The sequence below is a fragment of the Lethenteron reissneri genome, chromosome 53 (assembly GCF_015708825.2).
Source record: "Lethenteron reissneri isolate LAM-NWPU_2019-01 chromosome 53, ASM1570882v1, whole genome shotgun sequence".
NCBI lineage: Eukaryota > Metazoa > Chordata > Hyperoartia > Petromyzontiformes > Petromyzontidae > Lethenteron > Lethenteron reissneri.
The window spans coordinates 6,682,464-6,810,160 of NC_083831.1; the positions used below are offsets into that span (position 1 = coordinate 6,682,464).

General features: G+C 51.9%; 3 protein-coding genes and 1 pseudogene across 6 annotated transcripts; 3 read left to right on the forward strand and 1 right to left on the reverse strand.

Annotated features, from left to right (window-relative positions):
• Nucleotides 1–76, forward strand: part of LOC133356210 (adenylate cyclase, terminal-differentiation specific-like) — a 6,861-nt pseudogene extending 6,785 nt beyond the window's left edge.
• A 5,243-nt stretch (nucleotides 77–5,319) lies between these two features.
• MTHFD1 (methylenetetrahydrofolate dehydrogenase, cyclohydrolase and formyltetrahydrofolate synthetase 1) lies at nucleotides 5,320–44,458 on the reverse strand. Of its 2 annotated transcripts, none has more exons than XM_061573660.1 (27): nucleotides 44,228–44,458; nucleotides 34,307–34,391; nucleotides 34,137–34,196; nucleotides 33,108–33,161; nucleotides 32,111–32,247; nucleotides 31,894–31,994; nucleotides 29,189–29,325; nucleotides 26,743–26,854; nucleotides 25,781–25,908; nucleotides 24,720–24,817; nucleotides 22,985–23,158; nucleotides 22,041–22,177; nucleotides 21,607–21,653; nucleotides 20,276–20,383; nucleotides 17,720–17,794; nucleotides 17,030–17,132; nucleotides 16,063–16,139; nucleotides 15,378–15,518; nucleotides 14,853–14,921; nucleotides 14,193–14,304; nucleotides 12,557–12,738; nucleotides 11,793–11,893; nucleotides 10,302–10,482; nucleotides 9,935–10,042; nucleotides 8,973–9,125; nucleotides 7,638–7,728; nucleotides 5,320–6,763 (listed from the first exon to the last, which is right to left on the reverse strand). In XM_061573660.1, exons 1-26 carry the CDS (start codon nucleotides 44,263–44,265, stop codon nucleotides 7,639–7,641), a joined length of 2,808 nt encoding a protein of 935 aa, XP_061429644.1. In that variant the 5' UTR covers nucleotides 44,266–44,458; the 3' UTR covers nucleotides 5,320–6,763; nucleotide 7,638. The 2 variants fall into 2 exon arrangements, with proteins under 2 accessions (XP_061429644.1, XP_061429643.1); XM_061573659.1 differs by lacking the exon at nucleotides 44,228–44,458 and adding an exon at nucleotides 34,607–34,949.
• Nucleotides 44,459–46,370: 1,912 nt separating this feature from the next.
• Nucleotides 46,371–83,207, forward strand: LOC133356256 (ninein-like protein). Of its 3 annotated transcripts, none has more exons than XM_061573653.1 (23): nucleotides 46,371–46,420; nucleotides 54,954–55,373; nucleotides 56,578–56,686; nucleotides 59,322–59,515; nucleotides 60,401–60,476; nucleotides 61,094–61,164; nucleotides 62,445–62,567; nucleotides 63,711–63,847; nucleotides 64,350–64,478; nucleotides 65,905–66,070; nucleotides 68,292–68,402; nucleotides 68,962–69,054; nucleotides 70,578–70,662; nucleotides 71,662–71,730; nucleotides 73,280–73,392; nucleotides 74,216–74,445; nucleotides 77,087–77,165; nucleotides 78,599–79,081; nucleotides 79,404–79,517; nucleotides 80,093–80,374; nucleotides 81,721–81,945; nucleotides 82,471–82,584; nucleotides 83,012–83,207. In XM_061573653.1, exons 2-23 carry the CDS (start codon nucleotides 54,963–54,965, stop codon nucleotides 83,204–83,206), a joined length of 3,609 nt encoding a protein of 1,202 aa, XP_061429637.1. In that variant the 5' UTR covers nucleotides 46,371–46,420; nucleotides 54,954–54,962; the 3' UTR covers nucleotide 83,207. The 3 variants fall into 3 exon arrangements, with proteins under 3 accessions (XP_061429637.1, XP_061429638.1, XP_061429639.1); XM_061573654.1 differs by having other exon boundaries at nucleotides 65,908–66,070; XM_061573655.1 differs by having other exon boundaries at nucleotides 61,094–61,161.
• Nucleotides 83,208–90,765: 7,558 nt separating this feature from the next.
• On the forward strand, nucleotides 90,766–106,682 carry LOC133356262 (collagen alpha-1(I) chain-like). The gene is made up of 5 exons (XM_061573668.1): nucleotides 90,766–91,750; nucleotides 97,308–97,411; nucleotides 97,703–97,824; nucleotides 99,970–100,083; nucleotides 102,529–106,682. The coding sequence occupies exons 1-5, from the start codon at nucleotides 91,505–91,507 to the stop codon at nucleotides 104,754–104,756; spliced, it is 2,814 nt and encodes a 937-aa protein (XP_061429652.1). The 5' UTR covers nucleotides 90,766–91,504; the 3' UTR covers nucleotides 104,757–106,682.
• The last annotated feature ends 21,015 nt before the right edge of the window (nucleotides 106,683–127,697 follow it).

The window sequence follows — 127,697 nt, forward strand, 5'->3', positions numbered from 1 at the left end:
GCCAGAGCAGCAGTAGCAGCAGCAGGAGCAGCAGCAGCAGGAGCAGCAGCAGCAGCAGCAGCAGCAGCAGGAGCAGCAGCAGCAGGAGCAGCAGCAGCAGGAGCAGCAGGAGCAGCAGCAGCAGGAGCAGCAGCAGCAGCGCCTTATTCTCATGGGCGTGAACGCGAAGGCGGACGAGGTTATAAATATAATACACAAATGATGTCGGTGGTGATGATGGTGATGCTGATGTTGCGTTGGCAGTGGCACACAAGCACAGACGATGACAAGAACGCGTTCGTGAATAACAGAATCGTGGCCTTGAAAGGAAATGTGTGCATATGTGACAGGCAACATTTCGGGCAATGGACCGAATTCAGAGCACATTCATCAATGTGTTTAAAAAATTAACCCTTAACAGTGGCCTTAACGTAAACATTATAGTTTAACACGTAGACGCTCGCGACCAATATTATTATTCGTGATATATGCATAAAACATATAACAGGCGATGTTTTGGGTAATACCCATCTTCGTAGCACATACAATAGCAATGTTGTGCTATGGAGGGTCATTGCCCGAATCGTCGGCCGTTATATATTTTAATTCGAGGCGACACACACACAGTGCTCGTATCGCAGCCCGTTGCGTGTTTTGTTGTTGTTGTTGTTGTTAAATGATCGCACGTCAACAAGTGTGAGTGTACACGCGCACACACACATCGTATTTCACGAGCCCTCACCACCACCACCACCCATCATCAGCAGCATCATCATCCACAGCATCAAATTTCGATTTCAAGCTTTCTGCCTTCTCGACAGACCTGTTCTCCACCTGAAGACGGCTGCTTGCGTTGTGGCCGAAACGTCGTGAGAATTATGATGTTTTATTTTTATTAATTTATTATTTTCCTTCTACGTGACTTTACCGAAAGAACCAAGAAGATGAATCCACAGCATCATCCACAGCAGCATCTCTCGTGTCCCGTCGCAGGTCGGCCTTGTGCGCCCGGGGGGGACCCAACAACAACAACAACAGCCGAGAGAGACGCGCACCCCGTTTACCTTCTGCGAGAGAAGCAGGAGAGTGGTGGAGGGGGGTGTAACGTGGAAGGTGCCTTGCCTTGCTCAGCGGCTGCCCTCACCAAGCGGTCTCGCTCCTCGGTTTGTGGATGCGTCGTCGGCTCGAGCCGCGCCGCTCTTCCCGTTCGGTTTGTGCCCACGGTGATGATGCCAACTGACGATGTCTAGCGGCTGGTAGCCACTTCGCTGCTGCTCGCTGCCAGGGATAACGCAGGGGGGGGGGGGGGGCTGTCCGTCTGTCACCGGCTAGTCACGCTCGCCCGTCCCCCATGGTCCGCGCTCAACGGAGGCTGGCCACTTGCCACCCGGCTATCGTCGGATCGTCCACGCGGCCGCCGGTCTTTGGGATTTCGAAAAAAAAATTCAACAACGCTGCCGACTTGTTTACAAGCCCCCCCCCCCGGCAGGTAAATGCGCGTGACAGCCGCTGTCGCAGGCTGTCGCCTGGGCTATCAAAGCAAGCGACCAAGAGACCCCGCGGACTCGCCAGCCCCTAACGCTGCCACGGAGCTTTATAAACCGCTAGCCGACGCGGCCACCATCAATCTGCCCGGTCAGAACCTGCCCACTGCCACGATATTCCTCCCCGCCGTCTCTGGCCGTCAGCCAGCGTCCCCAACACCACCAACAACACCACCACCACCAACACCACCACCGCCGCCGCCGCTCTCGGTGTCCGCTGATCGTCACAATCCCTCGGTGTTGGCCGAAAAATCGCCGGCAGCCAAAAGCTTCCCCCTCCCCTCCTCCCCCCCGTCACAAATCGTCCGCCGCCACTTGGCCTGACAGCCGCTGCTGACGACAAGACGACGTTGGCCTCGGCTGCCAGCAGCCTGGACGATGCCTGGCGGTCGCTATCCGGCCCCCCGACTGCCCCCCCCAAGCTGTATTATTATAGCAGGCTACCCACATGCAACGGGGAGAGAATCTCCGTGCCCGTAGTCTCGTCTGTCAACCAGCCGCCACCAGCAGCAGCTGCCACGAGACCTGGCCGTGTTGTACAGCAGCAGCAGCAGCCGTCGGTTTTCCCTTCCTATCTCTCGCCTCCTCTGTCTCTGTCTCGCACACCCACACAATGCACGCACGCCTCTCAGCGGATGTTTCGTGGACGCTACGACACCACCACCATCATCATCATCACAATCGCGCAGGGGCTGGCTACATCGTACACGGACGGCGGCAATGGACAAAGCGGATCGCACGCCGGGCCTGACCCAGCCAGGAGGGGCAGGCGGGGGTGGGTGGCTTGCTTGGTTGGGGCTGTTCGCAGCAAAGGGACGGGGGGAGGGAGGGAGAGGATGAGAGAGCGAGCGACTCCAACCTCCGCGAGATCAATCCGGCACCTTCGCTGCACGGCAAACAGCAGCAGCAGCTGCAGCTGTTGCTGTTGCTGCTGCTGCATCAGCGTCCCCACGCTGCCAGTGGTAACGACGACGAAGGGGCGACAGCGACGTCTGCGCAACGCCGCGGAGTCGTCGGAAGCAAACGGAGAATACTGCGGGCGGACAAGAGGAGGACGCCCGGTGGCGGAACATCGTCTCGCTCTCTCCCTCTCTCCCTCTTGGCCGTGGCGCGTCTCTCGTCTCGTGTTGTGAAGCGGCCGACGCGGGGCAAACCACAGCCCCGATTGGGGGTGGTGGTGGTGGGATAGGAACTGCGCTATGAACCTGGCAACGCCGAGTTGGATTCTCGCTCACGTCCCAACACCGGTGACGATTATCTGACCCCCTGATCATGGGCCTTCCCCGAGGTCGACTCGGCCTCAAATGAGTACCCGGTGCGCTGTGTAAACATCGCCACTGGGGAGACCAGCCGTGGTGCTGGCCACTAACCAGCACTTGCCCCAACAGTCTGTTCAGGCTGTACGGGGAATATTTGTCTTTGGTGTCTATGAAATTGAGGCACAACGGTTAGCGAGCGTCTCCATGACGAGCGGAGCTGTATGGCAAAGCGTAATCCTTTAACACAAATATAAAGCCCCCCCCATATAGCATCAACAGACTGTTAGGGCAAGTGCTGTTAACGAGCACCTATGAAGGCCGGCACTGCACACGAGGTGGTGGGTGGTCAGCACCGCGCACACACACATACGTCAATACAGGGTGACTAACGACCAGTGTTACAGACACCTCGTGCTACAAGACGTTCTTCTTGGTTCTTTCGGTAAAGTCACGTAGAAGAGAAATAATAAAATTAAAACATAATAAAATACAATTCTCACGACGTTTCGGCCACAACACAAGCAGCCGTCCTCCCACCCAGCTTAAATACGCTGCCAAGCTTGGCGGTGTTCATTGGGAGCGCTGTCTTTCCGACAGCTGTTTCTTCACCTGAGGACGGCTGCTTGTGTTGTGGCCGAAACGTCGTGAGAATTGTAGTTTTAGTTTTATTAGTTCCCTTCTACGTGACTTTACCGAAAGAACCAATTAGATTAATCTCTGCTGCTCTGGCTTGGGAGGTGTAGGATTGATCGGCGTCAGGTACTGCCACTATAGTACCAGCTATGCCTATCCATAACAATCCTATATTATTGTATCCTGTACCCTATATCCCCATAGTACTGTGACCAGGTGTGCAGACAACCTCTTCATAGAATGGATTGTGGCCCGGCCAAAATGAATCGCCGTGCGTGCAGAACACAAACTCAACATCCGTCAACATAACAGACGCTTCTTCTTCTTGGTTCTTTCGGTAAAGTTACGTAGAAGGGAAGTAATAAAATAATAAAAATAAAACATAAACTTAATTAATAATTGTATTATGTTTTATTTGTATTATTTTATTTTTTTCTTACTTCCCTTCTTCATAATCAACGATTTTTGGGTTTAGATCGCGTTTATTTATAAATGTGTCGTAACCCTCCACCACCCGACACGGCCAATCAGTAAAATGTGTCACGTTGACAAAGACAAATAGTTCACTGCTTTAGCCCACCGGTGTGTTGAAGCAACAACATTCCCTTCTACGTGACTTTACCGAAAGAACCAAGAAGATGAATCCCTGCAGTCACGAAAGCTTTAAATCAAAATATAACAGACGCTGTCTCCCCGACAGACCTGGTCTTCACCTGAGGACGGCTGCTTGCGTTGTGGCCGAAACGTCGTGAGAATTATTTTAATGTTTTATTTTTATTATTTCCATTCGACGTGACTTTACCGAAAGAACCAAGAAGATAACAGGGCCCTCAAAGCGGAAACCTTAAACTCAACTACTTTATTTTACGAGGTAAGGCCCACCGAGCTATGTATAGCTCTTTTTCAGAGGCGACCTGGCCACAAATGAGAGCTCAACGAAGTGGCTTATCATGTGGAAATTATAGCAGTCACATAATCCAAACGCGCGTTTGTAAATGTGGAGAGAAATACCGGATGACGCGGATAAAAATCCACACGACCAGGCGAGGGCGATGACATCTCATCGCCACGATAGGCAACGTTTCGGGAAATGGCCCTTCATAGCAGAAAATCGCAACGCAGATCTCAGTGCAACCGACTAAGACGTTGAGTTTTCACGAACATAATATGAAGGTGTACCCTCGTGGTAGTGCCTTACACCAAAAATCCCGACTCCAAGCCAGCCCCAGCATCCTTGTGGACAAATAACGAGTATGTAATTAACCCCCAGGGACGAAGACTCGGTGTGGTTGATAATGTATCCACATATTTTGTACAAATCTATCATTTAGGCTAATTGTGCAACAAAAACAATACGAGCGAGATATGTTCTTAAATCGGAATACAGCCACGGATCGTGACAATGGGATTGCGTGTGGATTGTTACAGTAACGATTCATCCATGCGCATACTACTTCACACAGATGTCCCTTCATTTAAAACCAGGCAAGGGTTCACCGAGAAACGTCACTTTTGCTACATACATCCAAATTGTAATGTGTTCCAGTGAAAGCTGATCAAACACAATATTGATTTCTTTATCGAAAAAATAAAAATCTGACCGGGTCGCCAGATTTGTTTGAAAGAGTGATCGTGCATTGCGACGTTTTGACGGCGCCATAAAAACGTTGGAGAGTAAACCAGAGTACAAGAGGCAGTGCGGCAGATGTCACTGTTGAATTTTCTTTCCTCCTGAGCCCTTCAGAGTTGCGAAATCTTGGGCCACCCAATCAGCCGTGGCCTGACAAGGTGGCCGTGCGCGCGCTTGCAAACAGCGACATGTGCCGTCCCTGTTAAACAAGCGGCACATTGAAAGCAAGCAGATACGCCTGTGCGCGACATCTCACAAGGGGCGCGAGACTTCATTTCGATTTCAACTTTTTATTGAAGCTGGCAGTATTGTGGCTCTTTAAAGAAACCAGCGCAAGGCTCATTTAAGCGTTAACAGCAAAACTCGCAAATCCCGCACGACCTCCCACCACAAACAACTTTGTTGCCTGCATATGCTTTTGCGTTTCCCATTGTGAACAGGGGATAATAGTAAGGTACTAGGCGAGATGTGGTCTCCCTCGCCTAGTACGCAGAAGGGTCGTGGGTTCGATCCCGGACCCTGACGACGCCTAGTCGTATAGTTGGGAGTCTGCGTCAGAGGTCGCAATCGGGTACCCGATACCCGTACCCTACCCGATAGCCGTTTGCGACCCTGGTGCGGCCGGGTACGGGTAGGCCGTGAGTCACTGGTGAGTAGCCGTTTGTCACTCATTTCGGGTAGGGTACGGGTAGGGAACGGCTACCCGTACCTGGCCGGGTACGGGTAGCCATTTGCGACCCTGGTGCGGCCGGGTACGGGTACGGAATCAAAACCCGTTTGCGACCTCTGGTCTGCGTGTTCTCTCTCTCCCCCGTGGTGGTCGCGTGGATTGTTCTCCGCTTCTCCCCCGGCGTTTCCCTCCACATTTTAGAGACATGCATTGATATTATTTGGCTGCAACTGTAACTTCCCACATATTATGATAGAAGCCACTTCAAAGCGCTAGCATCACGTGTTGGCCAGGTCGCCTTTGCCAAAGAGCTCCTAGGCTCAGTGGGCTTTTTACCTGGTCAATAAAATAGTTGTTTATTGTGTTTGTTACACAGGTGATGACGAGGTGACAACACCAAGACAGGTAATTTATTGAAGTGGCTAGCACGAGGTTGCAAGGCAACAAAGTTGAATAACAATCAACACAAAGTGATAACAGGGGTCATTTTTATCCTAACCCCACATATCATAAATGTACCTCAATTACAACGCAGGTTGCCACCGTGCACGTTGTGAATGTATTCAAGTATCTCTGTAGAGTGCTATTTTATACCGTTACTGAATCACAACAGATGTGCTTAAAGTTCCATGTCACATCTTTAGAGGCATTGCGTCTTGTTTAACGTGTTCCCATAAATCTGCCGTTTGAAAACAAGACGGCTGTAAAAATTCACGGAGGACATGCCGATTTCAAATTGTAGCAAGCAAAGCCGTGACAAACAATGGAACCCGACACATAAGTTAAGCAAATTTCGGCAATCATTTTAAAAGGGACAATTTTTTAACATTTCCCCACTTTTTTATTTTAATGAGATTTTCTCATCCTACCGTTTTTTTTTGACCTCACAAATTATATTCCTCAAACCAAGAACAAACACACCGGTTCATCGCCACCCTCCTCCACTCTGCCACCTCGAAGAGGAACATTTATTGGGGTCGCGTGTGTTTTTGTGAGCAAGTGGGACCATGGCACCAGCACGGCACGTTCACGCAGCGCACAGAGGAACCTGGGGAGAGAGGGGCGGGGGGGAAAAACGTCCGAATTAAACACCGACATTCATTGCACGCTTCATATAATCTTGATTTGAAGCTTTCGTGACTGCAGGAATCCATACTCTTTGGTTCTTTAGGTAAAGTCACGTAGGTAGAAATAAAATAAATCACGATGTTTCGATCGCAATACAAGCGACAATCATCAGGAGGAACCGATACAGCAGGACAACTATACAATTGTCACGACGTTTCAATCGCAACACAAGCAACCATCATCAGCAGTTGTCCTGCTGTATCGGTTCCACCTGATGACGGTCGCTTGTGTTGTGATCGAAACGTCGTGATTTATTTAATTTCTACCTTCGTGACTTTACCGAAAGAACCAAAGAGTACGCTTCATATAAACCAAATTATTTTTGACACGCAGGCTTTCGCGACCGATATTATTCATAATAAAGGTTTTTTCGTGGTTAGATCGCGCAAGTATAAACTATTCTGGAAAAATCGCCCGATGATGCTGGATGTAATTATCATCAGGGTCAGAATCCAACCCACGACCTCCTGTATACCAAGCGAAGGAGTTAACATCTCATCAGAATGACTGCAAAAAAACACGAAATTGCATGCGTTTGCAGCTACTTGTAAACAAAGTGCAGTTTTCTGTGTTGGGGTTCTGTGTTGAACGTAAAAAATTAAACAATAAATTCTGCTCTAGATCTTTTACCATGCGCAACAGCAGGCATCTGTTACAACTCCTGCAGATGCTTCGTGCAGCCCCCCCAATCAAGAAGACATGTGCTTGGCACCCGGCACGCGTGTTTGTTGAACAGAAAAACAAAGTTGGCAGGGGGAGGGGTGGTAACAGGAGCAGCAGTTCGTGACGATAACCTTAGAAGAGTCCGTCGATTTTCCCCGTGGCCACGTCGATGTCGATGTCATAGAAGCACGGCCTTGTGGGTAGCCCTGGCATGGTCATCATCTGAAGAAGAGAAAAACGAGCTACGTCTAAGAACATTGCCACCCGCCGCTGGGTTTACAGGAACACCTCCGATTAACACGGTTGGCTACATACAGTGTGAAAGGTCAGCGTACAAACATACAACAAGAATGTTAGCGTAATAAAAATACCCCCCCCACCCCCGATATATTCAGTTGAGGTGAGCAGCTTGCCTTCTTCCAAAACAGAAACGTATTTTTTTAACGGGCCCATCAGCCAATTGTAGAGTACACTTTAATATAAATTGATGTTGTATATTACGTGTTGTTTTCAGTAAGGCACTGATTAGATCAGTCTGTGATTGGATGGGCTTTGTCCACACACGGAGCTCATATCCCCGCGCCATTCATGAAACTGTGTTCTAAATGCATTTATTGCAAGTACATTTAAAAGAAGTGCCCATATGTAATCATCCTATCAATTTTGGAATTTTTAAAATGAAATTAACCAAATTTAATTCCCCCCTTCCCAAAAAAAACTTGATTTTGAAATCATGTTAACACTGAGAATGTAACGAATTGCAAATGTTTAAGCTCATGAATTACGAGCTCATGATACACTTAACATTATGCACATGACAATCTATATTCACTAATTCTGCGAATTATTCACGAGCATACAGGCAAACTCAGAGGTGACGAACCGATGGCCAGTGGGCCGGGTAAGGCCTGCGACTTCATTTCATAACGGCCCATGGCCACACGAGGCCTACCACATCGATATGGCCCACAAATGATATTCATGCATCACCACAAACACCTTAAGCTGCACGAATAAAGAACCAGAGTGGAATATATTCAACCTAACACATCACTCTGTTCGCATTTTGGCGTTCTCTGGTCTGAGACTGGTGAGACTAGGCCCTAAAGAAGGTTGAAGGCCGTCTCTGGTGTAGGCCAATCAGTTTCAAAGACAATGCATATATTATCAGAACATGTGTGTTTGCATATTCACCACAAGTACGTGTGTTGATGCAGACTTGATTCCTTGCCAAAAGGTATCTATATGGCGTTTGAACATCTTAACACCTCCTGTTTTATTGCCAGAAAGGGTAAAACCTATTCTTATGTTTTCATAAATGGCAAAAGCCCTTGATGTGATTGATCGAGGCGTGCGTTCATGTGTAGTTGCCTTCAAAAGGTGCTCGGCTAACCAGCAATTGCCCCAAAATTCTGTTCAGGCTATACGGGGTGGGGGGGGGGGGATCTTTGTCTTTGTGCGCTCACGGTGCCGACGAGCGGGTAGAGGAAGCCGGCCCCCACGCTGGCTCGCACGTCGCGAATGGGCAGCACGAACCCCTTGGGGACGCCCTTCAGCTCGGGCTGATGAGACAGCGACAGGTGCGTCTTGGCCATGCAGATGGGCAGCTCGGCAAAGCCCTGGGGAAACACAAAGACGAAGATCGCCCGTGTAGCCTTAACAGACTTGTAGGGGCAAGTGCCGTTAGTCGCGCCTGCGAAGGCCGGCACGGCGCACGAGGGGTGCGTGGCCAACACCACGCCCGGCGGCCTTTGTCTCCCCGGGTGGCGATGTTCACACACCGCGCCAGGTACTCATTTGAGGCTGAGTAGACCGAAGGGATGCCCAGGACCGGTTCAGATAATCGTCACCGGTGTTCTCTGCGAGCGGGAATCGAACGCTGGTTGCCGGGTTCGTAGTGCAGGGAACTAACTGCTCCACTACCGCTATGCTACCGCACACACAGACAAGAAGATGCGAACATACTAAAAACAGGGAAGAAAAATCATCCATATGCATGGGCTCTGTGATGGTTACCAACGGGCATTTGCCATCGGAACTATTTCACGAGCAATAATATCGTTAGGCTTCGAGCTGCGCAACGAGATAACGTCACACTGCGGGTGATGTGTGACGTCGCAAGATCACAGACAGCCGAAGGAAAAGAAACCTGGACTTGAACAAGCAGGAAAATCGGCAGTGCAGCCAGATATGAATTGCCTGTCTCACTGTACACAGTAACACATGCACATGCTAGCCCACCAGCTGTACACACAGTGCACACGCACCACCAGCTGTACACACGGTGCACATGCACCACCAGCTGTACACACAGTGAACACGCACCACCAGCTGTACACACAGTGAACACGCACCACCAGCTGTACACACTGTAAACATGCAGCACCAGCTGTACACACGGTACACATACACGCCAGCCATGCCCTACCTGCTTGGTGTAGAGCTCGATCTTTCTGCGAGCCTCCTCCGAGAGGCAGATGTCGTCTGCGCCGTACACCTTCTGTGCGATGACGCGGATCTTCTCCTCCACGGGCAGCTGCACCAGGACAGACCCCAACACGCGCTCAATGGGCTCTACCTCGGGAAATTAACTTCCAATTCCGATTCTGCTCAAGTTTCACGGAAGTCTCCGGCGCTCTGCCGGAGACGAGGGTTGGCGGATCGCATCATCGAGATTTGTGTAACGTGCCATCTCGCCGGGTTGCGAGGGAGACCAGGAATTGGCGGGTCGCGCGAGAGGTGCTCACGGGGCGGTCCGTGTGCCGGTACCGCCGCGGCGCGCGAGCGGGACTCACCTGCACGTCGTAGAGGAAGCTGGGGGCGGTCAACGACTCCTGGGCGGCCTGCCGCACGGCCTCGGCGAGGGCCCTGCCTCCCTTGCCGCCCTCGGCCCAGTGGGTGCAGCGCACCACGTCGGACGCGCCGGCTACCAGCGCTAACTCCCGCACGACGTCCAGCTCCGCGTCCGTGTCAGTGCTGCGACCGCACGTTTCCGACGACAACACCACGCCAAGACCGCGCCCGCTAGAGCGTCATCACTGCCATCGCTGTCAAAGGGGGGCCACCGTGGCGAGATGTTAACGACCTCGCCTGGTATACAGGAGGTCATGGGTTCGATTCCAACCCTGATGCCTGCTGAATATTTGGAGTTTGCATGTCTCTATCCTCGTGGTCGCGCAGATTTTTCTCCAGGTCCTCCGGTTTTTCCCTCCACATTTAGAATCAACATGCGTTTAGACTATTTGTCTACTATACATTTCCACGTGATAAGCCACTTCGTTGAGCTATAATTTGTGGCCAGGTTCCTTCTGAAAAAGGGCTATATAGCTCAGTGAGCCTTATCTGCTAAAATATAAATAGTTTAGTTAGTTAAGCTATTTGTAATTACTGGCGAAACGTCGTACTCAGTTTGTAAATGTTGTAGCTTGGCTCTCCAACACACCGGTGTGCTGTACTGGTGACGAATTGGCACGTTCTGTTTACGTGACAACCCTTACTAGTTGGCCGTGTCGGGTGGTGGCGGGTTTTAATGACACATTTATATATTTACGCGATCTAACCCAATAACCTCTATTATGGATTATAGTTTAGTTTAGTTTGTCAATATGAAGTTTCATTTTACAAATTGGATCACTTACTGCCAATGAAGAATGTACGATTCTTACAGATGTATGTTATAATGTATTTGCATTAAATTGCCCAGTTTTGCTTTCAATACGTTGAGCAAGTTGCCAGTTTAGAAACATTTATTGAAATACATTTTTAAGCTGCTACTGGCATCATGTGCCGAGCATCACGTGTTTTTATAGTCTGCGCTTGGATAGAATCCTTCAGTCATAGCTTAGCTACACGTATAATGTATTCACACAAGCTTGGATACAATCCTTCAGGCATAGCTTAGCTACACATATAACATATTCACACAATCTTGGATAGAATCCTTCAGTCATAGCTTAGCTATACGTATAACGTATTCACACAAGCTTGGATACAATCGTTCAGGCTTAGCTTATCTACATATAAAACGTATTCACAAAAGCTAGTTAGTTATTTAACACAATAAGCACAACTTTATCCTGATCACAAGCAGCATCCGCTTTTTTTGCAAATAGATATTATAATTGTTATCCATCCTACAATATCCAAATAACGTTTTGTCCAATAACGGACACTGAAAAATACAAAAAAGGGGAGTTAGGTTTAAGTAATGTTCAAGATTTTTTTTTTTGCTCATGAGCGTCACCTGTAAAAGTACATTCTAGCAAAGGTTAGGAGACGTCTCTTACGTGAACATGTTGACAGCGACGACGACGGGCACACCAAACAGACGGATAATCTCAATGTGCTTGTGAAGGTTGCAACATCCATTCTTAACCAGCTCTAAATTCTGTTGGGAAGAAAGAATCAAACTTCAAATAACAATACAAGTCAGATTACAAAGCACATCTTGTTGCAGATGCACAAGTCTGATATAAGCAACTGAAGTTTACATTGCACTGGTGGAGGACGGGGAAGGCTACGGGGCAACTTATGATATGAAAAAGCCACATCCATGTAAAGCACCGTTCAAATAAAAATGTCAGCCCTTTGTCGATGCAGTGCTCCATGAAGGAGTCCCACATGCCACGATGGTCATGGATGTTGTTTGACCGTACTTCACCACACTGGCCAGTGGGGTTGGTGAAGGGGACATGTGGGTGGAGTCGTGTGGGAGGTTCAGTTATCACTTGCCACTTAGGTTTAGGCATGGCAAGGAACTGGTCCTGACCACTCCTAAAGATCTCTTAAGGAATCTAAATAGTCTTTACTCCCTTCTTGCATAGGAGTTATAACAAGTGTCCCCTTAAACCAGACTCACACCAATTCTACAATTGCATACACCGTTCTGTGTGCACAGCGCCACCACTTCACTCCACCATCAACACCTATAAAAATGCTCAAGGTGACGTGTGCCGCTTTGGCTTGGCTGACCTTTACAATGCCCGCCTCTCCTGCGACTCTTCAAAGGCCTCCCCCCCCCGCCACGCCGCCCCCCCCCACCCGCGCTCACCTCCTTGGTGTACTCCTCAGGCAGGGGCTGCCCAGCAACCACAATGGGGCCTCCGCCGTGCATCTTGAGGGCCCGCACGGTGACCACCAGCACCGCGGCGTCGGGGTAGAGGCCCGACAGGCGGCACTTGATGTTGAAGAATTTCTCCATTCCGATGTCGGACCCAAAGCCAGCCTCCGTCACTGAGATGTACACATCACCGATCGTCGTTCAACATTCATTTATAGCCGTTTGGAAGGGTGTAGTTGCTTTCCTCCTCCGCCATCAGTGTGCAACTAAGGAGTTTATAGTCATATCGCATTGTAATGTACAGTATTGGGGCTCTGTGCGAGTCTGTGGGTCTCTATATGCAAATCTCTGGGTTCGAGTCTATGCGAGTCTCCGTAAATCTCCGTAAGTGGAGCTGTTCAATTTGCGATGCCAGTGAAGTGCTATCCATCACACACACACACACCAGATTACTTTGTATAGTATAGGCCTCCGTGTGAGTCTATGAGTATTAATGTGCATCTCTGCGAGCCTCCATAAGTGGATATTAGGAGTCACCTAATTGTGACTGCGGCAAAATGCAACCCATATTTCACATCACCGATTACTGCCAAACATGTGTAGAGTAGTAGTGGGATGACGTCATGTCATCTGTAGAGGAGTGGGATGACGTGATGTGATGACGTTATGTCATCGAGGCGACGGGGTAGTTAAGGGGGACCCCCGGGACGAGGGCGGGGTCGCCGTGGGGAGAGTGAGGTGGTCGCCATAGGGGAGTGAGAGAGTGAGGGGAACGACAGCCTGCGTAGAAGACATGACAGCCTGCGTGGAAGCATGATAGCCTGCGTGGAAGACATCCCAGCCGCCAAAGAAGGGCTAGAGATGTAGAGGTCTCACCTCGTCGCCGGGCGGTGATGGGAGAGCCCCCGCCCGGGCAGACGAGGTGATAGACTTAGGGGAAGTCGTACCGGGGCGGAGATAGTTGAGGGATGTCCGCGTAGAGGACAGAGTTCTGACGTGCGCCATGACGGGTGTAAGCGTCGAGTGTAGAGAGTGTAAACAGAGTGTGTAAGAGTGTGTAAGAGTGTGTAAGAGTGTGTAAGAGTGTGTAAGAGTGTGTAAGAGTGTGTAAGAGTGTGTAAGAGTGTGAATAAACGGAAAGCAGCCCTATGTAAGAATCCTCGTCTCAGTCTTCCTCTACAAGCCTCCTGGGTGTCAGGAGTTACTACACAACACATGTGCTTCTGCAGGAGGTACAAATACAATAACATCTGGACGACCCCAGACACCAAAGAATGGCTTTCCAAAGCCAACACAATGACTAGAATTTAAACTTGACTTTCTGATGGTGAGCTGGGTGCTCGTGCGACATACACATTTTTAAAATCTGTGAATTAGTCACAGCCCCTAAGAAAATGTCATCAACGGAGTAAGGGACCGATGACCTACGGGAATTGCGGTGAGCTTTGGTGAGCTTTGATGACCTTGGTCTATAAAAACCTTAAAGAAAAAAAATAATCTGAAAGAAAAAAAAACCTGAAAGAAAAAAAAACCTTAAAGAAAAAAAAACACATGACGTAACTTTACTGGGAACTGTGCAACCAGCTGGTGCCGAGCTCGTGAGAGAGAGAAAAACTGGGGCGCGTACCGACAAAGCCCTGCTCTCCCACCAGCTTGAGGGCGATCTTGTCGGCCAGCACAGAGGAGTTGCCGTGGGCGATGTTGGCGAAGGGGCCCGCGTGAACGAACACCGGGCTTCCCTGCGGAGGCCACGGACGCACGTGTGTCGTCGGACAACAAACGCAACCCCCCACAAAAACCGGCTCTTGCGGATACGCACCTAGCCTGTGTCCCGAGCTGCCTCGTACAACTGCCAGTCATAGCGGTCAGTTAACCTATAGCACCTGTGATGGGAAGGGGAGGGGAGTCTGCTCCCGTGACCTCCTGGCAGAAAGCCTTCGACTCTTCCCGTGGCCTTTAAATTGCACCTTAGAACCTGGCGCAAGTGCTGCGGTGACATCACCGTCATTTTAAGGTGAATGGCGGCTGTTGTTGTCGTTGTTGTTTGTGACAAGTCTAAAGCTTCTCGAATGAGACATGGTCAAAAGCACCACTGTGGCACTCGAGTGATCGTTAATGGGCACAGAGCATCCGATCATGATGTCAACTCAAAGTAGCCAACGCGTCAAGAAGTCGAGCTCGTTTCTCGTACTGCATCATCGTTTAACAAGAAGTGACTGGCGAGGCAACGCCAACAGTCCCATTAGAGTGCTGTGAATGGCGTATTCCGGCAAAGTGGGGGCCTCACCTCCAGTGTCTGCATGAGGTTGGGTTTGATGGCCTCCTTCATGAGCACCGTGAGGGCTCCGCTCACACCCTGCAACAAAGACAGGCACGCATGGCACAAAGTTCAAGACACCTCCGATTAGCACGGTTGGCTACGTACGGTGCAAAACAAGTTCAACATAAATTTAAAGCTACCACATATCTGGCAGGCAAAGCCACGGCACATGGCCAGCTAGCAGCCCGTCTTGCCATGAATACTGATATTGTATAGATTGTACATTGTATCGTGAAAACGCACATCATCTTGCGTCGTGAAAACTTTATATCGTATAAATTTACATTAGCATCGTGAAAACGTACATCATGTTATATCGTGAAATTTAACATCGCATAAACTTACATTACATTGTGAAAACGCACATTATGTTGTAGCACGACATTTTATTTCGTATAAACTTACATTGTATCGTGAAAACGTACAGCATGTCGTATCGTGAAATTTGACATCGTATCCGTTTTAGAATCAGACTGCGGCTCCCCTACATACCAGGTCCTCTGCGGTGACGGGTTCCCCGCAGCGGCTCGTCGCCACCACCATGCGGACCAGACGCTCGCGCATGTCGCCCAGGCTGGTGGCGAGAGCCAGGATCGCCATGATCTCACTCGACACCGCGATATCGAACTGGGTCTGCGGCAGGAGCGGGAGACGCGCACAAAAGGACACGAGCTGTTAACTCCCTCGCCTGGTATGCAGGATGTCGTGAGTTCAATCCCGACCCTGCCGTCTCTATATTTGAAGTTTGCATGTTCTCCCCGTGGTCAGGTGGATTTTTCTCCGGGTCCACCGATTTTTCCCTTGACATTTACAAACATGCTTTTGGAGTATGTGGCTGCTAGAAATGTCCACGCGATAAGCCACTTCATTGAGTTATAATTTGTGGCTACGTCGCTTCTGAAAAATAAGCGATATAGCTCAGTGGGCCTCAACTCGTAAAATAGTTTAGTTTACAGTTTTAGTTTAGCTGAAGGAGCCACACCCAACAACCCAGGAAAACGAAGCTGTGGTAGACAAACTGTTAGCAAGGCATTTTTTGTTTCATGTTTTGTATTCGTGTGTTTGTCGCCGCAACGTGGCGTACGACCTGCCCGGCGCATGTTCGCAATTTTTCCTGCACAGTATCCATGCCACGGGTAGAGACAACGTTGCTTTAAGCTCGTACATACGCACGTACCTCCCGAACCATCCCATTCTCTGACGGAGCCTTTCCAATTGTGATCTTGCGCAGAAAGCGATCATTGGTGTCCATCACTAAAAATAGAAACATACTTATAGTAAAGATTGTACTACGATCCAGAGATTATAAACCCACTTAGCAAGAAGAAATATGTTAAACTAAAGCAATCAAATGTCCTAGGTTGGCCGGGACAGTCCCGGGTTTCAGAAAGGCTATCGCTGTGTCCTAAAGCATTTTCCAAGGTCAGAATGTAGTCCTGCTTCACATTTATGCAGCTCCACGCTCGACTCATTATCCACCACGTGTCCTTGTTGAGCCTCTGAGAAATGTGGTAGCTTTATGTTAAACGCATCTACGATTTAAGCTTCATAGAGATGTTACCAAAATTTGTACAGTATTTTTAGTATGTTCATAATTTCACATTTTTAGTATAAAATAAATATAAGAAAAACATTCAACCATTATTCATTGCAATAATTGTTCACCGAATTAGCATGGGATGTTAAACTACAATTAAACAACTGTAATTAAACATTATTGTGCAAAATCATAACATTAAGATGTGGAGTGGCAATCACAAATACATTTACATAAGATGTTGAGGCAGCATCACTAACTGCACTGAAAAAAGTTGCCAACCCTTTACTGCATTACCATATTCTGCGGATTATAAGACCCTCCCAAAAGCTAGACACACACAAAATCTGTGTCGAGTGTCAATATCTGGGTACTAATCGGGTCACACACACACACACGTAGGTACAGGATAATAAGACGCACCACCAATTTTGCATTCAAATTCACGGGGGGAGGTGGGGGATAAATAATTATCATAATCTGGATAATACGGGGTACACTTTGTGATGCCATCTTGCCCGATCGTTGTTACTGCTGTATTTTGTTCAGTAATCGTCAAGATCTGTGCGTGCTGGATGACGGGGGATCTGCGTTTAGTTTGTATTACCTCTATTCCACGTTATCGAGTTGGGATCGATGTCAAGGCGTGCAAATCGTTTGATCTCCTCATCCGTGAGTGTATTCGGATCCGATTTATCTATTTTCAGTTTCTGTAAACACACACAACAAAACAAAGGTTCCTCTGCATGGCCATAGAGACTGATGGGGGAAAAAGAGCGCTGTTAAACAGCAGCTGTTAATCCTGGCATGAATGCAGCACCACTTAGGTGATGCGGACAGACCACACTTAGAACGAGGAATCTCTCAGTCAAACCAATGGGAAGGCCAGGACATGTTCAGACAGAACTTGTCACTGGTGTTCACCATGACCAAACATTCAAGTACACACACACAAACTAACCAATACATTTAATTTACCAACGGATACATGTTTATTTATGCACGGTACCAATTTTACTGAATGTCTCAACTTCAAATGTGGGAAATATAGCACCATCTCGACAGAATGTCACTCAACCTAAACGAACATTTTTGCACATTTACATCACACTGTGAATTAATTCATTCCTAGCATTCACACAATGTCATTCCATTTCCCCCAGCATTCATTTTCCATGCAAAACCCTAGAGATGGATAATTTGTTATTTCACAGAAGCTACACACGCACTACGTAACGTCGGAATGTACCACATAACGTTGGAATAAACACGGAATATAACCGATGCACTTTCTTACCTTCAGTCGCGCTTGCTGAATTGGAGAGAAGGCTCTGCTCCCTTTTTGCAAAGGCACCAGACGAGCAAAGAGGGCCTTTGAAGAAAACACGTGGGGATGAAATGGCAGAGGAGATCAAAGCCACCTTTAAAAGGCGACGAGTAGCTACTGCATCTGATTAACGTCCATTTAGCAGCATGCATAAAGGTAAATAAATCTATGTTTGACATATTTACTGTGTTTGGTAAATGCCATGTCTTGTTTCCGCTAAGGTACTGTATTTAAATGTTTTACTTGTGTTCCTACTCTGGAATAACAATCCATTTAGGTACTTCCACAACCACTACATTCTGCAAGCACCTATAGCGGATGCTGTTGGCAGTACAAATTATATTAAATCATTTGTTGAGAACTGGGAAAAGTGTTTCATTTTATCAATTATATTGCAAGCGCGATATTGGCAGTATACCACGAGACTATTACATTCATTTGGACCTCTTGTTGCATCCGATTGCTTAAACTGCTCAAATACATACACAATTTGAACGACGCGGACGTCACTTTCACGCACGAGCAATTACAACAATTGTAATGCAACTGGGGAGGATAATCCAATGCAAAGTTAGAGTAAAATATCAAGGACAGAGCTGAAGGCAAGGCCATTGGTTGGCGTAATCATTGAGCAGCGATTCTTGACATTTACTGCAGCCTTGCACCCCCTTTGGTTCTCAATCGTTAAAACAATATTGTTTAATTGTTTTTTTACCCTTCTATCTGGCAACAAAACTGACACCTTTTTTACAAGGAGTTATGTTTGCATAGACCACAATACCTGCAGTCATAATGCAAACAAAAAACATAACTCTGATAATGTACAATGTCCTTGAAGTTGATTGGTCCACACCCGAGACAGCTTTCCTTAGAGCCTAGTCTCACATGGGTTGGACCACATGACGCCAAAAGGCGCACAACTCAAAGACAATGCACCATCAGAGTATGAGAGCTCGGGGAAAGCATTTACACCATTGGAACCTCATTTGCCAGTAAAAAAGGTGTCAGTTTTGTTACCAGATAGAAGGGTAAAAAAACAATTATCATATTTTTTACTGGCAAATGAGGTTCCAATGGAATAATGTTTAAATTTCGATTTAAAGCTTTCGTGACTGCAGGGATTCATATTCTTGGTTCTTACGGTAAAATCACGTAGAAGGGAAATAATAAAATAATTAAAATTCAACAATACAATTCTCACGACGTTTCGATTGCAACACAAGCTTAGGTTTGATAAAACAAAGTAGTTGTACTTATGTGCCTGTGCTTAATTTGTGTTTCAATGATTAACATTTTAAAAAAATCTGGCCATGTCTCACACCCCCAGAAAGGGCACGTCACACCCCTAGTGGGTGTGCGTACCCTAGGTTAAGAACCACTGTCTTCGAGAATGGACGTGGTTCAGACTATAAAGCGTCACATCACCCAATGTTAGAGGATGGTAAGAGGACATCACAGGACAATTTCGGAGGCCCATACCTTGAATTGTTTCTTACCCACCCACACACACCCAATGGAAGCCCCTTTCTCACAAGCCCTGCTACATAGGTCCTCATCTCATTGCATTAAAACCCAATGATTGTTGGTACTTAAAGCTCGAATGTGACAAAAGTGATACAAAAAATAACTTTGTTACTTCCTTAAAAACACAGATGGCTTCTGCACTGCGGAAGCAATCTGTGCGGATGAAATACTCCTGAAGACACACGCACTTTGGAAAGCAGCACATTACACTCCATTATAACCCACGCATACATGCATTTGCATGCCTTTTCCTAACTTGTTGAAGCATTAACTACGGCGTATAAAAGATGGCTGAATGTATAAAAAGCCAGGCCTGCTGATAGGTCGCCCAACCCCCTCGCCCCCCACCCCCCTCGCCCACCACCCCCCTCGCCCCCCACCCCCCTCGCCCCCCAACCCCCTCGCCCCCCACCCCCCTCGCCCCCCACCCCCCTCGCCCCCCACCCCCCTCGCCCCCCAACCCCCTCGCCCCCCACCCCCCTCGCCCCCCACCCCCCTCGCCCCCCACCCCCCCTCGCCCCCCACCCCCCTCGCCCCCCAACCCCCCTCGCCCCCCACCCCCCTCGCCCCCCACCCCCCTCGCCCCCCACCCCCCTCGCCCCCCACCCCCCTCGCCCCCCACCCCCTCGCCCCCCACCCCCCTCGCCCCCCACCCCCCTCGCCCCCCACCCCCCTCGCCCCCCACCCCCCTCGCCCCCCACCCCCCTCGCCCCCCACCCCCCTCGCCCCCCACCCCCCTCGCCCCCCACCCCCCTCGCCCCCCACCCCCTCGCCCCCCACCCCCCTCGCCCCCACCCCCCTCGCCCCCCACCCCCCTCGCCCCCCACCCCCCTCGCCCCCCACCCCCCTCGCCCTCCAACCCCCTCGCCCTCCACCCCCCTCGCCCTCCACCCCCCTCGCCCTCCACCCCCCTCGCCCTCCACCCCCCTCGCCCTCCACCCCCCTCGCCCTCCACCCCCCTCGCCCTCCAACCCCCTCACCCTCCCCCACGCTCGTGCTCACCTTGTCCGTCTGCGTGCTCTCGTGGAAGATGCGAGCGTCGATGGCGGCGGCCAGCAGGTTGTTGGCCGCGGTGATGGCGTGGATGTCGCCCGTCAGGTGCAGGTTGAACTGCGGACGAAACAGCGAGTGAGCTGGCGGGCAGGCGACGTGAATTAAATAATGAAAATCCTGGCCAATCTTCTCTTCACCCCCCTCACTTGAAATCATCGCTACACCCTTACCCAGATGGCCAAAAAAAAGTATGCATATCATCTTGCAGCGTTGGAATATCTAATCAATCATTGTCCTCCAACATTTCTCCTTGTCCTTCAAGGGGCGCCACGGTGGAGAGATGTTAACTACCTCGCCTGGTATATAGAATGTTGTGGGTTCGATCCTAACCCTGACGCTTGTATATTTGGAGTTTGCATGTTCTCCCTGTGGTTGTGTGATTTTTTTTCCTCCGGTTTTTCCCTCCACATTTAGAAACGTGTGTTTAGAGTATTTGGCTGCAATACAATTCCATATGATGATACACCACTTCGTTAGGCTCTCATTTGTGGCCAGGTCACTTCTGAAAAAAGAGCTAGTGGGTCTTACCTGTTAAAATAAAAGTAGTTTAGTTTAACACAGGCTTTCGCTACCAAAATTGTCCACAAGAGGATTTTTTTTGGGTTAGATCGCGTAAATATCAATGTGCCATTAAACTCGCCACCACAAACAAGCCCAAGATTTGTCACGTAAACAAAACGTGGCCAATTCGTTACTAGTACAGCATACCGGTGTGTTGGAGAGTAAATCCACAACATTTATAATTAGAGCACGACACTTTTGGAGTTCAGCTTTCCTTTAACCCTATTTTTTGTTTGGCGATTGAAATAGTTTTTTCCTACATAGGAGTATACATACAGACTCGTGGAATCCATTTGATATCTTAAACAATTGTCTTGTGGTTGTTGTTGTTTGACTTGCATCCCACTGGGATTTTTGCACACAGTGTTGGTGTATGGTGCTTTTTCTGCAATATTTTGCCGTCCTTTTCTTGGATTTTCTGTTTGCACATAGTCACTTTAAGATGTTTTCTTGTTCATGTTTATGTTTTTTTTTGTTTGTTGCGGTTGCACCCGATTCAAGAGCCGAATGGCTCACAGGGCTATACCTAATAAATGAACTTGAACTTGAATTAGTGAAGGCACAGAGCTCTGTTGATGTGAAATTCGACAGACAATTTTTTTTAGTCAAGGGAAACCGTATTTTTAATTTCTGGTTAAAAATTGAGCAAACACAACTGTAGGGCACCGTGTGTGGTGCGGCTTGGAGGCATGAGCGGCGTGCGGAGTGTGCGAGCTGACCTCTTCCATGGGGATGACCTGGGAGTAGCCTCCTCCTGCTGCACCCCCTGGTTTGGAAAAGCAACACCAATGGTCAGAGACCAACAGACACGTTTATGAAATCACACTCATGGAGATATGGACAAAGATCCTTCCTATAGCCTTCAGACTTTAGGGGCAAGTGCTGTTAGTAAGCACCTATCAAGGCCGGCACGGTACGGTGGGCGGCCAGCACCACACCCGACTGCCTTTATCTCCCCAGTGGCGATGTTTACACACCGCACAAGGCTACTCATTCGAGGCCGAGTCGACCTAGGAAAAGCCCAGGACCAGTTCAGATAATTGTCACTGGTGTTGGCCGTGAGCGGGAATAGTACACTGATCACCAGGTACGTAGTGCAGTGCGCCAACTGCTACACGCGCACAACAACAAACAAATACGTGCTCCCACGCACCTTTGATGCCGAACGTGGGTCCCTGCGAAGGCTGGCGCACGCAGGCGAAGGTATTGACGTGCAGCTGTCCGGACAGCGCTTGCGCCAGCCCCATCGTGGTGGTGCTCTTGCCTTCGCCCAGGGGCGTCGGGGTGATGCTGGGGATTACATCGCACCACGTTTTAACTCGCACTCTCTCACAAGCACAACAGTCGGCTCCCAGTTGCTGCTGTCACACTACTCCCGAGCACAACGTAATATACATTTTTTCAACACTTTCCAACTTAAGTTAATGCATTAGCTCTGTCCAGGGGAGCACTATAATTCTCGTTAAGGCGATCCAATATGAACGGACCTGGAGTATAAAGTAGTGTTGCTATTTGAGACGTCAAGGGGTGAAGATCACAGTAACGACTGCCATAGTAGTGATAAAAGAGTGACAAAGATGCGAATGACAGCCGGTGAGAGTGGCTAGTGAATCAGCAACTTCAGGAGCAATCAGCCAACCCAACTACTTATTCTTTCAAGCAGAGCAAGTCAATATTTATTACTAGCCTTTTGCCCGTCCAAAGACTGGTGTATTTCAGTAAATCTGAAACTTGCAAGCAAAAAGCAGACCGCATCAATTCGTGTGCAATTTGCAAGGCCGCGGTAAAAGACTTATTTTGGGCCACTTTGTTGAGCTGTCGTTCGTGGGCAGGTCACTTCTGAAGGGGAAGCTAGGAGCTCAGTGGGCTTTGCCTGGTCAGAGAAAAAAAAGTGTGTTTGTTTTTTTTTTACCGATTTGTTTACCTTCCCTACACTCTGTACTCCTCTAGTGTTTTTGTACTGTTTGTTGTTGTAACGTTCTGATCCGCTCCTATTGGGCATCTATCAGAAAGAGCTTGATAGCTGATCGGATTCCTCCAGTGTAAATAAAGATTCCGATTCCGCATCGTTCCGTCTGCACCCTGCTGCGCTCGTACCCAGTGACCACGACGTATTTGCCGCTGGGCTCGTTGCGCAAGCGGTTCAGCACGCACAGCGACACCTTCCCCTTGCCGTGTCCGTACGCCTCGATCTCGCTGGGCAACAGCCCAACCTCTCGGCCCAAAATCTCGATGGGCTTGGGCTTCTGCGAGCGGGAAATCTCGATGTCGCTGAGGGAAAAATCACGCACAACCAAGGGGTGTGATCGTCAGGGTTAAAGACATGTGTGACTTTGAGTCAGCCAGAACCATTAGAAGAACACAACTGCAGTGTGTGTGTGTGTGTGTCCAAAGGTTACACTATAAAAAATGACTGCATCTTGAGCAGACATATCATTCTGTTATGCTCGGTCTGCCAATTCATTCTTTTGCCCCCCCTCACCAAATCCAAAACAACTTTGCTCACCTCATATTCAACAATCCCTACAATTTCCATACCTCGACCCCCCGAGCGCAACTGCACTGACACCCTATCTACAACCGTTCCTTGTTCAAATTCCTCACCTCTGAAATTTTTCGATTTAAAGCTTTCGTGACTGCAGAAATTAATATTCTTGGTTCTTTCGGTAAAGTCACGTAGAAGGGAAATAATAAAATAATAAAAATAAAACTGAATAAAAGAAAATTCTCACGACGTTTTGGCCACAACACAAGCAGCCGTCCTCAGGTGAAGAAACAGAGCTGTCGAAAAGACAGCGTCTCAATGTTGTTTTTCCTGTTTTTCCAACAGCTCTGTTCTTCACCTGAGGACGGCGGCTTGTATTGTGGCCAAAACGTCGTGAGAAATGTATTTTATTTATTTTATTATTTCCTCACTCTGGTCGGCAAATCCCTTCATATCTTGCCACTCTTGTATCTTTATACGTGTCGGCTTCCCGCCCTCTACGTTCACAATCTTTGCCGTCTCTCGCTTGGTTTCTCCTTCCGCTCAATCCACGCTTTCCCTTTTTTTCTCTTCTCGCCCCCCAATGAAACAAACTTCCCCTACACATTAAACAATCACCTTCGCTCACTAGTTTCCACTCCGCACTCAAAACTCACTTATTTTCCCAAGCTCACCCCACAACCCCTTAATCTCCCCCTCATAACCGCAGCCGTTACTTTTACCTCTTCATATTCTCATTATATGGCTCTCACTCATTACTTCATTCATTCAATCCATCCATCATCATTTACAATCATCAATTTCGCTTTCACCGAATTCACGAATCAAAGATTTGCCCATTGCTTCTTCTCATCTGTTTCATTCACCCCATTTCCACTATTACATTCATATGTACTATTGTCAATTCTGTGTAAAGTGCCTTGGATAAGGCGCTATTTCAATTTTTTTTTTTTAATATAATGATGATTCATCATCCAAAATCTATTTATTACGCTGCTCAGGATACATTCACTGAATTGCGAGTTTTAGAAAGGTTTGATTTTGGTACGGGACCATTTCATACCAATTTCTCCTTCAAGCCGAATGAAAAAACAGTACACGGAATGAGTCAAACTGAGATACGACACAGACGATGCGTGGGCCGTACAAACGAGACGGCACAATCAGGATAAATAAAATAATTCACTATCGCATCGAATCATCACTGCAAATCACGACAATTCATCACATCAAAGTAGGGGTGAATCGTTACATTCCTCACACCGACATTAGTGACACATTTCACACGTAACCTTTAACAACCAATATCACGAGTGACACGGCAAAGGAGAAGCACTGAAGCCATACCATGGGACAGGCTGCTTTGGCTCAATCTTCAGATGGGTCAGTTCCCACGTTCCAGTCTTAACTTGCGCCAGCGACTTCTTTGCGCACTCCACAGTGTTCTGAAATACGTGAAAGCGCATACACAGCGAAAACACAATCGCAAAGCATTTTTAACACATTCCTGCGGAGGGAGCTGGTAGAAACGTTGGGTTGCTCGGTCAATGGCCAGGCTCAACGGCGGCGTGGTGTATTCCGCAAATATGGCCGGCTGTGAGGGCGGGCACAAGCCGGCGTGAGTAGGTTAAACGTTGAGTTTTATAAGGGCACCACGGGGTGACCAGCCCCTCCCCACCCAGCCCCACCCCTCCCACCCCCCCTCCCCACCCAGCCCCTCCCCACCCAGCCCCTCCCCACCTTCCCCACCCACCCCCTCCCCACCTTCTCCACCCACCCACCCAACCCCTCCCCACCCTCCCATCTCCACCCAGCCCATTTTTGGATCCACGACAGACGGACGGAGACAATAATCCCCTGTGGGTTGGTGTAACCAGGAGGTTCCTACCAGTATAAAATACTTTCTTGTTTCAGTCATTAGTGACTGGGCTGAGACCATAAACTCACTACGCACTTGAGAATTCAATTGAACCGCTGGCAGTTGCTTGGATTGGAATCCAGGATCTCAGTAGGTGCCAGCTCAGAGACTCGATGAATTAATTCAACTAAACATGTTAAACTATCTGTCGTCAAACACTTGGGGTCCTTTAAAACTAGCGACCGCCAGGCCACGTCCGAACATAATTTTACGTGCATAGATTGACTAAGTGGCGAGATGTTAACTGCCTTGCCTGGTACACAGGAGGTCATGGGTTTGATCTCGACCCTGACGTCTGCTGTATATTTGGAGTTAGCCCGTTCTCCCCGTGGTTATTTGGCTGCTGATAAACGTCCACATAAGCCACTTCCGTTGAGCTATCATTTGTAGCCAGGTCGCTTCTGAAAAATAACTATAGAGCTGTGGGCTTTACCTGGTAAAATAAGGGAAGTAGTGCTTGGGTGCTGTAGTAATGCGTCTGCATAAATACCTCCATCAGCATTGCGACGGTCATTGGGCCTACGCCACCCGGCACTGGCGTGATGAAGGAAGCCATTTCCCTTGCTTCTTCAAACTTCACATCTCCCACCATTCGCTGGCCGGATGCTTTGCTTTTATCTGAAAGACATATTTCGTGGTGACACCGAACGTTTTCTATCGGCGAGAATCACCCGCTGTGACGATTATATCAGAAACATGGTCACCGACACTTACAAATGTAACAAAAGCTGAAAAGTGTGCAAAAAATGCATGAAGAAAAATACATGCTCAAAAGTATACACGAAGATAGAAAGAAAGAGCAGCACATGGCATGGACCAAATGAGCAAACTTAATTCACAGGTATCATACTGACTGTTAAGAAAATTGAGCTTGCAGCAAGACGCATCGTAAAGGTTGACTGCAGATGAACATGGTTGGTGACGGGAATGGCAACAAAGGAGAAAGTACCAGAGAGGACCATAGTGGAGATGAAGCAATGAGATTCATTCAGATGATGAAACTGAACAGACCGTAGTTTAATCTTAATTTTTGAACTTTCGTGACTGCAGGAATTATTCTTTGGTTTGTTTTTTTTTTCCGGTAAAGTCACGTATAAAGATAAAATAATAAATTAAATACCTGGGTTGCTCTCTCTATGTATCTTGGTGATATCTGTCTGCTTATATGTCTGTCTATAGTTTTCTGGTTAGATTCTATGTCGCTATTTCATTATACCTGATGATGATTGCTTGTGTTGCAATCGAAACGTCGTATGCTATTATTTAATTTATTATTTTATCTTTATACGTGACTTTACCGAAAAAACCAAAGAATAAGACCGTAGTTTCACAGGATCAAGAGCGATTTTAAAGGCATTGGGAGGCCCTCTTCTCGTAGTAGAGAGAGAGCCTTGCCAATGATTACGACATTTAAACATAGGAGTTGATTTTAACTGTGATTCTCCTAGTTACCTGGTATGTGGTTAATTCCACAGTCAATCACAACGGCACCCTTCTTGATCCAGCTGCCACGAACCATCTCGGCTTTGCCAACAGCCACCACCACAATGTCTCCTTCAGAAACCTTCGCATCGATATGGACACACAGAAGATTCAGAGTTGATACGATTAATTGACTAAAAACTATCATTAACTTTGTCGTCAAAACACTTGGGCCTTTTTAAAACCGGCGGCTACCCAGTCTCGTCCATCGGCCATCGCTGCTTCTCATGATGTATCCTGCCCAAGCATTCTTATTTTACTTGACAATATCTCGAATTAACATCTGTTCCCCGCTCCACACATTCCTCTATGTCTCTCGGGAAAAATCAAAGCATGCTATCTCTGCGTGACTCTTTGCTGTTTGCCAGTCCACATATCTATTTTTGACTATTGCCTGCAAATATACATATAGTAGGCTAACATTCTTGGGGTCTTTCGGTAAAGTCACGTAGATAGGTTTAAATTAATAATTGTATATTTTATTTTTATTAATTTGAACCTATCTACGTGACTTTACCGAAAGACCGAAGGAACATGAATTCCTGCAGTCACGAAAGCTTTAAGTCAAGTGGGCTAACAGTTTAATACGTCGACTTTCGCGACCAATATTATCCAGAAGAGGTTTGTTTGGGTCAGATCGCATAAATATGTAATTAAATCAGTCAACCAGCCTCATCTGGTTGTAATTACCGGCGAAACATAATACTTAAATTGTAAATGTCGTGGGTTTACTCTCCAACACACCGGTGTGCTGAACGAGCTGTGTCACGTGGTGGCGGGTATAATGATACATTTATATTTCCGCGATACAACCCAAAAAAAGCTCTTATACGGAGTTGACTAACGGTTCACGGAACGCCCACACTCTTGTCAGAGACAAAGTGTGAGCAAAACGCTAGGACTTGCTTAGTTTTAGAATGCACTTTTCAAAACAGTAAAACCTTGGATTGCGAACATAGTTCGTTCCGGAAACGTGTTTGTAATCCAAAGCACTCGTATATCAAAGCACTCGTATCAGTTGTGATCACGTGACGCTCGGCAGACAAAGCGTATACGCGTACTACTCGTATTGCAAGACCTCGCTCGTTGATCAAATTCATATTTATTTTAAAATTTTGCTCGTCTTGCAAAACACTCGCAGATCAAGTTACTCGCAATCCAAGGTTTTACTGTACAGAGCCCTGAAAACACTGGTAGGTTTTCTACGTCTCAGCAATTTGTAAGTTTGGCCAATACCATGTCCAAGTGTATTTGTATAACCAGGTGAGAACTGAAGTGAACAGGGTAGTCTTATTTGTAAGAGTGACCAGACCCGTTTCTTTTTAAATTTGAAGTTTTCGTGACTTCTTTTTGCTACACACTACCACTAAAATGTGATAATATGACATTTAAAAAAAGATAAAACTGTGGTTAGTTGCATAACAACGAAGTTATTTCCACCCCCCACCCCCCTCCTTTATTTACACAGCTTTAAATGACAAACCAAGAGAAAATTCCACCCAAGATGCTTGATGAAATCGCCAAAACCCATTGCACAAGTGTAAATACGCGCTTGTCCGTTTTATAACGGACGTGAATGATCTGCCCGATGTCGCTGGAAATGCGTAGGCGATTGAATGCCGGCTTTATGGTCCAAAATTAGAAAATGTACCCGCAAATTGCTCGTTTGAGGATCACACAAGGCGGCAATTCTCACGCCCTACTGCCAGACTAATGCCAGAGTGCACGCCAAGTTCCGAGTCTCTTTTACGCCCCCCCCGGCATAAAGGGCACTATTAAAACCAAATCACTCTCTTCATGATCATTATATTAGATTACAATGAATAAAATCATCCTACACTCACAGCACATGCATCAAATCGTGCAGGAAAGAATAAATTATTTCCATTACTAAACACTACAGTGGCTTCACCTAAACACTGCAGACACTTAGATGTGTGACATCGCCCCCCACAACCGTGAACAACCGAATCGTTCCACCGAATTGTGACTATTATTCAAATCGCAAAGGGGGGAGGCTGGGAAGAAAATTGTTACAGGACTACTAAACAACAAACACAAAGATTTCACCGTATAGCCTTTAGCAGACTTGGGGCAAGTGCTGTTAGCGGGCACCTATGAAGGCCGGCATGGCACACGAGGAGGTGGGTGGGCAGCTCCCTGCCCAGCCGCCTTTGTCTCCCCAAGTGGCCATGTCTACGCCTCGCACCAGGTACTCATTTGAAGCAGAGTCAACCTAGGGGAGGCCTGGGACCGGTTCAAATATTCGTCACTGTTATTGACTGAGAGGAATCGAACTCGGGTCGCCGGCTTCGCAGCGCAGCATGCTAACCACTGCCCGACCACTCCCCACACACACACACAGAGTGTGAACACCACTGTGACGATCGCGGTGGTAATGTGCGTCGCTCCGCACCACATTCTCCAGGTTCTCAGTCTTGGAGTGGCAAGTTGTGACCGTGGCGTGGTTCCAAAGCAGCAGGTCATGCATCGGAGCTCCCACAATACTGCTTCGCCCCAACACGACTGCTCTCTTGCCGGCGATTTTCATCCCTGGGCAGTGACACAGCAAATGTATGGAGGTACAGACAAATCAGCAACGCCTTTCAGTTTAAAACACCCACTCATTGCAAAGTAGACCTAGCGTAAACCTAGGGAACAGTTTTTGCGAGGACACATAAGACTAATTTCTTGTGTTTAGTTTGTTCCTTCCGCCACACCTCCGATTAGCACCGTTGGCTATGTACGGTGTGAAAGAAGATTAACATACATACATACAAACATACAAACAACAGTATTAATAAGAATTTAACAAAAGATTAAAATAACACCGAGGAGATATCTATGGAATTAGTTAACTGGACACAATAGCTTAAATACAAAATAAAATGCTGCTGTAATTGTTCGAACACTGGACTTGCGTTTCAGGTGGTCAGTTTGGTAAATTTTCCAGGGAGGATTTCTTAGATCCCCTCTCCCCCCGAAGTCTGGCCACGCAAATATATATATGCCACAGTAGAGGTCACACATATGATGAGTTTAAGAGTGTGTACTCCCACCTCTTCAAAGATGTCTGGCTAGCGTGGAAGAGGAGGTAAAAATACCCTCAAGTGGAGACTTTTCTATCGGCAATGGTAAGAGCAAGCTATTGTACGGCTGCAGCTTTACCTTTTTCCACAATAGTTTCGGTAACGCGGCGTAATTATGTTGTTTAGGATTCCATTAAGACAAGTTCTAAAATTCTACATTACCATTTACACTGCCAACTATCATGAGTTGGGACGATTGGCGAGTCCATTTAACAGATGGTTATAACAAATGTTTTACTTAATAATTTCAAGGTTCATCATGGGACCTCCCCTTTGCCAGTACCAAATATGAGAATAAGTTTTCCCCTTTTTTCTGGAAACAAATAGGTGTCAAGATGTTAAAACACCAAACTGAAACCTTTTACAAGGAATCATGTCTGCATTAACCACAATACTTGTGGTCAGAATGCAAACAAAAAACACTGATAATATATGCATTGTCCTTGAAATTGATTGGTCCACACCAGAGACAGCTTTCTTTGGAGCCTAGTCTCAAATGATGTTAGACCAGAGGACGCCTAAAGACAATGCATATATTATCAGAGTATGTTTTTTGTTTGCATTCTGACCACAAGTATTGTGGTTAATGCAGACATGATTCCTTGTAAACGTTTCAGTTTGGTGTTTTAACATCTTTACATCCGTTTGTTGCCATAAAAAAGGGGAAAACATATTCTCATGTCAAGGTTATTTTATGTGAGTTGGCCACTTGTCTGGCATTTAAATTTTTTCGCAAATTTCACTTTCATAAGCAGGAGACACTGTCACTTGTTAGCAATGACATTAATTGTGAAATGTACCGTACAAAAAAAAACCTCAAATGTTTTATCAAGCAGCCAAACAATCAACGGCATTTTAATCCAGTAATGTGCGACACAGAGTTTCTCAGTGTCGGCAGCTCCACGTCTTGGCATTTCCTTTATGCCTTTGACTACGACGCACGTAATACGCAGGTTTAGTTTCATGCTCATGGATATCCACTGTAAACATTGTCATGCTCTCTTGAATCAACCTTATCCATGGTTGTTTTTTTATGCTTTTGTCTATGTACTTTGGATTTGTTAGGCTTCCTTTGGCTATTGCTCTTCAGTCTCACCACATCCCAGAGGTGAAGAGTGAATTGCATTATTTTTTCAGAGCAACAAAATTCCTTGGGGGGTTTGGGAGGAGAAAATTGCTGGTCGCTCCCTCACAATGTGCCCTGGATTCGCTTCTGTCCCTTTGGGGCCCCCTAAGAGAAGTTTGTGTTAGCACTCCACAAAGATGGAGGGGGGAGGGCTAATTTACATTTCCCATCTGGCATCCCAGAGTTTACAGAGGTTTGGGGGGGGGGCTGGGTTACCCAAAACGTGCGTAGGGGTCTTTGATTCCTGCCTTTCTCGCTTTGAGGGCCAGGGTTCGGATGGGTTAGGGTTGGTCATGGCTCTTTTGTGAGTTTTTCAGGGATTATAGCGAGGTGGTCACTTTTTTCTGGAGTTAATAAATCTCCATTGGGTGACTTGGGTGTAATTCACACCGATATTCAGTCAGTGTTCGGCTAGCCAGGGTTTTACTGTACGTTTGATCGGGATGCATGTTAACTTGAAGAACAGGGATTCCTCTACTTACAAACGAGTTAGGTTGCAAAGATATGTTCTTAAGTCGATTTGTTCATAAGTCCAACTTTACTCCTGTCGATTCCAAACACGATGCACGGCATGTACACTCACAAGGAATGGCTTTAAAAGTTGTATAAACTCCTGTAAATGTAGATGCCACTGGTTATTTACGTTCTGTAGATGCCTACGTGTTAAACTGCTGTTGTAACTTGCTGACCCTGCCTATACTGGACATCTGTGAAAAAGAGCTTCATAGCTCATCGGATTCCTCCAGTCTAAATAAAGATTCATATTCTGAATAAAAACGAGATTTCATAAAAAGAGACCAAAAGTATTAGACTCCTGTACCAAATCGTGACGATGATTAGAATCGCACATGTGTGTGTGTGGGGGGCGGAGAATGTGATGCATGCGTAGGTGAATGCAAACGCCACCTGTCCTGCGAATGAGCTCCAGGCAGCCCTTGGGCGTACAGGGGAGAATGCAGTCGTCCAGATTTCCGCGAGACAAGAGACCAGCGTTGGTGCACGTCAGCCTGCAGAACGGTATGGAACACACGCCGGAACGATCTACGTATTTCACAGGCCCCGGAGGTGTCTATACGCGCATCGCACAAAGGTGTAACTGCGTACGGCAACTCGGGATACATACCCGTCCACATCCTTGCCCGCGACAATGAAGTTGGTGACGCGGTTAGCGTTAATTGGATGGTCCGATTCCAGCGGGAGCTGCACAATTATCCCGTGCACTTGCGTGTTCTCGTTGAGGTCCCTAATTTTATCCAGCAACTGCGCACAAGATTTAGAAGTGTACGAGTATGAGAAATGCTCGCGCAACTACAAACTATCTTCATTTGAAGCTTTCGTGACTGCAGGAATCCATACTCTTTGGTTCTTTCGGTAAAGTCATGTAGGTAGAAAAATAAAAAAAAATAATACAGGTAGTCCCCGAGTTACGATGGTCTGACTTACAATATTTCGATCTTACGATGGCGATACGACAAAATTGCCATCAGCAACCTAACATCGTTCAAGTATGAAGACGACGGACAGAATCTTGGCGAGTACAGTACAATATGATATGTTACGATACGTTCAATGCATGTATGATACGTAGCTTTAGCGATTTCTTTTTAAGGTTACCACGATACTATATGTTCAATGCATGTTAAAAGGTTTTATAGCAGATAGGATTGTTTCCTGAAAAAACTTTCTATTAAATTGCAGTTCATATAGATAGGCTAAGAATTTACCTTGGTTTTCTTTCTGTACATTTTACTGTGCAATACAGTATTGTAATTAATAAATACAAATCAGTATATAGTTTATACAGTACGGTACTGTAAAGTGCTCTATTTTGCTAAATTATCACCATTCTTTAAGACCTCTGGGTAGGCTAGGCCATCTTCGACTTACGATATTTTTGACTTACGATGGAGTCGTCGTAACGCATCTCCATCGTAAGCAGAGGACTTCCTGTATATCACGACGTTTCGATTGCAACACAAGCGGTCGTCCTCAGACGGAAACAATAATCCAGCAGTGGAACTGCTGAACCAGGCAACTACAAACGCTTCGGTCAAACGTTTCGCATTTCCTCCGTATTATCAACGGCTGACTCATTGCAACAAACCAAGTGGAATCCGTACCTCTGTTTCGGTGGTGTTCCTTGACAGACATACATGGACAGCAGCCACTCCAATCTGGACCACAAGGTTGTTAACACAGTTAAAAGTAATGGGATTCATAGAAAAATACAAGTGTCTGAATGTGACTGCATTTCGGGTCGGTGCACGCATATGAGAAACGAGCTCATAAAGAGTTTCAAGGTTTGTTACACGAAGTTTGAGGGCATTCATATCTGTCTGTTATTAACAGGAGAGCAAGATTACACTCTACCCCAATAGCGACAACTTTCTACTCACAACTGGTTCACATTGGTCATCTTTGCAAGAGTTATTGTGCCCCACATTTACAGACAGCCAGACAGATGGACATTGCAATGCATTAACGCTCTCAAAGCTGGACTTGATTTCAACTACATCACCATAGCATATCTGATCACGATTATATTTGTATGTTTCATGAACAAAGCTGAAACTCATATCAATAGCCCAGTACACACAGTCTATATAATTATAAACGATAATAAAATAGTTAAATATGAAATGTGGTTGTAAGAACACAGTTGAAGATAAGAGCAACGCTTGTTAAGACATAAATGACAATACTCACCTGTGTATAATTTCCACGAGATCTTTACAAAATATAAACTTTAGCAATTTTGGATTAAAATTCATATTAAAAATTCCCAGGCAGTGCGCGTATACATTTTCACAGCCGAAATCACCACAACAAGCAATAGCCTGAACCAACTTAAGGGGTTGCAGGCAGTGTACGATGGGTTGACAGCTGCATTGTGAAACTAACAGAGCTCAAATATGCATTAAATAGCCAAGGATTGTAGCCAAAGAAGATTCAATTTAGGATGCCAGTAGAGGGCAGACGGATTCGAGGGAGAACCCAGGGTGAGATGGAAGGATGTGGTGGAATGATGTATGAGAGAAGGTGGACCTGACCGAATCAAGAGGCACAGAAAATAACAAAAACATGAGCAACTGACCCCTATCAAATAATGGGACTTTGTGGCATAGAATAAGAAGAGAGTAATCATCAACCTCTTCTGCAGCCTTCAGTTTCATCTTGATGTAAACATTGGAGTCTTCACGGTTTCCAACCTGGGCAAAAGTTATAAAATAAAATGAAAAAGCCATTAGTAACTTACTGTTAGTGTCGTAAAAAAATCTTAACAGAGTAAACTGTGATAACAGCGCAGCCCGAGCGTTACCTGCACTATGGCCAGTCCGGGTTGAAAGGTCGGATGCTTCTGCTTCAGTTCTAGGACCTCTTTTTTGAGTCTTGCGCGGACATCGCTGCGAAAAACAACGTTGAAAGAAATAACCACGGCACTGCTTTAACAACCATAACCTCCTGTACACGTGCAATTGATTTACGAATTAGAACGGCATTTGTCCAAACGATTAAAATATACATTTGCTCTGTCGAAATCTTTGGCAAGCGGCAGGTGCCAGATGCAGTATAACAAAACATAGTGGTGTGGTGTGGAGTGTGTGCGTACGCGACATACTGTGCCATCGATACCAAAGGTTTGGCTTCTCTCGTTGCAAATCCAACCTTCCGAGCACCAATCGCAATTCCGTAATGCCGGACATTCACACAAGCTGCCAGTAGCACTCTGTTTAATACAGTCGGCATTCTCTACTTATTTTCAACTTCTTTTTTAACAAAACTTAACAAATATATCAGAGCAGTCTTCTCGGTCCACAACTAAAATACATATATATATCCTTCAACTTTGCAGAGCAAAAGAAAAACTACACATTCTCACGAATGACCTGTCTAGGTACGACGCGAAACAGCAACCAGAACATATTTACAAGTCAAAACCAACAGACACTTCAGCAGACACCACATCACTGTGTGGCCATGCCTAATATAAAGGCGACAGTGACTAAGCATATCTAGAAAATAATAAATATTATGAATCCGTGTTGTTACGGGAGGACAAAGTATTTTCCAGTAATGATGCAACGGGAACTGATTGTATCAGCTGCAGGTCAAACTCCAACCTTCACATTTTAGTTAATGTCATTGTCAATGCGATAAGACTTTGACCAATCAACATAGATTATCTGGGGGCGTTGTATACTAGGAGTTCATAGCATTACCAGGGTATGCGAGACATAACCCTAATGTTCCCAATATAACCATAAACTTGTCAATTGCTTTTGACCGATTGAGAGGAACAGAGTGGCATGTTTTCACATTTGAAATTAAAATAACTACAATTTCCAGCAACATGAACTTTCCAAATAACGACTCGCTTTCAACTTCCACAATTCGCCCACTCATCAAAAGCCGTACTCGCTAAAAATACACAAGTTATTTAGTGTGCCACATTCGTGCTCTGCATCACTCCTTGCCCAATGAAGAAACCAACGCGTGTTATGTATAAGCTACGTAAACACACTTTAATCGTCTAATGCAAGGCTGATCAATAACTATTATTATTTCCCATTGAGTCAAAACACGTCCTTCTAATTCTGTACTCGGATGCCCATGTGGACTATCCAGCTTTCAATCAGAATCAGAATATGTATTGATACTGGAGGAATCTGATGAGGTATAAAGCTTTTTTTTCACAGATCACTAGTTCCATCCCATTGTAATCTTCTTCTTCCACGCGTTTGTCTCACTCATGTGGGGTCCCGCTGTCCGAGCCACCCTTCTCCATATGCTGCCCTGTCCTTCGCCACTCTCTTTCCACTCCTCGGGCCACCATGTCCGATCACACCACATCGCCCCACCTCTTCTTCTGCCTTCCTCTTGATCACTTTCCTTCCACTTGCATCACTTGCACCTTCTGACCCATATAATTTTCCTATCGTCTCTCAACATGACCGAACCGTTCCAGCCTATTCTCTCTCACCGTCTCTGTGATTTCTACCACCTTGAGTCTTCCTCTCACTTCCTCATTGCAATGATAAATCAAAATGATTTGATTTTCAGGAACGATCAAATGTCTTTTCAAGCAAGTTAATTCAAAGGGTTTTGATTTATAAATGAGAAAAATGCTGTGCACTGTAACACACCACACAATAATCAAGTTCAATTGACCAGAGGTTTTGGAGTCTGAACTATTTCTGAGTAATGAGGATATACTCTTTAAATAGATTTTCTAGATATCAGTATCTATCCAATGCCTTATACTGCCCTAGTATTTTAAAATTAGGTGGTTAAAGGACATTGGTGGTCTTGATAATGTATATCCGCTCTCAGTAATAAGAAACACATGCCAGAACTAAACAATTACAACAGTAAATAACGCAGCACAATATACAGATTTTAAGTCCACAGCGCTGGAAATAAAATACCTGCTCAGACGTTAAAGTTATAAAGTCTTTGAAACGAGGTTATTGTTGATGCTTTGCACTAAATGTGACTTTGCTCAAAACATCCACGAGATGTTGAAAATGTAAAATGTATTTGTGCCCACTTATACCACTATGCAAAGCCCTTATGCCTGTACAATGATGGTGTTTGAGCCGAACCTAACACGAATAATAGTGAATGTAATTCATTTTGCACAGCCACGCAAGTGATTCTTTACAACAACAAAAAACCCCTTTCAGACTTTTGAGAGCAATGCTAATTCATGAGCGTATTTTTGTGGAGAGTCATGGGACGTGGGATTTTTTTAAAATCTCAACCTACAAATACAAAATCTCAGTCTGTCACCTTAGGACATCTAATTATTTTAACAACAAACTCCCCATTCATTACATAGCCATCCGTGCTGACACTTACATGCAGTGTACAGGGAGACTCCCCAACTATGTCTGCAACTTGTCGCTTCATATGTCGCTTTGCGCAGCAAAGTCTGTCACTAGCCTGTGCAAAAGTTGCTGCTTCTCGTGCCCTTGCGAACAAGACCCGCAACGACACTCAGCAGTGAGCAAGATACTTCAAATAAAACAGTCGTTAGAGCTTCTTCTTGGTTCTTTCGGTAAAGTCACGTAGAATAGAAATAATAAAATAATAAAAATAAAACAGACCTGTTCTTCACCTGAGGACGGCTGCTTGCGTTGTGGCCGAAACGTCGTGAGAATTATTTCATCATGTTTTATGTTTTTATTTTATTATTTCTATTCTACGTGACTTTACCGAAAGAACAAAGAAGATGAATCCCTGCAGTCACGAAAGCTTTACATCGAAATTTAGTCATTAGAGCTATTTAAGTCCTGTCTTGAAAACTCCCCTAGTCCTGGTCGTTTACCCTGCAGGTTCTGTTTATTTCCTACTTTCCATACACGGTGCATTGGGATCTACGAATGAAAAGAGTCTTACAAAATGTTAATTATTAATCTTACTTTTGCTGGCTATGCACTGCGCATACTCCCACCCCCTCCCAGCAATTCAATAAATTGCAATCATCATCATCAGAAGCCATGATCAATGCACGATGGATGAAGGCCGCCCAAAGTCATTACCATCTCTCATAATTCTGTGAAGTAATAACCCACCTTGCACCTGTACGTGAACCGAATTCATTGTCTCATTTTTATGGTCTCATTCGTATAAAAAATAATTTTCTCCGTCTCATTTGAAAAGCTCTGATCTCTTCATTATCCAAATTGTAACATCTTTATAGAGCATACATGAATCTTATAAAAATGTATTTCATATGCATAATTAAAGCTACCTTGTTTACGCAAACCCCACAGCCATGTAAGACTATACATTCACCACAATGACAAAACAAGAATCAATTCTTGAATTAAATGGTTACTCTAAATCTAGGGAATCGTTTAGTCACAAGGGAGGTGAATAATTACACGAATTACATACACAACAGTAGCCCCTGTAGGCCTGTATTGACCCAATACATCTACAACCCTCTAACAATCCACTGCTGGATGAGGGCCTTTGAACTAATTTGACCGTATTCCACCACGCTGGTCAGTGTGACTTGGTGAAAATGGGGAGCACAGACGTGAAGATTTAGAAACAGAGTACAACAATGGATTTTACTGCACTCCCTTCTACTGCCCAACACACAGCCCCACAGGCCCTGTGACAATTCGTTGCACGTGGTGGTCAACCCATCAAAGCACGATCCAGACTCAACTGCTTTAGTTTACGAGAGCTGGCAAGATGGGGCACATTCCAGGTGATTTGATCAGTATCGCTCTTAAAAATGTGTACTTGTGCTGGCTTTATTAGGATAAATGTACAATGCTAGCAGAGGCAACCGATAACCCGATGAGCAATTGGGCTTTGACCAAGCTCAAACCCATCTCAACCATGCCAAAAGCCAATGACCCAGCGTGGACCCAGCTGAATACTGCCAACTTAATAAGTTAATATCCAATAAAATGTCACTGCAGGGTGAACCCGGCCCAACACGGATTGATAATGAATGCCACATGCCTGCAACCTCCAGCCTCTCGAACACAACCGCTGTTGCAGAGCACCAGCATTTTCTGTCAAGTGTTACCCACTACAAGCATGAACGATGCACGTTTCAAATAGCTGCGTAAAGCAGTGGCGTAGTAGTTAGCGTATTACGCCAATAATCCAATGACCCAGAATTTGATTCGGCCACGTACAACATCAGTGGGGAATGATAACTAAACCGGTCATTGACCGGTCTCACTTACCCACTCCCACCTACCCCCCTTCACCAACCTGCAATGAACAGCGTGGCGAAGCATGGTCATAACATAATATACTGTATAACTATTCTATTATTATGTATGGCAGCTATATATTCAGGAGCAATATATTCATGTAAGGAGCGCAGGCTACATTGGTTCTACTATGTCGTCCATTGAAAACTTACGTGCTATTATGTAGATAAATGATGCACCGGCTAGCACACAAAACTATATGAGATAGGACTTGAGTTTGATTTACAGCCACGGCAAACATCATGGCTGTTCTGAGCCCCCTGTCTTCAACAACCTGCACCGACCAGCATCGTGGCGTATGGGTAAACAACCCCATGACCGACAAGGCATGGGGAGGCCTTTAAGCAGCAATGGATTGACAAAGAATATAATTGTGTTAATGATATTTTTATGCTGACAGGATTGCTGGTTCTTGGAGGTTACATGCATGAGCGACCCATCTGCAGAGGCAATAAGGGTGCCTTTACGAGGCAGTAGAGCAAGTAATGTGTGGAGTGTAGGTACAGTAAAACCTTGGATTGCGAGAAACTTGGTCTGCGAGTGTTTTTCAAGACGAGCAAAATTTTAAATAAATATTAATTTGATAAACGAGCGAGGTCTTGCAATACGAGTAGTACGTATACGCTTTGTCTGCCGAGCGTCACGTGATCACAACTGGTATACGAGTGCTTTGATATACGAGTGCTTTGGATTACAAACACGTTTCTGGAACGAATTATGCTCGCAATCCAAGGTTTTACTGTATGTTGAACTTCTTTTGCACCGTACGTAACCAAATGTGCTAATCGGAGGTGCAGGGAAAGGACAATAAACTAAAGACAAAAATCAGTTCTCAAAAAATAAGTTTTCATTCGAGATTATTTAAAAGTGCATAGCTCCAGTGGCTTCCTAATATCGAAAGAGCGTTCCAGACGGCCGCAGAAGCGCATCTGGACACGGCGTTATGCAGTGACCGTCTTTGTTCGATGGCCAGCCACAAAAACCACTGCCAGGATGACCGGAATTCGCATTTTGATCGTTTACGCTCCTTGACGAGATAAGCAAGGTATTGTGGTTCATTTGTGGGAAGCACTTTCGTGTGTAATGAGTGTGACCTTATGTATTCATTCAGCAACCGGTGGCACAGAGGTTCGCTCACTATGCTATGAACCCAGGGACCTAAATTTGATTCCTGCCAATGGCTATTTAAACCGGACCAAGGCACTCCCCTCTTCAACATGATTGACTCAGTGTGGGGAGGAGGCCTTCATCCAACTGTGGATTGAGAAAGGGTGATACATGATATTAATATTATTGTATTATTACCGCAAGTTACTCTCTAGTCTGTACGAATTTGAGTGCTATCTTCTCTTGGAGGTATTTCTGTATAAAGTAAATTCAAAGTGAAATCATTTGTCAATCCACAGCTGTATGTTGAACTTCTTTCGCACCATACGTAGCCAACCATGGCCGTGTCGGTCATGAGGGTGGTTTGACTAGACTTAACTACGCTGGTCAGTGCGAGTTTGTAAAGAAGGGTGTCTATGATATCAATCGCCACTTATGTTATCTGCAGCCAGGAATGATACTCAGGCCGCCAGGTTGATAGCGCAACGCTCTACAACCACAACACCTGAGTATACGATAAACTGTCATACAGGTAAATAGATGCAACAGTTTGCTTTAAAGCAATATTTAACCACTAGAGTGCAGGATTTTGTAATTTTCATACCAATATAGTGGGGATTGCAGGAGAATGCAAATGTGCCACTACATTAAGTACACATTACCTTTCTGATCTCGTCAAGGAGCATAAACCATCATGCACACTCCCGGTCATCCTCGCAGCGGCTTTTGGCTGGCCATCGAACAAAGACAGTGACCGCATCGCATGCTTTCATATGCGCTTCTGCGGCCGTCTGGAAAGCTCTTCCCTCCGATATTAGAAAGCCACTAGAGCTATGCACTTTTAAATTACCAAGATTGACAAACTCATTTCTTTAGAACTGCTTTTTGCATTTAGCTTATTGTCCTTCCCCTGCACGGTTGGCTACTCAAGGTGCGAAAGTAGTTCAAGATACGTCGATAAAGATTAACTCAAAAGCATTTACAGGTTAAGATTTAATGCAAGAAACTGTGCACCCCACAGGGGACTGTAAAATTAATTAAACATTAACTAACATATCCATGCACATACTTCAAATAAACCTCACTTTAACTTTACTAGAAGTGCTGTATTTATGGGAACAGGCCAAAAACACATCACATTTTTGTCATTAATTACTGGCTTATAGTTTTAATATACACACGTCTACACTGTACTGTATTCAGTTAGCTGCAATGACCTTTTATCAGAGCAGAAAGGTCAGTTAAAATGATTTACTACAGTTAAACGAATTGGTCTTTTCCAGTATAAGCAAAGTCCATTATACAATGTAAACCAATGCAGATAATGTATACGAACACATCAAACATGCTGATTGACTCAAAATTAACAGTCGCCGGCACAAAGGTCTTATACTATTCGTGCACTCTTCAATCGGTTCACTTCACGCATTTTCAATCAGAATCCAAATGTTTATTTGTACTGGAGGAATCCACAGAGCTATAAAGCTCTTTATCACAAATGTCTGTAGTTCACGTTCAAGTCATTTATTAGGTACAGCCCTGTGAGCCATTCGGCTCTTGAATCGGCTGCAACCGCAACAAACAAAAACATGAACAAAAAATATCTTAAAGTGAATATGTGACTAAGTGCAAACAGAAAATCCAAGAAAAGACAGCAAAATATTGCAGAAAAAAAACACCGTACACCAACGCTGTGTGCAAAAATCCCAGTGGGATGCAAGTCAAACAACAACAACAAAAACTGTAAAGGTAAGCCTTGCACATCGATCAATTTCTAATATCCTCAGCCCTTGTTGTGTTTGGCCCTCATGCATAGAAGAATTTCACAAACTCCAATCCCCGCGAATCAACCACGCTACGTCTTTCCGAAGCGAGAGAACAATTCAGATGCACAACGAACCACGGACAAGCGTGGCGAGCTGGGGCGCCAACAATTTCCCGTGCTCTGCAGTCCTTTATATATTAAGGTGTTATGGGCCAATTACCGAGCGTTTGTTTACATGTGGGAGAAAAACCGGAGCACCCGGAGAAAATTCACGCATACGAGAGACAGCAAGCTAGGTTTACTAATTTGTTTTTACCAGGTAAAACCCACTGAGTAATGGAGCTCTTTTTTAGAAGCGAATTGGCCACAAATGATAGCTCAACGAAGTGGCTTACCATGTGGAGATTTATAGAAGATCAAATATTCTAAACGCACGTTTCTAAATGGAGGTCTCGGGAGAAAAATCCACGGGACCACGGGGAGAGACACGCAAACTCCAAGTATACAGCAGCAAGCATCGTCAGGGTGGGGATAGATCCCACGACCTCCTGCATACCAGGTGAGGTAGTTAACATCTCCTAGCCATTATGATGATGATGAGAGAGACACGCAAACTTCAAATATACAGCAGCAGGCATCGTCAGGGTGGGGATCGATCCCACGACCTCCTATACACCAGGTGAGGTAGTTAACATCTCCTAGCCATTATGATGATGATATAGAGAGAGACACACAAACTCCAAATATACAGCAGCAGCAGGCATCGTCAGGGTGGGGATCGATCCCACGACCTCCTGCATACCAGGTGAGGTAGTTAACATCTCCTAGCCACCGTGATGATGATGAGAGAGAGACACGCAAACTCCAAATATACAGCAGCAGGCATCGTCAGGGTGGGGATCGAACCCACGACCTCCTGCATACCAGGTGAGGTAGTTAACATCTCCTAGCCACCGTGATGATGATGAGAGAGAGACACGCCAACTCCAAATATACAGCAGCAGGCATCGTCAGAGTAGAAATCGATCCCACGACCTCCTGTACACCAGGCGAGGTAGTTAACATCTCCTAGCCATTATGATGATGATAAGAGAGAGACACGCAAACTCCAAATAAACAGCAGCAGGCATCGTCAGGGTGGGGATCGATCCCACGACATCCTGTACACCAGGTGAGGTAGTTAACATCTCCTAGCCATTATGATGATGATATAGAGAGACACGCAAACTCCAAATATACAGCAGCAGGCATCGTCAGGGTGGGGATCGATCCCACGACATCCTGTACACCAGGTGAGGTAGTTAGCATCTACTAGTCATTATGATGAGAGAGAGAGAGGCACGCAAACTCCAAATATACAGCAGCAGGCATCGTCAGGGTGGGGATCGATCCCACGACATCCTGTACACCAGGCGAGGTAGTTAACATCGCATAGCCACCGTGCATAACCACACCATCGCTATTCAACCATTGCAAACCACGGCCTTTAACTTCTACATTGGGCACAACACTGCAAATATCCCCATTGTGGCCAAGTCGCCCATTTGTCAATCCACTGCTGGATGAGGTCGTCTCCACGCCCTGCAGAGTCGTGCGGTAAATATACAGCTCATGGTCTACACTCACAACCACGGCAGGAGATGAGGATAGCTGATGCACAAATGTAAACTTTAAAAAGTCTCCAATAGTAGTGTGCGGCTGCGGGCATCCACAACAGAGACCATAACGACGTATAACGAAGCATTTGAAGTTATTGTTATTGATCAGTTTTTTTTCTTTGCAGAAATCGTTAAATCAATGCAGATATAATAAAGCATGGGCTAAGCAGATATCAAGGGGGGGTTTTCGATGAGTATTGTGCTCATAAACGTGGTTTGTTTGAGAGTAGAAAGGGTTTGTAAAACTGAAATGCGTTAAAACATAATTCCCAGGATCAGAAGCACGTTTACAGTGATACTGTACACAAATACGCTGGTGTGAGACTGTAGTTGTTGTTGTTGTTGCTCTGTATCTACATCAGTAGCCATATGAAAGTATATAGTATAACCATACTGCACCTTCCAGGATGAATTTGCACTTTAAGGGCATTTAAATGCCCCCGGATTGCAGAAAATTTAAATGCCCAAAGGGCCAGGGCTATGTGCATTAGTGCACTCTTTAAGGCGTTGTATTTAATGGTTAACAATGAAAGTAAAAGTATCTAACTGCAAAAAAAAACGTGATGATCATAAGCCCCACGCATGGAAATTCCACATTACAATGACGGGTCCTTGGCCGTCCATAAAATAAACTTCCGTTGGTTTCCAACAGGAATACATTGTTTGAAGATTATGTAAGGTTTCCCGTTTAAAAAAACAACTGATTATGTATAAAACAATTAGCTCTAACAAAGTTTGATAAGAAATCATTAAGTTTATTGAAAGTGTCTGAGGTAAATGTGGGCCTATGCACTTCCAGTATACAGCGCTTCAACAACATTTTCGAACGCAGTCACCCCCACTGTCGAAAGCAACTCGACTTAAAAACACACACACACACAACCTTGACACTTGAAAAATATAAACTTTTAAAAGTTAGACGACACAAAAATCCCCTCACGACCACAACTAAATGTTGCGTCACTTACGCAGAGACGTCTTTGCCGCTCAGTAACACCGCTGCCATTGCGTGCGTGTTGTGTGTGCAACACTTGTGGAGTTCTTCGTTACGCTTGTATAAGTATCGATTACTAACGGCCCGTGTTAAATTGCTTTGCAAAAGTTGTCAATCGGAGCTGAGGGGAAAGTTTGCTTGAGGTGGGAGATTGGCGGGAAACGGAGAAGTGTCTGTCGGTGGCGCGCGCGCGCGTGACAAGGCCGGGTGGTGGGCGGGGCCTATAAGAGGGATGGGGGGGGAGTTACGAGAATGAAGCGTGCCTATTGGTGGAGCGATGAAAGAGGGAGGAGTCTAATTGAGTTTGTGGGCGGAGTCACGGCTCGGAGGGGCGGGGGGTTATATAAAAGGCGTGGTGTCATGAGAAACACGTGGTGAGTTTATAGCAGCAGTTTCAGTTTCGTTTGTTAAGTACAGCCCTTTCGAGCCATTCGGCTCTTGACTCGGGTGCAACCGCAACAAACAAAAACATGAACAAAGAACATCTTAAAGTGAAGTCACGTAGAAGGGAAGTAATAAAATAATAAAAATAAAACATAATAAAATAATTCTCACGACGTTTCGGCTACAACGCAAGCAGCCGTCCTCAGGTGAGGACGGCTGCTTGCGTTATTTTTTATTTTATTATTTCCCTTATACGTGACTTTACCGAAAGAACCAAGAAGATGAATCCCTGCAGTCACGAAAGCTTTCAATCGAAATCTTAAAGTGACTACGCGCAACACAAAAATCCAGGAAAAAAACAGCAAAATCTTCCAGAAAAAAACACAGTATTTCAACGCGGTGTGCAGAAATCCCAGTGGGATGCAAGTCAAATAATAACCATAAGACAATTTAGATTAAAGTTATCAGGCTAACTCTGTACTTCAACAAACAAACAAACATGTCTAAACCAAACGTTTTCTAAATCACCAAAATAAAGCTATAAAAGCAATATAATAGTGATCATAGGAACTGTTGATTCAAATTTAACAATAAACGATATACATAATGGTATGTAAAACTATGTATATCGTACGACCAAACTTTGCAGCCATAGCTGGCAGCATGAGTCACTCCATAACAGCAGGAGTAACAGTCGGAGTATCAACATTTTTCAGGAGTAGTAGGAGGCTATCTCGATCGGTATAACCCACAATGGGGGGTGGGTTTAGGTTTGGTCGCATACATGTGTCGATAAACACGTGGTGAGGTTGAGCTACAAATGTTGAATGAGGCCAACGCGTGTTTTTTTTTGGGTTGCTTTGACGCGCACAAGCAAAAAAATAACCTGTAAAAACAAAGTTTTTCACTATAAATCCTTTATATGCGTGGCATCGGTTTTATTTTATTATTCATTTCTGTTTTTCTTGAGTAAGAGTTTCATTTTTATCACATTGATATTTTAAATGAAATATGAAATTTTATTTTTCCTAAAAAGTGGAAAATTTTGGAAAAAAATTTCACTAAAATAAATTGTCACGCACGAGTCTGTGTGCAAAATGCCCCTTCGTGTGACGAATTGTCTGTTCTATATTAACTAGCTTGTTAGCCCGTCCAAGTACGGGTGTCTATTGCAGTAAATCTGAAATATTCAATAGGAAAATGGTTCAGCTCATGATTATTAATGAGGGGGGGGGGGGGGTTGCCCTTCATATTTACGTGCTGTGAAAAAGGGTCGTTGCCCGAAACGTCGCCTATCTTCCCTTCAAGCCCACAGTTGTTGACAGCGCAGGCTTCAAAGCGCGATGTTGTCAGCAGATGGCAGTGGCGTTCCATTATCCCGTCGCTTATCGACAACGCGCGCCTCCACCCACGGAGTGGCGTCGGTGGAGTACGACAAACATAATCCCCAAGCCCGACAACGGCGGTCGGGGAGGCCCTCATCCAGCAGTGGATCGATAAAAGATCGATAAAAGATCAATGAGAGGCACGTGGCATTGGACTCATTGCCTCCATTGATTTTACGACAACGGGAGCAAGCCGATCCACGTGCGTCGCTTTACGACAACTTGCCTTACGGCAGCCGGCTGTCGTGAAGGGCGCGTGACGGTTGAACCGTCGTAAATGAAGCGTTACGGCAGCATGTCGCAAAGCGTGACTGCAGCTGGGTCGTAAAGTGGGTTTACAGGGGAGCGCTTTGCGACAGTCGTCTCCAGCCCAACGTGCAGCGGTGTTGTGGTGAGTGGTGAGTCTGTGGTGTGTGTGTGTAGTGTGTGTGTGGGGTGTGTGTGTGTGTGTGGTGAGTGTGTGGTGTGTGTAGTGTGTGTGTGTGGTGAGTGTGTGGTGAGTGTGTGGTGAGTGTGTGTGGAGTGTGTGGTGTGTGTGTGTAGTGTGTGGTGAGTGTGGTGAGTGTGTGGTGAGTGTGTGTGGAGTGTGTGGTGAGTGTGTGTGTGTAGTGTGTGTGGTGAGTGTGTGGGGTGTGTGTGTGTGGTGTGTGTGTGTGTAGTGTGAGTAGTGAGTGTGTTGTGGTGAATGTGTGTGTGGGGTGTGTGTGGTGAGTGTGTGGTGTGTGTGTGTGTGGAGTGTGTGTGTGTGTGGTGAGTGTGTGTGTGGTGTGTGTGGTGTGTATGGTGAGTGTAGTGTGTGTGTGGTGAGTGTGTGGTGTGTGTGTAGTGTGTGTGGTGTGTGTAGGGTCAGTGTGTAGTGTGTGTGGTGTGTGTGTGGTGAGTGTGTGGTGAGTGTGTGGTGAGTATGTGGTGAGTGTGTGTGTAGTGTGTGTGTGGGGTGTGTGTGTGGTGTGTGTGTAGTGTGAGTAGTGAGTGTGTGTGTGGTGAGTGTGTGTGTGTGGTGAGTGTGAGTGGTGTGTGTGTGGAGTGTATGGTGAGTGTAGTGTGTGTGTGTGGTAAGTGTGTGGTGAGTGTGTGTGGTGAGTGTGTGTGTAGTGAGTGTGTGGGGTGAGTGTGAGTGGTGTGTGTGTGTGTAGTGTGAGTAGTGAGTCTGTGTGTGGTGAGTGTGTGTGTGTAGTGTGTGTGTAGTGTGTGTGTGGTGAGTGTGTGGTGAGTGTGTGGTGTGAGTGTGTGGGGTGAGTGTGAGTGGTGTGTGGTGAGTGTGTGGTGTGTGTGTGTGGTGAGTGTGTGTGTGGTGAGTGTGTGGTGTGTGTGTGTGGTGAGTGTGTGTGTGGTGAGTGTGAGTGGTGTGTGTGTGGTGTGTGTGGTGTGTATGGTGAGTGTAGTGTGTGTGTGTGTGTAGTGAGTGTGTGGTGAGTGTGTGTCTGTGTAGTGTGTGTGGTGTGTGTATGGTGAGTGTGGTGTGTGTGTGGTGAGTGTGTGGTGAGTGTGTGTGTAGTGTGTGTGTGTGTGTAGTGAGTGTGTGGGGTGTGTGTGTGTGTGGTGTGTGTGTAGTGTGAGTAGTGAGTGTGTGTGTGTGGTGAGTGTGTGTGTGTAGTGTGTGTGTGGTGAGTGTGTGGTGAGTGTGAGTGGTGTGTGTGTGGTGTGTGTGGTGTGTATGGTGAGTGTGAGTGTGTGTGTGTGTGTAGTGAGTGTGTGGTGAGTGTGTGTGTGTGTAGTGTGTGTGGTGTGTGTATGGTGAGTGTGGTGTGTGTGTGGTGTGTGTGGTGAGTGTGTGTGTAGTGTGTGTGTGTAGTGTGAGTAGTGAGAGTGTGTGTGTGTGTGGTGAGTGTGTGTGTGTAGTGTGTGTGTGTGGTGAGTGTGTGGTGTGTGTGTGAGTGGTGAGTGTGTAGTGTGTGTGGGGTGTGTGTGTGTGGTGAGTGGTGAGTGTGTAGTGTGTGGTGACTGTGTGGTGAGTGTGTGTGTGGTGAGTGTGTGGTGAGTGTGTGGTGAGTGTGTGGTGAGTGTGTGGTGAGTGAGTGGTGAGTGTGTGGTGAGTGCGTGGTGGGTGTGTGTGTGGTGAGTGTCTGGTGATTGTGTTTGTGTGGTGAGTGCGTCTGTGGTGTGTGTGTGTGGTGAGTGTGTGTGTGATGTGTGTGTGTGTGGTGAGTGTGAGTGGTGAGTGTGTAGTGTGTGTGGGGTGTGTGTGTGGGGTGTGTGTGTGTGTAGTGTGTGGTGACTGTGTGGTGAGTGTGTGTGTGGTGAGTGTGTGGTGAGTGTGGTGTGTGTGTGTGTGGTGAGTGAGTGTGTGGTGAGTGCGTGGTGGGTGTGTGTGTGGTGAGTGTCTGGTGATTGTGTGTGTGTGGTGAGTGCGTCTGTGGTGTGTGTGTGTGGTGAGTGTGTGTGTGATGTGTGTGTGTGTGGTGAGTGTGAGTGGTGAGTGTGTAGTGTGTGTGGGGTGTGTGTGTGGGGTGTGTGTGTGTGTAGTGTGTGGTGACTGTGTGGTGAGTGTGTGTGTGGTGAGTGTGTGGGGAGTGTGTGGTGAGTGAGTGGTGAGTGTGTGGTGAGTGCGTGGTGGGTGTGTGTGTGGTGAGTGTCTGGTGATTGTGTGTGTGTGGTGAGTGCGTCTGTGGTGTGTGTGTGTGGTGAGTGTGTGTGTGATGGTGTGGTGAGAGGGTTTTGTGAGAGATTCATTTGTGTGGTGAGGTGATGGTGAGTAAGTTTAGGATGTGAACTCGGTGGCAAGATGTTAACTACCTCGCCTGGTGTACAGGAGCTCGTGGGTTCGATCCTGACCCTCACGCCTGCTGCTGTATATTTGGAGTTTGCGTGTCTCTCTCTCTCATCATCATCACGGTGGCTAGGAGATGTTGACTACCTTGCCTGGTACGCAGGAGGTCGTGGGTTCGATCCCAACCCTGACGCCTGCTGCTGTATTTTTTTATTCTAGATTTGAAGCTTTCGTGACTGCAAGGATTCATACTCTTAGTTCTTTCGGTAAAGTCACGTAGGTAAAAAAGTTTGTGTCTCTCTCATCATCATCATGGTGGCTAGGAGATGTTAACTACCTCGCCTGGTGTACAGGAGGTCGTGGGTTCGATCTCGACCCTTGACGCCTGCTGCTGTATATTTGGAGTTTGCGTGTCTCTCTCGCTCTCATTATCACGGTGGCTAGGAGATGTTGACTACCTCGCCTGGTATACAGGAGGTCGTGGGTTCGATCTCGACCCGTGACGCCTGCTGCTGCTGCTGTATATTTGGAGTTTGCGTGTCTTTCTCTCTCTCATCATCACGGTGGCTATGAGATGTTAACTACCTCGCCTGGTATTCAGGAGCTCATGTGTTCGATCTCGTCCCTGATGCCTTCTGTATATTTGAAGTTTGCGTGTCTCTCTCTCATCATCATCATCATCACAGTGGCTAGTAGATGTTGACTACCTTGCCTGGTATACAGGAGGTCGTGGGTTCGATCCCAACCCTGACGCCTGCTGCTGTATATTTGGGGTTTGCGTGTCTCTCTCCCCGTGGTCGCGTGGATTTTTCTTCGGGTCCTCTGATTTTCCCCTCCACATTAAGAACCGACGTTCCTTCAGAGTTATTGGCTGCTATACATTTCCACACGCTAAGCATTCATTTCCGATAGCCAGGCTGCTTCTGAATAGCTCAGTGGACTTCACCTGGTAAAATAAAATGTCGTTCATTTTTGGCCATTCCCACAGAGTTCATTTGAACACTTTTCTAACTAAACGTTCCAATCTGCTGTAAACCGTAAGTGCGTCAATGATCCCTGCCCAGAGGTCGCAAACGGGTTTTGATTCCTTACCCGTACCCGTACCCGGCCGCACCAGGGTCGGGTACGGGTACCCATTCCTACCCGTACCCTACCCAAAATGAGTGACAAACGGTTACTCACCAGTGACTCACGGCCTACCCGTACCCGGCCGCACCAGGGTCGCAAACGGCTACCCGTACCCATACCCGGCCGGGTAGCCGGGTATCGGGTAGGGTACGGGTATCGGGTACCCGGTTGCGACCTCTGTCTCTGCCCCCTCTGCGCTGGAGAAGCCGGCCCGGTCGACGCTGGACCGTTCACTGCACAATGCGGTAAATATATTTCCAAACGTCGTCTTTGTGGAGTGCGTGGCAAGTGCGTGTACATTTCCACGGCCCAGGTTCACGACGTCCCGTGAGCCGTCTTGTTGAGAGCGTGGGGGGCACGGGGGCTCCTGGACTTACGAGCGAGTTAGAGGTTCCAGAGGCGCGTTGGTAAGTCGGCTTGTTCGTAAGTCCAACTTTACTCCGTTCGATTTCAAACGTGTTGTGCGGCGTGCACACTAAACACGGGGGATGGCTTTTAAAGTTGCGTGATCTCCTAGAGATGTAATTCCAGTCATCCTGGCAGTGGCTTTTGTGGCTGGCCATCGAACAAAAGACGGCGGCTGCATAACGCGCGTTCAGATGCGCTTCTGCGGCCGTCTGGAACGCTCTTCCTTCCGATATTAGGAAGCTACTGGAGCTACGCAACTTTGAAATCATCATCTAGATTGACAAACTCATTTCTTTAAAAGTTATTTTAACGTTTAGTTTGTTATCCCTCCGCCGCACCTCCGATTAGCACGGTTGGCTACGTACAGTGTGAAAGAAGTTCAGCGTACATACGTATAACAAGCAGGATGACAACTCGGGGAAAAATGTTAGCGTCATCAAAATCGCCCCCTCCCCCCGATTTATTCAGTTGAGGTGAGCAGCTTGCCATCTTCCAAAGCAGAAATGTCACTTTTTTCAGTGAATGCGATTTGTCACACGGAGCTCATATCTCCTTGCCATTCATTTCACTGAAGTTCAACGCGCATACGGACGAATTCTAACGAAGGAACGCACAAATGCACGTTTAAAACCGTCCACTTAGGTAGCTAAGAGGGCTAGTGCCAGGGCACGTCGTGCGGTAGGAGCGAAGGTGGCAGCCGACGGAGAGGGCATCCACCGGGGAGGTGGAAACAGTGAAATCCGTTTGGGGCGCAAGCTGCCGAGGCAGTGGATCGCTGCGAACGCGAAGCCCGTGGCGGGATGATGGCAGCAACCTAGAGGGGTGGGGTAGAACGCGTCGAGCAGCTGATTGAGCGCGGCTCACGACGACGAGGAGCGCGTTTGGCGACGTACGGTGCCAGAGAGCTTCAAAACGCGCACACGAAGGCGGCGTTCATGACGGCCGCCGCGAGATGGTTTTCGCGATCCGCTGCCAACTGCTTTTTGTTTTCGGGGCTTTGTCGCAGCGACGGGCTTATCGGCTTGCGCAGCGCTCGTGCGCTCCGTTAGTCCGTCGCCGGACACGGCGTGGCCTTTTTTTGCCAGCGCCCCCCCCTCTCCGCCCCGCATGCAACATTTTCAACCGGCGACGTTTTGCGTTTTGCTCGCAACATGTCACGACGGAGCGGCTGCACGTCGACGACCGGGGGCCGCGTTTTTGGGTCGCGTTCGCGCAATCCCCTCGACACACACAAAGCCTCGTCGTGCCGGGGGGAGGGTGGCGGGGGGGTGGCGGAACCCTCGGTTGACCCCGCGTTGCTGGTTACAGGTTCGCGTGTTTGGAGTGGGGCGCCGAACAAAACGAGGGCTGAGGTGGAAGCGGCCACGTTTGTTTGAGCGACCTCTCGCAAGGTGGGGGGGGGGGGTAAGAGTGGGGGGGGGGGGGGTTCCTGAGATCGCTGCCTGAGAGAAGACGAGGAGGGTGAGGAATGTCGGTCACCCCGAGCTGCAAGCCCCGGCATGCGTCCCGCACCTCGCGCTCGCTGGCTCGCAACGCCGCTCATGAAATATCTGACGTGGAAATCCTTTAATATGTATAAACAAGGGGGGGGAGAGGCTTTTTTTTATATATTCACCTTTGTGTTCTCGTGCAACGTCAACACCTCCTTTGGGTTTGACCGTTTTGGCCGGGACCTCACCTGGCTTGCCAATAACGTTGGCACGTGCGTGTGTGTGTGCGTGCGTGTGTGTGTGCGTGCGTGGGGAGCGGTAGTGTAGCGGTTAGCGCGCTGCGCTATGAACCTGGCGACCCGGGTTCGATTCCCGCTCACGGCTAACACCAGTGACGATTATCTGAACCGGTCCTGGGCCTCCCCTAGGTCGACTCAGCCTTAAATGAGTACCTGGTGCGGTGTGTAAACATCGCCACTGGGGAGACAAAGGCGGTCGGGCGTGGTGCTGGCCACCCACCCCCTCGTGTACCGTTCCGGCCTTCATAGGTGCTCGCTAACAGCACTTGCCCCTACAGTCTGTTAAGGCTACACGGGGGATCTTTGTTGTGCGTGCGTGTGCGTGCGTGCGCGTGTAGCCGTGCGGGCCCCCGTCTTATGAAATGCAAGTTCCTGTTGAGTTTTTATTTTTATTGCAACAGGAACAAAACAAGCGGCGTGTTTGCTCACGCATGCCCCACCGACCCTCGAGGGGGCCTGTTGCGTAGCATTTGTTGCAAGGTGACTCGCCGTGGCAGAAAACCTTTACGGTATTCGTATTCATAATAACGATGCACGTTGCGTGATCGGAAGGGACTCGCGGAGTCTCACGAATTCTCAGGTGGATCCCGCTACGTTGGGGCGCCGTGGTGGCTAAGAGATGTTAACTACCTCGCCTGGTATGCAGGTGGTCGTGGATGTTATCCCGACCCTGACGCCTGCTGCTGTATATTTGGAGTTTGCGTGTCTCTCTCATCATCATCATCACGGTGGCTAGGAGAAGTTAACTACCTCGCCTGGTATACAGGAGGTCGTGGCTGTGATCCCGACCCTGACGCCTGCTACTGTATATTTGGAGTTTGCGTGTCTCTCTCATCATAATCATCACGGTGGCTAGGAGATGTTAACTACCTCGCCTGGTATGCAGGTGGTCGTGGATGTTATCCCGACCCTGACGCCTGCTGCTGTATATTTGGAGTTTGCGTGTCTCTCTCATCATCATCATCACGGTGGCTAGGAGAAGTTAACTACCTCGCCTGGTATACAGGAGGTCGTGGCTGTGATCCCGACCCTGACGCCTGCTACTGTATATTTGGAGTTTGCGTGTCTCTCTCATCATAATCATCACGGTGGCTAGGAGATGTTAACTACCTCGCCTGGTATGCAGGTGGTCGTGGATGTTATCCCGACCCTGACGCCTGCTGCTGTATATTTGGAGTTTGCGTGTCTCTCTCATCATCATCATCACGGTGGCTAGGAGATGTTAACTACCTCGCCTGGTGTACAGGAGGTCGTGGATGTGATCCCGACCCTGACGCCTGCTGCTGTATATTTGGAGTTTGCGTGTCTCTCTCTCATCATCATCACGGTGGCTATGAGATGTTAACTACCTCACCTGGTGTACAGGAGGTCGTGGCTGTGATCCCGACCCTGACGCCTGCTGCTGTATATTTGGAGTTTGCGTGTCTCTCTCATCATCATCATCACGGTGGCTAGGAGATGTTAACTACCTCGCCTGGTGTACAGGAGCTCGTGGCTGTGATCCCGACCCTGACGCCTGCTGCTGTATATTTGGAGTTTGCGTGTCTCTCTCATCATCATCATCACGGTGGCTAGGAGATGTTAACTACCTCGCCTGGTATGCAGGTGGTCGTGGATGTTATCCCGACCCTGACGCCTGCTGCTGTATATTTGGAGTTTGTGTGTCTCTATCATCATCATAATCACGGTGGCTAGGAGATGTTGACTACCTCGCCTGGTATACAGGAGGACGTGGGTGTGATCCTGACCCTGACGCCTGCTGCTGTATATTTGGAGTTTGCGTGTTTTTCGCTCTCCCCGTGGTCGTGTGGATTTTTCTCCAGGTCCTCCGTTTTTTTTCCCTGCACATTTAGAATCAACGTGCGCTTTGAAGCATTTGGCTGCTATACATTTACACACGATAAGCCACTTCGTTGGGCTATCACTTGTGGCCAGGTCGCTGTGTAGCTCAGTGGGCCTTACCTGGTAAAATAAAATAATGTTTAGTTTTGACGTTGGGATGTTTGGCCAGTTTCCCGAATGAGAGTTTGGGGGGAAACCGGAAAACCCGAAAGTAAAGAACGCCGCGCTGAACCACGTGGAGGTCATCCCCGAGCACCGCCATCTCCTGGCCGCACCTCGTGCACCTCCACGCCTACAACACCTGGCAAGCCCGGATTGGTGGCGGTTCGCCGAAGCGAGCGAGTTGTGACAAGATTGGACGCGTCCCCGATATGACTGCGGGGACAAATGTTCTGCCCAAGACGGTGTCCAGCACCGCTGGACTTCGTCTAAGCGAAGGACTTTTTTAAAGTTTCCTGTTTAGGAATTCCCCGCCAATGATCCCCCGTGGCACCGCTAACGAAGAAAACGAGCGTGTGGCACACCTGAGATGTCTCGATCGCATCGGAGTATTTGTCTTGCGAGTGAAGCTTCGTCTGCTTCGTGGTCAAAGCCCCAGACACACAGTGCCGAAGCTTGTGCAGCTGCAAGTGCCGTTATTACTTACCGTCACCGAAACAATCGGCACCATCGGCTACCATCACCACCAGCACTTTCCCCACTACTACCAGCAGCATCACCACTGTCATTACCACAGCCATCACCACAGCCATCACCACAGCCATCACCACTACCACCACCATCATCACTACCACCACCTCCATCACTACCCTCATCACTACGATCACAACCAACAACACCGCCATCACCGCCACTGTTACTATTCGCACCTCCGATTAGCCACGGTTGGCTATGTACGGTGCAAAAGAAGTTCAACATACAAACACGCGTACACGCATACACGCATACATTACTGCAACCTCACCGTCACTTGCTGACCCGCCCGTACTGGACACCCGCAAAAAAGTGCTGCTCTCAGCTCGTTGGATTCCCCCTCGAGTCTAAATAAAAATTCTGATTCCAAACTTGCCACGAGTCTAATGGTGATCTTTGCGCAATCCGCCAACCCCTGCAGACGTCCGCCATGGACGAGGAGGAGCAGCGCCTGTACGTGGAGCGCCTGCGGGCCGAGTTCTACGCGTGCTGCTCGCCCCGCTCGCCCCGCTCGCCCTCACCGCACGGTCGCCGCGGCGATCACCGCGACGATCACCGCGACGGTCACCGCGGGGATCACCGCGACGATCACCGCGGGGAGCCGGAGCTTTGCTCGGACCACGCGGACAGAACGTCGTCCCGAGATGGAGACGGGGTAGACGGGAGGATAGACGAGCGGGCAGGCGTGAGGTCGAGCGAGCGGGTGGACGTGAGCCCCCCAGAAGGTGGAGCGGACCGGCGGCTCGGAGCGGACGGCCTCTGGGAGCTGTGTCGCCGGCTGGAGATGCAGGACAGCGCGCCGCTGCTGCTGCAGACGCTGCTGGGAGGAGGAGGCGGGAAGGTGAGTGCGTGCGCCGCTGTGTGTGGGGGTCTTTGTGTGTGTGTGTGCCGCTGTGGGGAGCGGTAGTGTAGTGGTTAGCGCGCTGCACTACGGACCTGGCCACCCGAGTTCGATTCCCGCTCACGGCAAACACCAGTGACGATTATCTGAACCGGTCCTGGGCCTCCCCTAGGTCGAGTCAGCCTCAAATGAGTACCTGGTGCGGTGTGTAAACATCGCCACTAGGGAGACAAAGACGGTCGGGCGTGGTGCTGGCCACCCACCCCCTCGTGTACTGTTCCGGCCTTCATAGGTGCTCGCTAACAGCACTTGCCCCTACAGTCTGTTAAGGCTATACGGGGGATCTTTGTGTGCCGCTGTGTGTGTGTCTATGTGTGTGTGTGTGTGCCACTGTCTGTGTGGGTCTTTGTGTGTGTGTGTCTATGTGTGTGTGTGTCTGTGTATGTGGGTCTATGTGTGTGTGTCTGTGTGCCGCTGTGTGTGTGGGTCTTTGTGTGTATCTATGTGTGTGTGTCTGTGTGCGTGTGCCGCTGTGTGTGTGTGTCTATGTATGTGTGTGTCTATGTGTGTGTGTGTGTCTGTGTGCGTATGCCGCTGTGTGTGTGGGTCTTTGTGTGTGTGTGTCTATGTGTGTCTGTGTGCGTGTGCCACTTTGTGTGTGGGTCTTTGTGTGTGTGTGTCTTTGTGTGTGTGTTTGTGTGTCTGTGTGCGTGTGTCTATGTGTGTCTGTGTGCGTGTGCCGCTGTGTGTGTGTGTCTTTGTGTGTGATTGTGTGTGTCTGTGTGTGTGTCTGTGTGTGTGTCTGTGTGTGTGTGTCTGTGTGCGTGTGCCGCTGTGTGTGTGGGTCTTTGTGTGTGGGTCGCGGTAGTGTAGCGGTCAGCGCCGCTGCACTACGAACCCGGCGACCCGAGTTCGATTCCCGCTCACGGCCAACACCGTTGACGGTTATCCGACCCGGTCCTGGCCGTCCCCTAGGTCGACTCAGTCTCAAATGAGTACCTGCGACATGTAAACATCGCCACTGGGACAATGAGAATCCGAATATTTAAAGGTGGCCGGGGGTGGTGCTGGCCACCCACCCCCCTCGTGTGCCGTGCCGGCCTTCATAGGTGCTGCTCGCTAACGGCACTTGCCCCAATGGTCTGTTAAGGCTACACGGGGGATCTTTGTCTGTGTGTGTGTGTGTGCCGCCGTACGTCGGCAGGTGTCGTTTGACGAGTTCAAGGAGGGATTCGTGGCTGTGCTGTCCAAGGTGCTGACACTGAGCTCCTCCTCCTCGGACGAGGAGGACGATACCAGTTTCCTTGAGCCCGGTGCGTCGCGCAGAACCACACCGCAATCGCACCGCAACCAAACCGCAACTACAATGCAGCCACACCGCAACAAAACCGCAACCAAACTGCACCGCAATCACACTGATACCACACCGTAATCGCACCGCAATTGCACCAAAATTACACTGCAGTCACACTGAAGCCGCACCAAAATCGCAACCGCACCCGAACTACACCGCCATCACACCACCATCACACCGGCATCACACCACCATCACACCGCCATCACACCGCCATCACACCGCCATCACGCCGCCATCACGCCGCAGCGCAACCGAATCGCCTGTTAGGATCTCCGCGATGCTCCGAGACAACCGTCCGATGTCAGAGCCGCGACCATCGCCTCGTACGTTTTTGGGAAGAACATCGTCGCGTCTTGATGAGCGTTCCTCGTTTAATGTTACTCAACGATTTCATTTCCCAACAAAATCATCCGTTCAAACGACGAACTTCGAGTGACTGCACTTGTCAATAAATCCAGCTGTCGTTTCCGTTAGTTTAGCGGGGTGCAAAATAGCTGGGGCGTTTTTTGTTTCCCCCCTCCCGACGCATTTGACGTCGCGGTTCGTCGCCCCATCGCTCGTGTGGCTGGCCGCACGTGTCTAGTAATGCACACGCGTGTCTCATAACGCACACGCATGTCTAGTAACGCACACGCGTGCACGTGTCCAGTAACGCACACGCGTGTCTAGTAACGCACACGCGTGTCTCATAACGCACACGCGTGCACGTGTCCAGTAACGCACACGCGTGTCTAGTAACGCACACGTGTGTCTAGTAACGCACACGTGTGTGCGTGTCTAGTAACGCACACGCGTGTCCAGTAACACACACGCGTGTCTAGTAACGCACACGCGTGTCTCATAACGCACACGCGTGCACATGTCCAGTAATGCACACGCGTGTCTCATAACACACACGCGTGCACATGTCCAGTAATGCACACGCGTGTCTAGTAACGCACACGCGTGTCTAGTAACGCACACGCGTGTCTCATAACGCACACGCGTGCACATGTCCAGTAATGCACACGCGTGTCTCATAACGCACACGCGTGCACATGTCCAGTAATGCACACGCGTGTCTAGTAACGCACACGCGTGTCTAGTAACGCACACGCGTGTCTCATAACGCACACGCGTGCACATGTCTAGTAACGCACACGCGTGTCTCATAACGCACACGCGTGCACATGTCTAGTAACGCACACGCGTGTCTCATAACGCACACGCGTGCACATGTCTAGTAACGCACACGCGTGTCTCATAACGCACACGCGTGCACATGTCCAGTAATGCACACGCGTGTCTAGTAATGCACACGCGTGTCTAGTAGCGCACACGCACCCGCGTGTCTAGTAACGCACACGTGTGTGCGCGTCTAGTAACGCACACGCGTGTGCACGTGCGCGTGGCGGTTGAACTTCTTTCGCCACCGCACGTGCCCAACCGTGCCGATCGGAGGTGCGGCGGCAGGGGTGGGAGCAGCCGCCGCCGCCATCGTCACCACCGTCGCGGCGATGGTGACGACGATGGTGACGACACGCGCCCCGTGCGTTTGCTCCGACTGTCGTTAATAATGCACGTCCGTTCACGCGGCACTCGGACAGCTGCTGTCTAAACACAGCCAGACGCACGCACAAGACAATGACAAAAGATCCCCCGTGTAGCCTTGAACAGGCTGTCGGGGCAAGTGCTGTTAGCGAGTAGCACCTATGAAGTGGGTTGGTGGCCAGCTCCACGCCCGGCCGCCTCTGTCTCCCGAGTGCCGACGTTTACACATCGTACCAGGTATTCATTTGAGGCTGAGTCGACCTATGGGAAGGCCAGGATCGGTTCAGATAATTGTCACCGGTGTTGGCCCGTGAGCGTGAATCGAACTCAGGTCGCGGGGTTCGTGGCGCGGCGGCGTAGCGCCGACCGCTACGCTGACGCTCGCACACAGAAAGACAAAGTCACACGCGCCGACACACTCGCTCGCACGCACACCCGCAGGCGCCGCGCTTTGTTCAGACGCACCACCCCCACCCGCCCGATCACCCACCCGCCCGCCCGCCCGCTTCTGCTCGCAAAACAACATCTGTTCGCCCCGAAGCCAACTCGGAAGCAGCGCGTTGACTTTGAGAGTGCGCAGGCGGTGCAACTGCACGGGGTCCCGCTGGCCGGAGGGGCACAGACACAAAGCGGGGAATGGAAATTGCACAAAGAGGGGCGCCTCCCCCCCCATCCAATTACTTACACCGGAGCTCGCGCCAACTGCGTGCCACGCCACCGGTCGGTCGCCAGTAGCGGTGCCACCTGTCGCTCGCCACCCTCACGCCCGCCACCCTCACACCCACTCACGGCTCTCCCTGGCGGTGGCGGTGACGCCGCTGTTTTGCCGCCGTCTTCCACCGCGGCCGTGACTCGTGAGCGGTCCTTCGCGCTTGCTCCTGTGGGCGCCTGGTGGTCCTCCACCGATTCCTCCTCTTCCCGTTGATCATCCCCGTCCCCGTCGTCGTCGTCCTCCTCCTCCGTCGCCGCGCTGGTCCCGCGCGTGTGTATTGCACGTGCGTTTGTTTCTCCCATCTTCATATCGTCGTCGTCATCGTCGCTGGTTGTGCGTGCGCACGCAGTGCTGGAGACGCGGCCCCGCATGGTGAGGGGCGGGAAGCGCTACGGCCGTCGCTCCGTCCCGGAGGCCGCGCTGCGCCGCTCGCCGCCGGGCGGCACCGCAGCCGCCGCCGCCGGGGACACCGGGGGGGCGGCCGCCGTCGCGAGGGCCGGGGGGCGCGCGCCGTGCCGCTCCACCTCCCTCGACAGCGTCGACGTGAGTCCACGGCTCGGCAACGCGCACTGCCCGCAGCTCGCCAACACTCGCTCGCCAACACTCGCTCGCCAACACTCGCTCGCCAACGCTCGCTCGCCAACACTCGCTCCCCAACACTCGCTCGCCAACGCTCGCTCGCCAACACTCGCTCGCCAACGCTCGCTCGCCAACACTCGCTCGCCAACACTCGCTCGCCAACACTCGCTCGTCAACACTCGCTCACCAACACTCGCTCGCCAACACTCGCTCGCCAACACTCGCTCGCCAACACTCGCTCGCCAACACTCGCTCACCAACACTCGCTCGCCAACACTCGCTCGCCAACACTCGCTCGCCAACGCTCGCTCGCCAACGCTCGCTCGCCAACGCTCGCTCGCCAACGCTCGCTCGCCAACGCTCGCTCGCCAACGCTCGCTCGCCAACGCTCGCTCGCCAACGCTCGCTCGCCAACGCTCGCTCGCCAACGCTCGCTCGCCAACGCTCGCTCGCCAACGCTCGCTCGCCAACGCTCGCTCGCCAACGCTCGCTCGCCAACGCTCGCTCGCCAACACTCGCTCGCCAACACTCGCTCGCCAACACTCGCTCACCAACACTCACTCACCAACACTCGCTCGCCAACACTCGCCGCGCTATGAAACCAGTCACCCGAGTTCGATTCCCGGCCTCGGCCAACATCAGCGGTGAGCGCTGTCTGAACCACCTTACCGGGTTCCCCCCCCTCCCCCCGTCACCAACCCGCACTGACCGGCGCGATGAAGTACGGTCAAATCACCTCCGCGACCGACACGGCACGGAGGAAGCTCCCTGTCATCCAGCAGTCGGGCGACACGGAGGGCCGTAAAAACACGTTAGAATAACGTCATTATAATAAATCCTCCTGTGCAGAGTTTGCCGAGCGAGGAGGAGGAGGAGGAGCTGATGGGCGAACGCGACCTGGAAACCGAGACGCTGGAGTCTGAAGGTGACGCTCGACCCGGCTACACCGGCTCACCCGCGGCCAGCACCGCGCTCGTGCCGAGCTGGTGCGGCGTGTTGCCGTGCCTGGCGCTGGCGGTAGTAGCCGTAGCAGGGGAGAGCGGTGGTGCAGCGGTTAGCGCGCTGTGCTGCGAACCCGGCGACCCGAGTTCGATTCTTCGCTCACGGACAACACCGGTGACGAATATTTTAAACGGTCCTGGGCCTCGCCTAGGTCGACTCAGCCTCAAGTGAGTACATGGTGCGGTGTGTAGTGAACATCGCCACTGGGGAGACAAAGGCGGCCAGGCGTGGTGCTGGCCACCCACCCCCTCGTGTGCCGTGCCGGCCTTCATAGGTGCTGCTCGCTAACAGCACTTGCCCTAACGGTCTCTTAAGACTATACGGGGAATCTTTGTCTTCGGTATTCGGAGTGGTCGTGGTGGTAATGATGGCACTGATAATGATGGTGGTGACGGTGGCAGCCTTGGGTGAAAGAGATGGTGGTTTCAATGCTAGTGGTATTGTGGGTAGTGCTGGCGGCAATGATGGCTGCATTGTGGGTAGTGCTGGTGGTGGTGGCAGCAGCAGCAGTGGCGTTCCGCTTGCCGCGTGTTCCCGCAGGCCGACTGCCCTCCTCCGGAGTGGACTGCTACATCCGTTCGCCCACGCGCACCTCCACGCCTCGCAAGGTGGTGAGACCGCGCCCCGCGCAGCCCTCGTCCGCACAGCGACTTGTCGCTTAACCGCAGCGGTCGCGTGGCACCACTGACTCCTCCCACGACTGTCCACTGGTGCTCGTCCCTCGCAGTCCGTGCCAGGCGCTGTGCCGGCTCATTGGTCCGTGTTATCATCGCTCTGGCGAGATGTCAACTACCTCGCCTGGTGTCCTGGAGGTCGTGGGTTCGTTCACGACCCTGACGATGCCTGCTGCTGTGTATTTGGAGTTTGCGTGTCTCTCTCTCTCTCATCATCATCATCATGGTGGCTAGGAGATGTCAACTACCTCGCCTGGTGTACACGAGGTCGTGGGTTCGTTCCCAACCCTGACGCCTGCTGCTGTATATTTGGAGTTTGCGTGTCTCTCTCATCATCATCATCACGGTGGCTAGGAGATGTTAACTACCTCGCTTGGTGTCCAGGAGGTCGTGGGTTCGTTCCCAACCCTGACGCCTGCTGCTGTATATTTGGAGTTTGCATGTCTCTCTCTCTCTCTCCCCGTGGTCCTGTGGATGTTTCTCCGGGTCCTCTGGTTTTCCGTCCACATAAAGAACCAACATTCCTTTAGAGTTATTGGCTCCTATAATTTTCCACACGCTAAGCAATCATTCGTGATTGCCAGGTCGCTTCTGAAAAATAACTATCGCTCAGTGGGCCTCAGCTGGTAAAATAAAAATTAACCCGTAAAAACAAAGTTTTTCACTATAAATCCTTTATATGCGTGGCGGCTAGAGTCCTCTCGTCCTCTGGCTTGAGATGGCTGCCACCTATGGGTCAGATGATTGTCTGGCAGCATTAAACAATTGGTAATTAAATATTTTTTTAAAAATTCCCTAAACAGTGTAAAATTTTGGAAAAAAAATTTCACGAAAATTAATTGTCACGCACAACGAGTCTGTGTGCAAAATGTCAGCTCTATTGGATCACGGGAAGTGGGTTAAAAAACGACCGAAAGATTTGCACGGTCGTAAGCAAGCAAGCAAGCACGCAAGCACGCAAGCAAGCAAGCAAACTTAATATAAAGGATTTAAAAAATAATTTAGTTGAATAGCTTTAGATCTTGTCATCCAGTTTAACTTGGGTTGTATTACTTCTTACCTTTCACCATGCCTTGTAAGAAGGCGGCCGGGCGTGGTGCTGACCACCCACCCCCCTCGTGTGCCGTGCCGGCCTTCATACAGGTGCTTGCTTCACGGCACTTGCCCCAACAGTCTGTTAGAGGCTACACGGGGGATCTTTCTCTTGTGTGCGTCAGGGCTGCCGGGCAGTGACCCCTCCCCTCTCCTTCCTCGACGATGGCTCTGGGCTCGTCCCGGCTGCCCGATTGGTCGACTTCTGGCAGCAGGAAGGAGTCCCCGATCCACAGGAAGTGCTGCAGGTAAGAGGCATTGTGGGTAACGAGTGTTAGAGCATTTGATGATGATGATGATGGTTTTGTATTCGTGTGTGTTTGTGTGTATGCTCAATAAGTATAACCCGTAAAAACAAAGTTTTTCACTATAAATCCTTTATATGCGTGGCAGCGAACTTAATATAAAGGATTAAAAAATATATATTTGCCTGTGGAGGACGCGGGGATCGATCCCGCGACCTTTGGCATGGGAAGCGAGGGCGCTACCAACTGCACTACTCCGCCACGGCCTGTGGAGGGGTTACGCTCTGGGCTCTTATACTGTGACGTTCAGCCAAAGCCAAGAATGAGTTCTATTTGAATATATGTAAAATACATTTTTTTTGCCTAAAAAGTGTAAAATTTGTGGAATTTTTTTTCACGAACATTAATTGTCTGGCACAACGAGTCTGTGTGGAAAATGTCAGCTCGATTGGATCACGGGAAGTGGGTTAAAAAACGACCGAAAGATTTGCACGGTCGTAAGCAAGCAAGCACGCAAGCACGCAAGCAAGCAAGCAAGCACGCGAACTTAATATAAAGGATTTAAAAACAGTGCTTGCCTCAACGGCCTGAATTTTTGTCTGTGTGTGCCGTGAAATATATTGGGGGGGGACATTTTGATCATATTTGATATGTCCATCCCAAAATATATTATAATTACGGCCTTGGTGTTAGGCCTACTCTCCATCTATCCCCCACCAGGTCAATTTGGCTTTGAATGAGCACCTGGTGCGGTGTGTAGCAGTCTTCAAGGCTATATGGGCATCTCTGTGTCTCTGTAGCGATGTGTCTGAGTGTGTGCGTCTGTGTCTATCTGTGTGAGTATCTTTGTTTGTAAGTGTGAGTGTGTGTGCAGTCTCTGCTTGTGCGGGGAGCAGTGGCACAGTGGTTAGCGCTGCGCTGCTGAACCGGTCATGGGCCTCCCCTAGGTCGACTCAGCCTCAAATGAGTACCTGGTGCGGTGTATAAAAGCATCGCCACTGGGGAGACAAAGACGGCCGGGCGTGGTGCTGGCCACCCACTGCCTTCGTGTGCCGTGCCTGCCTTCACAGGTGCTACTCGCTAACAGCACTTTCCCCAACGGTTGTTAAGGCAACACGAGGGATCTTTGTCTTTGTCTGCGTGCAGTCTCTAGGTGTGGGTGGTGGGGGGCTCGTGTCCCTGGCGGAGTTGTGGGGGGCCCTGGAGGGGGAGCTGAGAGCAAGCGGGCACCCCGCTCACAGGGCAGCCCTCGCCACCTTCACCCAGGAAGTGTCGCACACGCGGTGAGTGACACGCACGCGCATGCACAAAGACAAAGATCCCCCGTGTAGCCTTAACAGACTGTTGGGGCAAGTGCTGTTAGCGAGTCGCACCTTTGAAGGCCGGCACGGCACACGGAAGGGTTGGGTGCCCAGCACTTGCCCCACAAGTCTGTTGAGGCTATCCAGGGGATATTTGTCTCCGCAGTGCGCATGTGGGGAGCGGTAGTGTCACGGTCAGCGCGCTGCGCTGCGAACCCGGCGCCCCGAGTTCGATTCCCGCTCGGGGCCAACACCGGCGACGATTATTTGAACCGGTGCTGGGCCTCCCCTAGGTCGACTCGGCCTCAAACGAGTACCCGGTTCGGCGTGTAAACGTCGCCACTGGGCAGACAGAGGCGGTCGGGCGCGGTGCCGTCCACCCACCTCCTCGTGTGGCGTGCCGGCCTTCGTAGGTGCTTGCGCCCTAACAGCACTTGCCCCAACGGTCCGGTTGAGGCTACGCGGGGCGTCTTTGCCTTTGCAGCGCGCACGCGTGGCGGGTGCGGCGTGAGCGCGCCGCCCTCAAGGCCGAGCTGGAGCGAGCGGAGAGGAACAGCGCCGAGTTGGCGCGGGAGGCCGACGAGCGGCTTGCGGCCAGCGCAGCACAAATACGGTACCGCCAACGCCAACGCCACCAAACACCATCGTCATCGTCGTCGTCGTCTTCATCGTCACCGCCATCACAATGACCATCGTTGCCATCGTTGCCATCACGACGATCAACGTCGTCGTCGTCAACATCGTCACCACCATCACAATGACCATCGTTGCCATCATCGCCATCACGATGATCAACGTCGTCGTCGTCGTCGTCACCATCGTCATCATCTTCTTGGTTCTTTCGGTAAAGTCACGTAGAATGGAAATAATAAAATAATGACTCTGTCTTCTCGACAGACCTGGTCTCCACCTGAGGACGGCTGCTTGCGTTGTGGCCGAAACGTCGTGAGAATGATTTAATTATGTTTTATTTTGTATTATTTTATTATTTCCATTCTATGTGACTTTACCGAAAGAACCAAGAAGATGAATCCCTGCAGTCACGAAAGCTTTAAATCGAAACCATCGTCATCGTCGTCTTCATCGTCATCTTCATCGTCTTCATCGTCTTCATCGTCTTCATCGTCACCGCCATCACAATGACCATCGTCGCCACCATTACCATCATCGCCATCACGATGATCAACGTCATCGTCGTCGTCGTCACCATCGTCATCATCGTCTTCATCATCGTCTTCATCGTCACCGCCATCACAATGACCACCGTCGCCACCGTTGACATCATCGACATCACGATGATCAACGTCGTCGCCACCATCGCCACCATCGTCACCATCGTCACCGCCATTACGACCAACACACACCTCGGGCACAAATCCAGCCTCAAATCAACACTCGGTGTGGCGAGCACCACCCCGGGCCGCCTTTGTCTCCCCACCAAACTCCAAATATACAGCAGCAGGCGTCAGGGTCAGGATCGATCCCACGACCTGCTGTATACCAGGCAAGGTAGTTAACATCTCATAGCCACCGTGCTGATGATGATGATGATGAGATAAAGAGACGCAAACTCCAAATATACAGCAGCAGGCGTCAGGGTCGTAATCTAATCCCACGCCCTCCCGCACACCAGGCGAGGTAGTTAACATCTCCTAGCCACCGTGATGATGATGATCAGAGAGAAACACGCAAACTCCAAATGTACAGCAGCAGGCATCGTCTGGGTCAGGATCGAACCCACGATCTCCTGTACACCAGGCGAGGGAGTTAGCATCTCCTAGCCACCGTGATCATGATGAGAGAGAGAGACACGCAAACTCCAAATACACAGCAGCAGGCGTCAGGGTCGGGATCGAACCCACGATCTCCTGTACACCAGGCGAGGGAGTTAACATCTCCTAGCCACCATGATGATGATGATCAGAGAGAGACACGCAAACTCCAAATGTACAGCAGCAGGTGTCAGGCTCGTAATCTGATCCCACGCCCTCCCGCAAACCAGGCGAGGTAGTTAACATCTCGCCACCGTGGGTGGGAAGCAGGGAGCTGGAGCAGGAGCGAGCGGCGCGGGGACGACGCGGCGAGCGTTGGCCGAGCTCCGGGGACCGAGAGGAGCTGGAGGCCTGCGCCCGGCTGCAGGCGCAGCTGCAGGCGCAGCAGCACGGGGAGGCGACGCTTCGCGCTCACATCGCGGCGCTCTGCAAGGTGCGCCGGCGCGTCGAGGGGGCGCCGCGGGTTGGCGAGATGTTAGCCACCTCGCCCGGTGCGCGGGCGGTCGTTGGTTCGATCCCGACCCTGACGCCCTGGCGCGGTGTGGAGACGTCGCCGCTTGGGGGAGACAAAGGCGACCGGCCGGGCGTGGTGGTGCCCGGCCACCCACCCACCCCCTCGTGTGCCGTGCCGGCCTTCGTAGGTGCTGCTGCTCGCTAACAGCGCTTGCCCCGACGGTCTTTTCGGGCTATAGGGGGGATCTCGTTGGCGAGATGTTAACTACCTCTTAGTTCTTTCGGTAAAGTCACGTAGGTAAAAAATGAAATTAAAATTAATAAAAATAAAGCAAAAATTTGGATTTCATTTTTTACCTACGTGACTTTACCGAAAGAACTAAGAGTATGAATCCTTGCAGTCACGAAAGCTTCAAATCTAGAGTTAACTACCTCGCTTTGTATACAGGAGTTCGTGGGTTCAATCCCGACCCGGACGCCTGCTGTTTATTTGTCTCTATCCCTGTGGTCGCGTGGATTTTCCCTCCCCACTTCCAATCAACATCACGCGTTCAGAGTATTTGGTTGCTATGTAAATTGCCACGTGACGACGATGAGCCGCTTTGTTGAGCTATCATTTGTGGTGGCCGGGCCGCTTCCCAAAACGAGCTACGTATCTGAGTGGGGTCTTACCTGGTAAAATAAAAAATAGTTGATGGTGTCACACAGTCGGGCCGAGTGCTGTTAGCGAGCAAGCGCCTCTTGAGTCCGGCACGGCACGCAATGGGGGGGGCGGGTGGCCAGCACCACGCCGGTTTAGAAGAGGCCTGGACCAACCCCTCCTTAACACTCTCGTGCCTGTTCTCTTGTTTAACAACAACACCAACAACAACAACAGCAACAACAACACCATGCTTCATCTCAAACCACTGTCATCTCGCGTGTAATTTTCTAATCGCTGTGAAGCGCCTTTGCAGTAGGCGCTGTCTCGATTTCCAATCAGATCGTCGCCGGCGTTGGTTGCCGTGAGCAGGGATCGTCCCCGGCCCGCCGGGTCTTGTAGCGCAAGCGCGCTAGCCGCTGTGCCGCTGCTCGCCGCTAGTCATTATCACCACCACCACGCGCAGGCACCCACACGCTCACAGAGGTGTGACTGTGTGCATCATCAACAACAAAGACGAAGATCCCCCATACAGCCTCAACAGACTGTCGGGGCAAGTGCTGTAAGCTGACAGTACCTGTGAAGGCTGGCGCGGCACACGAGGGGATGGGGTGGCCAGCACCACGCCCGGCCGCCTTTGTCTCCCCAGTGCCGATGGTTACTACACACCGCACCGGGTTACTCGTTTGAAGCTGAGTCGGCCCAGGACCGGTTCAGATAATCGTCACTGGTGTTGGCCGTGAGCGGGAGTGGAACCCGGGCCACCGGGTTCCTAGCGCAGCGTAGCGCTAACTGCTACGCTACCGCTCATCACCACTACACACGCACGCACGTGCCTTACGAAGTCGACTCGCCCATTAAACGAGTACCTGGTGCCGCCGTGGACACAAAAGCATCGGGGAGACAAAGGTGCCGTACCCCTGGCTCGCCAGGAGAAGGCGGTGCTCAGCAAATGTGGACTCCCTCCACCCCCCCACACCAGAGGTCGCAAACGGGTTTTGATTCCTTACCCGTACCCGTACCCGGCCCCACCAGGGTCGCAAACGGGTACCCGTACCCGGCCGTACCCGTACGGGTATCGGGTACCTGATTGCGACCTCTGGGATGAAGCCATGTTGCAGGCGCAGGTGGGTTGATTCTAGGAACTTGAATTGTGAGAAGAGACAAGACGTTGGGAAATGAGTGACAAACGGTGACTCACCAGTGACTCACGGTCTACCCGTACCCGGCCGCACCAGGGTCGCAAACGGGTACCCGTACCTGGCCGGGTACGGGTAGCCGGGTATCGGATAGGGTACGGGTATCGGGTACCCGGTTGCGACCTCTGCCTCCTGGACCACCTTTGGCACCGCTCTGAGCGTCGTCCCCTGCCACTGACGTGGATGCGAGCCCAGGCTCCTGATCCCCCCATGCGCCTCCAGGTCTTGACCTCTCGCTCAACGCCGCCGGACCGGAGCACGCGTCACGTGACCAGTAGTAGCCGGAGCACGTGTTACGTGACCGGTAGTAGCCGGAGCACGTTGGCCAGCGGGGGCGGTATACTGGATGTGGTGTGCCGCAGGGCAAGGAGTGTCTGGAGCGGGAGCTGCTGGACGTCTCGTCGCGGCTGTCCGAGTCCCAGGACTCGGTGCAGAGACTCGCGCAGGACGTGGAGACGCTGCTCACGGACAAGGTGGGGGGCAGGCGTGTGTGTGTGTGTGCGCGCGTGTGCGTGTGTGTGTGCGTGTGTGTGTGCGCGTGTGTGTGCGCGCGTGTGTGTGTGTGTGCGTGTGTTTGCGCGTGTGTGCGCGTGTGCGTGTGTGCGTGTGCGTGCGTGCGTGTGTGTGTGTGCGCGTGTGTGTGTGTGTCCGCGTGTGTGCATGTGTGCGCGTGTGTGCGCGTGTGTGTGCGTGTGTGTGCGTGTGTGCGCGTGTGCGTGTGTGGGGAGCGGTAGTGTAGCGGTTAACACGCTGCGCTATGAACCCGGTGACCCGGGTTGGATTCCCGCTTACAGCCAACACCAGTGACGATTATCTGAACCGGTCCTGGGCCTCCCCTAGGTCGACTCGGCCTCAAATTAGTACCTGGTGCGGTGTGTAAACATCGCCACTGGGGAGACAAAGGCGGCCGGGCGTGGTGCTGGCCACCCACCCCACCTGATGTTCCGTGCCGGCCTTCACAGGTGCTACTCGCTAACAGCACTTGCCCCTCCAGCCTGTTACAGGCTGTCCGGTGGATCTTTGTCTTTGCAGTTGGCGAGGAGCGATGTGGAGGTGGGGGACGATGTTCTCGTCGAAGAGGAGCGGTTTCAGCACCTCGTCGCCCAGTACGAGCAGCAGTGCAGGGTGAGGCCTCCCTCCTCTACGACTCACCAACTCCTCGCCATCCCTCCCCCATCCTATCACCTCATCGCCACCACCTCCTCACCATCCCTCTCCTCCTCCTCTTCACCGCCACCTCCTCAACGCACATCTCTCCGCTTAAATTTCGATTGAAAGCTTTCGTGACTGCAGGGGTTCATCTTCATGGTTCTTTCGGTAAAGTCACGTAGAAGGGAAATAATAAAATAAAAATAATTCTCACGACGTTTCGGCTACAACGCAAGCAGCCGTCCTCAGGTGAAGAACAGGTCTGTCGGAAAGACAGCGTCTGAATGAACACCACCACGCTTGGCAGCGTATATTTAAGCTTTGACAAGGCGCTCTTCCCCCTCCAACCCAGCTTAAATATACACTGCCAAGCCTGGTGGTGTTCATTCAGACGCTGTCTTTTACGACAGACCTGTTCTTCACCTGAGGACGGCTGCTTGCGTTGTGGCCGAAACGTCGTGAGAATTGTATTTTATTATGTTTTATTTTTATTATTTTATTATTTCCCTTCTATGTGACTTTACCGAAAGAACCAAGAATTTCTCTCTGCTTCTTCGTCATCCCCGCTTTGGTCACCATCCCTCGCTGTCCTCCCACGCACCTCTTCACCGCACATCTCTGCACCTCTCACCTCCTCCTCGTCGCCGTCACCTCCCCACTTGCACGCACGCTGAACTCTCTTCGTTTCGCACCGCACGCTGAGCCAACCGTGACGATGGGAGGTGCGGGGTTCGTTGCGGTCGAACGGTGGAACGCCGGGAACGACGTTGGGTCAACGCTTTGCACGTTTAGCGGGCCTCCGCTCTGCGGGTGAGCGGCGTCGGCCTTAATAGGTGCTCGCTAACAGCGCCTGTCCAGACGGTGTCTTTTATTGTGTCGCCTCTCGTCGTCGTCGTTATGTGTCCCCTCTGACACCCCCCATGTGACCCTTGACCTCTCACCCCTTGCCTCCTGCTGATGTGGCCCAGCGCGTCAAGGTGAGTGGCAGCGCAGCACGGCGCTGCTTCCTGTGACGACGACGACGACGATGATGACGATGACGACGATGATGACGACAATGATGACGATGATGACAATGATGATGACGATGACGACGATGATGACGACGATGATGACGACAATGATGACGATGATGACAATGATGATGACTACGATGATGACGACGATGACGACGATGATGACGATGATGACGATGGCGACGATGGCGCTGACGGTGATGACACTGGCGGTGGTAATGGTGGTGGCGCTGGTGGTGTGATGGCGGAGTATGTATTTTGAACTTCTTTCGCACTAATCGGAGGTGTGGTAGTGATGGAGATAACCATGGTGTTGATGATGATGATTATACTTTTGTTGATGATATTGACATGGTGGTGATAATGACTGCAATTATGATGATGATGGTGATGGCGGTGATGATGTTGATTACGACGATCGTCTTGGTTACGACGATGGTGTTGACATCCGCGACGATGGTGACGGTGTTGGTGATGATGTAGGAGCTGCGGGACAGGAACGATGAGTTGGAGGCTGAGCTTGAATCGGTGCGCAGAGCAGCACAGAGACAACACAGCGTCCATTCTGGTACGGGCACCCCCCCCTTCCCGCACCCCCCTGCATCCCCCCGCCCCTCCGCCCACCTCCCCGTACCTACCTGTACCCCCCCCCGTACCCCCCCTTGTACCTCCCTTGCACCTCCCTGCACCTCCCGCACCCCCCCTCCCGTACCTCCCTGTACCATTAACAGCACCTGTGGTGAGAGTTGGTGAGGATTCTGTGTGTGTGTACGTACATGTGCGTGTGTGCGTGTGTGGTGCATGTGTGTGTGTGTGCACGTACATGTGCGTGTGTGCGTGTGTGCGTGTGTGGTGCGTGTGTGCACGTACATGCGCGTGTGTGTGTGGCGTGTGTGTGTGCACGTACATGTGCGTGTGGTGCGTGTGTGTGTGTGCACGTACATGTGCGTGTGTGCGTGTGGTGCGTGTGTGTGTGCACGTACATGTGCGTGTGTGTGTGTGGTGCGTGTGTGTGTTCACGTACATGTGCGTGTGTGTGTGTGGTGCGTGTGTGTGTGTGTGTGCACGTACATGTGCGTGTGTGCGTGTGGTGCGTGTGTGTGTGTGCACGTACATGTGCGTGTGTGCGTGTGGTGCGTGTGTGTGTGTGCACGTACATGTGCGTGTGTGCGTGTGTGGTGCGTGTATGTGTGTGCACGTACATGTGCGTGTGTGTGGTGCGCCTGTGTTGCGTGTGCGTGTGTGTGTACGTACATGTGCGTGTGCGTGTGTGGTGCGTGTGTGTGTGTGCACGTACATGTGTGCGTGTGTGGTGCGTGTGTGTGCACGTACATGTGCGTGTGTGTGGTGCGCCTGTGTTGCGTGTGTGTGTCGACTCAGCCTCAAATGGGTACCTGGTGCGGTGTGTAGTAAACATCGCCACTGGGGAGACAAAGGCGGCCGGGCGTGGTGCTGACCACCCACTCCCTCGTGTGCCGTGCCGGCCTTCATAGGTGCTGCTACTCGCTAACAGCACTTGCCCCAACAGTCTGTTGAGGCCACACGGGGGATCTTTGTCTTTGTGCAGACGCCTCGGAGGTGGGAGACAGGAAGTCACCTGAGACGCGGGGAAAAACCCTCAACGGCACGCACAGCAGTAAGGGCAACCACCACCACCATCATCAGCAGCAGCAGCAGCAGCAGCATCAGCAGCAGCATCATCTTCACAACATCAGCAGCAGCAGCAGCATCATCAGCAGCATCATCTTCACAACAACATCATCACCATCATCATCAGCAGCAGCATCAGCAGCATCAGCAGCAGCATCATCTTCACAACATCATCAGCAGCAGCAGCAGCAGCAGCAGCATCAGTCAGCATCATCTTCACAACATCATCATCAGCAGCAGCAGCAGCATCATCAGTCAGCATCATCTTCACAACAACATCATCACCATCATCATCATCAGCAGCAGCATCATCAGCAGCATCATCTTCACAACATCATCAGCAGCAGCAGCATCAGCAGCATCATCTTCACAACAACATCATCACCATCATCATCAGCAGCAGCAGCATCAGCAGCATCATCTTCACAACATCATCATCATCAGCAGCAGCATCAGCAGCATCATCTTCACAACAACATCATCATCAGCAGCAGCATCATCAGCAGCATCATCTTCACAACATCATCATCATCAGCAGCAGCATCAGCAGCATCATCTTCACAACAACATCATCACCATCATCAGCAGCAGCAGCATCAGCAGCATCATCTTCACAACATCATTATCAGCAGCAGCATCATCAGCAGCATCATCTTCACAACATCATCATCATCAGCAGCAGCATCATCAGCAGCATCATCTTCACAACATCATCATCAGCAGCAGCATCATCAGCAGCATCATCTTCACAACAACATCATCACCATCATCAGCAGCAGCAGCATCAGCAGCATCATCTTCACAACATCATCATCAGCAGCAGCATCATCAGCAGCATCATCTTCACAACATCATCATCATCAGCAGCAGCATCATCAGCAGCATCATCTTCACAACAACATCATCATCAGCAGCAGCATCATCAGCAGCATCATCTTCACAACAACATCATCATCAGCAGCAGCATCATCTTCACAACAACATCATCATCAGCAGCAGCACCCACCGCACGAATTGCTACCTTGATCGTCGACGTCGTCACCTGTCTACATCGTCATCATCGTCGTCAGCGTCGTCATCATCGTCGCCATGCGTGCGTGTGTTCGCGCGTGTTGTCGGCCACCCACCCCCTCGTGTGCCGTGCCGGCCTTCATAGGTGCTGCTACTCGCTAACAGCACTTGCCCCTACAGTCTGTTGAGGCTACACGGGGGATCTTTGTCTTGTCCTGAGCGGAGCGGTGGTGTAGCGGTCAGCGCTACGAATCCGGCGACCCGAGTTCGATTCCCGCTCACGGCCAACACCGGTGACGATTATCAGAACCGGTCCTGGGCCTCCCCTAGGTCGACTCGGCCTAAAATTTGTACCTGTTGCGGTGTGTAAACATCGCCAATGGGGAGACAAAGGCGACCGGGCGTGGTGTTGGCCACCCGCCCCCTCGTGCGCCGTGCCGGCCTTCGCAAATAGCACTTGCCCCAAACAGTCTGTTAAGGCTACACGGGGGACCTTTGTGTTTTTTTGTTTTTTCTCGCGGCAGGCCCTGGCTCGCCTAGCCCGAGCCTGCCGCTGGAGGCCGAGATGGCGATGGAGCGGCTGAGGCAGCGACACCAGGAGGAGGTGCAGGACCTGAGGATCAAGCTGGAAACCAAGGTGAGCGTCTCCACGGCAACCATCACCGGTGGCGACCGTTGGCAGGGACCCTCGTGGCAGACGGGAGGGGGCGGGGGATGGGGCCCTCTTGTAGGTCCGCTCAGACTGAAATGAGCAGCCGCTCATGGCAAGTCGGAGTGGAGCCGTTTGCGTGCTCAATGAGCATGCAGCGGCAATAACTTCCCGATTGTAACTGTCTGTGATTGGACGGAATCTGTCACATGTGGCTTATGCACGCTTCCCGAATGTAACTGTGTTGTCGATTATGGGTATTGTTAACGACGATGATGATGACAATGACGACAACGATGATGATGACGACGACAACGATGATGATGATGATGACGGCTATCACGACGATGATGATGACGATGATGATGATGACGATTATGACGATTATGACAACGATGATGACAACGATCATGACGATTATGGCGATTATGACGATGATGATGACGATGATGACGACGACGATGATGATGATGACGATGATGATGATGACTGCTATCACGACGATGATGACAACGATGATGATGACGATGATGACGACGACGATGATGATGACGGCTATCACTACGATGATGACAACGACGACGATGACGACGATGATGACGACGATGATGACGACGATGATGACGATGACGGCTATCACGACGATGATGACAACGATGATGACAACGATGATGAAGATGATAACGACGATGATGACGACGACGATGATGACGACGATGATGATGACGATGATGACGACGACAATGATGATGATAATGACGGTCCATCACGACGATGATGACGACGATGATGATGACGATGACGACCGCAGACCAACTACTACGAGCGCGAGCTGGAGCGCGTGCAGCGCGGCGCGGAGGAGCTGCGGCGCAGCGTGGAGCAGAGCTTCAAGCTGGAGCTGAGCGACCTAGAGGAGCAGCTCTGCCAGAGGGACTCGGACCTCCGCGACGGGGACCTCCGCCACAGGGACGCTTGGCAGCGGGAGGCGGCGCGCAGAGACGGCCTGGAGGCGGAGCTCCGCGGGGAGACCAAGACGATGAGGTTGGTAGATGGCGTCGTGCAGGCGGGGAGGGTTTTGCGTTACCACCGAATCTTCTCCCTCCGTACGGCCGCTGATGTAGATGCAAGAGCAGCAACAACTACTGCCTCACGATCCGGTGGTCAAGCCAGCAGACAGCCGTGTCAGGCATTGCGTCGTTATACGTTAGTGGATAGTGTTGAGTCTGTGGGCAGTGTTGAGTCTGTGGGTAGTGTTGAGTCTGTGGGCAGTGTTGAGTCTGTGGGTAGTGTTGAGTCTATGGGCAGTGTTGAGTCTATGGGCAGTGTTGATTCTATGGGTAGTGTTGAGTCTATGGGCAGTGTTGATTCTATGGGTAGTGTTGAGTCTATGGGCAGTGTTGATTCTATGGGCAGTGTTGAGTCTGTGGGCAGTGTTGAGTCTGTGGGCAGTGTTGAGTCTGTGGGCAGTGTTGAGTCTGTGGGTAGTGTTGAGTCTATGGGTAGTGTTGAGTCTGTGGGCAGTGTTGAGTCTATGGGTAGTGTTGAGTCTATGGGTAGTGTTGAGTCTATGGGCAGTGTTGATTCTATGGGCAGTGTTGAGTCTGTGGGTAGTGTTGAGTCTATGGGTAGTGTTGAGTCTATGGGTAGTGTTGAGTCTGTGGGTAGTGTTGAGTCTATGGGTAGTGTTGAGTCTGTGGGTAGTGTTGAGTCTATGGTACAGTGTTGAGTCTATGGGCAGTGTTGAGTCTATGGGTAGTGTTGAGTCTATGGGTAGTGTTGAGTCTGTGGGTAGTGTTGAGTCTATGGTACAGTGTTGAGTCTATGGGCAGTGTTGAGTCTATGGGTAGTGTTGAGTCTATGGGTAGTGTTGAGTCTATGGGTAGTGTTGAGTCTATGGGTAGTGTTGAGTCTATGGTACAGTGTTGAGTCTATGGGTAGTGTTGAGTCTGTGGGCAGTGTTGAGTCTATGGGCAGTGTTGAGTCTATGGGTAGTGTTGAGTCTATGGGTAGTGTTGAGTCTATGGGTAGTGTTGAGTCTATGGGCAGTGTTGATTCTATGGGCAGTGTTGAGTCTGTGGGCAGTGTTGAGTCTGTGGGCAGTGTTGAGTCTGTGGGCAGTGTTGAGTCTATGGGTAGTGTTGATTCTATGGGTAGTGTTGATTCTATGGGTAGTGTTGAGTCTATGGGCAGTGTTGAGTCTATGGGCAGTGTTGAGTCTATGGGCAGTGTTGAGTCTATGGGCAGTGTTGAGTCTATGGGTAGTGTTGAGTCTATGGGCAGTGTTGAGTCTATGGGCAGTGTTGAGTCTATGGGCAGTGTTGAGTCTATGGGCAGTGTTGAGTCTATGGGTAGTGTTGAGTCTATGGGCAGTGTTGAGTCTATGGGCAGTGTTGAGTCTATGGGCAGTGTTGAGTCTATGGGTAGTGTTGAGTCTATGGGTAGTGTTGAGTCTATGGGCAGTGTTGAGTCTATGGGTAGTGTTGAGTCTATGGGTAGTGTTGAGTCTATGGGTAGTGTTGAGTCTATGGGTAGTGTTGAGTCTATGGGTAGTGTTGAGTCTATGGGCAGTGTTGAGTCTATGGGCAGTGTTGAGTCTATGGGTAGTGTTGAGTCTATGGGCAGTGTTGAGTCTATGGGTAGTGTTGAGTCTGTGGGTAGTGTTGAGTCTATGGGCAGTGTTGAGTCTATGGGCAGTGTTGAGTATATGGGTAGTGTTGAGTATATGGGTAGTGTTGAGTCTATGGGCAGTGTTGAGTCTATGGGTAGTGTTGAGTATATGGGTAGTGTTGAGTATATGGGTAGTGTTGAGTCTATGGGCAGTGTTGAGTCTATGGGCAGTGTTGAGTCTATGGGCAGTGTTGAGTCTATGGGCAGTGTTGAGTATATGGGTAGTGTTGAGTCTATGGGCAGTGTTGAGTATATGGGCAGTGTTGAGTCTATGGGCAGTGTTGAGTCTATGGGCAGTGTTGAGTCTATGGGCAGTGTTGAGTCTATGGGTAGTGTTGAGTCTATGGGCAGTGTTGAGTCTATGGGCAGTGTTGAGTCTATGGGCAGTGTTGAGTCTATGGGCAGTGTTGAGTCTATGGGCAGTGTTGAGTCTATGGGCAGTGTTGAGTCTATGGGCAGTGTTGAGTCTATGGGCAGTGTTGAGTCTATGGGCAGTGTTGAGTCTATGGGTAGTGTTGAGTCTATGGGCAGTGTTGAGTCTATGGGTAGTGTTGAGTCTATGGGCAGTGTTGAGTCTATGGGTAGTGTTGAGTCTATGGGCAGTGTTGAGTCTATGGGCAGTGTTGAATCTATGGGCAGTGTTGAGTCTATGGGTGGTGTTGAGATGTAAACTTGTGTCAGACAGCCCCGGTGCGTACACACACACGTAAATAGTCTGCATCTACAAGGGCCGTACGCGTATTTGTGGCCCGTCCCTTTGTAGCTTTAAGCGACAAGGGGGGAGCTGCTGTGGTGGGCTCCTGGTCCAGAGGTCGCCGGTTCAAACGGCCGGGGAAAAGTGTGGGGACTCCCACCTCTGCCGTGATACCTGTAGAAGATGAGTCCACTTTCGGTGCGATCTCCCTCCTGAGCAAGCGGTTGCAGGGGCTGCGCCTTTGCCTTGCTGTGAAGGTCAAGGGGTCAAGGGGTCAAAGGGTCGAGGGGGGCGGTCGCTGATGCTGGTTTCTGGTCACAGGGCACAGCTGGAGGCCGCGACCTCTGACCTCTCGGAGCTGCGGGCCCGGACAGGGGCAGCGCAGGAACTGCAGGCGCAGGTGAGACCCCTCACCTCGTCACCCTCGTCACCCTCACCTCCTCACCCTCACCTCGTCACCCTCCTCACCCTCACCTCCTCACCCTCACCTCGTCACCCTCCTCACCCTCACCTCCTCACCCTCACCTCGTCACCCTCGTCACCCTCGTCACCCTCCTCACCCTCACCTCGTCACCCTCCTCACCCTCACCTCCTCACCCTCACCTCGTCACCCTCCTCACCCTCACCTCCTCACCCTCACCTCCTCACCCTCACCTCGTCACCCTCGTCACCCTCGTCACCCTCCTCACCCTCACCTCGTCACCCTCCTCACCCTCACCTCCTCACCCTCACCTCCTCACCCTCACCTCGTCACCCTCCTCACCCTCACCTCCTCACCCTCACCTTGTCACCCTCACCTCCTCACCCTCACCTCCTCACCCTCACCTCGTCAGCCTCACCTCCTCACTCTCCTCACCCTCACCTCCTCATCCTCACCTCGTCACCCTCACCTTGTCACCCTCACCTCGTCACCGTCACCTCGTCACCCTCACCTCATCACCCTCACCTCCTCACCCTCCTCACCCTCACCTCCTCACCCTCACCTCCTCACCCTCCTCACCCTCACCTCCTCACCCTCACCTCCTCACCCTCACCTCGTCAGCCTCACCTCCTCACCCTCCTCACCCTCACCTCCTCACCCTCACCTCCTCATCCTCCTCACCCTCACCTCCTCACCCTCACCTCCTCACCCTCACCTCGTCAGCCTCACCTCCTCACCCTCCTCACCCTCACCTCCTCACCTCGTCACCCTCACCCTCACCTCCTCACCCTCACCTCGTCAGCCTCACCTCACCCTCCTCACCCTCACCTCCTCACCCTCACCTCGTCACCCTCACCCTCACCTTGTCACCCTCACCTCGTCACCCTCACCTCCTCACCCTCACCTCCTCACCCTCACCTCGTCAGCCTCACCTCCTCACCCTCCTCACCCTCACCTCATCACCCTCACCTCATCACCCTCACCTCCTCACCCTCCTCACCCTCACCTCCTCACCCTCACCTCCTCACCCTCACCTCGTCAGCCTCACCTCCTCACCCTCCTCACCCTCACCTCCTCACCTCGTCACCCTCACCCTCACCTTGTCACCCTCACCTCCTCACCCTCACCTCGTCAGCCTCACCTCCTCACCCTCCTCACCCTCACCTCCTCACCCTCACCTCGTCACCCTCACCCTCACCTTGTCACCCTCACCTCGTCACCCTCACCTCCTCACCCTCACCTCCTCACCCTCACCTCGTCAGCCTCACCTCCTCACCCTCCTCACCCTCACCTCCTCATCCTCACCTCGTCACCCTCACCTCCTCACCCTCACCTCCTCCACCCCCCCCCCTCCCCACCTCGTCATTCTCACCTCGCGCTTGTGCCGTCGTCACCGCGGTCCGCTCGTGCAGGTGCAGCAGGAAAGCACGCAGAGACAGAGGCTTGAGACGGAGCTCCGCGAGAGGACCAAGCAGGCTGCGGAGCTGGAGTCGGAGCTCCGCGAAAGGGCCCAGAGGGTCGTTGGGCTGGAGGCGGAGCTCCACGAGAAGGCCCAGCAGGTTAGCAGGCTCGAGGTGGAGCTCCGTAAGGAAGCCCAGTGCCTGGACAGACTGAAGGAGGAACTCCGTGAAGGGGCTCGACAGGCCAGTGGCTTGGAGGTGGAGCTCCGCGACAGGGCCCAGAAGATTGTTGGGCTCGAGACGGAGCTGCGTGAAAAGTCTCAGAATGTTGTCGGCCTGGAGGCGGAGCTCCGTGACAGGGCCCAGCAGGTCGCTGGGCTGGAGGCGGAGCTCCACGGGAGGGGAGAGGCGGTGACTGGCCTCACGGCGGAGGTGGACAGGCTGAAGCAAGAGAACGAGGAGCTGGTGACGGAGCGGCATGCGCTCCGCACGGAGGTGCGTGGTGACGGGGCTGTGTGTCCGTGTGTGGGGGCGGGCGGGTGTGGGGAGTGGTGGCGCAGCGATTAGCGCATCGCGCGACAATCCCGGCGACCCGAGTTCGATTCGCACTCATGGCCAACGTCGGTGACGAGTTTCTGAACGATGACGACGATGATGATGATGCTGATGCTGTTGCTAACGATGACGACGACGATGATGATAATGATGCTGATGATGCTGTTGCTAACGATGACGATGATGACGATGACGCTGATGCTAAGGATGACGACGACGATGATGATGAAGCTGATGATGATGTTGCTGGTGATGATTTCAGACGAGCGGGCTGCAGGCTGTGAAGAGGGAGCTGGCGTCTCTGCATGAGGAGAGGAATCTCCTCCTGGAACAAAACCAAGCGGTGCTCTCGCGCCTGGGCTCACTGCAGCACAAGGTGATACACTGCTTCCTCCACGAGTCTGTGGGTCTCTGTGCGAGTCTGTGGGTCTCTGTGTGAGTCTGTGGGTTTCTGTGTGAGTCTGTGGGTCTCTGTGTGAGTCTATGGGTCTCTGTGCGAGTCTGTGGGTCTCTGTGTGAGTCTGTGGGTCTCTGTGTGAGTCTGTAGGTCTCTGTGTGAGTCTATGGGTCTCCGTGTGAGTCTGTGGGTCTCTGCGAGTCTGTGGGTCTCTGCGAGTCTGTGGGTCTCTGTGTGAGTCTGTGGGTCTCTGTGTGAGTCTATAGGTCTCTGTGTAAGTCTGTGGGTCTCTGTGTAAGTCTATGGGTCTCTGTGTGAGTCTGTAGGTCTCTGTGCGAGTCTGTGGGTCTCTGTGTGAGTCTATGGGTCTCTGTGTGAGTATGTGGGTCTCTGTGTGAGTCTGTAGGTCTCTGTGTGAGTCTATGGGTCTCCGTGTGAGTCTGTGGGTCTCTGCGAGTCTGTGGGTCTCTGCGAGTCTGTGGGTCTCCGTGCGAGTCGATGAGTGGGGTCATGTTGTTCTACCCCCTCTGTGACCTTCGCCCCCCCTTCCACAGGCCCTCTCCGCAGAGGGCTCTCTCCGTAGCCGCGAGCTGGAGCTGGCGCGCCTGCAAACGGAGCTCCGCCGCGGGGCCCAGGACAAGGAGGGCCTCACGGCGGAGGTCGCGGCCCTCCGCGAGGAGGCCGCGGCGCTGGGCGGCGAGGTCGCGACCCTCAGGCGGCGTCTGCGCTCGGCCGAGGAGCAGGCGGAGCGGTGTCCGCGGCTGGAGCAGGAGCTGAAGATTCTGCGCGCCGAGAGGGACGCCCTCACGCAGGACGCACAGGAGGCACGCGACAAGGTGAGGGCCCAGTGAGCCGGGCGACGTGTCATTCGCTGGGTGGCGTGTCACTCGCTGGGCTGGCTGGGTGACGTGTCACTCGCTGGGTGACATGTCACTCGCTGGGCTGGCTGGGTGGCGTGTCACTCGCTGGGCTGGCTGCGTGACGTGTCACTCGCTGGGTGACATATCACGGGCGGTGTGACGTGTCACTCGCCGGGCTGGCTGGGTGACGTGTCACTCGCTGGGTGACGTGTCACTCGCTGGGCTGGCTGCGTGACGTGTCACTCGCTGGGTTAGCCGGGTGACGCGTCACTCACTGGGTGACGTATCATGGGCGGTGTGACGTGTCACTCGCCGGGCTGGCTGGGTGGCGTGTCACTCGCTGGGTGACGTATCATGGGCGGTGTGACGTGTCACTCGCCGGGCTGGCTGGGTGGCGTGTCACTCGCTGGGTGACGTATCATGGGCGGTGTGACGTGTCACTCGCTGGGCTGGCTGGGTGGCGTGTCACTCGCTGGGTGACGTGTCACTCGCTGGGCTGGCTGGGTGACGTGTCACTCGCTGGGTGACGTGTCACTCGCTGGGCTGGCTGCGTGGCGTGTCACTCGCTGGGCTGGCTGCGTGGCGTGTCACTCGCTGGGTTAGCCAGTTGACGCGTCACTCACTGGGTGACGTATCATGGGCGGTGTGACGTGTCACTCGCCGGGCTGGCTGGGTGACGTGTCACTCGCTGGGTGACGTGTCACTCGCTGGGTGATGTGTCACTCGCCGTGTGACGTGTCACTCGCTGGGTTAGCTGGGTCTGAAGGCTACACGGGGGATCCTTTGTCGTTGCGTACATACTCAGTTACCTGTGTGTGTGTGTGTGCTGTGTGTGTGTGTGTTGTGTGTGTACCGTGTATGTGCTGTGTGTGTGTGCTGTGTGTGTGTGCTGTGTGTGTGCTGTGTGTGTACTGTGTGTGTGTGCTGTGTGTGTGCTGTGTGTGTGCTGTGTGTGTGTGCTGTGTGTGTTGTGTGCTGTGTGTGCTGTGTGTGTGTGTGTTGCTGTGTGTGTGTGCTGTGTGTGCTGTGTGTGTGTGTTGCTGTGTGTGTGTGCTGTGTGTGTTGCTGTGTGTGTGTGCTGTGTGTGATGTGTGTGTGTGTGTGTTGCTGTGTGTGCTGTGTGTGTTGTGTGTCTGTGCTGTGTGTGCTGTCTGTGTGCTGTGTGTGTGTGTGCTGTGTGTATGTGTTGCTGTGTGTGTGTGCTGTGTGTGTGTGTTGCTGTGTGTCTGTGCTGTGTGTGTGTGCTGTCTGTGTGCTGTGTGTGTGCGTGCTGTGTGTGTGTGCTGTATGTGTGTGCGTGCTGTGTGTGTGCTGTGCTACAGATCTTGGAGCTGAACGCCGAGCTCTGCCTGGCCCAGTCCCAGCACCAGAGGGAGCTGCAGCGAGTGCGAGCGGACACACAGGGGGAGCTGCACGGGGACAGGGGAGGGGAGAGGGGGGGGGACAGGGGGGGGGCCGACGGGGCGAGGGAGAGGGCGGCCGCGGCAGCAGCGGCGGCGGATAGCGACTTGAGGGCCGAGTTCCAAAAAGTCATCACCACGCAGCAGGTGTGCGTGGGCGTCCGCGTGTGTGTGTGGGTGTGCGTGGGCGTCCGCGTATGTGTGGGTGTGTGTGTGGGTGTGTGTGTGTGTGGGCGTCCGCGTGTGTGTGGGTGTGGTGTGTAAACATCACCACTAGGGAGACAAAGGCGGTCGGGCGTGGTGCTGGCCACCCACCCCCTCGTGTGCCGTTGCGGCCTTCATAGGTGCTCGCTAACAGCACTTGCCCCTACAGTCTGTTAAGGCTATATGGGGGATCTTTGTCTTTGTACGTGCATGTGCACGCGCGTGTGTCTGTGTGCCTGTGTGCATCGGCCCAGTCATCTCGGTCATCTCAGTCATCTCAGTCATCTCAGTCAGTCGACCCGTGGCACCTGCTGGGTCTGCCCCGTGACCTCCTGCCGGCGGGCATCCGACGCTTCACGTGGTAGCCTCAACGTGCACCTAGCCTGGCACAGGCGCCATGGTGACGTGGCCGCCAGTTGGTGGCGAATGGCGCTTGTTGTTGTTGTTGTTGTCCTTGTGTTTGTGTAGGAGGAGCACACTGTGGCTCTGCGTGTGATGGAGCAGAAGCTGCAGGAAGTGGAGGTGAACCTGAGGAACGTGCGCGCCATGCTGCAGGAGAAGGTGCAGCAGCTCAAGGAGCAGGTGAGACGTGGGCCTCACCACTCGCTGCACACACCCCTAGCTAACTACACAACACTAACCACTCAACACTAACCACACACCACTAACTACACACCACTAACTACACACCACTAACCACACACCACTAACCACACACCACTAACCACACAACACTAACCACGCAACACTAACCACACAACACTAACTACACACCACTAACCACAAACCACTAACCACACACCACTAACCACACACCACTAACCACACACCACTAACCACACACCACTAACCACACAACACTAACTACACACCACTAACCACACACCACTAACCACACACCACTAACCACACACCACTAACCACACACCACTAACCACACAACACTAACCACGCAACACTAACTTCACACCATTAACCACACGCCCCCCCTCCCCCCCCCGCGTCACAGACGGTGCGCGCGTCGCGCTCCGACGTGGCGCTGCGGGAGCTCTACGTGGAGAACGCGGCGCTGTCACGACTCGTGGCCCACGCCGAGGGGCGGCTCAGCGCGGCGGCGCTGTGCGAGCACCGCCTGCAGGAGCGGCTGGGCGCGCTGCACCGCGTGCTGCGCCGCGTGGCGCCAGCGGCGCTCTCCGCCGCGTGACCGGCGGGGGGGGGGCGGGGGGTGAGGGGGGAGGAGGTGGGGGAGACACGGGGTGGTGCGGAGAGGGGGAGGGAGGGAGATTGAGAGAGAGGGACTTGACACTAAACTGGGCCCTTCTACCTACACCTACACACTAACCCAACACCTACACACCAACCCTACACCTACACACTAACCCTCTACCTTACCCTACACCTAACACACTAACCCTACACACTAACCCTACACCTACACACTAACCCTCTACCTTACCCTACACCTACACACTAACCCTACACCTACACACTAACCCTCTACCTTACCCTACACCTACACACTAACCCTCTACCTTACCCTATACCTACACACTAACCCTCTACCTTATCCTACACCTAACACACTAACCCTACACCTACACACTAACCCTCTACCTTACCCTACACCTACACACTAACCCTCTACCTTACCCTACACCGACACACTAACCCTCTACCTTATCCTACACCTACACACTAACCCTCTACCTTACCCTACACCTAACACACTCACCCTAACCATTATAACTTCCCCCTCGACTTAACATCAACGTAAGCCCCTATACCTCACCCAAACCCTCCATCATCGTCATCACCACGATCCGCTCGCCTCCACTGTCGACACTCACCCCTACCCCGTAGCCCTCATCCTGGGCCCTTGAGCCCTAACCCCCTGTGCCTAAACCCTAACCCTGGTCTGAACTCCCAACCCCTAGCGCCGGGGGGTGTGTCTGTCGGCCCGCGCGTGATGCAGTATTTAAAGCAATCATTCCAAAGAGTCGGAGCTGGGCGTGACCCCGGCTCCGGGCAGTAACCACAGTCGATGCTGATTGTGCTGTTTTTATTTGTATTCTCGTGAAACTCCGCGTGGTAACGAAATGAACATTCGACGACGATGACGACGACGCAACCCGAAAGCGCTCGCTGGCGCCGTTCCGCTTGTGTTGTGCGTTGCGCTGATCTTCCTTGGCACCGTGCGTAGCCGACCGCGCTACATCGCAGGTGCGCGGGTGAGGAGGAGAAACTGAACAGAAAAAAGCGGTTCTTAACGAATGGGTTGTCAATCGTGATGAAATTAAAAGTGCATGGCTGTCAGTGGCTTCCTCGTTTTATCGGAAGGACTCTGAGGCCCATCGAGAGACCCACGGAGTTTCAGAGACTCGTATAGAACCACAGAGACCCACAGAGAGCCATCGAGACCCAGACCCACATGCGCGTATGTTGAACTTCTTTCGCACCGTACGTAGCCAACCGTGGCTCATCGGAGGTGAAAGACAACAAACTAGACACAAAAATCTGTCCTAAAGAAATGAGTTTGTCAATCTCGATGATGATGATCATTTTAAAGTGCCACAGCTCCCAGTGCCTTCCTCATATCGGTAAGGGGGAGAGCGTTCCAGACGGCCGCAGATGCAGCGCAGCCGCGTGCGGTGACCCTCGGCCTCGTGAAAAATGTGCGGCAGTCACCCCGCAGCAGTAGCGCTGGGGGGCGCTATCGCCGTGCCGCGAGTGGTCTTAGTGATTCACTTATCACGTGAATGAAACTTGGACCGGTTTTTGTGGCACGGCGTGTTCTATAACACGGTAGTGTAGTTGCGTTCCTGAGGAACATCGCGTTATGGGAAAATCTCGTTATCACAATGTATGGATTCGGGTAAAGCGCAGTCCGCGATAACGCGTGAGATGCGTACGCAGGCCGGACAAAGATTGAGGCGCGTGGGGGTAGCGTCTGGAAGTCATTCAGCAGCATCCCGCCCCGTGCGATCGCATTGTACCCGATCCGCATCGGCGTTGTAACAAACAAAAAAACGCGTTCCCGAATTACGTTCCTCACCGCGTTGCCCCGAATTCGCGTCGTCAGAGCAACAAGCGGCGTCCCAGGAGAACCGGGGGTTGTGTTGGACAACCCCGAGACACGCGCGGAGTACGAGGCGTCGGTCAACAAGCCGCGGTGGGGCTTGTGGGTCGTGACTTCCTGTCGAGCCGGGCCGCCCCCCCCAACGCACCTGAGCGCTCGGTTGCGCGACCGCACGGCGCTCTCGAAGTCTCGCGGCTCGCAATCGTCGCCCGCCACCCCCCCCCCCCCCCCGGCGCGCCCGGAGCGCTTTGCGAGGATGTTGGGAAGTGAACCGAATTCGTTGAGACGATCGTAACGGCCCGTTGCTTGTCGCGTGCGTGGCGCGTGGCCTGACAGTCCGTCGCTGCGTCGATCGACGCTTGAAATGTAGCTCGCTACGAGAAGCTGCTCGCAACCTCTTGCAGAGACGTCGGCGTGTAAGCGATTCGGTTGCGTGCCAACCAAATTGCGTGCAACCGATTTGCCACTGCAGTCAACCGATTGCGCAACCACATGCAACCGCTTGATTGTAACCAGGTTGATTGCAAGCGGTTGCGCGAGCTAATCAGTTGCACGCAACCAGGTTGCAACCGGTTGCGCGCAGTAGCAACCGAGTCGCAGGCGGCAGCCGTGGGACACGCAGTTCAAGGTGCGGATGAACAACAAGTTGCGCTGGGTGGGGTGCGCCGAGTTGCACGCAACGCAGCGCGACCCCAAGTGTCGGGCGAGCGCTCTCCGGCTCGGGTGTGGAACTTGGATGTCATTGGCTGTGCCGGTGACGTCGTCGTCGTCGTAGTCGTCACGTGTCGCGTGTCGTCGTCGTTATTCGCGACGCAGTATTTCGGGGTGTCATGGGCGGTGGCCCCTTCCGCCATCTTGCCCGGTGATCATGTTGGTAAATGTCCGTTTTGTTACCGAATTCGTTTTTTTTTTTAAAATAAAGTGTTGGTTTTGTGGTTTGCTTGTTTAAAAAAAAAATGTTTTATTACCAAGTCGCCGCCTGCGCCGTGCTTTTCGGACGTGGCCGTCAATGCGTCAGTCCGTCCAGCCAGCGAAACTTTTGATTTGCGCGGAGTAACATGGCCGGGCTGGAGGGCCTATGTGACGTCAGCGTGACGCACGAACCCGGCTCAATGCTGTGGGGGGAGGGGGGGGTGCGGGTGACGTCATCACCGCGCACGTGTCTGCATGCCAGCCAGCCCTCCAGCCAGCAAAACACGACAGCAGTACAAGGTAACGAGAAAGGTAAACAGATCACCCAAACACGTGCGGACTCAACTGAACCATTCCCATCCTACCAAGGCAAAGCCATCTGAGGTATTAACCAATTAGTGAGGTGTCACGTAAAGAAGTAATATTTAAAAATACTTTTTTTTTAAACACGCTTTAATTAAATGCACCGTACGAGTAATGGCAGAACTCCACGACTCCAGGAAGTGGCCCCGAGGCTTGCCACAACGTAAGGTTGCCGTGGTGATTTACAGCCAACGTCAGTTGAGCGTGGACAATTAGACCGAAGCCGAAACATAACATATAAAAAAGATTGTTTGAAATTTTTTATTTATTTTTTAAATGATATAATATAGTATTGTCATCAGTATGACATAAGTATACCAAGTTTGCAGTCGATAGCACATTGGGAAGTGGGTTAAAATTGAGTTACAAGATTTGAGGATGTGACAACAAGACCGAGTGAGTTACATAGAAGCGTGTAATAACAAAATGTGCCAATTCGTGACGAGTACAGCACACACCGATTGTGTGTTGGAGAGTAAACCCACTACAACATTTACAAATCAAGTACCGTGACATGTACACGGTGCCTGTGCTAAACGTCACAGTGCATGTGCGGTGTCGTAGGTCTCTTCTTCCTTCTCCTCGAGGCTTGTGTGTGTGTGTGGGTGGCGTGTGTCGCGCGCACACTCAGTCCGAGACGAGGTTGTCAGTCGCGGGAGGCACCGTCATTGTTGTTGAGTCCACGCCACCGACTCCGGCCCCCTCTCTCGCGACCACGCTGCCGCACGGCCCAGACACGACCCCGTCCGCGTTGCACCGACGGCGTCGACCGGGACAGTCAAGCGCTGTCCGGCCGCGCGATGATCGGGCGAAGGCGGCGAAGACGACGAGTCCACTCCCAGAACCGGCAGCCCAGAGCTCCCCGCTCTCCGTTGCTTTTATTCCCCTCGGCGCGGCTTGGCTCCGCCCCTGGTCACGCCTCCCGAACCCTCCAGAGGGTGATCCAGGGGCCTCCCCACGAGGTCTACTGTGACCCTTGCCCAGAGGTCGCAACCGGGTACCCGATACCCGTACCCTACCCGATACCCGGCTACCCGTACCCGGCCAGGTACGGGTAGCCGTTTGCGACCCTGGTGCGGCCGGGTACGGGTAGGCCGTGAGTCACTGGTGAGTAACTGTTTGTCACTCATTTCGGGTAGGGTACGGGTAGGGAACGGCTACCCGTACCCAGCCGGGTATGGGTACCCATTTGTGACCCTGGTGCGGCCGAGTACAGGTACGGGTAAGGAATCAAAACCCGTTTGCGACCTCTGCCCTTGCCCCAGTTCCTCCGCCCTGCCGGCACCCAGTGTCCACCTGCAGTTGCAGCTGCTGTACAACAGCGCTGTGTCACTACACGTACTGTAGTATGACGAGCAGAGTGTATTTGAGATTATCCTGAGGAATGTCTGGTGCCGTTCACATTAAAAGTGTTATCATCATACAACGCCCAATGCATTCGTCAGTAACAAGTATCCGGCTTTCAAAATAAATATATAATAGTCGACCTTTGATTCTAAATGTGGAGGGAGAGAGAGACCTGGAGAAAAATCCACAACCACAGGGAGCGAGAGAGACACACAAACTCCAAATATACAGCAGTAGCAGGCATCGTCAGGGTCGGGATCGTACCCACGACCTCCTGCATACCAGGTGAGGTAGTTAACATCTCATAGCCACCGTGATGATGATGAGAGACACGCAAACTCCAAATATACAGCAGTAGCAGGCATCGTCAGGGTCGGGATCGTACCCACGACCTCCTGCATACCAGGTGAGGTAGTTAACATCTCATAGCCACCGTGATGATGATGAGAGAGAGACACGCAAACTCCAAATATACAGCAGCAGGCGTCAGGCGCTGAATCGAACCCACGACCTCCTGCACACCAGGCGAGGTAGTTAACATCTAGCCACCGTGGCGCCCACAATGTAGTAGTATTGAGGTATTATATCTTAACATTTTAGCGGTAGTGGCAGTTGTGGTGTTGGTAATGGTTATCGGAATCTTGATTTTGGCTTCTGCTGCAGGAGGAGAAGGAATCCGATGAGCTATGAAGCTCTTTGTCAACAGAGATGTCCAGGATGGGGCGGGTTAGCAAGTTACAACAAGATATATCGAGTATTAGTCATGGTTATGCTAGTTACGGTAGTGGTGGTGGCGTTCGTGGTTATAGCAGCGGTTTCAATATGCATTGTGGTGGTATTTTGGTGGTTATGACCGTAGTGGTGGTGGCATCCGTGGTGGAGTTCTCTGTAATATTCCGCGCGCGTGTCGCGCACTCATGAAAACAAACAGAAGCCACGTGCACTCGCATTTAATATTCAGCCCTGCGCCCCACACACAGAGAGACACAAAGACAAAGATCCCCCGTGTAGCCTGTGACAGACTGTTGGGGCATGTGGCTGTCAGCGAGTAGCACCTGTGAAGGCCGGCACGGCACACGAGAGGGTGGGTGGCCAGCACCACGCCCGGCCGCCTTTGTCTTCCCAGCGACGATGTTTGCTGCAGATCGCACCAGGTGCTCATTTGAGGCTGAGTCGACCTAGAGGAGGCTCACGGCCGGTTCAGATAATCGTCACCTGTGTTGGCCGTGAGCGGGAATCGAACCAGGGTCGCCAGGTTTATAGCGCAGCGCGATAACCGCTGCACTACCGCTCCCCATACACCCCCCCCCCACACACTCCCCTACACACACTCCCCTACACACACACACACACTCCCCTACACACACACACTCCCCTACACACACTCCCCTACACACACACACTCCCCTACACACACTACCCTACACACACACATACACCCCTACACACACACACTCCCCTACACACACTCCCCTACACACACACACACTCCCCTACACACACACACTCCCCTACACACACTCCCCTACACACACACACACTCCCCTACACACACACACTCCCCTACACACACTCCCCTACACACACTCCCCCACACACTCCCCTACACACACACACTCCCCTACACACACTCCCCTACACACACACACTCCCCTACACACACACTCCCCCACACACATTCACACCCCTACACACACTCCCCTACACACACACACACACCGACACACTCACACTCCTACACACACACACTCCCCTACACACACACACTCCCCCACACACTCACACACTCCCCTACACACACTCCCCTACACACACACACACACACTCCCCTACACACACAATCCCCTACACACAATCCCCTACACACACAACCCCTACACACACAATCCCCTACACACACACACACACCCCTACACACAAACCCCTATACACTCACACACTCCTACATACACACTCCCCTACACACACACACACTCCCCTACACACACTCCCCTACACACACACACACACTCCCCTACACACACTCCCCTACACACACACCCCTACACACACTCCCCTACACACACACACACTCCCCTACACACACTCTCCCCTACACACACTCCCCTACACACACCCCTACACACACACACACTCCCCTACACACACACTCCCCTACACACACACACACTCCCCTACACACACTCTCCCCTACACACACTCCCCTACACAAAGACAAAGATCCCCCGAATAGCCTTAACAGACTGTAGGGGCAAGTGCTGTTAGCGAGCACCTTCCCCTACACACACCCCTACACACACACACACTCCCCTACACACACACTCCCCTACACACACACTCCCCTACACACACTCTCCTACACACACACTCCCCTACACACACACACACACTCCCCTACACACACACACTCCCCTACACACACACACTCCCCTACACACACACTCCCCTACACACACACACTCCCCTACACACACACACTCCCCTACACACACACACACTCCCCTACACACACACACTCCCCTACACACACACTCCCCTACACACACACACTCCCCTACACACACACACACCCCTACACACACACACCCCTACACACACACACCCTCCCCTACACACCCTCCCCTACACACACTCCCCTACACACACACCCCTACACACACTCCCCTACACACACACACCCCTACACACACACCCCTACACACATACACACTCTGACACACACACACACACTCCCACACACACTCCCCTACACACACACACACACCCCGACACACACACACACGTACACACTCACACACTCCCCCCGTCTCCACGTGCGTCTGTAGGCGGCTCCGCGCCGCCACGCTCCGCATATTGAAGAGAAGGACGAGACACGGGGGGGGGCAGAGAGAGAGGAAGGGGGGGGGGGCACAGGGAGAGACAGGGGGAGGGAGAGAGGGGGGAGAGGGCGCACAGGGAGAGAGAGGGGGATGGAGATAGGAGGGGGGGGGCAGAGAGAGAGGAAGGGGGGGGAGCACAGGGAGAGAGAGGGGGGGAGATAGGAGGTGGGGGGGTACAGGGAGAGACAGAGGGAGAGAGAGAGAGAGGGGGAGACTGGGGCCGCATGCGTTGTGGTTTCTTTTATAATCGCCCATGCAGTCTGCGAGAAACCCTCACCACCACCACCACCAACAACACTCATCATCATCATCAGCAGCGCCGTCATCAGTGACAGCAAGCCAGCAGCAGCACCAGCGATCTCATAAGCGGCATCAACATTTGTATCTGCAACAGCAGCCGCGTTCGCAGCAGCAACAGCAGCTGCAACAGCAACAGCAAGAGCAGGGGCAAGAATCATTATCTGTCAAATGAGCACCAACAACGATTGCAGCAACATCGCAGAAGCAGCAGCAGCAGCATCATTAGGAGTGAGAGCAACATCGCAGAAGCAACAGCGTCGTCAACAGTAGCCGCAGAAGTCGCATCAACTACAGCAAGCAACGACAAGTCAACACCGTCGCTTGCTGGCAACATCGCCAACACCACCAGCAGCAGAACCACCACCACCACCATCATCATCTCAATCACTTCAAGCATCACCATCACAACCGGCATCACCATCAGTACCACCATCATCAACAGCACTTCCTACACCTCCAGTGTCATCACCGCCATCACCCCTCCAACATCATCACCATCACAACAACGAGCACCACCACCCCATCACCACCACCACTCCATCACCACCACCACCCCACCACCACCACCCCCCCACCACCACCACCACCACCCCCCACCACCACCACCACCCCCGTGGTCGTGGCGATGTTGAGACGAGAGCGAGTGAGGATGTCGGAGCGGCTGGAGGCGACCGTGGCGGCTCTGTGTGAGCTGCGCGTCCTGCGCGAGCGCCAGGACCGCCTCGTCCACTGCGAGTTGACGGCTGCGCGGGGCCCCGAGCCCGAAACGTCGGGGTCGAGCCCGGGGTCGAGCCCGGGGGGGTCCCGGGGGGGTCCCGGCGACACGGAGCGACCGCTGGGAGAGGCGCTCGAGCTGCTGCGGGATCAGCTGGTGAGAGACACACACAGGCATACTTACACACACATACACACAGACACATACACACACACACTTACACATACACACACGTACACACACAGACACACACATACACACATACACACACACACATACACACACATACACACACACATACACACACACATACACACACACACATACACACACATACACACACACACGTACACACACACATACACACATACACACACATACTTACACACACATACACACAGACACACACGTACACACACAGACACACACATACACACACACACGTACACACACATATACACACACATACACACACATACACACACATACACACACATACACACAGACACATACACACAGACACACACATACACACACATATACACACACATACACACACATACACACACACGTACACACACATACACACACACATACACACGTACACAGACACACACTTACACACACATACACACACACACATACACACACGTACACACACACGTACACACACACGTACACACACATACATACACACACACACGTACACACACACGTACACACACACACGTACACACACATACTTACACACACACACACGTACACACACACGTACACACACATACACGTACACACACACGTACACACACATACACACATATACACACACGTACACACACGTACACACACACGTACACACACACACACGTGCACACACACGTACACACACACTTACACACACACGTACACATGTATACACTCACACGTACACACACACGTACACACACACACGTACACACACACACGTACACACACACACATGTACACACACACGTACACACACACGTACACGCACACACACACGTACACACACGCACACGTACACACACGCACACGTGTGTTTGTGTACGTGCGTGTGCATTATATTTTCATCGGTTGCGTAACGCTGTGTGGAAGCTACCTGGTCTGTCGGTCCGCACGAAGCTTCGGGTCTTCTCGGCCACGGTCAATGCCATCCCTTCTCTACGCTTGCGAAACGTTGACCCACCCCCCTAATGAAGCATCTTCGCCGGTTAGAAACATTTATGCTGGCCCTGCCTACGATCCTTCCTGGGTTTAACCAGCAGGCTGGATTGTGTGAGGAGCTCACAGATCCTTGAAAGATCTGGGCAAAGTCCCATCGGTGAGCTCCTCCGGCAGGCAAGACTGCGTTGGCTGGGTCATGTAGCCCGCATGCCCAGCCACCGCATGCCTAAACAGCTTCTGTTCGGCCGGATCGAGGGGGCTAGACGGGCACGGCACGGGCTAGAGAAGAGATGGAGTGATGTGGTACAGGAGGACGTGGAGCTGAGTGGACTTGCCGATGACTGGTACCAGCGGTACCAGCGGTGTCAAGATCGGCCTCAGTGGAGGAGGCTCGTGAAGGACGCTGCTACTGGGCAGTTGGAGGCAGTCGCCCTCCAACAACAACGGAGGGCGGAGGAGCGACGCTCACAACAACGAGCGGGGCGCCGGGTGGCTAAAGCACAGCAAGTTGGCACAGTAGGGGGCACAGGTGGTGCATCAGCCACCTGCTGGATATGTCCCGTTACCTCCTGCACCTAGCCTGGCACAGTTGGGGGTACCGGTCCCCTAGGTCGACTCAGCCTCAAACGAGTACCTGGTGCGATGCGAAAATATCGCCACTATAGGGAGACAAAGGCGGCCGGGCGTGGTGCTGGCCACCCACCCCCTCGTGTGCCGTGCCGGCCTTGAGAGGTGCTGCTCGCTAACAGCACTTGCCCCGACAGTCTGTTGAGGCTGTATGGGGGATCTTTGTTTTGTTTGTGTATGTTGTTGACCTTCTTCGCACCGTACGTAGCCAATCGGAGGTGCAGTGTTGAGTCTATGGGCAGTGTTAGTCTATGGGCAGTGTTAGTCTATGGGCAGTGTTAGTCTATGGGCAGTGCTAGTCTATGGGCAGTGTTAGTCTATGCATCTCTATGTGAGTCTATGGGTCTCTTTATAAGTCTTTGGGTCTATGTGTGAGTCTATGGATCTCTGGGTGAGTCTATGGGTCTATATGTAAGTATGCGTCTCTATGTGAGTCTATGGGTCTCTACATGAGTCTATGGGTCTCTACGTGAGTCTATGGGTCTCTATGTGAGTCGATGGGTCTCTACGCGAGTCTATGGGTCTCTACGTGAGTCTATGGGTCTCTATGTAAATCTATGGGTCTCTACATGAGTCTATTGGTCTCTATGTAAGTCTATGGGTCTCTATGTGAGTCTATGGGTCTCTACATGAGTCGATGAGTCTCTACGTGAGTCTATGGGTCTTTATGTGAGTTTATGGGTCTATATGTACGTATGAGTCTCTATATGAGTCTACGGGTCTCTATGCGAGTCTATGGGTCTCTACATGAGTCTATGGCTCTCTACGTGAGTCTATGGGTCTCTACATGAGTCTATGGCTCTCTACGTGAGTCTATGGGTCTCTACGTGAGTATATGGGTCTCTACATGAGTCTATGGCTCTCTACGTGAGTCTATGGGTCTCTACATGAGTCTATGGGTATCTATGCAAGTCTATGGGTCTCTACGTGAGTCTACGGCTCGCTACGTGAGTCTATGGCTCTCTACGTGAGTCTGACTCTCTACGTGAGTCTATGGGTCTCTACATGAGTCTATGGGTCTCTACATGAGTCTATGGGTATCTACATGAGTCTATGGGTCTCTACGTGAGTCTGAGTCTCTACGTGAGTCTATGGGTCTCTACTTGAGTCTATGGGTCTCTACGTGAGTCTATGGCTCTCTACGTGAGTCTATGGGTCTCTACGTGAGTCTGAGTCTCTACGTGAGTCGCTACCAGCAAGCAGGCTGAGACCACCATCAGCTCACTCGACCTCGACCGACCCGGTTCAATCGCAGGCAGTGGCCCACACCCGGTTTCGAGCCCAGGCTCTGAGCGGTTTGCCGTCTGGAACGTCTCTGAAAGCCCTCGGCTCCATCCCGGGGACACCTCGTGATGAGTTTTCGGTTTTCCAGTCGCGGCCTCTGGGCGCAACGACCTCTGACCCCGTCCCAAAAAGAGGCCACCACGGTAACGGCACCCTCGGAGGAGGTGCACGAGACGAGGAGGGGTCGGCACGCCGCCCTTGAGCTGTGTGACGTTACGGGGCCCAGGGCGAACGGCGGCGGGGGAGGGGAGAGGAATCCGATGAGCTGTAAAGCTCTTTGTGCACGGAATGTCCAGCAGTGTCGCGGTTGTCCCAGTAGAAGGGGCGGTGGTGGTGAGGAAGGTGGTGGAGCTAGGGGTTGGTGGGACGCGAGGCGATGGGGGGCGGGGGGAGCTGGTGATGGTGTCTGGCAGCTGCCCCGCGGCTCGAATTATCCCGCGGTAAAAATAAAACTCGGATCCCCTTTCCAACGCCAGCCGGCGGCGGTGGCGGTGGTGGCGGTGGTGGAGTTGGTGGTGGTGGTGGTGGCGGTGGTGGTAGTGGTGGCAGTGGCGGCGGTGGTGGCGGCGGTGGTGGTGGCGGCGGTGGTGGTAGTGGTGGCGGTGGTGGCGGTGGTGGTGGAGTTGGTGGTGGAGGCGGTAGTGGTGGCGGTGGTGGCGGTGGTGGAGTTGGTGGTGGTGGCGGTGGTGGTAGTGGTGGCAGTGGCGGCGGTGGGGGCGGCGGTGGTGGTGGTGGCGGCGGTGGTGGCGGTGGTGGCGCAGTGGCAACACTCGCTCCTCGAGCTCCCTGGGTTCCAATCCCGACACGTGGTTCGGTTCCTTCCCCCCCCCCCCGTCCCAACAACGAATCGAAGCAAGCGACGTGAACCGTTTTTCATCAAACAGCCAAATGTAGCGGGACCTCTTGTAGTGTAAAAGAACAAACCTCACCCTTCTCATCGTGTATATATGTGTGATACATAGATGATGTGGAGTGATTCGGAGTTTTGCCCTGCGTGGAATCCGCGAGTTTGCAGCTCCCAGAGCCGCCACCACAGCGGCGTGCTGCGATAATTCAACACAGAACTCACTTCCTGCAGCACACAGCCTCGACACCACCACCCCCACCCACTCAGATCATCACCACCACCACCACCACCACCACCCACCACCCCCCACCACCACCACTCACTCACCACCACCACTCACCACCACCACCCCACCACCATCACCACCCCTCACCACCACCCCCCACCACCACCCCACCACCACCACCCCCACCACCACCACCACCACCACCCCACCACCACCACCCCACCACCCCCCACCACCCCCCACACCACCACCCCCCCACCACCACCACCACCCCCACCACCACCACCCCCACCACCACCACCACCCCCCCACCACCACCACCACACCCCCACACCACCACCACCACCCCCCCACCACCACCACCATCACTTCCCACCACCACCCCACCACCACCACCACCACCCCCCACCACCACCACTCACTCACCACCACCACCACCCCCCCCACCACCACCACCATCACCACCACCCCCCACCACCACCACCACCACCCCACCACCACTCCACCACCACCAGGAACCACACGAATTCGCGTGGTCCCTGATGGCCGATTGATGAACGATCCATACCCCGAGCTGACACGTGTGTGACGAGGGGGGGGGGGGCAGGCCATGGGGGCAGCTCCAACACGGCCTGCTGTGACCCCTCTCTCCACGACCACCCGCCCGCCAGCCCCTCCACTCTTCACGGTGTAACGTTAACCTGCACCTCCTCGCCCTCCGCATTTCATCAATTCATGAATTGATCGACGCATTCGGCGTTTGCATCTGAGATGACCCTCAGTCGAGCACCGTCGCCGTTCCGTTATCCGAGATGCGTTCGTCCAGGGCTCCGTTAGGCGGTGGCAGCAGCCCCGTGCCCTCAGGGCAAGACCCTGTGCCCTCAGGGCAAGACCCGTGCCCTCAGGGCAAGACCCGTGCCCTCAGGGCAGGCCCCGTGCCCTCAGGGCAGGCTCCGTGCCCTCAGGGCAGGCCCCGTGCCCTCAGGGCAAGACCCGTGCCCTCAGGGCAAGGCCCCGTGCCCTCAGGGCAAGACCCCGTGCCCTCAGGGCAAGACCCGTGCCCTCAGGGCAGGCCCCGTGCCCTCAGGGCAAGACCCCGTGCCCTCAGGGCAAGACCCGTGCCCTCAGGGCAAGGCCCCGTGCCCTCAGGGCAAGACCCCGTGCCCTCAGGGCAAGACCCGTGCCCTCAGGCAAGGCCCCGTGCCCTCAGGGCGGGCGTTCTGGGAGCGCTTTTTGGCTGCGCAACCGCCCGCCCAGATGTGGACAGAGCAGTCGCGTCGCGGCGATTTGAGTTGCACGACGTCGACGGCGGTGAGGGTGAGCGGCTGATCGCTCAAGGTGTGGTCACCGCTTAATGTCTCCCCCCCACCGTCCCCTCCCTACTGTCTCCCCACCGTCTCCTCCCCACCCTCCCCACCCTCCCCACCGTCTACTCCGTCTCCCCCCCACCGTCTCCCCCCCACCGTCTCCTCCCCACCTCCTCCCCCCCACCGTCTCCTCCCCACCATCTCCTCCCCACCCTCCCCACCGTCTCTGCCCGGCAGCGCTCACTGCGCCGTCGTGACGCCAGCCTCTACCTGCAGCTCAAGAGTCTGGGGGACCGACTCGGGGAGATGGGACTCGGTGGGCCGGCACAGGCGCTGGATCGGTAAGGGCTCCCCCCCCCTTACCCTGACCTCAGGGTGGCGCCAGTTTGTTTGTTTTTCCACTGCAGGAGCTGAGCCGTGCCAGCTGACGTCACGCGCGCGTGGCAAACACGTCGTTAGCCCCCGCCCCTGGCCCTGCTTGGCCCCGTGAGCCCGGATTCTGACGTCTTTCCCGTGAGGTCCAGGGTCTTTGTTGTTGAGAAAGCGTTTTGTCAATCGTCTGTAACCCCCCCCCCCCCCACCTCTCCTCCCCTGTCTCTGCCCCCTGCCCCCTGCCCCACTCGCCAACGAAGACGGCGAGAGGAAGCCATGTTCGAGCAACTAGGCGAGGAGAGGCCTGGGCGCGTCACGCAGGCCCCGCCGCGGTTGCCGGGCGGAGCCGAGAGGCGGAGCAGCCGGAGGAGGCCGAGCTCCGGTGGGGGCTCCCCCCCCCCTAACCCCCTCGCCCCCCCCCCCACCCCCCGCCTACCAACGCCCCCCGCGCCGTGTCACTACGTTTGAGGGGGCTCCGCTGTGCACGCTCGGGGAATGCAGCAGAGGTTGTGGCTTTAGCTGGGACAGCTGAGAGAGCTGGGTTATGTAGAATAGCTGCGTTAGGTAGGGTAGCCGGGTTAGGTAGGGTAGCCGGGTTAGGTAGGGTAGCCGGGTTATGTAGGGTAGCCGGGTTATGTAGGGTAGCCGGTTATGTAGGGTACCGGGTTCGTAGTGTAGCCGGGTTAGGTAGGGTAGCCGGGTTAGGTAGGGTAGCCGGGTTAGGTAGGGTAGCCGGGTTAGGTAGGGTAGCCGGGTTAGGTAGGGTAGCCGGGTTAGGTAGGGTAGCCGGGTTATGGTAGGGTAGCCGGGTTAGGTAGGGTAGCCGGGTTGGTAGGGTAGCCGGGTTAGGTAGGGTAGCCGGGTTAGGTAGGGTAGAGCCGGGTTAGGTAGGGTAGCCGGGTTAGGTAGGGTAGCCGGGTTAGGTAGGGTAGCCGGGTTAGGTAGGGTAGCCGGGTTAGGTAGGGGTAGCCGGGTTAGGTAGGGTAGCCGGGTTATGTAGGGTAGCCGGGTTAGGTAGGGTAGCCGGGTTAGTAGGGTAGCCGGGTTAGGTAGGGTAGCCGGGTTAGGTAGGGTAGACCGGGTTAGTAGGGTAGCCGGGGTAGGTAGGGTAGCCGGGTTAGGTAGGGTAGCCGGGTTAGTAGGGTAGCCGGGTTAGGTAGGGTAGCGGGTTAGGTAGGTGCCGGGTTGGTAGGGTAGCCGGGTTAGGTAGGGTAGCCGGGTTAGGTAGGGTACCGGTTAGGTAGGGTAGCCGGGTTAGGTAGGGTAGCCGGGTTAGGTAGGGTAGCCGGGTTAGTAGGAGCCGTAGGAAGCCGGGTTAGGTAGGGTAGCCGGGTTAGGTAGGGTAGCCGGGTTAGGTAGGGTAGCCGGGTTAGGTAGGGTAGCCGGGTTAGGTAGGGTAGCCGGGTTAGGTAGGGTAGCCGGGTTAGGTAGGGTAGCCGGGTTAGGTAGGGTAGCCGGGTATGTAGGGTAGCCAGGTTAGGTAGGGTAGCCGGGTTAGGTAGGGTAGCCGGGTTAGGTAGGGTAGCCGGGTTAGGTAGGGTAGCCGGGTTAGGTAGGGTAGCCGGGTTAGGTAGGGTAGCCGGGTTAGGTAGGGTAGCCGGGTTAGGTAGGGTAGCCGGGTTAGGTAGGGTAGCCGGGTTAGGTAGGGTAGCCGGGTTAGGTAGGGTAGCCGGGTTAGGTAGGGTAGCCGGGTTAGGTAGGGTAGCCGGGTTAGGTAGGGTAGCCGGGTTAGGTAGGGTAGCGGGTTAGGTAGGGTAGCCGGGTTAGGTAGGGTAGCCGGGTTAGGTAGGGTAGCCGGGTTATGTAGGGTAGCCGGGTTAGGTAGGGTAGCCGGGTTAGGTAGGGTAGCCGGGTTAGGTAGGGTAGCCGGGTTAGGTAGGGTAGCCGGGTTAGGTAGGGTAGCCGGGTTAGGTAGGGTAGCCGGGTTAGGTAGGGTAGCCGGGTTAGGTAGGGTAGCCGGGTTAGGTAGGAAAGCCGGGTTAGGTAGGGTAGCCGGGTTAGGTAGGGTAGCCGGGTTAGGTAGGGTAGCCGGGTTAGATGGGACAGCGTGTTGAGCAATCATTGGGCACGTGTAGTGTGCATGACCCGCACGGCTCAGGGAGGCCATCATCCAGCAGTGGACTGACTAAAGTCGGGGCTAGTTTCTGGACTCAAATTGGTCCACTCGTTCCCCGCCTACAGCGTGCACGAGTGAGTGCGTGTTGTCCCGGGCTTCCCTTAGGTCGACTCGACCTTAAATCAATAACCGGTGCAGAGTGTAAACATCCCCACTGGGGAGACAAAGACGGCCGGGGCGTGGCGCTGTCCAACCGCCCCGTCGTGCGCCGTGCCGGCCTTCATCGGTGGCTGCCACTCGCTAGCAGCCACTTGCCCCAAGAGCTACACGGGGGATCTTTGTCTTTGTGCGCGTGAGTGTGCACGAGGAACCGTGGCGTAGTGGTTAGCGCACTGCACCTCAAAGAACCGGGGACCCGAGTTGAGTTCCCGCTCGCGACCAGTAACAGCGGCGACTTTGTGAACCCGGCAGGTTTCTCCGAGTGGAGCGGAGGACCCGATCGCCGCGTCGGCTCCGAATCCGACGAATCAGAGGGCAGCGACGAGCAGGTCACGACCCCGGGCAGCTGGGATCACAGCGATCCTGGTGAGTGAGCTGAGAGAGAGACTTTTGGCCACGTCCATCGCCACAGCGCGCGTGTTTTTATTGTGTTTGATGTGTTAGTTGTTGCTGCTGACTTTGTATTGCGTGTCGAAATCGCCTCCAGTGCTGTTGCTGCTGGCGGCAATAAAAATAGTTTAAAAGTAAAAAAAAGAGAGAACGAGAGAGAGTGTTAGTCTATGGGCAGTGTTGAGTCTATGGTGCAGTGTTGAGTCTATGGTGCAGTGTTGAGTCTATGGGCAGTGTTGAGTCTATGGGCAGTGTTGAGTCTATGGGCAGTGTTGAGTCTATGGGCAGTGCTGAGTCTATGGGTAGTGTTGAGTCTATGGGCAGTGTTGAGTCTATGGGTAGTGTTGAGTCTATGGGTAGTGTTGAGTCTATGGGCAGTGTTGAGTCTATGGGCAGTGTTGAGTCTATGGGTAGTGTTGAGTCTATGGGTAGTGTTGAGTCTATGGTGCAGTGTTGAGTCTATGGTGCAGTGTTGAGTCTATGGGCAGTGTTGAGTCTATGGGTAGTGTTGAGTCTATGGGCAGTGTTAGTCTATGGGCAGTGTTGAGTCTATGGTGCAGTGTTGAGTCTATGGGCAGTGTTGAGTCTATGGTGCAGTGTTGAGTCTATGGTGCAGTGTTGAGTCTATGGGCAGTGTTGAGTCTATGGGCAGTGTTGAGTCTATGGGCAGTGTTGAGTCTATGGGCAGTGCTGAGTCTATGGGTAGTGTTGAGTCTATGGGCAGTGTTGAGTCTATGGGTAGTGTTGAGTCTATGGGTAGTGTTGAGTCTATGGGCAGTGTTGAGTCTATGGGCAGTGTTGAGTCTATGGGTAGTGTTGAGTCTATGGGTAGTGTTGAGTCTATGGTGCAGTGTTGAGTCTATGGTGCAGTGTTGAGTCTATGGGCAGTGTTGAGTCTATGGGTAGTGTTGAGTCTATGGGCAGTGTTAGTCTATGGGCAGTGTTGAGTATATGGTGCAGTGTTGAGTCTATGGGCAGTGTTGAGTCTATGGTGCAGTGTTGAGTCTATGGGCAGTGCTGAGTCTATGGGTAGTGTTGAGTCATAGTGCAGTGTTGAGTCTATGGCAGTGTGAGTCTATGGGCAGTGTTGAGTCTATGGGCAGTGTTGAGTCTATGGTGCAGTGTTGAGTCTATGGGCAGTGTTGAGTCTATGGGCAGTGTTGAGTCTATGGGCAGTGTTGAGTCTATGGGCAGTGTTAGTCTATGGGCAGTGTTGAGTCTATGGGCAGTGTTGAGTCTATGGGCAGTGTTAGTCTATGGGCAGTGTTGAGTCTATGGGTAGTGTTGAGTCTATGGGTAGTGTTGAGTCTATGGGCAGTGTTGAGTCTATGGGCAGTGTTGAGTCTATGGGCAGTGTTGAGTCTATGGGCAGTGTTGAGTCTATGGGCAGTGTTGAGTCTATGGGCAGTGTTGAGTCTATGGGCAGTGTTGAGTCTATGGGCAGTGTTGAATCTATGGGCAGTGTTGAGTCTATGGGCAGTGTTGAGTCTATGGTGCAGTGTTGTCTATGGGCAGTGTTGAGTCTATGGGCAGTGTTGAGTCTATGGGCAGTGTTGAGTCTATGGGCAGTGCTGAGTCTATGGGTAGTGTTGAGTCTATGGGCAGTGTTGAGTCTATGGGTAGTGTTGAGTCTATGGGTAGTGTTGAGTCTATGGGTAGTGTTGAGTCTATGGGTAGTGTTGAGTCTATGGTGCAGTGTTGAGTCTATGGTGCAGTGTTGAGTCTATGGGCAGTGTTGAGTCTATGGGTAGTGTTGAGTCTATGGGCAGTGTTAGTCTATGGGCAGTGTTGAGTCTATGGTGCAGTGTTGAGTCTATGGGCAGTGTTGAGTCTATGGTGCAGTGTTGAGTCTATGGGCAGTGCTGAGTCTATGGGTAGTGTTGAGTCTATAGTGCAGTGTTGAGTCTATGGGCAGTGTTGAGTCTATGGGCAGTGTTGAGTCTATGGGCAGTGTTGAGTCTATGGGCAGTGTTGAGTCTATGGGCAGTGTTGAGTCTATGGGCAGTGTTAGTCTATGGGCAGTGTTGAGTCTATGGGTAGTGTTGAGTCTATGGGTAGTGTTAGTCTATGGGCAGTGTTGAGTCTATGGTGCAGTGTTGAGTCTATGGGCAGTGTTAGTCTATGGGCAGTGTTGAGTCTATGGGCAGTGTTGAGTCTATGGGCAGTGTGTATGTTGAACTTCTTTCGCACCGTACGTAGCCAACCGCGCTAAACGGAGGTGCGGGGGAGAAGGAACAACAAAACTAAACACAACGCAGTTTAAAATAAATTGGTGTTCAATAGAGATGATTTAAAAGTGCATAGCTCCAGTGTCTTCCTAATAATGAGGTTTCATGGGGGGGGGGGTCTTTGCGCGGTTGTTGGTGACCGTCACCTCCCTTAACCCCCCTTTCCCACCGGGCCCCCCCCCCCCCTCCGTAGCATCCCCGGTGAGCCCCGGCACTCGCCGCTTTGCTCGGGACGTGCCCAGCCTGGACGGCTCGGGGCTGTACCGCTACCCGAGCGCGCTGCACGCCGTGGCCATCCAGAGCCCCGCGCTGTTGCTGCTCCGTGACGGCGACGCCCCCCCCGGCGATTCCACCGAATCCAGCGAACCCGGAGGAGCCGGTGCACTTGACACGTCCGGCACGCCCCCAACACCTCGCGCGTCTGCCAATTCCGGCGCGGCTGGAGCTCTCCGCGCATCCGGCGCGTCTGGGGGATCCGGCACGTCCGGCAAATCCGGTCGGTCTGGCATGACGTCCGGCATATCGAGCCGATCGAGCACGTCCGGTGAAGCCGGCACATCATCCGGCACATCATCCGGCACATCATCCGGCGGAGCGTGCACGACTGGAGAATCCGCCGCCCCTGCCGCAACTTCCACCGACGGAGAAGCCGCGCCGCGCTCCGCGCCGTTTGCCGAGCGTCTCCCGTCGGCCGGCAAGCCGGACGATTACATCGCCCGCCTCCTGGAGAGGAGGAAGTGGCGGCAAGCGGCGGCGGGGGTGGCGGCGAAGGCCCCGGCGCTCGCCTCGTCGAAGGCCGCCGCCGCCTCGTTCTCCTCCTCGCTGTCCTCGTCCTCGTCGTCGTCCAGCAGGGGCTCCTCCGTGCCGTCGCTCCCGGCCGCGGCGAACGCCGCCGCCGGAGAAGATTCCGAGATGAGCGTGAGGTTGTCGCTGCGCTCCCCCCCTCTTCCCCCTCCTCCTCCCCCTCCTCTCCTCCTGCCTCATGTCCTCCCGACCGCATCGCCGTTGCCGTCGTCGTCATCGTCGTCCAGTTCGAAAGCTTCCGTCCCCCCTCCGCCACCGGCAGCACCGCCGCCGCTGCCGCTGCCGTCGCCGCCGCCGTCGCCGTCGCCGCCGGGTCGGCGCGCGACGCGGCTGGTGGCGAGCGTGCCGCCGATGAAGCACGGCATCGTGCGCGGCGTCTCGCAGTTCCTCACCGGCGGGCGCCTGCACGCGGGCAAGCGCGCGGCGAACAAGCAGCAGCCGCAGCCGCAACAACAGCGGCAACCGCAGCCGCCGCCGCCGTCGAAGGCCGCCGTGCGCCGCTGCAAGTCGGCGTCGCTCGACCGCGTCGCCGAGTGGCGGCCGCCGCCGCCCATCGAGTCGGCGCCGTTCAAACGCGCCACCACGTTCGGGGCGCCGGGCCGGAACAGGGGCGACGGCGGCGGCGGCGGTTTTGGCGGCGGCACGGGGCGTCCGCTCGTCTCCACGTCCTCCCGCTCCATCTGGGACTTCTTTGCCGCCGAGAGGGGGAAGATGGCGGCGGCGGCGGCGGCCGAGTGCGCGGACTACGCGGCGCCGCTGTCCGTGCGCCGCCTGTGCCGGGCCGGCGACGCCGGCGGGGACTGGGCGCCGCTCGTGGGCGGAAGCTGCGGCAGCTGCTGCTGCTGCTGCGAGGAAGTGACGAGCTGCGGCTGCCCGGGGTCCTGCGACGGCGACAACGACGACGACGATGACGATGGCGGCGGTGACGACGATGGTGGTGGTGGTGGTGGCTTCGCCTCGGCCGACCGCTGTTACCCCAGCGCCGCTGGTTTCCACGACAACCGCTTCGGCAGTGGAGGACCCCTGCAAGGGAATGCCGGTTTCCGCGGCGACGGCTTTTGTTTTAACGATGGCGGCGGAAACGGTTTCCGCGGCAACAGTTTCCACGGCAACGGTTTCCGCGGCGACGGTTTCCACACCGACGGTTTCCACGCTGACGGTTTCCACGCCGACGCTTTCCCCCGCAGCGGTTTCCAGGGGCACAGTTTCCACGGCGTCGCCAAGCTCCCCCACGGCAGCAACGGTCTCCGCGGCAACCCGATGCACGCGGGTAGCGCCGGTTGCCTCAGGGACGGTTTCCTCGGAGACGGTTACTGTGGCGACGCCTGGCGCCGCGGCGACGCGAGGCCGCAGCAAGGCAAGGCGAGCACGGGGTTCGGACCGGGCTGGGGGCGGCCGGGCGCCGGAGTGGCGGGGCCGCAGGCCGGCGGTGGCTGGTGGGGGGCCGGCCCCGGCGGCCTGGGGGTCGCGGGGGGCCGGTTCAATGGGCCGGGGCCCCAGGTGAGCGTGGCCCACGTGGTGCCCGTGGGGCCGGCGGGGCTGGATGGGCCCGCCGCGCGCAGGAGGGCGCTGCTGCGGTGCCACTCGGTGGAGCCGGCGCTCACCACCACCGTCTGAAGCGGACACCATTGCTCCCCGCATCTCCCGGCGTGTCTCCCGGCGTGTCTCCCGGCGTGTCTCCCGGCATGTCTCACTGCGTGTCTCCCGGCGTGTCTCCCGGCGTGTCTCCCGGCGTGCCTCCCGGCGTGTCTCCCGGCGTGTCTCCCTGCGAGTCTTCCGGCACGGTCTTTGAATCTTAATGGGTGTCCCTGGGTGTCCCTGGGTGTCACTGGGTGTCTCTGGGTGTCAGTGTGTGTCTGTGTGTGTCCCTGGGTGTCCCTGGGTGTCCCTGTGTATCCCTGGATGTCCCTGAGTCTCTCCAAACTCGCTGGGTGTCCCTGAGCATCTCTGGGGTTGTCTCGAGGTGTCTTCAAAGTTTGGGGTGTCTCTGCGTCTCCAGTTTTCTCGAATCACCAATCTTCCTAAGTGTCCCTGACGGTCTCTGGGGAGTCTTGAGTATCTCCAAGTCTCCCTGCGGTCTCCCCCTCTCTCTCTCGAGGTGTCCAAGGCTTTCTCCAGACGTCTTGGACGTGTCTCTCGATGTCTTCAATCATCCGGTGGCTGTACACCCAAAGGTGTCTGTGTGTTTTAGACCTCCTTGAATGTTTCCGGGTGTCCCGGAGTTTTAGTTTATTTGAGTTGTTACACGATGACGCTGATGACGACAACGATGATGACGATGATGATGATGACGATGATGATGATGACGATGACGATGATGACGATGATGATGACGATGATGATGACGATGATGATGACGACGATGATGACGATGACGACGACGATGATAACGATGATGACGATGATAATGACGATGATGATGACGATGATCTCACCGTGTAGCCGCATTTTCCCGGCTATTTCACAAAAGGGAGATCCGTGGTTCATGCACGAGCACAGCAACAACAATAACAACAAACATATCCTAGACACCGTGATGATGATGATGATGAGAGGGAGACCCGCAAACTCCAAATATACAGCAGCAGGCGTCAGGGTCAGGATCGAATCCACGACCTCATGTACACCAGGCGAGGTAGTTAACATCTCCTAGCCACCATGATGATGATGATGCGAGAGAGAGACACGCAAACTCCACATATACAGCAGCAGGCGTCAGGGTCGGGATCGAATCCACGACCTCCTGTACACCAGGCGAGGTAGTCAACATCTCCTAGCCACCGTGATGATGATGAGAGAGAAACACGCAAACTCCAAATATACAGCAGCAGGCATCGTCAGGGTCGGGATCTAACCCACGACCTCCTGCGTACCAGGCGAGGTAGTTAACATCTCCTGGCCACCGTGGCGTTTGGCGCACCGTCACTTTTTAAATCCCCGCGGTGAGAACGGTCGGCGCAAACCCGCGACAGATTCACCTCCCTTCTCCACTGGACACAACCGAGCCGTTCCGGCGTTGATTTTTTTTTCCACTTCTGAAGCCGAGCCGAGCCCTGCCCACTGACGTCACGCGCGATGGGCGTGGCCAACTGACGTCACGAGCGATGGGCGTGGCCAACGAACCAACGCGTCGTTCTGGCCACGCCCCCTGGCCCTGCTTGGCCCTCACCCCCTTCCCGGCCTGCAGACGCCGTTTCGCTTCCCGGCTCGGCACGGGCGAGCAGCCGGTGGGGGGGGGGGGAATGAAACCTTCCCCGTGCGTACGTAGCGTGCGTATGTACGCACGTGCGTTGAACTTCTTTCGCACCGTACGTAACCAAACCGCGCCAATCGGTCAGTATCTCATGCGCACCCCCCCCTCCACCGCCAACCCGTGCCCCCCCCCCCCCCCCGCAAGGCAACTTACTGCCCTCGCGTTCGCGACGGATCTTACTGGATGTCCCCAAGTGTCTCTGCGTGTGCCTGGGTGTCGTGGTGGAGGGGGGGGTAACCGGCGCTGTTGAGCGCACGAGCCGACCACGTGGTCGGGGTGACCGGTGAGGTCTGCGGATGACTCCTGTGACGCGTTACGGGGGGGGTGAAGATGACCTCTGACATGGGAAGGGGGCGGCAGTGGAAGGGGGGGGGGTAAAAGATCAGGGTTCAAATAAGCCTGTTTTAAAGAATTATTTTCTAAAGTAATAATGTTCAATAATAATATGAAATAATACTTTAAATAATGATTAGAAATTATTATAATTTTAAATAAGAATTTGCGATAATTTTAAATAACAGTTATTTCAATAATCACTTTAAACAATAAATCGATAAATAATAATTGTTAATCATAATAATTTTAAATAACGTTTTTCAATAATAATTGTAAACAATAAATTAATAAATAACGATTGTTAATCCTAACAATTTTAATAACGTTTTTCAACAATAATTTTCAACAATAAATCAATAAATAATAATTGTTAATCTTCATAATTTTAATGACGTTTTTCAACAATCATTTTCAACCCCCTTCGTCAAAATATCGCGATCCGCGTCTTCGCCCGCCGCTCCGCCATCGTCATCGTCTCCGTCATCACCATCGCCATCACCATCGTCTCCGTCATCGTCATCGGCTCTCGCCAGGGAGCTGCTGCTGATGTCGATACGCCTGGGCCCTCCCTCTCACACGTGCCCCTCCACTCCTGCCTCCTGAGAGAGAGAGAGAGACACGTGCTGTGTGCACTTCTTTCGCGCCGTACGTAGCCCTCTATGGGTCTCTGTGTGATGAGTCTATGGGTCTCTGTGTAAGTATGTGGGTCTCTGTGTGAGTGAGTCTATGGGTCTCTGTGGGAGTCTATGGGTCTCTGTGTGAGTGAGTCTATGGGTCTCTTTGTGGTGAGTTTATGGGTCTCTGTGTGAGTCTATGGGTCTCTGTGTGAGGAGTCTATGGGTCTCTGTGCGATGAGGCTATGGATCTCTGTGTGGTGAGTCTATGGGTCTATGTGTGGTGAGTCTATGGGTCTCTGTGTGGTGAGTCTATGGCTCTCTCTGTGCGATGAGTCTATGGGTCTCTGTGTGAGTCTATGGGTCTCTGTGTGGTGAGAGTCTATGGCTCTCTCTGTGTGATGAGTCTATGGGTCTCTGTGCGATGAGTCTATGGATCTCTGTGTGAGTCTGGGTCTCTGTGTGAGGAGTCTATGGGTCTCTGTGCGATGAGTCTATGGGTCTCTGTGTGAGTGAGTCTATGGGTCTCTGTGTTTGGGAGTCTATGGGTCTGTGTGTGGTGAGTCTATGGGTCTCTGTGTGAGGAGTCTATGGGTCTCTGTGTGATGAGTCTATGGGTCTCTGTGTGATGAGTCTATGGGTCTCTGTGTGAGGAGTCTATGGGTCTCTGTGTGGTGAGTCTGTGGGTCTCTGTGTGATGAGTCTATGGGTCTCTGTGTGAGGAGTCTATGGGTCTCTGTGTGATGAGTCTATGGGTCTCTGTGTGATGAGTCTATGGGTCTCTGTGTGATGAGTCTATGGGTCTCTGTGCGAGAAGTCTATGGGTCTCTGTGTGATGAGTCTATGGGTCTCTGTGTGATGAGTCTATGAGTCTCTGTGTGATGAGTCTATGGGTCTCTGTGTGAGTGAGTCTATGGGTCTCTGTGTGAGGATTCTATGGGTCTCTGTGTGATGAGTCTATGGGTCTCTGTGTGATGAGTCTATGAGTCTCTGTGTGATGAGTCTATGGGTCTCTGTGTGAGGAGTCTATGGGTCTCTGTGTGAGTGAGTCTATGGGTCTCTGTGTGATGAGTCTATGGGTCTCTGTGTGATGAGTCTATGGGTCTCTGTGTGATGAGTCTATGGGTCTCTGTGTGATGAGTCTATGGGTCTCTGTGTGAGGAGTCTATGGGTCTCTGTGTGAGTGAGTCTATGGGTCTCTGTGTGATGAGTCTATGGGTCTCTGTGTGATGAGTCTATGGGTCTCTGTGTGATGAGTCTATGGGTCTCTGTGTGAGGAGTCTTTGGCTATCCATGTATGTAAGTTGAACTTCTTTCACACCGTACGTAGCCAAACGTGGTAATCTGAGGTGCCGGGGGGGGAGGGGGGGAAGACAACGAACTAGACGCAAGCAGCAGTTCTAAAGTAACGAGTTTGTCAATCTCGATGACGACGATGACGACGACGATGATGATTTAAGAATTGCAAAGCTCCCAATCGCAGGGAAGAACGTTCCAGACGGCCGCGGTGACCGCCGCATTTGTTCGATGTCGGCGTGCCGACGTGCCGTTTGTGCGCTTTGAACTAAGGTCTGTAGCCCGAAACGTCGCCTGTAATATATATATTTTTTTGTCCTTTTAAGGCCACACACACACACGCACGCAGTTGTTCTTGACGGATGTACGCAGGCCATTGTCATCGTTGTGCTTTTGAAACCACTGCCAACGCAGCGGCGGCAGCAGCAATCGCCAAAATAATTATCGTCAGTTTTTTGTGTTTTTTTTTAAAAGATGGGTCACGGTTAATTAACAATGTGGAGAGTTGTAAGAGGGGAAAAAGAGCCTTAATGATGATTGTTGTTGTTGAAAGTAGAGAGAGGGTGGTGTGGGCTGCTTTGTCCTCTCTTGATATGGAGGCGTCGTGTGGAAGGGCAGCAGGGAGTGGATGGGGTGATGAGGGCAGCAGGGAGTTGATGGGTCTGTCAGGGCAGCAGGGAGATGGTGGAGTGATGAGGGCAGCAGGGAGATGATGGGGTGATGAGGGCAGCAGGGAGTTGATGGGTCTGTCAGGGCAGCAGGAGATGATGAGGCTGTTAGGGCAGCAGGGAGTTGATGGGTCTGTCAGGGCAGCAGGGAGATGATGTGGTGATGAGGGCAGCAGGGAGATGCTGGGGCTGTCAGGGCAGCAGGAAGATGGTGGAGTGATGAGGGCAGCAGGGAGTTGATGGGGCTGTCAGGGCAGCAGGAAGATGGTGGAGTGATGAGGGCAGCAGGGAGTGGATGGGGCTGTCAGGGCAGCAGGGAGATGGTGGAGTGATGAGGGCAGCAGGGAGATGGTGGAGTGATGAGGGCAGCAGGAAGATGGTGGAGTGATGAGGGCAGCAGGGAGTGGATGGGGCTGTCAGGGCAGCAGGGAGATGGTGGAGTGATGAGGGCAGCAGGAAGATGGTGGAGTGATGAGGGCAGCAGGGAGTGGATGGGGCTGTCAGGGCAGCAGGGAGATGGTGGAGTGATGAGGGCAGCAGAGAGATGCTGGGGCTGTCAGGGCAGCAGGAAGATGGTGGAGTGATGAGGGCAGCAGGGAGATGGTGGAGTGATGAGGGCAGCAGGGAGTTGATGGGTCTGTCAGGGCAGCAGGGAGATGGTGGAGTGATGAGGGCAGCAGGAAGATGGTGGAGTGATGAGGGCAGCAGGGAGTGGATGGGGCTGTCAGGGCAGCAGGGAGATGGTGGAGTGATGAGGGCAGCAGGGAGATGCTGGGGCTGTCAGGGCAGCAGGGAGATGGTGGAGTGATGAGGGCAGCAGGGAGATGGTGGAGTGATGAGGGCAGCAGGGAGTGGATGGGGCTGTCAGGGCAGCAGGGAGATGGTGGAGTGATGAGGGCAGCAGGGAGATAGTGGAGTGATGAGGGCAGCAGGGAGTGGATGGGGCTGTCAGGGCAGCAGGGAGATGGTGGAGTGATGAGGGCAGCAGGGAGTGGATGGGGCTGTCAGGGCAGCATTGATGCGCTCTCGGGGTGTTCGTGCCGAGTGACAATCGCGAGGAGACGTGGGGGGGGGGCGAGGCCTCTCAAGCATCACGTGGGCGAGCTTCACCCTTGTCGGTCGCAAAATGTTAAAATATAAAAAATAAATATATAAATAGGCAATGCTCCTATTAAAGTATATTTTATGTCGCCAAAATACAAACATTAAACATATATATATTAAACAAAAGTTACCTTTTTTTCTCTCGTTGCGTCTCTTGTTATCTGTGTTGTCTATCTGGTCCGCAGTTACCCCATCTGGTTCACGGTTACTCCATCTGGTTCACGGTTACCCCATCTGGTTCACAGTTCCCCCATCTGGTTCACGGTTACCCCATCTGGTGCACAGTTACTCCATCTGGTTCACGGTTACTCCATCTGGTGCACAGTTACTCCATCTGGTTCACAGTTACTCCATCTGGTGCACAGTTACTCCATCTGGTTCACAGTTACCTCATCTGGTTCACAGTTACTCCATCTGGTTCACAGTTACCCCATCTGGTTCACGGTTACTCCATCTGGTTCACAGTTACCCCATCTGGTTCACAGTTACCCCATCTGGTTCACGGTTACTCCATCTGGTTCACGGTTACCCCATCTGGTTCACGGTTACTCCATCTGGTTCACAGTTACTCCATCTGGTTCACAGTTACCCCATCTGGTTCACGGTTACTCCATCTGGTTCACGGTTACCCCATCTGGTTCACGGTTACTCCATCTGGTGCACAGTTACTCCATCTGGTTCACAGTTACCCCATCTGGTTCACAGTTACGCCATTTGGTTCACGGTTACTCCATCTGGTTCACAGTTACTCCATCTGGTCCACGGTTACTCCATCTGGTTCACGGTTACCCCATCTGGTTCACAGTTACCCCATCTGGTTCACAGTTACTCCATCTGGTTCACAGTTACCCCATCTGGTTCACAGTTACTCCATCTGGTCCACAGTTACCCCATCTGGTTCACGGTTACTCATCTGGTTCACAGTTACCCCATCTGGTTCACGGTTACTCCATCTGGTTCACGGTTACCCCATCTGGTTCACGGTTACTCCATCTGGTTCACAGTTACTCCATCTGGTTCACGGTTACTCCATCTGGTTCACGGTTACTCCATCTGGTTCACAGTTACTCCATCTGGTTCACGGTTACCCCATCTGGTTCACGGTTACTCTATCTGGTTCACGGTTACTCCATCTGGTTCACGGTTACTCCATCTGGTTCACGGTTACTCCATCTGGTTCACGGTTACCCCATCTGGTTCACGGTTACTCCATCTGGTTCACGGTTACTCCATCTGGTTCACAGTTACCCCATCTGGTTCACGGTTACTCCATCTGGTTCACAGTTACTCCATCTGGTCCACGGTTACTCCATCTGGTTCACGGTTACCCCATCTGGTTCACGGTTACTCCATCTGGTCCACAGTTACCCCATCTGGTTCACGGTTACTCCATCTGGTTCACGGTTACTCCATCTGGTTCACGGTTACCCCATCTGGTTCACGGTTACCCCATCTGGTTCACGGTTACCCCATCTGGTGCACGGTTACTCCATCTGGTGCACAGTTACCCCATCGGGCAGAGATGATCTCCCAAGCGAAATGCTCAGGGAGGGTGGCGTTTGTGCACAGACTGCCCTATATGACATCATAACAACAGTCTGGACCACTGGACGGGTTCCGCAGGATTGGAAGGATGCCCTGGTGGTCCCCTTCTTTAAGAAGGGGAACCGCACAGACTGTAACAACTACAGAGGCATCTCACTCCTCAGTGTGCCGGGAAAGATCCTGGCAAGGATTATTCAACATCGCCTTGCTAGGCACGCTGAGGAGAGGCTTGCGGAGCCCCAATGTGGTTTCAGGAAAGGGCGGTCCTGCACAGATGCCATATTTTCTGTCCGTCTGCTACAGCAGAGGTGTAGGGAATTCCAACAAGACCTACATCTCTGCTTTATTGACCTGGTCAAGGCCTATGATACCATCAGTAGGCCTGGGCTCTGGGTTGTTCTTCGTGCTTTCGGAGACCCTGACCCTCTGCTCACGATCATTAAGGACCTTCATGATGGTGAGCGGGCCCGGGTAAAACTACGTGGCCGGGAGTCAGTACACCTTGGGGTGCGACAGGGATGTCCTCTGGCTCCCACATTATTTAACATCTATTTTGACCACGTAGTTCGTGAAGCCTTCAATAGCTGTACCGGAGGAATTTCCATTTGGTACAGATATAATGGCAGGCTGATCGATGTCCGGGTGCAATCAAGGGATGGCTCCCTATTGGTCAACCACGTTATGTATGCCGATGATTTGGTAATAGCTGCTCATTCAGAGGAGGGGTTGGAGACGCTGCTGCTGAGACTGGAGTGGCGAATGGCGGTTGTTGTTGTGTGTAGGTGTGGGTGTGTGTGTGCGGGTGTGTGTGTGCGGGTGTGTGTGTGCGGGTGTGTGTGTGCGGGTGTGTGTGTGCGGGTGTGTCTGTGAGTGTGTGGGTGTATATGTGTGTGGGTGTATATGTGTGTGGGTGTGTGTGTGTGTGCGGGTGTGTGTGTGGGTGTATATATGTGTGTGTGGGTGTGTGTGGGTGTCCGTCTACACTCTACAGGATGGAGACCGACAAGACCCCCCCCCCCCCCGAGTGTGAGCGTGTGGGGCCTCCTGCCAGAGTGTTTATTCCTGGACACTTAAAAATAGATCGCTCATGACCGTCGCAGGATGTGTCTGTGCGTGTGTGTGTCTGTGTGTGTGTCTGTGTGTCTGTGCGTGTATCTGTGTATCTGTGTGTGTGTGCGTGTATCTGTGTGTGTGTCTGTGCGTGTGTCTGTGTGTGTGTCTGTGTGTGCATCTGTGTGTGTGTCTGTGTGCATCTGTGTGTGTGTGTGCGTGTGTGTCTGTGCGTGCATCTGTGTGTGTGTGCGTGTATCTGTGTGCATCTGTGTGTGTGTCTGTGCGTGCATCTGTGTCTGTGCGTGCATCTGTGTGTGTGTGTGTGCGTGTATCTGTCTGTGTGTGTCTGTGTGTATGTCTGTGTGTTTGTGCGTGTATCTGTCTGTGTCTGTGCTTGTGTCTATGTGTCTGTGCGTGCATCTGTGTGTGTGTGTCTGTGCGTGCATCTGTATTTGTGTCTGTGTGCCTCTGTGTGTGTGTCTGTATGTGTATCTGTGTCTGTGTGTGTCTGTGTGTATGTCTTTGTGTCTGCGTCTGTGCATGTATCTGTATGTATCTGTGTGTGTCTGTGTGTGTATCTGTATGTGTCTGTGTGTATGTCTGTGTGTATGTCTGTGTGTGTGTCTGTGCGTGTATCTGTCTGTGTGTGTCTGTGTGTATGTCTTTGTGTGTGCGTCTGTGCATGTATCTGTATGTATCTGTGTGTGTCTGTGTGTGTATTTGTGTATGTCTGTGCTTGTGTCTATGTGTCTGTGTGTATGTCTGTGTGTGTGTCTGTGCGTGTATCTGTCTGTGTCTGTGTGTGTCTGTGTGTATGTCTTTGTGTGTGCGTCTGTGCGTGTATCTGTGTGTATCTGTGGTAGTGTAGTGGTTAGCGCGCTGCGCTACAAATCTTGCGAAACAAGTTCGATTCCTGCTCACGGCCAACACGGGCAACCGGTCTTGGGCCTCCCCTAGGTTGACTCAGCCTCAAATGACTACCTGGTGCGATGTGTAGTAAACATCGCCACTGGGGAGACAAAGGCGGCCGGGCGTGGCACCGGCCACCCACTCCCTCGTGCGCCATTCTGACCTTCATAGGTGCTACTTGCTAACAGCACTTGCTATTTAAGCTACATGGGGATCTTTGTAGGTGAGTGTGTGTAAGGTGTGTGTGTGTAGGCGAGTCTCTGTGTAAAGCGAGTGTGTGTGTGTAGGTGAGTGTGTGTGTAGGTGAGTGTGTGTGTGTAGAGTCATCTTGTTGGGTGACTTCAATGCGCGAGTTGGTCATGATGCTGGCACCTGGTCTGGAGTGATTGGAAGGCATGGGCCAGATCAGCTCAATAACAACGGTAGGAGGCTGCTAGACTTCTGTGCAGCCCATGGACTTGTAATTACCAACACGCTGTTCCGGCATCGGCGCATCCACACAACATCATGGATGCATGCCGGGTCCAAGCAAGAACATCTGCTGGACTACATAGTGACGGACCAGTGGATGCGAGCCCATGTCCTTGACACCAGGACCTACCGTGGAGCTGATCTGCCCTCTGATCATCGACTTGTCATCTGTGATATGCGCCTGCCATTCTTCCACTCCGGTGGTGGGTGTACACCCAGGACCCCATTCCAACTTAAGGTGGCCTGGTCTCAGCTGATGGAAGTTGCAAGCGAGAATTTCATCATCGCTTGCGGCTGTGGTTGGTATCGTCCCCCACTCCTCCTGATGTCGAGGGTAATCTCACTCCTCAGTGTGCCAGGAAAGGTCCTGGCAAGGATTATTCAACATCGCCTTGCTAGGCACGCTGGGGAGAGGCTTGCAGAGCCCCAATGCGGTTTCTGGAAAGGTCGGTCTTGCACAGATGCCATATTTTCTGTCCGTCAAATCAATTTATAAAATTTTTGACATACGTTTTTCTGGATTTTTTGGTTGTTATTCTGTCTCTCACTGTTCAAATAAACCTACCATTAAAATTATAGACTGATCATTTCTTTGTCAGTGGGCAAACGTACAAAATCAGCATGGGATCAAATACTTTTTTCCCTCACTGTAGGTGTGTGTGTAGGTGTGTGTGTAGTTGTGTGTGTGGGTGAGTGTAGGTGAGTGTGTGTGTGTGTAGGTGAGTGTGTGTGTGTAGGTGAGTGTGTGTGTGTGTGTAGGTGTGTGTGTAGGTGTGTGTGTGAGTGTAGGTGAGTGAGTATGTGTAGGTGAGTGTGTGTGTGTAGGTGAGTGTGTCGGTGTGTGTGTAGGTGAGTGTGTGTGTGTGTAGGTGAGTGTGTGTGTGTGTGTAGGTGAGTGTGTAGGTGTGTGTGTGTAGGGGAGTGTGTGTGTGTAGGTGAGTGTGTAGGTGTGTGTGTGTAGGTGAGTGTGTGTGTAGGTGTGTAGCTGAGTGTGTGTGTGTAGGTGAGTGTGTGTGTAGGTGTGTGTGTGTAGGTGTGTGTGTGTGTGTAGGTGTGTGTAGGTGAGTGTAGGTGTGTGTGTAGCTGAGTGTGTGTGTGTAGATTAGTGTGTGTGTGTAGGTGTGTGCGTAGGTGAGTGTGTGTGTGTGTGTAGGTGAGTGTGTAGGTGTGTGTGTGTAGGTGTGTGTAGCTGAGTGTGTGTGTGTGTGTGTAGGTGAGTGTGTGTGTAGGTGAGTGTAGGTGTGTGTGTTGGTGAGTGTGTGTGTGTGTAGGCAAGTGTAGGTGTGTGTGTAGGTGAGTGTGTGTGTGTAGGTGTGTGTGTAGGTGAGTGTGTCGGTGTGTGTGTGTAGGTGAGTGTGTGTGTAGGTGAGTGTGTGTGTGTAGGTGAGTGTGTTGTAAGTGAGTGTGTAGGTGTGTGTGTGTAGGGAGTGTGTGTGTGTAGGTGAGTGTGTAGGTGTGTGTGTGTAGGTGAGTGTGTGTGTGTAAGTGTGTGTAGCTGAGTGTGTGTGTGTGTGTAGGTGAGTGTGTGTGTAGGTGTGTGTGTGTAGGTGAGTGTGTGTGTGTAGGTGAGTGTAGGTGTGTGTGTAGCTGAGTGTGTGTGTGTAGGTTAGTGTGTGTGTAGGGGTGTGCGTAGGTGAGTGTGTGTGTGTAGGTGAGTGTGTAGGTGTGTGTGTAGGTGAGTGTGTGTGTGTGTGTAGGTGAGTGTGTAGGTGTGTGTGTGTAGGGGAGTGTGTGTGTGTAGGTGAGTGTGTAGGTGTGTGTGTGTAGGTGAGTGTGTGTGTAGGTGTGTGTAGCTGAGTGTGTGTGTGTAGGTGAGTGTGTGTGTAGGTGTGTGTGTGTAGGTGTGTGTGTGTGTGTAGGTGTGTGTAGGTGAGTGTAGGTGTGTGTGTAGCTGAGTGTGTTTGTGTAGGTTAGTGTGTGTGTGTAGGTGTGTGCGTAGGTGAGTGTGTGTAGGTGAGTGGTAGGTGTGTGTGTGTAGGTGTGTGTAGCTGAGTGTGTGTGTGTGTGTGTAGGTGAGTGGTGCTGTGTAGGTGAGTGTAGGTGTGTGTGTTGGTGAGTGTGTGTGTGTGTAGGCAAGTGTAGGTGTGTGTGTAGGTGAGTGTGTGTGTGTAGGTGTGTGTGTAGGTGAGTGTGTCGGTGTGTGTGTGTAGGTGAGTGGTGCTGTGTGTAGGTGAGTGGTGCTGTGTGTAGGTGAGTGTGTGTGTGTGTGTAAGTGAGTGTGTAGGTGTGTGTGTGTAGGGGAGTGTGTGTGTGTAGGTGAGTGTGTAGGTGTGTGTGTGTAGGTGAGTGTGTGTGTGTAAGTGTGTGTAGCTGAGTGTGTGTGTGTGTGTGTAGGTGAGTGGTGTGTAGGTGTGTGTGTGTAGGTGAGTGTGTGTGTGTAGGTGAGTGTAGGTGTGTGTGTAGCTGAGTGTGTGTGTGTAGGTTAGTGTGTGTGTAGGGGTGTGCGTAGGTGAGTGTGTGTGTGTAGGTGAGTGTGTAGGTGTGTGTGTGTAGGTGTGTGTAGCTGAGTGGTGTGTGTGTAGGTGAGTGTGTGTGTGTAGGTGAGTGGTGCTGTGTGTAGGTGAGTGTAGGTGTGTGTGTTGGTGAGTGTGTGTGTGTGTAGGTGAGTGTAGGTGTGTGTGTAGGTGAGTGGTGTGTGTGTGTAGGTGAGTGGTGCTGTGTGTAGGTGAGTGGTGCTGTGTGTAGGTGTGTGTGTAGGTGAGTCTGTGTGTGTAGCTGAGTGTGTGTGTAGGTCAGTGTGTGTGTGTGTAGGTGTGTGTGTAGGTCATTCCCTCCCTTCTCTACGCTTGCGAGACGTGGACCCCCCTGGTGGAGCATCTTCGCCGGTTGGAAACATTTAGGCTGGCCTGCCTACGATCCATCCTGGGTTTAACCAGGCTGGATTGTGTGAGGAGCTCACAAATCCTTGAAAGATCTGGGCAAAGTCCCATCAGTGAGCTCCTCCGGCAGGCAAGGCTGCGTTGGCTGGGTCATGTAGCCCGCATGCCCAGCCACCGCATGCCTAAACAGCTTTTGTTCGGCCGGATCGAGGGGGCTAGACGGGCGCGGCACGGGCTGGAGAAAAGATGGAGTGATGTGGTACAGGAGGACGTGGAGCTGAGTGGACTTGCCGATGACTGGTACCAGCGGTGTCAAGATCGGCCTCAGTGGAGGAGGCTCGTGAAGGACGCTACTGGGCAGTTGGAGGCAGTCGCCCTCCAACAACAACGGAGGGCGGAGGAGCGACGCTCACAACAACGAGCGGAGCGCCGGGTGGCTAAAGCACAGCAAGTTGGCACAGTAGGGGGCACAGGTGGTGCATCAGCCAGTCATCTCGGTCATCTCGGTCAGTCGACCCGTGGCACCTGGGTCTGCCCCGTGACCTCCTGCCAGCGGGCTTTCGACACTTCACGTGGCCTCAAGGTGCACTTGGCCTGGCACAAGCATCGTGGTGACGTCACCGCCACTTAGTGGCGAATGGCGGTTGTTGTTGTTGTTGTAGGTGAGTGTGTGTGTGTGTGTAGGTGAGTGTGTAGGTGTATGTGTGTAGGTGTGTGTAGCTGAGTGTGTGTGTGTAGGTGAGTGTGTGTGTGTAGGTGAGTGTGTGTGTGTGTAGGTGAGTGTAGGTGTGTGTGTTGGTGAGTGTGTGTGTGTGTAGGCGAGTGTAGGTGTGTGTGTAGGTGAGTATGTGTGTGTGTAGGTGTGTGTGTAGGTGAGTGTGTCGGTGTGTGTGTGTAGGTGAGTGTGTGTGTAGGTGAGTGTGTGTGTGTAGGTGAGTGTGTGTGTGTGTAAGTGAGTGTGTAGGTGTGTGTGTGTAGGGGAGTGTGTGTGTGTGTGTAGGTGAGTGTGTAGGTGTGTGTGTGTAGGTGAGTGTGTGTGTGTAAGTGTGTGTAGCTGAGTGTGTGTGTGTGTAGGTGAGTGTGTGTGTAGGTGTGTGTGTGTAGGTGAGTGTGTGTGTGTAGGTGAGTGTAGGTGTGTGTGTAGCTGAGTGTGTGTGTGTAGGTTAGTGTGTGTGTGTAGGGGTGTGCGTAGGTGAGTGTGTGTGTGTGTAGGTGAGTGTGTAGGTGTGTGTGTGTAGGTGTGTGTAGCTGAGTGTGTGTGTGTAGGTGAGTGTGTGTGTGTAGGTGAGTGTGTGTGTGTAGGTGAGTGTAGGTGTGTGTGTTGGTGAGTGTGTGTGTGTGTAGGTGAGTGTAGGTGTGTGTGTAGTGAGTGTGTGTGTGTGTAGGTGTGTGTGTAGGTGAGTGTGTGTGTAGGTGAGTGTGTGTGTGTGTAGGTGTGTGTGTAGGTGAGTGTGTGTGAGGTGAGTGTGTGTGTGTGTAGGTGAGTGTTGTGTAGGTGAGTGTGTGTGTAGGTGAGTGTGTGTGTGTAGGTGAGTGTGTGTGTGTGTTTAAGTGAGTGTGTAGGTGTGTGTGTGTAGGTGAGTGTGTGTGTGTGTGTGTAGGTGAGTGTGTAGGTGAGTGTGTGTAGGTGACCCTGGTGAGTGTGTAGGTGAGTGTGTGTAGGTGAGTGTGTGTGTGTAGGTGAGTGTGTGTGTGTAGGTGAGTGTGTGTGTGTAGGTGTGTGTGTAGGTGAGTGTGTGTGTGTGTGTAGGTGAGTGTGTGTGTAGGTGAGTGTGTGTGTGTGTAGGTGTGTGTGTAGGTGAGTGTGTGTGTGTGTGTAGGTGTGTGTGTAGGTGAGTGTGTGTGTGCTTCGTGTCTGCACAATGCACGGTGAGGTCACGCCGCTGTTTGTTATTTCCCGTGCGGGGGGAGGATTTGTCCGGAGCACAAAAAACAATGACAGAGCCCCCCCCGTCTCCCACCGCGGCTTCCCGTACACGTCGGCACAGGCGCCTACACGTCTGTGCTCGAGCAACCAGCTCCCATCATCATCATCACCATCACCATCATCACCATTATCAGCATCATCATCATCACCATCATTAGCATCATCACCACCACCATCAGCATCACCATCATCAGCATCAGCATCATCACCACCACCATCATCAGCATCAGCATCACCATCAGCATCACCATCATCAGCATCATCATCAGCATCGTCAACATCACCAACGGCATCTCCACCGCTGTCACGATCAGCATCATCATCACCATTATCTTCAGCATCATCATCACCACCACCATCACCACCATCATCAGCATCATCATCAGCATCATCATGATCATCATCACCATTATCATCAGCATCATCATCACCACCACCATCACCACCATCATCAGCATCATCATCAGCATCGTCAACATCACCATCACCACCATCATCATCACCACCACCACCACCATCATCATCACCATCATCAGCATCGTCAACATCACCAACGGCATGTCCACCGCTGTCACGATCATCATCATCATCACCAGCATCACCCTCAACACCATCAGCATGATCACAACACAACGAGCAACGGGTTCCCATCATCATCATCACCATCATCATCATCAACATCGTCAACACACGGCCATCCCCACCGGCGTCAACATCATTAACGGCATCACCATCGCAGTCATCGTCAGCATCATCATCACCAGCATCGTTGTTAATCGTCATCACTATCATCAGCAGCTTCATCACAGCACAATGAGCAGCCAGCTGTTATTACACCTCATCGCCACTGGCATCACGACAAATCACCAACATCGCCATCATTGTCAGAATTGATTGATTGATTGATGACAGGTCAATACTGATGACAGTAATGATCGTGACACATTCAGATCGTCATCGGCATCAGTGTGATTGTGATCAGCATCAGCGTCATCACCCTTACCGGTACCATCACTATCATCAACATCATCATCACTTATCAATAACATCGTCACGATCATCATCACCACCACCATTGTCATGTTCAAAATGTCAATTCATATACAGCCCTTTGTCGATCCACTGCTGGACTAAGGCCTCTCCGCCACACAATGTCTGTGGTCTTGCCGATTGATTGACCATATTCTTAGGTTTTTTCGGTAAAGTCACGTAGGTAAAACATTAAAATTAATAACAGTAAAATAAAATAAAAATCACGACGTTTCGGAGGCAACACAAGCTTCCGTCTTCAGGTGGAACCGTCACAGCCCGACAGCTGTATCAAGTAAATGAGAGATTACAGGAGATACCACTCCGTATATATAATGGTTGAGGGGGGAAGGGGCAGGAATGGCACACTTTGTGACGGTTCCACCTGAAGACGGAAGCTTGTGTTGCCTCCGAAACGTCGTGATTTTTATTTTATTTTACTTTTATTAATTTTAATGTTTTACCTACGTTACTTTACCGAAAAAAACCCAAGAATATGAATCCTTGCAGTCACGAAAGCTTCAAATCTAGAATGATTGACCATACTTCACCACCGCTGTCCATGGCGGGTCAGTGAACGAAACCTCGCCCCCCAAGATCCTCATTCTCATCGGCCCCAAATCTTCGTCCGGTGCAACAAAAGAAACGCGCGGAAGTTTCCACTTCCTTAAACAAACTTCCGCAGATTTTTTTTTTTTACACTTTATTTTTTACCAAACAAGCCTAAGCTCTTCTTGGCGAGTAACTAGACGATACTATTATAAACAAAACTATTTTTTATTTCCCAGGTAAGGCGCACCGAGCTATGTAATAGCTCTTTTTCAGAAGCGACCTGGTCACAGATGATAGCTCAACAAAGTTGCTTGTCGTCATCATCAAGTGGAAATTGATAGCAGCCAAATACTCGACAATGCGTGATGGTGATTCTTTAATGTGGAGGTAAAAACGCGGAGGATCCGGACAAAAATCCACGCGACCACGGGGAGAAGCAGAGGCAGAGAGAGACGCGCACTCCAACTATACAGCAACAGGCGTCAGCGTCGGGATCGAAACCACGACCTCTTGTACACCAGGTGAGGTAGTTAGCATCTCCTAGCCACCGTGATGATGATGAGAGAGAGACACGCAAACTCCAAATATACAGCAGCAGGCGTCAGCGTCGGGATCGAACCCACGACCTCCTGTACACCAGGCGAGGTAGTTAGCATCTCCTAGCCACCGTGATGATGAGAGAGAGAGAGACACGCAAACTCCAAATATACAGCAGCAGGCGTCAGGGTCGGGATCGAACCCACGACCTCCTGTACACCAGGCGAGGTAGTCAACATCTCCTAGTCACCGTGATGATGATGAGAGAGAGACACGCAAACTCCAAATATACAGCAGCAGGCGTCAGGGTCGGGATCGAACCCACGACCTCCTGTATACCAGGCGAGGTAGTTAACATCTCCTAGCCATTATGACGATGAGAGAGAGACACGCAAACTCCAAATATACAGCAGCAGGCGTCAGCGTCGGGATCGAATGCCCATGCCCTCCTGTACACCAGGCGAGATAGTTAACATCTCCTAGCCACCGTGATGATGATGAGAGAGAGACACGCAAATTCCAAATATACAGCAGCAGGCGTCAGCGTCGGGATCGAAACCACGACCTCCTGTAAACCAGGCGAGGTAGTAAACATCTCCTAGCCACCGTGATGATGATGAGAGAGAGACACACAAACTCCAAATATACAGCAGCAGGCGTCAGCGTCGGGATCGAATGCCCATGCCCTCCTGTAGACCAGGCGAGGGAGTTAACATCTCATAGCCACCGTGGTTCAGGAAGATCTTGCTGAGTCTCGAGACTCGTCGTCAAGAGGGCCCCAGCCTTGCGATTTAGAAGAAAGTGTTGATCGCAGGCCCAAAAGACCCACGGGCCAGTAACAAACGGCACTGTTTGAGGTTGCACGTCACAGACAAGGAGTTGTGTGTGACGCCCTTCTTGAATCGAGCAAGGCTCGTGTGAGCACGTGGTGCAAGAGACCATGATGGGTGGGAGGTGCGGAAAGACACGTGGCACGGGCTGTAGTGTGGTGAGTGAGTGAGTGGGTGAGTGAGTGAGAGGGTGAGTGGGTGGGTGAGTGAGTGGGTGAGTGAGTGAGTCAGTGAAGAGGGTGAGTGAGTGGGTGAGTGAGTGAGTGAGTGGGTGAGAGGGTGAGTGAGTGGGTGAGTGAGTGGGTGAGAGGGTGAGTGAGAGGGTGAGTGGGTTAGTGAGTGGGTGGGTGAGAGGGTGAGTGAGAGGGTGGGTGAGAGGGTGAGTGAGTGGGTGAGTGAGTTTTGCGGTGACGGGCAGTGTGGTGAGTTAGTGGGCGAGTGTGTCGATGGGTGATGGAGTGGGTGAGTGTTGTTGTAGTCACGTGCAGTGTGGTGAGTGAGTTCGTGTGAGTGTGTCAGTGGGTGAGTAAGTGGGTGTATGTGTCAGTGGGTGAGTGTGTCAGTGGGTGAGCGAGTGAGCGTCGTTGTGTTGACGTGCAGTGTGCTGAGTGAGTTAGTGGGGGGTGAGTGTGTCAGTGGGTGAGTGTGTCAGTGGGTGAGTGTGTCAGTGGGTGAGTAAGTGGGTGAGTGTGTCAGTGGGTGAGTAAGTGGGTGAGTGTGTCAGTGGGTGAGTGAGTGAGCGTCGTGTTGACGTGTAGTGTGCTGAGTGAGTTAGTAAGTGGGTGAGTAAGTGGGTGGGTGTGTCAGTGGGTGAGTAAGTGGGTGAGTATGTCAGTGGGTGAGTGAGTGAGCGTCGTGTTGACGTGTAGTGTGCTGAGTGAGTTAGTAAGTGGGTGAGTGTGTCAGTGGGTGAGTGTGTCAGTGGGTGAGTAAGTGGGTGAGTGTGTCAGTGGGTGAGTGATGGAGCGTCGTGTTGACGTGCAGTGTGATGAGTGAGTTAGTGGGTGGGTGAGTGTATCAGTGGGTGAGTAAGTGGGTGAGTGTGTCAGTGGGTGAGTGTGTCAGTGGGTGAGTAAGTGGTTGAGTGTGTCAGTGGGTGAGTGTGTCAGTGGGTGAGTAAGTGGGTGAGTGTGTCAGTGGGTGAGTGAGTGAGCGTCGTGTTGACGTGCAGTGTGCTGAGTGAGTTAGTAAGTGGGTGAGTAAGTGGGTGGGTGTGTCAGTGGGTGAGTGAGTGGGTGAGTAAGTGGGTGTATGTGTCAGTGGGTGAGTGTGTCAGTGGGTGAGTGAGTGAGCGTCGTTGTGTTGACGTGTAGTGTGCTGAGTGAGTTAGTAAGTGGGTGAGTGTGTCAGTGGGTGGGTGAGTAAGTGGGTGAGTAAGTCGGTGAGTGTGTCAGTGGGTGAGTGAGTGAGCGTCGTGTTGACGTGTAGTGTACTGAGTGAGTTAGTAAGTGGGTGAGTAAGTGGGTGGGTGTGTCAATGGGTGAGTAAGTGGGTGAGTGTGTCAGTGGGTGAGTGAGTGAGCGTCGTTGTGTTGACGTGCAGTGTGATGAGTGAGTTAGTGGGGGGTGAGTGTGTCAGTGGGTGAGTGTATCAGTGGGTGGGCTATCATTTGTGGCGGCCAGGTCTCTTCTGAAAAAGAAGTTAATAGCTCAGTGGACTTTGCCTGGTAAGATTTTTTTAATGGTTTAGTTTGATGTCTTTGTTGTTGTTTACCTTTCCTAAACTTTTCCCTCCCATCGTGTTTTGTGTACTGTTGGTTGTTGTGATGTTCTGACCTGTACGTTTGTGGGGTAAAAAGAGCTTGAAAGCTCATCGGATTTCTCCTGCAGCATAAACACCGATTCTGAATCCTGACCTCTGGTGGTCTCCCTGTAGCATATGTTAGAAATGTTCCCTATTATAAAAAAAAAACACGTAAATATTAAAACACACATGTTTAACTTGCATAGTAAAGTTATTGTAATTTTTTCATTTGCTATACAGCCATATAATACGACAAATCGCTCACATTAAACACCCAGTCGTTCATAAAAGTTGGAGGCGGTATAGTACTATAGTAATAGAGTAAGTGCAGAATCACTGAACCGGAACTTATAGCTTGAAAGCATTTTAGCGGGGGGCCCTTGAAAGTGGGGGGCCCGGAGCATATGTAGCTACTTTAAACACATTGCCCTGCGGAGGGAGCTGGTAGGAACGTTGGGTTGCTCGGTCAATGGCCAGGGTCAACGGCGGCGTGGTGTATTCCGCAAATATGCCCGACTGTGAGGGCGGGCACAAGCCAGCGTGAGTAGGTTAAACGTTGAGTTTTATAAGGGCACCACGGAGTGACCAGCCCCTCCCCACCCAGCCCCACCCCTCCCACTCCCCACCCAGCCCCACCCTCCCCACCCAGCCCCTCCCCACCCTCCCCTCCCCACCCGGCCCCTCCCCACCGTCCCCTTTCTACCTGGCACCTCCCCACCCTCCCCACCCAGCCCCACCCTCCCCACCCAGCCCCTCCCACCCTCCCCTCTCGACCCAGCCCCTCCCCACCCAGCCCCTCCTCACCCTCCCCACCCAGCCCCTCCCTCCCCACCCAGCCCCTCCCCACCCTCCCGTCTCCACCCAGCACCTCCCCACCCTCCCCTCTCGACCCAGCCCCTCCCCACCCAGCCCCTCCACACCCTCCCCACCCAGCCCCTCCCTCTCCACCCAGCCCCTCCCTGCATGACGGACGGACGGACACAATAATCCCCTGTGGGCTGGTGGAACCAGTGGGTTCCTAGCAGTACTAGGATATAATCCGGCACTGATTGATCGACACCCCGCGCCCATTCCCACATCTGTTGCTGACTCGCTAACAACGGCGCCCCCTAGTGGAGCGGAGGCCATGGGTGGTGATTGGGGTCTGCCCAAGCCTGTGAACACGAGGCGAGAGGGGCCGTCCATAAATGACGTCACACACCATTTGAAACAATTGGGGCGGGTGGGGGTGGGACAGCAACACGATGATGATGGTGGGGTGGCCGGTGGTGTTATCACCATTTGTGTATTGTCGGGGGGGGGGGCTTTGGGGCCGTCCATAAATGACGTCACGCGATTTTGGACGATTTTTAGACCCCCCCCCCCTTGTCACACGGCGTCACAAAAAGTCAGACCCCCCCCCCTCAAATATGACGTCACAAAGCTCTGCCCCCCCCCCCCAAAAAAAATAAAACATGCTTCAAATCGCTTTAAACTATTGTCATTGTAGTGCGTATTTAATGTGCCGCTGCACTCTGATGTTGTAGGAGAAAACATTTATAAAAAAAAGTATATTTAATTCAGTAGAACGTGTTGTCTATATTTATTTAAAGTTGCGCATTTTGACGTGACGTCACATTTCTCACCCCCCCCCCCCCCTCGTCACAAATGTCTGACCCCCCCCCCCCCACACTAGGTGCGTGACGTCATTTATGGACGGCCCCTTTGGCTTAACCTCTCTCTCTCTCTCCGACTGGAAGTGCTCCGTCGAGTCCACGAGGTGGCGATGTTGATCTTCACGAAGAGGCGCTCGACTCGTCACGCAAGATGACAGCCCCTGGTCATTGTTGTTGTTGAATGTCGCTTTTTTCTTCTTTTTCTTTTGGCTGCAAGAGGAGGCGGGAGAGGAAGCAGGAGGAACGCTCGGATCTGAAAGTGAGAAGTAGACCGAGATGATTGGAGAGAAAGGCGTTCGCCTGCCATCGAAAGTTCTTTGGTTCGTCGTCTAATTGTGGTGCAAGGTTTGTTGTTTTAGAATTGGTTCTGACTTAAAGGCTTGGCTATGATTTGGTTGGTGTGACGATGATGATTGCGATGGTACAATGATCGTGGTTAAACTGACGCTGATGATGATGATGGTGACGATTATTATGATTGGACACTGTCAATGATGCATTCATTATGATGATGCCACGGATGATGTTGTAATTAGGTGATGTGACACTGATGATGATGGCAGTGATGTTGCAGATCTTGACTTGAAGCTTTCGTGACTGCACGAATTATTCGTTGGGTCTTTGAAGCGATATTCTTGACTTTACCGAAATACCCAAATCATCTAAATGTTGCAGATGCTTATGAAACTCCGATGATGATGATGGTCGTGCTGCTGATGATGATGATGATGACACTAGTGCTGCAGCTAGTGGTGATGTGACAATGTGACACTGATTATAAAGAGTGATTATGATTGTAACGAGTGATTATGATTGTAATGCTGCTGATGCTGATAACGAGACAATGATAATGCCACTTGTTACTACCGATGATGCTGTCACATTGATGAGGATGATGAGAAACTAGGGATGATGATTACATTGCTGCTGCTGATGCTGATGACGAGAATTATCGATCACGAGACGCCAATGACGGCGATGAAGTGTGGTTGATGATGGTGAGACAGTGAATTGAAAGTTGTTTAAACGAGCACAGAAGACGCGGTCATTACGCCGAAAGTGACCGGACAATAATGACATTCACAGATACACAGGGACCAATGTGATGGCGCTCGCCTGTGATCCAGCACATCAGAGACAATGCTTGGTGGGTCAGGTGATCAGGAGATGGCAGTAGAGCAATTGTATTCTTGAATCCATCTGTGTGGAGCGAACGAGATGTATACCTTCAATTTAAAGCTTTCGTGACTGCAGGGATTCACATTCATTCAGACGCTGTCTTTCCGACAGACCTGTTCTTCACCTGAGGACTGCTGCTTGCGTTGTGGCCGAAACGTCGTGAGAATTATATTTTATTATGTTTTATTTTTATTATTTTATTCTTTCCCTTCTACGTGACTTTACCGAAAGAACCAAGAAGAGATGTATACAGTGATAGATGCACGGTTCCACGCGGTATGTCCACACCAAACGCTCACCGATGGCATGGGACAAAGATCACAGCCTTGAGACAGCTGTGTCCTTGAATCTCAAGGACACCCACACGGGTTTCACGCCCTATTCCTGCGCAGAGGAATTGAGTTTTCAGGTCCATATGGCGTACAGCCGTTTCAATGCGGGCACATAAAAAAATAAATGTTTGTGTCCTTTTCTTTGTGTTTCTCCCTTCTGATGGGAACTTTGTAGGATGAACGTTGAGATTCATAAGGGACCACGTGGGGTGACCAAATACGGTCTGAGTTGGTCTGTAACAAGGTAGGGCACTGATAAGGGGTTGACAGGTATGCAACAAGGCCTTCCTGGGTAAGTGAAAGGCATTATGAATCATTATTATAATAAGGTCACTCGTGCCCTGTATATTGTGTCAATTTCAAGGGTGCCAATTCAATTGTATCTCTTTCAAACGTCGCGGGGGGGGGGGGGTCACTTTGGACCCACGTGAGCCCAACGTGCCACGTTTACTGTGATAACTCTTGTAACGATATGAACACACCTGCAGTGTATAAAGCTGTGTTACTAATTTGAGGTATGAACTACCTCGCCTGGTATACAGGAGGTCGTAGGTTCGATCCAGACCCTGGCCGTGACTTTACGTGTCTCTCTCTCTCTCCCCGTGGTCGCGTGGATTTTTCTCCAGGTCTTCCATGTTTACAAGCACGCACACACCGATTAGCACGGTCGGATACGTACGGTGCGAAAAAAGTTAAACGTAGATAC

Excerpts from the sequence above, each read along its gene's own strand:
- LOC133356256 (XM_061573653.1), top strand. The coding sequence starts at position 54,963 with ATGGACGAGGAGGAGCAGCGCCTGTACGTGGAGCGCCTGCGGGCCGAG. Across the intron at positions 59,516-60,400 it reads CCTCCCTCGACAGCGTCGAC|AGTTTGCCGAGCGAGGAGGA; the intron begins GTGAGTCCACGG and ends CCTCCTGTGCAG. Across the intron at positions 80,375-81,720 it reads CACAGGAGGCACGCGACAAG|ATCTTGGAGCTGAACGCCGA; the intron begins GTGAGGGCCCAG and ends GCTGTGCTACAG.
- MTHFD1 (XM_061573659.1), bottom strand. The coding sequence starts at position 34,734 with ATGCCGACTGTATTAAACAGAGTGCTACTGGCAGCTTGTGTGAATGTC. Across the intron at positions 25,909-26,742 it reads TGGAATTAACCACATACCAG|ATAAAAGCAAAGCATCCGGC; the intron begins GTAACTAGGAGA and ends TATGTCTTTCAG. Across the intron at positions 16,140-17,029 it reads CTCGATAACGTGGAATAGAG|TGATGGACACCAATGATCGC; the intron begins GTAATACAAACT and ends TTCTATTTTTAG.
- LOC133356262 (XM_061573668.1), top strand. The coding sequence starts at position 91,505 with ATGTTGAGACGAGAGCGAGTGAGGATGTCGGAGCGGCTGGAGGCGACC. Across the intron at positions 91,751-97,307 it reads AGCTGCTGCGGGATCAGCTG|CGCTCACTGCGCCGTCGTGA; the intron begins GTGAGAGACACA and ends TCTGCCCGGCAG. Across the intron at positions 100,084-102,528 it reads CTGGGATCACAGCGATCCTG|CATCCCCGGTGAGCCCCGGC; the intron begins GTGAGTGAGCTG and ends CCCCCTCCGTAG.